The 133,023-nt window shown below is 42.8% G+C and overlaps 9 protein-coding genes, 1 long non-coding RNA gene and 4 other non-coding genes across 22 annotated transcripts; 4 read left to right on the top strand and 10 right to left on the bottom strand.

Moving 5' to 3' along the window:
- Nucleotides 1-17,973: 17,973 nt before the first annotated feature.
- LOC146519011 (G-protein coupled receptor 22-like) lies at nucleotides 17,974-36,051 on the bottom strand. The gene is made up of 2 exons (XM_085159749.1): nucleotides 35,699-36,051; nucleotides 17,974-24,695 (listed from the first exon to the last, which is right to left on the bottom strand). The coding sequence occupies exon 2, from the start codon at nucleotides 24,582-24,584 to the stop codon at nucleotides 23,046-23,048; it is 1,539 nt and encodes a 512-aa protein (XP_085015875.1). The 5' UTR covers nucleotides 24,585-24,695; nucleotides 35,699-36,051; the 3' UTR covers nucleotides 17,974-23,045.
- trnaf-gaa (transfer RNA phenylalanine (anticodon GAA)) lies at nucleotides 19,290-19,362 on the bottom strand. Its single transcript has one exon. It is a non-coding gene; the product is annotated as a tRNA-Phe (tRNA).
- A 1,029-nt stretch (nucleotides 36,052-37,080) lies between the features above and the next one.
- Nucleotides 37,081-41,696, bottom strand: cidec (cell death inducing DFFA like effector c). Of its 4 annotated transcripts, none has more exons than XM_085159466.1 (6): nucleotides 41,579-41,696; nucleotides 40,173-40,276; nucleotides 39,906-40,059; nucleotides 39,083-39,232; nucleotides 38,303-38,496; nucleotides 37,081-37,565 (listed from the first exon to the last, which is right to left on the bottom strand). In XM_085159466.1, the coding sequence occupies exons 2-6, from the start codon at nucleotides 40,223-40,225 to the stop codon at nucleotides 37,382-37,384; spliced, it is 735 nt and encodes a 244-aa protein (XP_085015592.1). In that variant the 5' UTR covers nucleotides 40,226-40,276; nucleotides 41,579-41,696; the 3' UTR covers nucleotides 37,081-37,381. The 4 variants fall into 4 exon arrangements, with proteins under 4 accessions (XP_085015592.1, XP_085015595.1, XP_085015593.1 ...); XM_085159469.1 differs by having other exon boundaries at nucleotides 40,173-40,271; nucleotides 41,579-41,658; XM_085159467.1 differs by lacking the exon at nucleotides 41,579-41,696 and adding an exon at nucleotides 40,517-40,623.
- A 75-nt stretch (nucleotides 41,697-41,771) lies between these two features.
- On the top strand, nucleotides 41,772-43,399 carry LOC146519009 (uncharacterized). 2 transcript variants are annotated; one of them, XR_014874092.1, is made up of 3 exons: nucleotides 41,780-41,888; nucleotides 42,143-42,333; nucleotides 42,561-43,399. It is a non-coding gene; the product is annotated as an uncharacterized LOC146519009 (long non-coding RNA). The 2 variants fall into 2 exon arrangements; XR_014874091.1 differs by lacking the exon at nucleotides 42,143-42,333 and having other exon boundaries at nucleotides 41,772-41,888.
- A 971-nt stretch (nucleotides 43,400-44,370) lies between these two features.
- Nucleotides 44,371-46,310, bottom strand: LOC146519008 (urocortin-3-like). 2 transcript variants are annotated; one of them, XM_085159474.1, is made up of 2 exons: nucleotides 45,490-46,310; nucleotides 44,371-45,166 (listed from the first exon to the last, which is right to left on the bottom strand). In XM_085159474.1, the coding sequence occupies exon 2, from the start codon at nucleotides 45,152-45,154 to the stop codon at nucleotides 44,783-44,785; it is 372 nt and encodes a 123-aa protein (XP_085015600.1). In that variant the 5' UTR covers nucleotides 45,155-45,166; nucleotides 45,490-46,310; the 3' UTR covers nucleotides 44,371-44,782. The 2 variants fall into 2 exon arrangements, with proteins under 2 accessions (XP_085015600.1, XP_085015598.1); XM_085159472.1 differs by lacking the exon at nucleotides 45,490-46,310 and having other exon boundaries at nucleotides 44,371-45,461.
- A 2,256-nt stretch (nucleotides 46,311-48,566) lies between these two features.
- Nucleotides 48,567-53,911, bottom strand: uqcrc1 (ubiquinol-cytochrome c reductase core protein 1). Its single transcript, XM_085159461.1, has 13 exons — nucleotides 53,731-53,911; nucleotides 52,630-52,770; nucleotides 52,431-52,517; nucleotides 52,179-52,308; nucleotides 51,756-51,954; nucleotides 51,076-51,155; nucleotides 50,856-50,971; nucleotides 50,556-50,699; nucleotides 49,969-50,129; nucleotides 49,786-49,871; nucleotides 49,368-49,456; nucleotides 49,159-49,234; nucleotides 48,567-49,065 (listed from the first exon to the last, which is right to left on the bottom strand). The coding sequence occupies exons 1-13, from the start codon at nucleotides 53,791-53,793 to the stop codon at nucleotides 49,001-49,003; spliced, it is 1,437 nt and encodes a 478-aa protein (XP_085015587.1). The 5' UTR covers nucleotides 53,794-53,911; the 3' UTR covers nucleotides 48,567-49,000.
- Nucleotides 53,912-54,535: 624 nt separating this feature from the next.
- On the bottom strand, nucleotides 54,536-60,010 carry LOC146519006 (tubulin monoglycylase TTLL3-like). Its single transcript, XM_085159459.1, is given in 15 exon segments — nucleotides 54,536-54,737; nucleotides 54,827-55,002; nucleotides 55,148-55,407; nucleotides 56,036-56,279; nucleotides 56,358-56,506; nucleotides 56,614-56,803; nucleotides 56,890-56,994; nucleotides 57,222-57,336; nucleotides 57,421-57,549; nucleotides 57,666-57,715; nucleotides 57,806-57,977; nucleotides 58,069-58,166; nucleotides 58,771-58,854; nucleotides 59,425-59,549; nucleotides 59,927-60,010. Coding segments are annotated over 14 exon segments (2,031 nt in total). The 5' UTR covers nucleotides 59,525-59,549; nucleotides 59,927-60,010; the 3' UTR covers nucleotides 54,536-54,578.
- Nucleotides 60,000-63,516, top strand: hmces (5-hydroxymethylcytosine binding, ES cell specific). Of its 2 annotated transcripts, none has more exons than XM_085159464.1 (8): nucleotides 60,000-60,042; nucleotides 60,472-60,624; nucleotides 60,764-60,985; nucleotides 61,322-61,465; nucleotides 61,577-61,771; nucleotides 61,966-62,120; nucleotides 62,197-62,389; nucleotides 62,481-63,516. In XM_085159464.1, exons 2-8 carry the CDS (start codon nucleotides 60,472-60,474, stop codon nucleotides 62,670-62,672), a joined length of 1,254 nt encoding a protein of 417 aa, XP_085015590.1. In that variant the 5' UTR covers nucleotides 60,000-60,042; the 3' UTR covers nucleotides 62,673-63,516. The 2 variants fall into 2 exon arrangements, with proteins under 2 accessions (XP_085015590.1, XP_085015591.1); XM_085159465.1 differs by lacking the exon at nucleotides 60,000-60,042 and adding an exon at nucleotides 60,156-60,314.
- Nucleotides 62,872-67,777, bottom strand: rab7a (RAB7a, member RAS oncogene family). 2 transcript variants are annotated; one of them, XM_085159470.1, is made up of 6 exons: nucleotides 67,431-67,777; nucleotides 65,785-65,863; nucleotides 65,474-65,600; nucleotides 64,760-64,978; nucleotides 64,466-64,594; nucleotides 62,872-64,358 (listed from the first exon to the last, which is right to left on the bottom strand). In XM_085159470.1, exons 2-6 carry the CDS (start codon nucleotides 65,835-65,837, stop codon nucleotides 64,263-64,265), a joined length of 624 nt encoding a protein of 207 aa, XP_085015596.1. In that variant the 5' UTR covers nucleotides 65,838-65,863; nucleotides 67,431-67,777; the 3' UTR covers nucleotides 62,872-64,262. The 2 variants fall into 2 exon arrangements, with proteins under 2 accessions (XP_085015596.1, XP_085015597.1); XM_085159471.1 differs by having other exon boundaries at nucleotides 65,785-65,847.
- A 495-nt stretch (nucleotides 67,778-68,272) lies between these two features.
- On the bottom strand, nucleotides 68,273-68,345 carry trnaf-gaa (transfer RNA phenylalanine (anticodon GAA)). Its single transcript has one exon. It is a non-coding gene; the product is annotated as a tRNA-Phe (tRNA).
- A 1,306-nt stretch (nucleotides 68,346-69,651) lies between these two features.
- On the bottom strand, nucleotides 69,652-69,724 carry trnaf-gaa (transfer RNA phenylalanine (anticodon GAA)). Its single transcript has one exon. It is a non-coding gene; the product is annotated as a tRNA-Phe (tRNA).
- A 2,126-nt stretch (nucleotides 69,725-71,850) lies between these two features.
- trnaf-gaa (transfer RNA phenylalanine (anticodon GAA)) lies at nucleotides 71,851-71,923 on the bottom strand. The gene has a single exon. It is a non-coding gene; the product is annotated as a tRNA-Phe (tRNA).
- A 257-nt stretch (nucleotides 71,924-72,180) lies between these two features.
- rpn1 (ribophorin I) lies at nucleotides 72,181-77,747 on the top strand. Its single transcript, XM_085159460.1, has 10 exons — nucleotides 72,181-72,554; nucleotides 73,498-73,562; nucleotides 73,804-74,110; nucleotides 74,204-74,413; nucleotides 74,495-74,687; nucleotides 74,777-74,876; nucleotides 74,971-75,109; nucleotides 76,208-76,327; nucleotides 76,453-76,698; nucleotides 76,786-77,747. Exons 1-10 carry the CDS (start codon nucleotides 72,315-72,317, stop codon nucleotides 76,966-76,968), a joined length of 1,803 nt encoding a protein of 600 aa, XP_085015586.1. The 5' UTR covers nucleotides 72,181-72,314; the 3' UTR covers nucleotides 76,969-77,747.
- An 8,654-nt stretch (nucleotides 77,748-86,401) lies between these two features.
- Nucleotides 86,402-102,049, top strand: gata2a (GATA binding protein 2a). Of its 2 annotated transcripts, none has more exons than XM_085159463.1 (6): nucleotides 86,402-87,090; nucleotides 91,208-91,609; nucleotides 92,380-92,955; nucleotides 95,610-95,755; nucleotides 97,597-97,722; nucleotides 98,414-102,049. In XM_085159463.1, the coding sequence occupies exons 2-6, from the start codon at nucleotides 91,381-91,383 to the stop codon at nucleotides 98,711-98,713; spliced, it is 1,377 nt and encodes a 458-aa protein (XP_085015589.1). In that variant the 5' UTR covers nucleotides 86,402-87,090; nucleotides 91,208-91,380; the 3' UTR covers nucleotides 98,714-102,049. The 2 variants fall into 2 exon arrangements, with proteins under 2 accessions (XP_085015589.1, XP_085015588.1); XM_085159462.1 differs by lacking the exon at nucleotides 86,402-87,090 and adding an exon at nucleotides 87,097-90,970.
- Nucleotides 102,050-133,023: the final 30,974 nt, after the last annotated feature.

Raw genomic sequence — 133,023 nt, 5'->3', positions numbered from 1 at the left:
GTCACGTGAGGCGAGCACGGCCTTCTCACACGCAGCTACTGCTCGTAGGCATCCAGGCAGTCCTGCAGCCACTGGGTCAAGCTTGGAAGAGTAATAACCCACCGGGCGAAGTGAATCACCATGCTGCTGTAAAAGAACAGAGGACATGAAACCATTCTTTTCATCCACCATTTGTGTATATGGTTTGGATGGGTTTGGAAGCGCTAAAGCGGGCGCTGTTTGCAGCAGCTGTTTTAAGGAAGTGAAGGCAGCTTCAGCCTCTGGTGTCCAAGAAATGTGATCATTGGCTGACAGACTTGCACCATGAATGAGTGCAGTGAGTGGGGCTTCCACAGAGGAGTAGTGTGGAATGAAATTGCGGCAGTATGATGTGGTTCCTAGGAATGACATCATCTGTTTTTTGGTGAGAGGTTTTGGAATGGTCATTACAGCTTCCACCCTCTTGGAGGAAATCTGGTGGGAGTTGTAAGAAATCACATGCCCTAAGAATGTGACTTGCTCTTTACAAAACTGCAGTTTTGACTTACTAGCTTTGTGGCCCTTGTGATGCAAATGTGTCAGTAAAGTGAGAGAATCTGCCAGACACTGCTCTTGTGTGGGCGCACACAGTAGCAGATCATCGACATATTGCAGTAACACTGTGCCTTCGGAGAGGATCAAGTCTGACAGGGAGTCTCTTAAGGCGGCATTGTAAATCGTGGGGGACTCACAGTAGCCTTGACACAACCGAGTGAATGTGTAAGCCTTTCCCTGGAACTCAAAAGCAAACCAGAACTGGCTATCTGGGTGAACTGGAACAGAGAAGAATGCATTAGTCAGGTCAGCAACAGTAAACCACATAGCGTCAGATGGGATTTGGGCCAAAATGGTGTGGGGGTTCGGAACCACAGGGGCTCTGGGGATTACAGCCTTGTTCACAGCTTGTAAGTCCTGCACAAACCGCCACTCAACAGGTTCATTAGGTCCTCTGATTTTCTTCACAGGGAATAATGGAGTGCGAACCGGAGAGGTGGGGCATGGGATAATTACTCCGGCCTTTAACAGGGATTCAAACACAGGAGTAATCCCCTCTATGGCTTCCCGTTTCAGAGGATATTGTCTTTGGCATGGTCTAAACGAGGACTTTGGAGTGATTACCACTGGCTCACAATCTGTAATCAGGCCTACATCATACTTAGATGAGGCCCACAGGCCGTCAGGCACCTCTGTCAGCAGGGGGTGTGAGGAGTTTAGAGGAGGTGTCGTTTGAAACAGACAGTGTGCGACAGCTATGTTCACTAGCTCAACTGAGCGGACACACTGGACTGTGCGTGTCATGGTCTTTTTGTAGGCTTTCATTTCTCGAGAAAACAGTACTGTGGGATTCTCTGTAGTCTCCCAATCGCAAGCGCGGTAGCACCGGTGCATAAATTCTCCCATGTCTTCCCACTGGCAGCTGTGAGCTTTTGCCAGGGGGACATGTGGGACGGATGCATCCATAGTAAACATGTTTCTTTGCTCATCGGTGAGAGAAATCGCAAGCGCAGCAAATGTGGAGCTCCAAAACATACATTTCACAGTTAGCAAATCATTCTCGGTTCTGTACCATTCTACCTCATAACTGTCATCAGGCCCATGCAGAGAAAAGTGAGACATGCAACTCAACTCTCCAGGAGCCATAAAACAGACATCTGGAGGCATGCAGTTGCGAGTCGCTTGCATGAATTCTGTAACAAGCGGCCCCTCCTCCAGCTTCCACCCGTAAGCGAAAGCTGGAGTCACGGGGTCATATTTCACCATCATATAATCATAGTCAGATTGCGTGATTGTGATGCCATTATAGCAGGAGATTAAACTTATTTTCAGTTTGCACATCAAATCTCTTGCAAGCAAATTGACCGGGCACAGGTCTGAACACAAAAACTCGTGTGTGAATTTTCTACCCTGTCCGTCTACACAATACAGGGGTACGGTGAAAGTTTCTCTCTGTATAGTTCCTGATGCTGATACAGAATGAGTGAACCTCTCACCCAGCACGGGCTGGGGTGAGAGGTAATCTGAGCGTAGTACAGAGTGGGTGGCCCCGGAATCTACAAGAAATTCTACTTCCTGATTACAAACTAACATTTTATACAAGGGCAGTAGTTTATAAGGCGCAGTATTTAAATGTACATATGTACCAACTGGTGACAAAGAAATCTGCTCTACATGCTCAAAAGTGTGCTGTCTTAAAGTGTGTGTGTCTGTGTGTAAAACACTTTCTACATCAGTGGGTGTGTGTATGTGTGTGTGATTTTCACTTCCCTGCTCTGATGAGGTGGGCAAACCACAGCCTGAAGCGTACTCTGGCGTCCTTTCCCCCCGGCCTCAATCCGCCTGCACCCACTGCTGGCCCTGGTCACTTTGCCGTTGATGCTGGTCACCCCCAGGGTGGCTGTATCTAGGGCAGTTTCGCCTCCAATGTCCATGTTCACCACAGAGAAAACAGGTATCTGGATCTCCTCCAAACTGTCGTCGTTGTCGATCGCGTCCTCGATCACGTCTTCCTCCCCGGGCTCGGTCGCGCCAGCTGCCTTTACCATGGAAGTCACTCCGCGGGTTCGTTGCAGTCTTGTACAGCGTTAAGGCCGCGTTGTGGAGGTCGGCGCTCTGTTTTTCCTCTTTCTTGCGTTTTCTTTCGTCAAGGTGGTTCTGAGCATGGCGTGCATGGCGTCGCAGTTCCGTTAGCCGAGGTTCATCTTCTCCTCCCACATATGAACTCCTCACCTCGGCTGCCACATCTGGTCTCAGTCCCCGGAAAATATGGCCGCAGAGATGGTGCTCATATGTGGAGGCGGAGGCGCCCGTCATGTCATCTTTGGGTATTCCACCATTAACTTCAAACACAGTTGTCATGCGATGTATGAAATCATCCACAGATTCCTCCTTTCTTTGTTTGCAAGCTTGAATCTTTAACATGTCCACCTTATCCGGGAAAACCTCCTTTAGCTTATCCATCAGGTGGGTTACTGCAGTACAATATTCACGGTTTTCGCCATGCTCATAGGTCAGGTGTCGTATCCTCAGCGTAGGATCAGGCAAGTGAGGTGATATTCTCCTCAGGTCGCATGGTTTCAGCTTGCCTGCCACTGCGCGTCTAATTTCTTGACCTGTGGGACGATATTCTTGGCAGAAAATTAGGAGCTGCTCACCGAACCTTGCCCCCGACATGAGAGGGTCAGGTAGATGACTTGTGGCGTCAGCAATGTCCGATTGTGTCCAGGGTCTGTGAACTAAAATGGGTCCCTCGGGCCCTGCCACTTCCACCATCGGGAGCTGCAGGTCTTCTCCTCCTGCCTGTCGCCACTTCCGCATTCTCCGCACAGTCTGGAGGTTTTCGACTTCCTCGCTGCTGTCTGCACTCTCCGTATCGTCCCGCTCGTCATCAGTGGGACAATATTCAGGCTGATCCGCGGCAAAAGGCAGGACGTAATATCCATGGCGGCTGTCCTTACTTCTCCACTTTCCTCTCTCTTTCCTCCATCCCTGTGTTTTCTCTTTCATCTCTCCAGCTCGCGACGCGCTCCGTGTGTGACTGTGCGCTTGGAGGGCCTCTCTCGGCCCTCTGTTGGGTCTGAGTGTCATTTTTTCCGCTTCCTCCTGGCGGGCTTGCCGCTCCTCAGTCGCTGAACTGGCGCTGGCATCTTCTGGCGGTGAGTCGTGTGGTGCAGAGCGGGATATGGGGGGAAAGGAGTCCAGGTCCGCATCGGCTTTCAGGCTCTGCAAAACAGCCTGTACTGGGGAAGCACAGACAGTGCGTGAACAGGGAAATGATGTTTTGTTCTCCGTGTTATACGGAGGTGGAAGAGGCGCTGAGGCAGATTCTGCATCAGCCTCCCTTCCACGCACTTCTCTAGGTAATTCTTTCAGAGCTGCTTTATTTTCTCTCCTTTCTGCTTCCCTCATCCACATTTTCAAACATTCCTTCTCATCGCTTACCCTACGCAGATCTACAGTCCTAACTTTCCCTTTCTTCAATAATTTTGCTTCTTCCTCCCGCAACTGTTCCTCTATTTTCTTTAACTGGTTAACACTCAGCAATCCCTTTTCAGGAAACCCGTTTACTTTTTTCCACTTAACAACATATTTCATACACCCAATTCCCCATTTTTTAACCATACAGTCAAATATTGAGTTTTGTCCCTGGCCGCCTGGTGGAACGTCTGCCGATCTACTGGATCTAGATCCCATTTTACTACACGAGGCGTCCCCCGTGAGGCCCTTGCCTTCTACGGACCAAGGAGCGAACACCGCCACTCCGTGCACTGTAGTACACGGAAATGGATTTCGACAGTGTACCCGAGTTGCTGTCCCTGTGACGTACTTGGACCGAACACAGGTCTGGGCCGGCTTCTCCCCAACAGCGCGCTCGAGCCAATGTCCTTGTGATGGGCCGTACCCAACACAAGCCTGGGGCCTCACACCACCAGGTTTTTCTCCCGGAGACTCGAACTCCGGGGTCGGCAGGCGTTCTCCCCCTTTTTTGCCAGACAAAAAACTCTCGTGACTTGTATAAATGGTAGATACAGCTCACCGTTCTGCAGGAGTTTCCCCTCGATTCGTCAAGGTGATCTCGGTGGTCGCTGAAACACAGGCTCCGCAACTCTGCCTTTCTCTTTGCTTTAAACAGCTGGCAGGACCGAAGCGTCTTGTTACCTCGGGGTGATCAGCCGTCACAGAGCCGTCCTTCAGCGAGAACACTGGATCACCCTGCTCGCAGCGCCAACTGTTGTGGAAATTTCAATTACCAAGTCCTGCAGACACGATGAGTTGTAACAACACCTTTATTTCAGCTATCTCATGCATAAGGAGGGACGTCAGTCAGGGGGCACTGAAAGTCGTCTCTGACAATGAACAGTTCAGGTCCTTTTTATACAGTCACAGAACAAAAGGCTTTTACAGTTTCAGTTCACACCTTGGCTCTAACCAGACAGACTCTCTACCATCTGTGTGAATCTCCCCCACTCTGGGGTCAAGCCTTCCTGTGTGAGCTTCCCCATCCTGGGAGACATTCACCAGTTTCTCACTGTCTGTTTCCCAGCGTGAATAAGGTGTGAACCAGACATACTAAACTAAGTGACATGAAAGCATTTCATCAGGACAATACATTAAAGAGAAATCCCACCACCCATACTAGACTAGGTAACATGAAAGCAAGACAATACATTAAAGGACAATACACTAAAGAGAAATCCCACAACACACTTACACACTAATGTGCACAGCCAAATGCAGCCATTTGGATACAGCTACTTTCTACCCAACAAGGACATGCGCCATAACAAGAGGTGACAGCACACTGTCCAACCACGTGCATCTCTGTTTATGTCTTTATAAGGAAGGGCCAGAGCCATACTTAAAAGAGGCAGTAATTTTAGTAAACAAAGAAAAAAGAAACAGTGGAGTGAGTAATATTTAGATGAAAAAGAAGAAAAGAGAGATGTGGAGAGAGGACTGAAGGATAATAGTATGAGTAAAGTCAGACATACTGATGGCTGAGACCTGCTATCATCTTATTAAAAGAAATGTGACCACTGCCCTGAAGGCAAGAGTACCCTTCCAGGACACTTTACACTGTAAACTAACTCGGCGTGAAGAAAGCCCACACAGTCTCAGCTCTTGCTGACTGCTGCCCAGATGAATATTAATCCTTGGAAAAAACCCACACACGTGCATAAACATAATACGGTAAGATCAGACTCTAATACGGTGTCCACTTACAGCAACTTAGAAGCTTGGTGCTGACTGACCTCAAGTACATGCACATACTATTAGATGCACATTATTGTGATGGGAAACAAAAGCTTGCTGTGGTTCAGTGATAGTCTGCCTAATATTTTGACTGCTGCTCGCACGGCTTGCAGCACAGGCTGCATGTGAACTCTGTGTGTCTCACACTGATGAAAGCACTGACATCACTGATGTCAGTTGTAAAATACTTGTAGTTGTTAGTTTATGTTTATTTATTTACCCTTTACTGGACCTGCTTAAGAGATGACTTTATAAAAAATGGATTTTAATATAATAATTATTATAATAATATTTCCTTTGCTCTTAAATTAAGCTCACAGTGATATATAAACTGTTAACAGTATAGATATAACAGTATAAAGCAGTGCAATATAATACCTATTAAGCTTATCCAAAGCAACCAAACAGCTTTTTTATTGGTATTAAACTGTATAATTTAACTGGAGAACACAAATAGGACAACCAGATCTAACTCTGTAAGTAGGTCAAGAAGCAGTCAATTAGAAGTGATTCACATAATTGCAAAGGCCAGAAACTGCTTTCAAAATGTACCAACAAGCATCACTGTGGCCTTAATGTGCAGATTTTTGTGGCAGGGCAGAAAAAGGTCAGCGTGAAGATGCACTCCAACGCTCCACTGTAGCACAGGTACAACAGCACAGAAACGTCTAGCGAGGCACTGAAATGCACTGTGGGTTCAAGTGTGTGTGGGCGGGGACGTTGGTTGCTACAAAGCAGCGTGGGCTGCGCTGGCAGCAGTGCAGCATGTTTCTGTGCCATAGATTGCTCTGCACTGCAGTGGTTGTGTGTGCACGTGAGAAACAGCGCACATGTCAGAGGATTACAGATGAGCCCATCCACATCCCCCTCCAAAGGATCCTCCTCCCATACAGAAACTACACCCCTTCCCGCACTAATGCAGCCATCATTTCAATCTCTTTGTCAAGTGAACATCCAGTCCTCAATCTTCCCCCAAAACAGCAGCATTTATCCAACATAATAAGCACTTCATCCTCTCAAAGCAAAAGACTAGCCAGCAAGATGACACAGTACAGATTATACTCAGTCCACAAAACTGATGCCTAAAGAAGGAAACTTCCATTTTGGGACAAAATGGGATGAAACATCAATACCCACTGTTAACCTCTCATCCTCCACTTCATTTAAAACTGAAATGACCTTTTGGACTCTCCACCCATTAGTGTGGCTGCTTTTATCCTAATATAAAGCTCTGTACCTGGATAATGAGCAGCGGAGGTGACAGATATGCAGGGTTGTGGGGAGGCTGATGAATCAGAAGATGGTCTCTAAGTGGGTGCTGATTGTAAGCCTGGCGCTGGTCCAAAGGGGGTCTAGAGAATACCTGGGGCCGATGGAGGTAGAAAAGAGGAAATCTAAGTGATGTACAACAGAAAGCTTATTATACCCTCCCAATCTTTAACAGTTAGCCAGATAACATCTGTAACAATCAATGAATATAAAGAAATAAAAATATATGTAGGGGGGTTAACAGGTTAATATATAGGGATGTAAACAGGAAACAGATCCTCTCTAGAATGGCCACAAACTGAATAGGAAGCTATGTATAGCAATCCTGTGGCTCTTTTACACTTGTAACTTCCTCTTTCCTGCAAATATTTTGTTAGAATATGAACTAGCATCACTTTTGCAAGTACACTGTGCTGAATTTAACCATGGAGCTACATGCTGTTTACTGCATTTTGCTATTAAAAGTAAATGATTCACAAATAAGGTTAAAGACAGTTTGTTAGGTTAACCAGACTGACCTTTGGCAACTGTTAATGTCAGATATAAGAAACAATCAAAAAGTTCTGACTCCAAAAAATAGTAAGAAATGTACCTGATTTAAATTTGGTTGACATCTCCTTTGAGGTCTTTTTTGTGTGAACCTACAGAAATGGTGCCATTTTCAGATACACCATTCAAAGTTGAGTCCTGAATATTTGCATGTACATGTTTGGGATTTCACCACAAACCTCAAAATATGGTGGAGCTGGCTCCCAATCTACAACCCAGTTTTGTGTCTGCTTTGTCCAGGCCTGAAGGCTAAGCCTATCTGCCCTAGTCAAAAGAGCTTGCAAAGAAAAGTGTCTGGACTTCTTTAAGTTGCTTGAAGACGTTTCACCTCTCATCCGAGAAGCTTCTTCAGTTCTAAGGTAAAATAGTGGGGAGTCCCAGATTTAAACCTAGTGGGAGTGTCCCCCCCACAGAGGGACAAAAGGACCCCCTGATGATCCTCTAATCGCCTGAGCCAAGGTGTGAAACTGGGTGTGGGTCCCAATCAGCCAGGGTTTTGGGTGAGCTCATTGTGAAACCTGGCCCCACCTTATCATGTGAATTCCTGATGTCAGATGGCCCAGGATGTGAGTGGGCGTTAAGGCGTCTGGGGAGGGAACTCAAAACTGGATTTGAGTATGTTGCTGGGTCAAACCCAGCAACACATGAAGACATGTGAACATTGGCATGTGAACAGAGGCGGTGGTTTACGACACCAACCAGATTTTGTCTGAGCATGTTGCTGGGTAATTAGAATTACTAAGAAGAAAGTAATTAGAATGAGCCTTCCTCTATCTTAAAACAGCAGCATCAAACTGAATGTACATTCCCAAACAGGTTGGGGATGCACATGAACATAACTGTAATTTTGCATCTTAATCAAAGATAATGATGTGCTTTACTATTTGATTCATTTTTTGAGCTTTTCTAAAAATGTTAATTCAAAAATGCATGGATTCAAACATTAATTATATTTTAGCATTAAAAATATCATTTTGATTAAAGAGCCTGTGCATACCTGTGGATTAACCATTATAGAAACATGCAATTTCTTTAGTAATTATCTGTACTGTTAATTAATTTATAAGTTTAGTTTATTAATTTAACCTCCCAGGACCTGACATCCACATATGTGGACATCACATTTTGGGTTTGTCTAGACCAAAATACTTCGAGGACATTCTGCCACTGCTCTATCGAAAATTAAAACAAATGCCCTCACATGTGGATGTCCGGCCCTTGTAGAGCAAAATCAGGTAAAAGATAATTCTTTGTTTTTACATTCATCAGGTCCCAACCAGCCCAAATAGCAAAGAGAAATTAAAAATGCATGAAAGACTTTGGGTCTTGGGAGGGTAAATTAATACATTAATACATTTATTTTTATGATAAATGTATTAATTTATGAATTTTTCTAAGACACATTTAATCAGTCTGTTATATGGGCTCATTACTATTTGACTCATTTTATAAACCAAAGTACTATTTGACTACATTTCATTTTATTTTCTTGATAATGAAAGGGCATCCTCCTTGTACAACCTTAACACAAACAGATAATGAGTAACTTCACAAATAGTATTTTATGTAGATCCTATGACTTAGTACCAAATAGTTTTTGACAGCATCCTGTGCTTTCACGAGGAAGTATAGATGGATAAAAGAAGAAAATGGTATAAAGGTTTCTCAGATATATATATTCACAGTATAGGTTTGAGTCATCTGCAAATAAGTCCAAACTATTCATTACTATCACAAAAGACAGATCATCACTAAAACAGGGACAAATCAATGAAAGAAGGGTTTAAAGGTTCTGAAGGGTTTATTTGAAAATGGCACCAGATCTCAAGAAGGGTTTTCTTTCCATTTGTCACCCATCTATAGTCCGAGGTACAAAGTAGCCTCCGGATATTTGCTCAGCATGTAGCCTTTGAAAGAGACCTATAAGAGCTCAGCCAAATTATGCACATCTATTTTCAATTGTGGCTGCGCGGTGGGCTCCAGGGGGGAGCCTATATACATAGCGATTCCTATCACTTGGCAAGAACATTTAGATCCATACCTATGTACTGAACACAGGAGCCAAAATGCCTGATCTGTATCTGCCAGTCCAAAACATACATCCAAAACTCTATCATGCCTTGACTAGTTAATACAAAACCTAAGATGGAGTCAGACAGAGAGATAGAAACTGAGCCTGAGGAAGCAGAAGAGGAAACACGAGGCAGAAAGTCCAGAGAGAGAGTCTCGTGTTTGTTGCACACCAATGAGAGTCGCTGCTCAGCTGAAGCAAAAACACCCTTTGCCTGCTTTAGTCTGCTTCAAGAACAGTGCCTGCTGGTCTACGTGCAATAGCAAAAAACTACACGGGCACCACTTCAGAATTATCACACACTCTGCATATGCTACTAAAAAAGTCATCAGGGTCAAAATAACACTCAGCCACAAAGAGACGCAAAACAAAACCCCAAAAATAGAATCTGCTGCTTCCACGTCTTAAACCTCATCTACTATTACAATGTTTCTGCTATTAAGGACTTGTTAAAGCCATAAAACTGCATTGCGTAAGAGTCGGTGACAAAGTAGAAGTCAAACGAGTCATTCTGCTCAGCATGATGAGCACACTATGTCCCTGAAGCCACAGTGCACACTCATAGTGGCAGACAAGGAAAAGTGCATTGCGTGAATGCATGTTTGTATGTGTACACGTACATTCAATTCAATTTATTTATATAGCACCAAATCACAACAACAGTCGCCTCAAGGCAGGTGCAAGACAATGGCTTAAAATCAGAGGCATTTTCCATGGTGCTCGGTCTTGCAAGGTCTTGCATGTGCCAAGTTGGACCCTCACGCGAAGAAACTTGAACCTGTATTGGCAAATATAGATAAAACAATAACTGGAATAGATGGGGAGTTCTGATTTGTTGAGAGGGGGAAAAGTCCCGGGAGCAGAGAGATGAGAGGCAGAGAGGCTGACAATGTGTGGAGACACTTGTGGAAGTGAGACACCAGATGACCACAGCTGGCATTGCCAGCCACTGCTTCGGCAGTCCACTGACAGAGAGAACACAGGTTAAATATAAACTCTGTAATCCCCCCCCAACAAAAGGGCACTTAATGAGTCTGCCTGGATGGCAGGGTGGGAGCTACAGAGAGTGAGGTGGAAACAGGAATGCAGCTGGCATTTGTTCAACATTATACCACAACTACTCGGAGCGGTCACGCACTGAACAGAACCGCTTTCATCCTCTCAATGACAAATATCTCGCTCTATTTCTCTGTCCAACTGGTTTCCCTGGCATGGGCCAGGGATTTGTCCTGACGCTGAACCTTCCAGGAATACGCTTGCCATTTTCAAACTGGGCTCACAGCAACTAAGCAGAAAAAAAGTAAGATGGTGGGGAGATTATCGCCAATCTCGGGATTAAAACTCGTCACACCTTCCATGACTGAGAGATGATGACCGACTGCTAAGTGGCAGCCATAAACAGGAACGATAGCCCAGCTTGAAACGAGTAAGCGCCTAAATTATTCAAGAAGGTCAAAGAAGCACTGGTGGCTCTAGGACTCAGCCATTCTTAGATATGTGGGCCTAGCAGCAGCGCAGTGTCGCTTTCTCTCTATAACGACACCATCTGGTGTCAAGCATCTATTTCACCCTGTGCTGGTGAAAAGCTGTGGACTACGCTATGCTTTACACCTTGAGGCAATAGGGCAGCGTTTCAAAGGTTTTCTGACACCGTATAATACAAATACTCTGTGACTCTCATTAAAACAATCCTACAAATGCTTGCTGGCCAGGTAGCCTCACTGTGGTGACAACAGCCTATTAGAAGTAAGGTATGTGAGATGTCTCCATAACAACTCAAAGTGTAAAGCCCTATGCATGTAAAGCTAATTTTGGCTGCTCCTTTATTCACAACGGGCTGCCACAGCAGGTAGTGCCACATACCTTATTTGGCAATTTTTTAATGCCGGATGCCCTTCCTGACGCAGCCCCAAAAGAGATTAGTGTCTCCTCCAAAGACTGAACCAGTAATCTTTTGAATATTAGGCAAATGTGTAAATTTCTACAGTGTGCATACAAATGATGACAACTGCCCAAACAAGTTAAATCAGGTCATAAATATAGATCCCATTTTTTAAAGCTCACAGCTAGCTCTACCGCAGGGAACACTCCATCGGATATGTGTAACAAGATCCTCCAGATCAGAGGTTTGCCAAATTAACAGGAGCTGAGTGACAGTGAGATTAACTTCGAAAAACCGCATGCGTTTAAGGAATCTCTGTATGAGACGTCAGGTAAACCGAATGAGCATCACAAGGGTAAGACTTGAAATGCCTCTGATGTAATCAAAAACTGGAATAGAAAGGTTACGCACTGTGGTTTTTATGCAAAAGCTATGAATGACTTTTAAAGGGTTAAAGGGTTAAAGCTGTTTGAATATAGTTCCAAACAAATAATAGTTCAAGCAAAACTAGTTCCAAAAAAGTAGCATGTCATAAGTTGTCTGGCAGGATATACCAGAATCATTCAACTTACCATTTTTTAAAAAAATATTTTTACTTGACCTGTTACTTTGCATAAACAGCTTCTGCACATGATCTCACTCAGGTCCTGGTCATTTTGCAGAGACTTTTCACATTTTCGGCTTTCTGTGGACAGAAAGTAGAATACATGTAATGTGCATTTCAAGCACATAATACAAGCAATGGTCCTGAAACACATAGTACAGACTACAAATCCATAGCAGTGGAACCCTGGAGACATGGGACAAAGATGTAACAGTAGAAACTAAATACAGATTAAATGACTAATTATTGTGCAGTAAATCTGACTGGGGGAAAGAAAAGAGAACGTTTAAACATGTCTGGGTCAAGCGTGCACGCAAGCACTGTGGGAGATGAAAACGAGAAGTCTCTGTGAAATGTATGGCTACGAAATTTATTTTCAGTCCGATGACAGCTTGTCATCATCCATGCAACCACCTGACTGCAGTTTCCAGAGGCACTATCCAGCTCAGGGGAGGCCAGCCCTCCCAGCCAATGTCCCCAGGGCAGGGGAATCCCTGTATCATGTTTTAGATGCGGCTTAAAACGATACCTAAGCCTTTAGTGAGTCCTCAGAGGTTTCCAGAGGTAATGTAAGGTGATGTAAAGAAGTCCATGCTCATAGGCATAACGTGAATGGGAGGATACCAGAAACAGAAGAAGAAGAAAATATATAGTCTGAGCAGACCTGAAGAATTAGTTGTTAAAAGCTGTGTATAGATATGCATATATATATCGTATATATTGTGTCTATTTCTTACTTAGTGTAATGTCTGTCTTTGTTTCTGTTTATACTGGAGCACTCTAACCAAAATAATTTCCCCTACGGATCAATAAAGTATCCTGATTCTGATTCTGGTTTAATCTCAGAATTCTGACTTTAAAGTCAGAATTGTGACTTTTTTCTCAGAATTCTGGAAAACAAGGGGAAAAAAAGACGCGCCCACTTTTTTATTCCAGTGGCCCTAATCCTCTTCTGTAATTTTATACAGCTGGCACATGAGGAATGCTAGGTTGCTATTTTACTTGCTATATTTCCTGTTTTATATGTTTAAGATATATTCAGATTTAAGATAGGATAACACACTTAAGGCTAGAAGAAACCAAATGCAATACCTGACTACGTCAAAATATTTTGCAAACTTAATATTAAAATGTAATTTTTAAATACACAAACAGTCAGTAGACATTTTGTTTACCAGCCAAAAACACACTTTAAATCTTAGCTGAAAAAACAACGATAAATAAAGTGCTTTTTCACTGCTTTGGCTATGTCACTGTGGTGTTTGTACTTGTGCGAGCTGTTTTATTCACGACAAAACAATTCACAGTGCTGCAAAAAAGTATTTCACCCCTTCCTGATTTCTTACCTTTTGTGTACATTGGTCCTACTTAAATGTTTCAGATCATCAAACAAAAATATAGTCAGATATTTGCTGCTGCCCGATGACTCATCCAGGATGAGTAACTGATGGAACCATGAATTCTGCTCTCTGCCAGAAAATCCTGAAGGAGAATGTGTGGCCATCTGTTCATAACCAGAAGCTTGAGTGCACAGCAGGACAGTGATCTGAAACACACCAGCAAGTCCACCTCGGAAATATAACATATGTAAGTTTTTGAAGTGGTCTAGTTAAAGTCTGGACTGAAGATGCTTTGACTGTAAACTGTGGAGAACCAGAAGACTCACACACATCCCCCCAATAATAATAATAATAATAAGAAGAAGAAGAAGAAGAAGAAGAAGAAGAAGAAATTGTGCTGGTCCTCCATTACCAGTGTGGCTGAATTAAAGTAATTCTACAAAGAAGAGTGCGACAAAATTCCTCTACAGTAATGTGAAAGACTCGTTGCCAGTTATCAAACATGCTTGATTGCAGCTCTTTTACTAAGAGTGCCACATCCAGTTATTAAGTTTAGGTGGCAGTTAGTTTTCTGCATAGCGCCAGGTAGGCTTTGAGGCTTTTATGTCTTAATCAATGAAATCATCACTTAAAAATTGTATTTTGTATTTAGTCATATTATCTTTGTCTAAAATTCAAATTAACTTAATATGAATCACTTAAATGTGACAAATATGTAAAAAAAATATTATGCATTAACAAAATTGTTAATGCATTTCACAGCACTGTATATATTTACAATAATGGAGCATAAGTATTATTGCATAGTGTCAAATGAGTGGTTTCTTACTTACTTACTTTTAAGTGACGAATGGAAACTACATCTGTTTTAGATGCAGATGTGTTTTAAATCTGTTACAATGGCCAATGAGCAGAGTTGCATAACAGGTCATGAACTTGAGTTTGCAGTGTGGGGGTGGGGGGTGAGGGGTGGCAGGCAGCCAGGCCCCAGACAGATATCAATAGACAAATCCTTTCCAGAGACACATCCACCCATGTTCTCTTTCTATGTGTGTGAGAGAGAGAGATCACTTATGAACAGTGACAGAGAGAATGGGGACACATTTTTAAAGTGTTTGCTTTCTGGAGCCCACTCTGTCTCTTATAATCTCAGGGCGTCTCCTAAATGCATTACTCAGTTTCTATTTTAAATTTGGCCATTTATTAAGCCTTTGGCAGATGGTAGAAAAACCTCATATGCACCACCCCATGTGAAACACACGTGCTAAAACATACACACATTTACATCAGAGAAGAAGGAAGGGATAGATTGACTAAGACGACAATACTTTTTTGGAGAGCACATAGTGACACAGCGCATTGGGTAACAGCCGCGACTGTGGTCATTAACCTTTGTGACCTGTGTGAGTCAAAGGGAAAGGATGTGAACTGTAGAAGCACGGGGACGACTGAATGTGATGTGTTTGAAATGTTTCGAGCATGGAGATTCACAGACAGAGCACCGTGACTGGGGCACCTGGTGGTGTCAGTCTCCGGTGGATGATGTCAATGATCTTCATCTGGCTTATGAAAACCTGCTCATAAACTACACAAACCTTCAAACCTTCCCTGTGGTCCAACCACATATACACTGAGGAAAGCAAAGGTCTAGTCAGAAAGATAAATGTAGATTATTTTCCATAAGTTAACAAAAAACAAAATTCTTAGAGATTCTTTTCTAGTAATGTATAACTACCTTAGATACCTTTATTATATTTGAAGCATTTTTTTTTTTTATTACAAAAGTCCAGCTGCCTGTTCAGCTGCATTGTTCAGCAGAGAACAAAAGAGCAAGGACAGCAGACTTTACTCAATTGCGGCTTTGATATAATGACGTAGATCAGCGCCCAAGCAATTACAAAGGTCAGTGCAGCGCTGTGAAAGAACAACACGACTCTATGAGATGACATCTGCACAGATTAACACAGAGAATCAAGCTTTCCTAATGTCCTTGGAGCTCGTTCAAGGAACATTGAGTGGGTTTGTTACTTTGAACTCAGTCAGTCTGAGGAGACAATGCCTACTTATTGTCTCAAAGGACAAAAGCGGGGGTCAGTCACTGTTCCCTCAGATAACAAGCCCTTGTCACACTATGACTGTATGGATCATGGTGGGTTATGTCACAAGAGCTTTACAACAAGACCTCCTTAGAAAAATACTTGCCTTGCATCTGACAGCTTGGATGATGCTGACTGTGGTTTAAGGTATCTGACTGTTCATACCATCAAACAAGAAAGACAACTTTTGGGGAAACTGTAAACAAATGCTGAGAAGTTGATCAGGTCCTCGTCACGTAATATGTTTTACTTGTCAAAAAAGGAAGTTTTTAATGATAATAAAGGCTGACCGTGTACGTTTATGCATGTGTACGTTTGTGTAATCCAAATGATCACATTTGGATAGCACTAAAAAAACATTTCTGCCAAGATCCAGTGTGATCAATCACTCAGATCACTTGCTAAAGTGGTCATGTATTCATTTTGACCACATATCGTTTTTTTGTGTATTCTTAACAAGGACATAGCAGGAAAATGTGCAGTCAGGATAAAATGCACCTGCAGTCATGGTAAAAGAAAGTAGATTTTAGGGTTTTATATATGTATAATGATCTGGTCCTTGCCAGGTTGTAAAATGATTTAAATGCAACCTGAGGTGAACAACAACATTTGACATATTACACCATGTCATTATTTGTTTAATAAAAACTAAACCAAAATGCAGAAGCTGTGTGAACGCCATGATTCAGTAGCTTTTAAGAACCACTTCTATTGCTATAGCAACAACGTCAATCAGTCATTTTCTGACTTTATCGACCTTGGTTTTCTCCAAATGTGGTGCTGTGCACCATGGCCAAACATCCAGTCTCATCTGTCCAAAGGACATTGTGCTAGAGGTCTTGTTGTTTATTCAGATGCAAGCTTGCAAACCTAAGCTAACCTGACCTAAACATCTGCAGATGTAGCTTTTGGGTTTTTGTAGTTCCTCTGTAGGTTTTCCTAACTTTAAGACTTGGTAAGGACCAGATCATTTAAATGTTTTAATATTATTTCCTGACACATAAAGCCTTTAGGAATAAAAGAGGTTATTCTTTAATTTTACAGTGACTGTGTCATTAACTTTTTTGCTCTGTCATGACCTCTTTTGCTGTCTCTTGTTTTATCAGCATTAACAACAGAAGCCAATGTCAATCTTTTTTTTTAACAAGACCTGGCTTCCAGTTTTCTTTCTTGATGAATAGAGATAGACAAGCAAATGTGCACAGAGTGGTACTGAATAGTAATAAAATTAATATCTGAACAGCTAAGCTAAGCTGAACATGTGGGTACACATGATAGTCGTAGGTCGTACCCATGGTGCGTTTTAAAATCCGGCTCACATACAGGGATGACAGCTGTTGACTCTCTTTTTTCCCCCCTCACTGTTTATAGTCGGTGACATAGAAGAACATTCAGCAGCTGAAGAGACAGATTTTTCTAATTATCCATTGAAGTTATAAACAAAGGCAGAGAGAGTGTAAACACAGGATTTCGTTTAATCTGGTGACCAAAAACATGACTCCCAGAGAACAGTAATGATGCTCTGTATATGCTAAATGTGTAAATAGACATTTGAAAACGTCATCAGCATATAAACTTTGGCAGGTCATGTTTCGTGTCATGTTTGGTGTTTACAGCTTGTTCTACTACACCTAAGTAGGACACTGAATAGTACGGGAATATAAAACCTGGAAAAGTTACTGCTGCTTTATATATAGCTAGAAAAATAATCAAAGAAATCTGCGAGATTTAGACAGACACATCTTGATGCACACTCAATCATCCAGGGAAGTAAATCTCCAAAAGTTGATTCTGTTCATCTGGACGTAGCGTTTTGTGGGAGAAACGTTTCGTCACTCATTCAAGTGACTTCTTCAGTCTCAGCTGACTGCAGGTCAGCTGCAGGACCAAATCGTTTCTCCCACAAAACGTTACGTCCAGATGAACAGAATCAACTTTTGGAGATAGACAGACACAGTTCAACCAGTACCAGTCTTTTTTTTTTTTTTTTTTTAAAGCATAATAGTAACAGTCTCTCAGCACTGTTAAACATTTCTGTAAATTGTACAGATACCAATTCAATTTTACAGTTTTGCAGTTGCAGCTTCTTCTGTATTTTTCCCATAAATAATAAATGCAATAATAGATTGCAGTGCATCATAGGAATTTAGCGTGATGTCATGCTCTCAACCTGTCTAATAACGATGATCATTTATTCTTTTTACTTTATGAAAGCATATTTCTAAAACTTGCCGAGTCGTATGTCATGAACCACTCTGCTTCTAGTTCAACCTGTTCAATCTGTTTGGCAAATGGCACAGAAATGAGGAAAGTTTGTCGGTTAGAAGTCACTTTGCTCCAGTTATGCAAGCCTTGAAGCCATTCCAAATTAGTCGAGACGTCTGTGGGAGCTGCTTGAAAATGGAACGCTACTGAATAGATTTATTTTTTTATTTTTTTTTGATTAATTAGAGCAAAAACATCCTTTCCTTGTGCCTGTCCATCCGCCCGGCTGGCTGGACCGCTCTCCACCTGTGAGGTTTTTATTCAACCACCAAACTGAATTGGTTTGGTGAACTGGGCTTGATTGGCTTCTCCAGGCATTCTTTGTTGCTCTCCAAGACCACTGGGAAAACAGCCAGCAGGAAACCAGATGACAGCAGTGGAAAGTGTGAACAACAATGAAGAGGAAGAGAGAGGGAACCTTGCATAACCAACAGCACAGGATATTATGTGGTGACAAATTACATGGCAACAAATGAGGGAGGAGAGACAATGAAAATGCATACAATTAATTTGAATCATCTGCTAAAGTTTGGGTTTTAAATAAGTGTGGCTAAGCTGAAAAGGTGTACATTGTATTCTCAGCATTGTCACTGTTAAATATAACAATCCATATTAAAAATGCAGAGTAACATTGGTCGCCCAGTGTCTTACAAACTAAAAAATCTTATTTACAGGATAATTTAAGTGTTCAGAATTCTGATATCATATTTGGTAACTGCAGTACATTCAGCTGAGCACTGTCACATTTCTTCAGAGGAAGTTCGAATATTACTGCAGCTTCTAAGTCCTAAATGCTACTTCAACTGCCTTCCTGTTACCAGTCCTCTTCAGTGTCTTTCTGAGTCTGCAGACATTATGTATGCAAACACAAACCATCTGAACACTTTGCACCTTGTTAGATCCCTGAACCGCTTTCTGTCTTTTCATTATCATTGCGCTGCTGATTAACACATCACCACTGAGAGCCAGTTGGCTGTTCATTCCGGTTTCAAAAGGAATGACGCAAATTCGTGACCCATTTGGTGCCCTGTGGTCCCAGGCCTGCTCTCTTGGACTGAGGCCTTCTTGCTTGTACACACCCCGGCTGGCACTCAAATCAGAACAGCTGAGACACAGTCAGAACATCCAAATAGTCCCATATACCTACCGCAGTCCCATTGAGGCTCCTCTGGTGCGTTCTGCTGTCTGCTGTGACTGGTATTTAACACAAGCACATTACATTGCATAGTTACATAATTTTTCAAGTGTTTTAGCCAGACCTCAGAAACCTATTGAACCAAATGCTACTCCTTTGTGGCCTAGTAGCTGGCAGTACATTAGACATACTTCTTTATCAATTCCATAAATGCAGATGCAGTTTAAAATCACAATTGAAGTAGTAGCACTTAAAAATGATGCATAAAAAGAGTTGGAACACTTAAAAAAAACTTGGCCATTGCCCGCTTGCCGAAACCCGGGATCGAACCAGGGACCTTTAGATCTTCAGTCTAACGCTCTCCCAACTGAGCTATTTCGGCCGGCGTACGTAACCGCCGCCATCTACCAGCTATAACAAAACGGTCATGTTTCGCTATATTTCGGTTGTAGTGATGACTACCGAATGCAAACTGTGATGTATACATCTAGAGCGCATTTCAATTAATAGTAGTTTGCACATGTCCGTTTAAAACCGCATAAATGAATTAACTGAGTAACATGAACATTTCAGTTTATGTCGATTAAAAAACAATAATAAATCTAACTTCATTAGAGGACTGCATACTCCACTTTCATATCTCACGTAGCCTGTGCTTTAAAATGTATAGTTCGAGGCTCCACAAACTCGGTCATGAAATATCCACGTCTGCAATTTGCAACTTCCCCACCAGAGGGCGCTCTATCACAGGACATTAAGTGCCACAAGCCCTCTAGACAAGATTTGAACGCTATTCTTTCCTTTTCCTGCATCCATTAGCTCTTACCAATAACATCTTATTTACGATACACTGAAAGATCAGCCTAAATTAGCGTATTATGGCATGCAGTCACATACAGTGTGTCATTCAGTGGATGGCTAGTAGTATATAGGCCAATACACAATACAATACAATATAATATAAGCTTAAATTGACCCCAGTTTTACAATATCATGTGTCTTCCTCTTTACACAAACCTACTACATTTCTCAGTTTTTTTAGGTTACGCATGGCCTGAACCATTTTCCTGTATTCCCATATGTTTGTTATTCTTTAATGAGAACTAGCTTTAGACATAAAAGCTTCCATCACTGAGCTGAAACATGCCCCTGCTGAAGTGAGACATGGACTTTAGATGCTTAGAGCCATCAGCTCCAAAAATTCCACATAAAACCAGTTTCTACTGGTTCACATTACATGCACTCCTTCACTGTAGCTTGTGATCACCTCACTGTGTGCCAGAAAGAATGCTGGCTTTTCCCATAAAAGTGTATCTGCACGGATATCCTTACAACTCAACACTCCGTCCTCTACATTTTGTAGTCCTCACATGATTTATAGAAATTGGTTGCCACGCTGTGAGCCAAGAGAAATGGATGGTTCATTTAAAAAGTAAAAAACGAGGTACCTTTTAGGGTAGCCACTCCTGACCATTTATTCCTGATGTCTGTCCAACTAAATTAGCTTTAACCTTTAACCCCAAAACAGCACCTAGGATAGAAGAGGGCACTTTATCCATATATCCATACTCCGCTGTGCAATGTTAGATAATAACCGTTGAGGTTCAGTGTAAATGTTACACTCTCCATTAGTGTAAAAAGGTTTTTTTCCATTTACAAAAAAATAAATGAAAAATGATTTATTTATATGTCATTTAATTTTAACCAAAATTCTGTCACTGGTATTTGCAGTGGCCTAATTGTTCTTTCCAGGTTGAAGTGCTGCTGAATTAGCCTACTTTACCTTGCAGGCTTCATCCCACATGGATGACCTTCTTTTTTTCCCCTATATTGCCGAGGTCTGTAGCGCCTCCCTCCCACGCAACACGAAGCCCACGCCACGTTTTCAAACATGCAGGCAGCTTTTGAGCCGCTATGCCGCCATGAGCCACAGGAGAGTTCAGTGGGAGGGGCATGTGATGATTACTGCCAGGTATAGGTGCCTGCATTCCTACAGAGGGCACTTTTACTGAACATGAATGCACAGACTGAAATAGCACATCTTCACATAAAAAAGCCTACAGCGCCGAGGTTTGAGTTTAGCACACCAACCAGTGGTAAGACAATACTAAAATTATCACATGTAAATGGCACTACCCACTCATTATTGGCTGCATCTGATGGTGATAAATGAACACATCCACAAACACAATGTACCGTTTGTTCAACACAGAGACCACACAAAGCAAATGTTAAAGCGACTATTCGTCTCACCAACAAATGGAGGAGTCTCTGTATGCATGTGCGCATCACATCTTTGTGTCATACTTGCTGATGAAGTTCATTTGGGGAGTTCGAGATCGGTTGGATGCAGTTATGTTCTGTTCAGATGTCGCTGTATGCTCTTATGTGTGATTTCATCAGATGGACACACAGAGATTCCTTGATGTGTGAGCGAGAGTCTGTGGGGACAATATGTTCTTTTGCAGCATAGCCCTGAGTGATTATATAGGCTATATGTACGGAGCTGCACGTTGTCCTCACGTTATTCCTCTTGTAGGAGGCTTGAAAAACCTAGTGAAGAAATGTAAAACCTGACATTATCAGGTTGTTTTTTTTTTTTTATCTTGGACGAAGTCTGAGTAGCTCTGACCCCCAACTGGAAATTTAAACAAACTTGCAACACAGCACACACGCGAAAGAAAAACTCAATTCATTCTTTTAATTCACTGTTTTGTGACACATTCACATAAAAACACTGTGGAGAAAACTTCTAAAGATATTCTTGGTGTACATATAATATATATTTTCACTTGTTAACATTCACTAATGCATTATTAGTGTGATAAATCACACGGCTGCTGCAATGAACGATAGCGTGAGTACAGTGCTGGAGCAGTGAACACAAGCAGGTAAAGTCAACACTACTCTTTATAACGCCAGGAAGCCGTCAGGGCCCAGCTGTGGTGACCGTTACACTCCTCTGGGAGGAGCTGACCTGTGGGACCGCATGTCTGGGTGCAACGACACAGGGACGAGGCAGCTGGATCACTGCTCTGCTCTAGGAAAGTCGTTTTATAACCACACACTTCAGTTTCATCATGTGGACAGTATTTACATCATTTACATGAATTTTCTTCTAAACAGCTTTACATCTAAAATGCAGTCTAAGACTATAGACCTGGAATAAACACAGTATCTGTGAATGATGAGCTGTGTCTTTTCTTTCCCATCACGAGTCACATGAGAAGATTTCTTGTGCTAACAGTGAACGCGAAGCTACAGCCAGCGGCCAGTTAACTTAGTTTAGCATAACAAGTGGAAACAGGGGGAGACAGCTAGACTGCAATACCAAATAATATATTACACCATTTGCTATAAACTGGGGGCAAAAGAAGTGTTGCGAAATCTTATGCAAGCGCTTTAATATCTTAGCACACGATAAACTCACACTAAAGCAAAACTTGATTTACTAATTTACACTTTTAACTGTCCTCTGACTTGTTCTTTATCGTCTCTCTCCCAGGCTGACCCTGAAAAGTTAAAAGTTCATCAGCTGTCACTGAGCCTTCCATTTAAATATCTGACATGCTCCCTTTTTTTGTTCCGAATGCACAGTATACCATTTAGCGGAACGTTTAAGGCAGAGATAATATTAAATACATTCAAAGAATTTATGTGTTTGAAGTGTATCGACATTTTTTTAAAGCCTTGGAGGCTTTAAGTGGGAGAAGGCAGATCATATCTTCTGCTGGCTAAACACATTCATCGGAGCGGTTATGTAAGCACCACTATGAGGATGCTCTATTATTCAGCTCCATATGTAAATAGACTTCAGTGACTCACAGAGTGCAAACTATGTACAGTGTGTGTTGAATGATTCTCTGCAGAGGCTGTGAGCGCCACAGTGATTGTGACACCCTGCTTCCACTGCAGCCTGCGCTGAGGTGAGAGTGTAGCAGGAGCTTGCTGCTGGTGGTTACATTTAAACGTCTCCCCAAGGTGTAAATGTGATTTGCACATTTCTCACACCGGCTTCTCGCACCGGTGAGCTTCATTATGGAGCCTGACCTGCATGTTTCAGTCTCACAGGGCTTCTCCCAGGCAGCGTTCGGTACCTTCGCTCGCTTCTAGACGCACCTGCCTGCTGGTCTTTCGGTTGTCCACCCAGGAGTTGTGTATGACAGCTCCACCTGGTGAAGGGTCTACCTGAAGCAGGGACACCACCCTCTTTTTAACCTTGGCGCGAAGGGCACGGCGCAGTTTCTGTCGGGTGAAAGCGTACAGCAGCGGGTGGGAGACGGTGGTTCCGTAAGCCAGAGCGAGGAACCAGAGGCGTAGGCTGACTAGGACGTCGCTGGGGCCGATGCCCAGGATTAGGACGTTGGTCACTGAGAGGGGAGCCCAGCAGCCCAGAAAGGTCGAAATGATGATGAGGGACATCTTAAAGACACGTCTCTGACGCTCTCGACGATCTCGATGTCGTCTCACTGCCCGACGCAGGGCGATGATGGCCGACACGGAAGCCTGAACGCCCACTGTGGCTGGCATGGGGGTGGCAGCACCCGTGTTAGAGCTGACGAGCGGAGCAGAGGAGGACAGGGCATGGGGGGAGGTAGCTGTCGGGGTTGGGGATGGGATGAGGGGAGGGTGGCTGAGCTGTTTGGTATTATCTGTCGTGCACTGTTCTCCTCCTAACTCCCCACCATCAGTCGTTAGCCCCGGCTTCTCCTTTTTTTGTCTCTTGTGGCGCCCTCTGCAGGAGGGGCCCCTGAACCGCTGGCCCTTTTTCACGTGGGAACCGATGCGGATGTTTAAAGCCCTCAATATTCTGGAGTAGGTAAACAACATGACTGCCACCGTGGTGAAGAAGATGGGCACTTGGAGGATAAGATGGTAATACCTACCGGGGCCGGTGTGAAAGCCCTGACCACCAACACATAGGACAGTCCGGTTACGCCATGCTGGCGCCACGGTGGAACTAATGTCATACGAGGACAAAGGCAAGGATTTCTCTTGCCCCGTCTCCCCTGCTTCTTCTTCGGTGGACCACTGCAACTCCAAGAATGGGATAAAAAACACAGCGACCGAGGTGATCCAGACGGCGATCAGCAGCAACGCTGCCCTGTGTGTCGTCAGCAGCCTGTTGGCCGGTCGTACCGAGATGTCGTATCGGTCCAAGCTGATAACCAGGATGTTGATGGCTGTGGCGATGCTGGCAAAGGTGACACAGGCCTCGTGGAAGCAGCACACCAAGGCCAGGTTGGGTCCCGGAGGCAGAAGAACAACAACCAGAGTGAGGGGCACACACAGCACGCACACCGCCACATCCAGCACGTGGAGGTTGACGGTCACCATGTTGCTCACAGAGTCCACTAAATTGGATTGGGAGCAATAGAGAACCAGCACAGTCAGGTTGCTGCTGAATCCCAACACCAGCTCCAGCATGAGGAAGGCGGTGAGTGACACCTGGAAGCCCAGCGAGTACGGAGGGTACCAGGACGCAGGGGTGCTGAAAGAGCCGCCTCCTCCTCGCTCCTGAAGGACTCCGAGTCCCTCCAGCCCAGCGGCTGTCCGAACCCCATCAGTAGTGGCCGGGCCTGACGTGTAGCTGCCGGTCTCCATGACGACCTCTCAGTCTTCATATATTGTATCAGTCGCACTGCTGATGAGCTCCCATGATGCACCTGGCCGATCCTCCATGATGCAGGGATGAATAACAGCTCTGTGACAGCGCTGCGGAGAAGGGAACACAACGCAGACAGATGAGAGATGAACTGTGCAGGAGAAAATCAAAACACATTATTCTCTCTCGCAGCATGGCGGAGATCACAACATAACTTTGGATAAAAACAGAGATCATAACTTATCCATGTTTACCAAAAGAATTCTGTCTGTCTGTCTAACACATTTGCACGCATTAACTCCAGCATCTGCAGATTGAGCAGGTGCTGCATTATGCATCAATCCATCCTTCATTCTGTCTCCTATCAGTATTACCATTCTGACTCAGCCACAGCTTGAGACGTGAACACAAGCTGCCAGAACAGCAGGCCGTCGCAATAGGCCATCACTAATGTGTACTGGAGCTCTGGGGAATGACCCAAATTGAATGGAGCTAAATAATCAGACCTGCAAGCAATCAACTACTCTCAGTGGATCAGTAAATACAACACACTCAGCAGGTTACACAAAATTGGTTATGATCTTTTCTCTGCCAGCTGTAACAGACCGCATAATACATTTAAAATAGCTCCAGCACCGAAGGGGCATATTTATTGGAAAGTGTTGGTAAGCCTTTGCCAGCTGACAAGCATACATACAGACATACACATAGCATCGATGCCAACATCAGGGTGTAATTTGAAGAGTTACACTATTTCCCTTAAAGTACTGTAAAAACCCAAAGGAATGACTGTAAAATACTCCAGACATAACCAATCATAAGTGAGACCTTTAATGTGATCACTTTTTAAAACAGATACTGCTCATTTTAGGCCCAGGGCAAAGGCGGGTAGAGCTGCCTTTCCTAAATACCCTAAATTTATTATGTGCCTAGTGTTCATGATTGTAGAGATTGAACAATGTGAGTCCGAACGATGACAAGGAAATCAACTTATATAGCACTTTTAAAACCTTATTCTTGGGACTTTTTAAGCCTGTTATATGAGATTTGATGGGTGATCCTGTCGATGTGGATAAACGCTAGAATGACGCTCAAATAATTGCCCTGATGCATTGCAAAAATGTTAGACAAGGAGTAAGAATTTCTTCTGGAATGATTTTGATCATACTGGCACGGACTAAAACTAAAGAAACTATTTGTGTTTCCCTTTTTTTCTAAAGAACAGTTTTTACTTCACCTAACTAAAAATGAGTTTTCCAGCGCACCATATTAAAGAGTTAACTATAGTTAACCTCGGTGTGCCCACGGACACAGCCTATCCTTACTGATAAACACCAGCAGTATGTCATTGTTACATCAACAGCTACAAGATTAAAGTCAGTGTGTAAAACACAGCCGCTCATCATTGATTGTGGAGGGGGGACGGAAACTAATTGCACCTGCGGGAAATCAACCGAACAAGTGAAATCACGGCTTCATATGTCTCTAAATGGCTATCTGAATGAATATCTTGGCATCAGGTGCTCAAAACATTTCGTGACTAGCCTCCGAGTCGACAGCACAGGAAACTGACTCCAGCACAACAAGTCGAGCCTGAAATATCAACCTCCGCTCTGGTAACAAGGCATTCAGCTGAGTGATAGACTCATTTGCTCCTCACCTCCGTTACCACGGAAACCACGCTACAAGGAACTACGTTAATGAGGGCACAGGTACCCCGGTGCTGAAGTGCGGGACACTGAGCAGTAGAGTAGTAGTAGTTAGAACAGCTCTCAGCTACAAATCGGAGAGCTTGAAACGTGCCGCATTCCTGCGGAAAAGACAGAGGAGACCGAATAAGTGTCGTGATGGGGCTTCCTGCTCAGCTTTGAGCCAACAGTGCCAGCAGCGGTAAAAGCCTTGTGCTACAGATGTTTTGAATAACGTGTCTTATAATCCATGTCACAATGACTCTGCTGACTTTCATGCGCTCCCTTTTTTCCCTTGGCAATACAAACAACTCAGTGTGGAAGGAAATCAAAGTCCCACGAGATTTCGAGATTGTGATTAAACTATTTTAATTCATATAAGCAAATTCTACAAAATCTAAGTTATGGCAGCACTGACTAAGCCAGAAAGGATGCAGATTCCTGCATCAACTTTTAACTGTAAAAGTGTCCCTCGAGGATGCAGCGACAGATAAAGAGGATAAAACTGTTGGGGTCAAGGGTTTGGGTTTTTCCTTTGATTTGCCTCTCGTCTGTTCTTCATGGGGATTTAAGGAGAAATTAAAGAGGGGCCACTGGGGGAAAAAACATGGGTTTGGTGGGGAAAAAAATAAACAACAACAAAAACTGAGTGAGGAGCTGATGGTGTGCAAGAGCGCAGACTCTCGCAGCAACTTTGCTGGACTTGGATTGGAGGTTTCCAGCTGGCCTGATCGTCCACAGACTGTCTGATTGTAGCAAGGGATTGGGTGGAGAAGGTATGAATCCATTTAAATGAATTCATACCTTTAAAAGTGTGCATGCACTGAGAGACAGATTACAGCAAACGCCTGAGTGAGGGAAGGAAGTAGAAAAGAAGGGTGAACCAGACGCAGCGGTAAACAAGATGTCCCAGGGAGCAGAGGTGGCAGTCTTACATCAGCCTTCCTCTAACTGCGGCTGGTTTCCTAGTTGCATCCAGTCCCCAAAAGACTGCTTCAGTCCCCAAAGACTCCACTCATGATTGCCTGAGTGAAAAGCTGCGTGATGACTGCACGGGTTAGACGCTCAGCACAGGAAAGGTGTAGATATTACAGAGCGTAAAATTACAGCAGAAAATCAACCTGCTTGAAAGGCTTTTCTGTGGGGACTGTTATCACAGGCTTCATAGTGTTCTGCTTTAAGAGAACTGTGGCTCTGTTGGGTTTTTTCAAACTTTGCTCTTTTGTCTTTTTGTAAAGGTATGTTTTATAGTTAAATATGATTCATCATCTATATGTTAAAAGGCTCAGTTTCAAAGGGCATTTGTGTGATGCAGACAGGTGAAAAATCAATCAGTGTGCCCCTCCTGCTTGAACCAAAGTGACTCATGTCTGACCCTGGAGAACAACGCGCGGTTTCACACTGCTCTGCATTCACAAGCTGCTTATTAATAATTTGCTTCCTCTTTGAAAAATGCCAATCAGAATGAGAATGAGCGAGTCAAATTTGGCGTTCGTTGCTTGAATTCAGAAACCAACACTGCCGCTTTGTCACCATCTCTTTGTTAGAGGAAAGCAAGTCGGAAACCAGGTGCATTTCTTAAGATCCTTTGCTAATTAACTTGCACACCAGGGAGTTCTCCAGGTAACTGTGAATGTATGTGTGTGTCCATTTTCTGGCTCTGCAACAATATAATAATAAGGCAGTATTCTCACTCAGGCCCCGGCGCACTGAGATCCAGGAAAAGCCCACATCGAGGTGCTAGATTTGATAAGTGGCTGGGCTACCTCGGCAACACCTTTTCCCTTCAAACCTGGGACAGGGTAATGAGGTTCAGCTTGATCTCAGTGACACATTTTCAGCTGAGCTCTACAGGTAGTGCTGAGAACTGTGACATTGTGCTCTGTGTGTTCTCTGAAGTTGTAAATTGAGCCAAGGCTATTCCAGGGAAAAGATGACTGGTATTTCAATCTGCTGTAGTTTATATTTTTAAAATGATGTCATGTTATGGGACATTTCCATTACTCCATGTGCAGGCAGGTTGAAAGTTTGTGAAGTCAGCTACTATGTCCTAACACTTTGGTTCTGTACAGGTAAAATAAAAAAGACTATAATGTGGTGAGCTGAATTTTACTTCCTGCAGTTAGAGCCTGGAAGGCAGTTTCTTGGGTACCGATTGGTTACCTGGGCGTGGTTATCTTCCTCTCAAACTCTTGGCAAAAATTAAAATGAAGGCTACTTAAATATTCCAAGTATTTGTCAAAAATGATACCCTAAAATACATGGTGTTAGAGTCAGTTTCCAAAATCCTGGATGCTACACCAGAACTGCTTTCATGGGACTTAAAAGGGTAACTAATCAGATGTACTCAATTAACTGATCATCAGTAAGTGTGAGCACATTTATAAAAGCAGATGTTTGGGCAATATGTGGTCTGGAGGATCCAGGTGTCAGAGCAAGGTCAGATTGCAGTTTCTCTAAACTGTGCCAAATTACAAAAGAAATTAAATGTTACAAATCCCAGAATCTGCAGACTTGCAGTAAAATTATCATTCTGTACATATTACAGCAGCTCTGCTCCACAATAAAAGCGTCTCATCAGGCCAACCCGCACCCCAGACTTCTCACCCAATGAAAACATTTACTACATGAAATCAAAAAACTGCTAAATAGCTAACCAGGTAGATATCAGATAAGAATGAGTGGTTTGGCTCCCAAAGAGAAAGTGATGCAACACCGCCAACTTTTTTGTTTTGTTTTGTTGTTGTTTTTAACTCAAAATAAGCATATATTTTTCAAAACTTTCACAATAAAAGCCTTAGTCCAACTGTATATTGTAGTCCTCATTTCATAAAAATGACTGTGTGATGTTTTCTGTTAATTTCTTATGTCATGACCACATACAATATAAATATTTTCATTTGACTCTTCACGATACTTCATATCACATTTGGGGTCTTGAAGCATAAAATATTATATTTATATAACTATTTATTTAATTTGAAGGAGCATCTCTGTCTTGTGTTTGATGTCATTTATATTAAAAACATTGCTTTTTTTTTGTTTGTTTGTTTTTTTATGTGACTGGTTTGTGGTGCTGATTGTGTCCTTTGTAATATTGTTTATGGGCCAGATTTGGAATTCACAACTTTTGTGCTTATTTAGAAACTAAATAGCTGATTTATTAGGTTTGTTAGAGATATTAACTTTGTTTAATATATTTTCTTTATGTTATTTTAACAAAAGCCTTCAACATAACCATACAAACAATAGACAAAAGCCCCAAACACGGGGGGGGGGAGACTTTGTCATTATTGTTTTATTTTGAAAACAAAAAATAAAACAAAAATCTGTTTGTGTGAAGTCATTTTGAGAAATGTAGGAAATGGGCAGATTTTAAGCACAAAACCTAATCATCAGACAATAATCTGTCAGTATAATGAATATATTTCTAACAGTGCATCAAAGCCTCAGCGGGCAGGTGAATTTACAAAGCCATGCAGCACGTTCAGAGCTAATGCTTTCCACACAGATCTAAGCGATGCCTTGCAACCTCTTCCCCTCTGGTGTGGGGAAACCAGACAGTGTGTGAAAGACACTATATGGCATGTATAATTAAACAGCTAGACACATCAGCAATTCCCAGAAGCAGCAGGACAAAGATTAAAAAGATGAAAGTTAATCTTGCTTTTCCTCTGAGACAAGCTGATGTAACAGGTTTTCAAAGTGACACGGCTAGTGAGAACAGAGGAAGAAACATACATGAATGGGAAATGCACTGGAACGTTATTCTTTAAAAAAAAAGGGGGGGGGGATGCTGTGGAAAATGATGTTTTTATGAATACATAAGAAGATGAGTGGCACTGAATACACTACTCTTATGGCCCCAGTGGCAGCCTAAGCAGATGTAAACACCACTGGATGATAAGCATGGATGTACTGAAAGAGAAAAACTCAAAGGGAGAAATCTAAAAATAGCAGCAGCACTGAAAGCAGTCTAGAGACACACAGAAAGATGGCCTTGAAGGGGAGGTTAGAAGAAATTAAAAATTTGGATTTTTCTTCATCCCTTTCACACGTATGTAGAGCCACAGGAAGTCAGCTCTTATTGTGACAGCATGATGAGCCCTGCCATGAAGGGTTAGAGAATTTACATGTGCTATTTTATACAATTGCAACCATGATCGTTTCCTATAAACAGTCCATCAAGTCCACACGAGAGTCAAACCCGGGGACACTGGTTGACATTGCTTGCTTTGATTTGTGCTACCCTGAGGTTCATGCAACGTCCCCTCTGAGGGATATTTGCATGCACCACAGCCGGGCTCAGAGATGACATTTCACAGTGTAATGTGTTTCTAAGAGCTCACGTGTTTCACATGTTTCTGTGAGATTGGGCTTAACTGAAAAGCACTCATGCACATGCTCCTTAGGATGAAGACTGTAGCTGCTGTCCTCAGGTGCAAGCTATTTCTTTAGTTTAAACACTAACCAAAGCGCATGCTACCCGATGCATGTGTTCCTAACTGGTGGTTAAAACCACATGCTAAAATAAGGAGAATCTCAACATACACAATCTCCAACATTAGGAGTTGATGTGTTCGCTGCTCTACATCTTAAAAACTTTTACTCAGCTTCTAGCTCAAAAACAGTGTTTTTCCTCCACTAAAATATAAAGTTATACAAGATACCTGAAAATCTAATCAGATTAGAAATTCCAACAAAGAAAGGCACGAGGAGAGAAAGTTTCTGCCTGTGCTGCTGTTGAGTGAGTCAGTGTGGCAGCAGGACAGAAAAAGTCGCATTAAAATAAAAAGATAATGTGATCAGTATGTGCAGCGTGAATCTAATCATGTTACATTTATGTTTTGCAATCACTGCATTGGGAAAAATCATAAAATCTAGCTTCTGGGAATCTGATCATTCAAACTTTTGTACAAAAAAAAAAAAAAAAAAGATAAAAGGCAGCTTAATCACAAGAATGCCACCAACAAGCTGAAGGAGCTCTGATTCTCACAAGACATTACAAAGGACAAAGCAGCGCAGAAGAAGAAGGAGAGCAGGGATGACAGCACTGAAGTCTGCAGTGAGGGGGTGACGAACAACACAAAAAGGCTGAAGCTAGCATGAGAACACAGAACATGTACGTTCAGTCGGTGTAATAAACACCCACCAGCACAATGTGTGTGTGAGAGTGTGTGTCTGTGTGTGTGTGTGTGTGTACCATGTAGACTCCTGTTGAGACATCAAGCTCTCTCTCTAGTCACCACGCGAAGACAGAGACAAAATGACACATAAGAGCACAACACATTGCTCCTCTGCAGCACAATTGGCCAGAGTAAGACACATACAATCACACACACACACAAACACACTTTCACAACAGGATGTCTGCTGAGCTGACAGTAAGTGGTCTTGGAGAAAAAGGTGAAAGAAGAGAAGATGAAAGTTCAGACTGTCTCACAGTGCTGCAAATGTTTGCCATTATTTGTGCGCCAGCAGATGAAACGATAATAAATCCAGACTGAAGTCTAGATCCTTGAGTGAATCTGTCCTTAAACTTAGATTAAATTACGGTTTCCATGTTCCAACTTCATGCAAAGATCATGCATATTAATATCAAGTGCACGGGAATTTTCTAAAGGTAAACAATAAGCTTCAATGTAAATGCTAGTTTGATATGGCTGTGACGCGAAAAACACAATTAAACATCGCCCTACCACGGCTGATTTTCAAAAGTCTAGTTTTTATTTTATGTTGGTCATTAAAATGTTTTAGTTTTTAGTTAAGTTTGAGTTGTTCTGTACATCTCCATCATCCCTCACGTGGAGATATGACAGCATGGACACTGCACAATACAAATTCTACGAGTTCATTTTACAAAACCATTCCTACTCTAGATCCACTTTTTCTGCATCACATACATCACAACAATGGTTACAGTGGAAAGGGAGGAAGCATCAGCAAGAAAGTTTTTTGTGAGGAATCATCAATACACCTTTACTAATATGACCTAAAACATCCTCTGATGTTTTTGTCTTTCCACAACATTTCTTCAGGATTAAGATCAGGACTTTTTCTTAGCCACCACAAAACATGATCTTTATTCTTCTTTGTCCGTTCTTTGCACAGCAACTTGTATGTTTTGCATCACTGTCTTGCTGCACGCATATTTTCTCTTAAATATTTCAGTTCATGTCGTTTGTGTATTTTAGAATTCGAGAGCACGATTCAAAACTCATTGCTGTAACAGTGCCTGTGAGCCTCGTGCAGAGCCATCGAAGTATGACCAAACCATGATACCATCACCACCACCATGTTTCACAGATTGGATCATGTTCAGCTGGAACGTTGACGCCTAAAAGTTCTGTTTTCCTTTCGGCTTTTCTGCCTGCAACTGTGGAGCAAAGCTGTGATAGTTGCAGTGTTGTGTGCTGCTTTCTCCTTGCAGCCCTGTCAGGCACACAATTGTTAACTGTTCTGATGATGGACTCACAAACCTGAACGTTAGTCAATGTGAGAGAGACCTTTCATTGATTAGACCTCCGCGACTATTAAATGTCCCGCTGAATGTCCTGAAGTGATCTCCGTTGGCTGATCACTCCTGTGGAGGGTAACAAGGTCTTCAGCTTCCTTCATTTGTCTGTCGGTGGATTGATGGAGTCCAGACTCTTCAGAGATGTGTCTCCAGCCCGACGATCATCAGCATCTTGCATTTGTTCGTACCGTTATTCACTTCCTCGTGAGTTGTGGAGATCTGACTTTTGACAGATCCCTATTATTTTGAATAAAAACACAGCTAATCGCCATTCCACTGAATGATCTTTGACCATGACTCCGCCTACAAATTAACTGCTAATCTTGGGGGTCACTATCTGTGCATCCGCTTGTGTTCATTAGAGACCCGTCAGACTTTGATAAATGTGGCATTTCTTTTTCCTGGTGACTTAAAAATGAAATGACATGAAAATTCAAGTTGGTGTCAAAATTAATTTAAACTGTAGGAATCAAAACTAGCTGATTTATATTTGCTTGCACTTGAACAGGATACAAAACAAACAAAAGGGAACCAAACAATTTATACTGTGCATAAAGAAACCCTTTACAACATAATATTGTAAGTACTGTAGTGTCTCACCACAGTTTTCAAGCACCGAGGGGCAAAGTAAATGGTCTTTACTTTGCCCCTCGCCCAGACAATAGATCAATAAACCATTTGATTGCTTTATTGATCTATTGTCTGGGCTTTTTACAATCTTTAATTTATGACCGCTGTTTAAGTTGCATCCATTTTTTTCTATGGTAGATTATAGCTTTCCTGATGTCATAAATATTTCCATTCATTTCATAATGAAGCTGAAAAAAATAGAAAAAAGCAATCAGGAAGGCATGAAATATGTAGACTCCAGAGAATGCTTCAAAAGAGATATGGGGAGTATAATCAAGCAATTTCAGACTTTTTTTTCTAAGAGTAATCTTTAATGCATTCATATCTTTAAATGATGGCTGGGAAGATTGGAGGAGTTAACTTGCACACACACACTGTGAGTGCACCTATTGCCATTTCAGTTACAGACCATCAAACAACTTGGTATTGGGGAAACAAATCCATTATTCAGGCAGACTTCCCAGATGGCAGAGGGGTAATTCATGTTTGAGCAAAGCATCCTACTGAGGGCCTTTATGTTGTCCTGTTACCTGAATAATTCAGTGCAGTGCCAAAATATGGACCTGAAATAGCCAGCCATAGAAAACCTAAGCTGAGGGAAGAGGCAGAACAGGTGAGAAGATGTGTGTTGTGAATGAGAGATATGAGAGAAATAGCTTCTTGGTGAAAGCTCATAAGGTTATTTAACTTGGCAAAAGAGCAGTTAGAAGACAGTTTATCCATTTAGTGAGATGGCAACATAGACAGACAGGCACACACACACACACACACACTTTCTGCCTTCATGTGTCCGGCAGGATTTGCTTTCTCTCCTTCATGTTCACAATCAAAGCCGTTCACAGCAGAACACGGGGACCGTATGGTGGAGACACAGCTCGGACCAAACACTTTCATCAGACTTCTCCCTTTTTCTCTCTTTACTTTCCTCCACCTCCACACGGTTGTCAGCAGCCGCCCTCCTTTCTCTGTTACTCCTCATCTCGCCTGCTGCGTCTAGTTTCATTTTCAAAGTCGTCCTTTGTCCTCTGCACATCTTTTTTTTTCTTGTTTTTGTTCTTTGACAAAGTGTTGCTCACGATTAACCGCTGAGACAGAAGCTGCATGACGCAGCCCGCAGATTGCACAAGTATCAAGTTATTTATTTGACTTTATAATGGCAGACAGCAAGTCTGACTCTGCCCAAAGCAAATTTAAATTGTTTGTCTTCTGTGCCTCTGAAAATAAATACATCTGGACCACTAACTGCAGCTAATAGTTTTTTCCTTTTTCCATCATCAATTTTCAGATTGTTTTCTTGACTGTTCATTCAATCTAAAAGTATTTTTGAAAAGCAGACTTGCAATCACATCTTTTTCAGACATTTAATCACAGGGAAAAAATATATTTCTTTGCCTAAAATGTTTTAAATTGCTGATACTTAACCAAAATAAAGTGCAGGGAGAAGTCTATCTTAACTTTAAGTTTTAAAGTGGTGCATATGAGGCCAAAATATGGATTTTGTGGTAACTTACCATCATGAATAAAAAATGTGAAGTAGGTATGGTCAGTAATAACTGTAGGCTGGCGGGCTGTGAGATTACGACTTGTGCATGTCCCCAAGGCCGTTGGAGCACACAGCAAAACACAAACTGTTAAGCATTGCAGGCATACACACAATCCAAACAGACAGCCACACTTTGATGCGCGCGGTAAAATGTTTCCAGCGGACCGCGTTGATGACTCCCTCAGGAGCGTGGGAGAAAACACAGAGCTTCGGAGCCCGTAACTGTGTCAAGCACCCACTCCCACACACAGCCGGAGGTTCTAATAAAACCCAGATTCCTCCGCTAAATCGATATTTCGTGAAGCACTCTGTGCCAAAAAGCGCGCGGAGCGATGCGCAACAACATCTTTAATCACACACGAACCCTGCATACAAAGCTGCATATAGCCCAATCAACACATTAAGTTAGATGCAATCGGCGCTACGTGCAGTCATAATAGTTCATAAACATCAGGTTCTAAATTTGCGTTTAACATACGCTGCGTAAAAGTTAAACTTAAGCATTTTCAAAACTTAAGCAGATGGTTTAATATGTGAAATCCATCCATACTAATCAACAGACCTTTAATTAGTAACTTTTAATAATGGACGGTGGTGACGTGCATGCCAAATACTTGCCAAGCGCTGCGCATTTTATACTGAAATGTCTCCGTCAGATTAATGGATACGTGGATAAACTCGCTTTCGTTTTTTTTTTTAATCCATTTTTTATTTATTGCCAATTAGCACTCTTACCTTTCAGAACCTTGGGCTCAACGATCCATTCCTTCACCGTGAGAGTGTTGATGAGAAGCGTCCCTTCTGTCCAGTGGTGTGTAGGAACCGAGCGCATGCTCAGCGGTAGCAGCTCCAGGAAGGAGTGCTAACAGCAACACAGCCTGGTGGGACAGACAGACGGCTGCAGCTCATCCCCCTGCTGGATCCACAGAGGACTCTGCCGTCTGGATGACTTCAGCTGACTGGGTGAAGGAGGCGGGATCATCACGACCAAACACTGTACACCACTTACAAAGTTAAATGACTGATATTTGAAAGTATAGTTGTAGTGGTATTTGAGGAACAGCTTTGAAGCCTGATCTAGATGATTATGAGCCTGTTTTTGTGCAAGAAGCTGCTAAAAAAAAAAAAAAAAAGTTTGAATCACTTTTTACGTTGGTAGCATGGCGATTTTTTTTTTCTTTTCTGATTCAAGAAAAAAGAATTTTTTTCTTGAATCAGATTTTACAATACAGCTATAACAATTTTTTTAATTATAACAATATCTTACAATCAAATCTGGTCAAGGTCAACTAATATTAAAGTTGACTAATATTAAAGCAACACATGGGCAGTTATTTTTACTGGTGCACGTGTGCATAAAAACCCTAAAAATGCAGACCAGCTCCACAGCCTAAAAGAGCTAACACAAGCCAAAGGCATCAACATTGATTAAATCTTTGCTACTTTAAAACACACACACTCTTGAGTGGTGCCTCCTTGTTTCCAGACAGCAGGACACAGAATGTACCTCATGCCTCATTTCACTGCAAAGAATTTGGAAGAAATGGTCATTGTTCGTATTTGCACTGTGTATACATGAATGTGTGCAAGTAGTTCATGAATTTAGAGACATGGACTGAATATCAAGTGACCAACCCAAGTTATTTTCTGTAGATAATTTCAAAGCAAAAAGGAATCTTCTAGATAACGCTGCGCAACAAGACCACAGTCGCACTCAGTTCATCAGGTTATGCAAGACAGCCACTTAGGCTAAAATCGGTCCTGCTTTTGCCACCGCCTTCCTCAGCAAGATGGCACAAGTGGCACTTCTGCTGCCAGCTGAAAACATCTTTCTCTGTAATGGTTTGCTTCCGTCCCCTCACCCCATGCAGCTGCTAGCTGTTTCCCGTTCCTTCAATCTTTTGCTCTGGTTTTCTGAGACACAGGCAGGCTGCAGCTGACAGGACACTGCAGCCCAGGGGACAATTAGGGAAGCGTGGGAGAGACAGCTGGACCTGTTGCTAGTTCTGTAACCCCACCCACACACACACCCACACACACTCTCTCTCTCTCACTCTCACTCTCTAAAGTGTCTCGTGGGTTTGCTGCATTCACATTTAAATGAACTTTCAGGAATGGCAAAATAAAAACAGTTGCTTTTATTTATTATATCATCATAGGAAAAAGTTGCACAATAGTGAGTAAAAGTGATTTTAGAGGAATAAATTGTGGCATTGGTTTATACATACATAAGAGGTAAACAAATGTAACAGCAAAAAAACCCAAAAAAAAAAAACAGTGACAATGAAAAGAGGCTGCTGAATTCATGACGTTGCCAAACTGCACTGGAAACCATGAGATGATGAAACGAACTGCATGCTTCATCTGTGACGTACATCTAAGAGTAGGTAAGAGCTCAACCTCACCACTGTCAGTCTATCATAAGTAAGAAATCTTTCCCAGCAGCATGTTCTGCAGCTGTCTGATCCTGCTTTCCTGTGGCAACGCCAGGCTCTTCTCCACTCGCTCCTCCTCTTCCAGCAGCTGCTCGATGTAGCAGGAGGAGCCCAGCAGGATGTGGCCTGTGGCCTGCATGGAGAAGATGGTCCATCGCAGAGCCTCCCTGGAATCACACACATGAGAACGAGAGGGAGGATGGTCATAAATAGCCAGTTCCCATTTACAGCGACATGAGTGGAAACCAATGAGTGGAAACCACACAAACAGCCTGCATGTAACGAGATATTAGTATCAGTCTGGTATAATTCAGACAAGTCACAACACAAGGAAGAGAGATAGTCGTGATAGTCACGACCTCAGATGCTCAATTCTGACATCAACTGAATTTCATAAAACTGATATCCACGACCTTTTAAACCACACATCCTGCAATAGGAGCGTCGCATTTGACAAGTCTGCAAAATGTAATCCTCTCAACTGAAGCTCTGAGCCAAAGCTGAAAACCAGCAGGTCTCGGCAGCGATGACATAACAAAATTAATCTCAGTAAAATCTAGCCTTTGGTCTTCTAGGGTCTGCGCATTTCACCACCCACACAGGCGTACACGCTCAAAACCTGAGCGCATCATTTATACACAAGGGTCTGCTTTTAATACTTTTATAAGAGAAGCACAGGAGGGAAAAAATACTAAAAATTCTCAAAAGATAATCGTGCTAATTTATGCATTAGAAATTCATTCACACTGATCAGTTTTCAGCTCTAAGTGGATTAAGCTATTACTACAAACAATATGTTTCAGTAAAGATGCCACAGAAATGCTCTGAAAAAACAATCAGTTACATAATAGTTCAACACAAAATACAAAAATATTGGACTATTCTGGCAGCCTCCATCACTCACTTTAGCATCTTTTTGGCAGCGTAACAGCGCAGGTCATAGGACACAGTATAAACACCATACAGCGTTGCCTTCACATTCAGGCAGCCAATGAAATCTTTGGGGTTTTTCTTGTAGAGGTCAAAGGTCAGCTTGGCCACATCTCTCCGCTGCTGTTGCTGCCTGTAGTCAATAAGGCGATCTCTGGAGAGGTCGTACTGTGGGGCGACAGGATGAGGGATATGAGTCAGGACAAATGGGCACAAATCAGCGCTCAACTCCACCGCCACACACTTGAACTACACACTGATGGCGCTCCTGCCAGCGATGATGTGAGTAGCAAATGACAATGAGAAAAAGGTCAATGAGGGGTCATTGCAGAAAACATTTGGGAAGGGGTCCAAATTAATGCATGTATCACTTTCTGTGAAAGTTAATTGCTTTTGGGTGAATGTTACTGCAATCTAACAAACCCCTCATGTCCAATTAGTATCACACCCCTGCCTTCCATTTTTCTCAAAAATATTGAGAGGGGAGAAATTAATGTGAGGTTCACTCTGCGTTCTGCCTTTGCACAACAAATGGCATGTTGCCCTTCCATTTAATTTGATGGATAGAAAATTTAACTGGATGGCCAATGTATCACAACACAGACTGGTCCACATTCATGGCTGCTGCATTATGCCTTTCTATCAGTCTACATCAAAGAATCACTGCCTATCAATATGTCAATATTTGCATGGCCACAATGAAGTAAAGTTGCTGGCCAAGAGTGCCATCTAGTGGCTAATCAAAACTACATACAGGATGTGGGCTCCACTTCTGTCCCTTCTGCAGAGCCATCAGAACAGCATTTTCTGGGAGCGTTTGAAAGAATTCCTCTGTGTCCACACCAGTGCCATCTTCATCCAACACCAACACACTGACGCACAGTATACCCAACGAGTCACTGACCTGAGCAAGAGTAGAGATGAGGAAAAAATAAATACATACAGTGACCTCATCAAAAGAAAATATGCCGCAAACCATAAAGCAGTTATTACACAGCTGTTCTGAAACATTTATTTTGGGAGCGGTCTCTTCTGTGATGACCCCATTGTTGAGGCAACAGCCAGACGGCTTGATGAGTAATGAAAACGCTATGAATCATATATGATAACCTTCTCAACACCCATCAGAGCCTTTACACCATTCTGTCAGACGGCACTCTCCACAGCCATCATTAAGAAGCTGATTCAGGGAGCCTGTTTTTCATCCCTTTACCAAAAGGTACAAGGAGCACTGAATTAATGCCAAGGCATACTGAAGCCATTCAGATCTTGCTAAGACACTTTAGGCTTTATTAAATTTGGCTTCTTTATAAATTAACATTATACTCTGACACCAGCCCTTTTTCTTGTTAAATTTCACTTACATGAGCTCGAAACACACTCAACCACTTCAGATGGTGCAGCAACAAGTGGCAAACCTTTATCTAATTTCAATGGTCAATACACACCACAGAATCCCCGATTCCTCTGTTTTTAGTCCAAATGCTTTGTGACCACCTTACCGTGATTATTAGCTGCTGACCAAGTCCCCCCAACACACACACACAGCATTTTTACACCTCACATCTTTCTCTCACCTTATTTGTCAGGTCTTCTAGCGTGTCTGCCATTATACCCTTTTTCACACTGCGGTCAGCATTCGTGACCCTGAAAGGCTTCGGTCGAGAAACTCGACCCGACAGGAGCTGCTGGGTCATGGAGGCACTAGCTGACACGCTTGCTGTTACACACCTGAGAAAAAGGTGTAAGACGTCAGGTCATCAGCTCATATATTTATAAAAAAAAATAATAAGAATTTAAAATGGCAAAAGAGCTAAGGGTGACAACCATCACAAAGCACTTACTTGGAGAGGTTAGATGGCGTGAAAAGGCTGAGTGACCTCATAGCATAATCCATATGAGAACAACTCGACTTGCAATTATAAGTATGATCAGTGTGGCAGCTAGGCTTCATGTGAAAAATAAGGAGACAGAAGGAGACAGCAGCAGCTTTGCAGTTAAAAAACTGAAAATACCAGTAATAGATTTAGGAAAACGATTTCAGCAAATTCTGGAACTGGAGGCCATTTTTGGCAGTCAGTCTTACTCATTTATAAATATAACTTGTATGATAAACATTCCTTCAATTTCATGATTATGTCCCAATTAAAAAAAAAAAGAAGAAACAATCAAGAATGTTAACTCTTACAGTTTAGGAAACTCGAGACTTCTCCCAACCCTGTCTGAATATAATCCTTATGTTGATCGTTTTTGTTCCCGAAGCGCCGCTCCCAGCAGTGTGGACCACAAAAGCCTCTGAAATAAAGTACACGCTCCTCTCTTGTTGCTGTTTCTTGCAACACTTGGTCACTGACCTTTGTGCTGATGACTGTTGATCTGGTTGCAACTCATCAGCTTTATTGAGAAATCCTGCATAAATACTCCCACTGGCCCTGGATTTTAATTTGTTATAAATAACCCAGTATCTTAAAGAAAGTTCAGCTAAAATTAAAAATACACAGCTGCATGAAGAATCAGGCAGTGTGTTCAGCAGAGCAGCACTAACCTAATTCTAACCAACTCAACTCTACTGCTTAGTGGCTTCAAAACTGAATTGAATCTGTGAGGCTCCAAAGCAGTTGAGGTGATCTGAGGAAAGATGTTATTTAGGGGAATATACGCTTTAATTACAGCATTATTTTATAATGCTGGAGGACATGAGAACACATGTACTTTTCACAAATTAGGTCATAGTTCATTGCTCAGCACACGTTGCATCTCACACTGGTGGATTGGCTCACGCTGACGAGGTGTGTGCGCACTGTCAGGTGTTATCACACTGGGCTACACGTCATTGTCTGACATCACCTGTGCGCGCCAAAGGAAATCCTAAAAGTCAAGAAGTTACTGTAGGAAAAAGCAGCAGATACATTTCTGTGTACTCGTTTATGGCTCAATCCAGCTGAAACGGATGTTTAGACAAATGAAAGCCGCTAAGAATTTAAAATACATGAACTAAAGGACACTGGAGTTCACATATACATGGGGGGTGAGGCTGCTCAGTATGACACTGAACAGCTTCATTTAGCCATTTCTAAACTAGGCTTTCTCGCCCGTGAACAAAGTGTACACCGTCACAAATAAAGACAATGGCTCCACAAAAAGAAGAAAAATAAAGAAAATGCTCGTTAAAGTTCACGGTTTATATTAAATCTGTTCGTGGTAATTAAAACAAATCATAGCGAAGCAAAATCCTTAGATGAACCCTTACGTTTGTCGTGTTCGTCCCGTGAAGCGCCTTCCCGCTAGCTGGCTGAACCGCTAATTAATGACACCTGCTAACGGCTGTAATTAAAGCCTGCGCCATTTTGAATGTACCTGTCTTTATTTTAGGGTTAGTGTCGTTCTTTGTTTTTTTAAACAACATGCTATCCAGTGGGCATACTCAACACTTGCGAAAAACCCTATTCATCCAAAATGTTAAAATGGCACCTCAAAGGCTAGTGGATGAAGATTTCAATTAATTACGGAAGTAAAAAAAAAAAGCAAAGGACATCTTGTGGATGAGCAAGGAACTGCAGGTAGGAACTTTCTGCTGTTACATATGTAACTTTACTGGGCAATTTATACATAATCTATTTTATTACAAAACATTTAAATATTTAAATATACAAAAATCTTTAATCTTCAAATGTGACCATCCTGCCAAACATTCAGTTCGGCAGAAATACCACATACAGACCACATCGTGATAAGATAATGAGATCATCTGCATGCTGGTGCATCTGTACAGTAATGACTGAACAGTGAAGCTCACTTTTGTTGATTTTTCTAGTGCATTTTGAATGAATCGGCTGCTGCTGTGAGAAAAGCTACAGGAAATGTCAGTAAACGTCCACCATCTCATGGATTGCTGACTATCTCACAAAGAGGGTGCAGTATGCTGAACAGAGCTCTGTGTGATTGGTTGATGTGCAGTACAGTAGCTCCACAGGAATCTGTGCTCACTCCATTCCCGTTCACCTGGTACACCTCAGACTTCCCTTATACTTCCTGGTCATGCTACCTACAGTAATACTCTGATGATTCTGCAGTGGTTGGATGTATTAGTGATGGACAGGAGGACTAAACTATGTATGGGGTGGTCTGTGAGGAATCATCTGTGAAGCAGTGACACCACCTGGATGGTGATGGACTTCAGAAGGAAGAGGTTGGCTGAACAATCCATTCCCCTCTCTGTTTATTGTTTATAGGACAGGATCTGGATATGGTGGAGGAGTACAACTGGAAGACCAGTACAGGCTGTATAAACAGGGCACGAGCAGGCTCTACTTCCTACAAAAGCTGAGCTCCTTCAATGTGCAACAGAGTGATGGAGGTTTTCTATCACTCAGTGTCCTTTGCTGTGTTCTGCTCAGGGAGCAGCATCAAAGCTGGTGACACCAACAGTCTGAATAAACTGATTAGGAAGGCTGGCCCTCTGACTGGCTGCAAACTGGACACTTTTATAGCTGTGATGAAGACGAGGCATCTGAAAAACCATCATCCATCATGGATAATCCTGAGAAACCTCTGCATGACTTACTGGACAGGCAGCAGAGCTCCTTCTCTAACAGACTGATTCAACTCTGCTGTCACAAAGAAACACACGGGAAATCTTTCATACCGCACGTTATCATCCTCCATAACACAATATATCTGTCTGACAAAGAACCATCTGCCAGATTTTTTTCAACAGGTTATTTGGTAAATTCAAAAGAATTTCCCAAATATGCCTCCTCTCGCAAGCCTCCTCTCCATCACAACTATAAAAGTGTCCAATTCAAAAGATATGGGATAAACAAAGCATTTCTCATCTCATCATCAGTGGAATAGTGAAAATTTGGAATAGTCAAATAATGCTCAGACAGGCAAACGCTGTAGGTTTTGTTAGGAGGCAAAATGGTTACTTACTGACTGAAATGTTCGGTCCAAGTGTATTTCCTGTACTCTTAGCAGCCGTCTCGGCCAATGTGTGCAACAACTTGGAAGCCAAACTGAAAGGGACAAATAAAGACTGCGGTGTCACAGATGAGAGCACTCATTACATAAATCAGAGTACACTCCAGTTGCGGTTTATGGTGATAACTGCCTTGTGATGATGATGATGATGTGAGTTTTATTTATTTGAACTTCATAATAAGTTCATATTTTAAGTATGCTTCACCAGACAGATACGTCAGACTATAGAGCTGTGCAATGGGAAACAAAGCTCCAGTTTAAACAAGGGGTAAAATTACTGTTTAAAAGCAGAAACACTTGTTTTATTTGTGGTTTACCGCCCATGGTAACTGCTACAAGAGATGCTTTTAGGCTAAAGGTTTGAAAAAAACAGAGATAATACTGTTGTATATTCTCAAGGCAGTGTAAACAACCCCAAGCTAATTAATACCAGCTAAGGCAACAATCTAATACTATTGTGTAAATAACTGTCAAAGCATTTATTTTAATTCCAGATAGTTTGTCTGCTGCTCAGCAGGGTATTAGTGGCTTCTTTACTAATACTAATAGTAATTGAAGTGATTTGTTTCATTTAGTTTCTGTTATATCAGCACAATTTTTGAGGTCCAAAAGTGTGAAGATGATATTTAAATCAAGCCAAAGTCATGGTCAGCATGAAACAGAGAAGAAGAAAAAAGCCTCACAGTGTAAATCAGATGAGCAGTTTATTTCACTCTGTTGCTTCACATTTCTTGCTCGGTGTAAGAGCACAGATTAATTATGCCATAGATGTTAGTCTAATCCAGAGCAGATAGGGCTTCAGACTAAGAATAGCTGTGACTTGTTTGGCAAATGTATCAGTAGTGAACAAAGGTTTTTAGAAAGGGTCTCTTCTTCTTTTCAGAGGTCAATATCCTGCGCGTGTCTTTGTCCTGTTATCACCCATCAGCGCCTGCTGTGGGTGACGCAGGCTCATTTGGCTGAGACCCATTCATTTGTGCTTTATGGGCTCCTGATGCTTGTAATTATGGCAAGCGTGCCTGATATCAGTGCAGAAATGAATTAGACTTGAGAAAAAATGGATTATGATATTGGATTTAATTGTATGTTTTCTACGGATTGCATGCAAATACAATAAAACACTTCTCCGAGTCACAGTTTGGGAGCCAGTGGTGAGTATCTGAGACTAAACACCAGCATCATCTTACATTGTTTGCAGTGTCCTTGTTGTGATTGTTGTTGTTGGTTTTTTGTTTGTTTTTTCACATCACTGTAGTGATTAATCAGTCCATGGTGTGGTTTGTGTGTGGAATGTAAATGGATTAAAGTATAAAAGTAAAGCAGATCTAAGCTCTAAAGGACAGATACTGACCGCAATGACTACTTTCACATGAACTAACATTGTTTCTAACCAGGTGTCAGTGCCGCAATGTGTTAGCTCTGTTGTGAAGTGAGATTTCCTCCATCAAGCCTTCAAACTTCTCCGGGGGGGCTTTCATTTCCTCTTGCCTATTCGTGCCATCAGCTCTGCATTGGCTGCTGCCTTGGTCCTCATGTCCTGATTCTTGGCTAGGTCTATGAGCACACTGAGGATGCTGGTGGGAACATCAAGGGACAGAGCAAAACGGGACCCCTGCTGGGCTCTCTTTGGCACCTGGGAGGCAGGGCGCGGGGCTCGCCTGAGCACGAGATGATGCTGTGATCGGAGCAGTGAGCTCAACGCACCGTTGCGGTTTAAGATGTCGACAGCCAGCATGTCCCTCTCTGTGTCTTCATCGAGTTTGGCAACAGCCAGACTGCTTCTCTGGCTCTGAACACACAAAGGAAGCAGCAGAGCCAGACAGAAGCACGCACGCACACTTCTCATGGTCAGGACTGTCTGCAAGCAGAGAATCAGCTCCATGTTACACAACTGTGACAGTGCAAGACTTCAGTGAGTGATCGCATGGAAAGACAACAACATATCCAACTGATGTACAAAAATAAAAATAGCTTTTTATTCAGCAATAAAAAGATGATGAAACACTAAATTCTTTAATACAGTTCTTTGCAAATCATTTTAGATTATCTGAATATTTAGTTTCTTAACCTTTCAATCATCCATCCATTTGATCCTCCTGTTATAGTCTGCAGTATTTTCTGATTCATGCATAGATAAATCTTTGCAAACCTCGTCAAGAGCCAGCCAAAATCAATACTTACTCAGTCACCAATATCAAAAGTTGGTAACTTGACAAAAAGGCACTTCTCCCTCCTCTGTGTTAAAGACAGCAGCTCTTTTTATGCTCAGATGTCCTGTAATCTTGTATTTTCTGTCTCACAGCTTCTGCTTCTTCACCGGAGGAGCAATGTGCACCAAACACAGTCGGATGTTGAACTGGAATTGACGATGAGCCGTTCGTCCTTTGCTTCGTCTTCAACCACTTTAATCCTCGCCGTGACACTGCCCCTTCCCCTCTCTGTTTATCGTTTACATCTCTACACCCCATCGCCCTCCCCTCATTTCATCTCATTTCCTTTGCACTCAGTGCTATCTTATTCTTTCTAAAAATAACACAATAGTAATCACAATAGCTTGCTTGGAGTGACTTGAAAAGTTGCCCCAATTTGGAGTCAAAGCACAGCTCACCTCCACGTCCGTTCAGAAGTTAAGCATGGAGACGCTGTGAGAAAACCGTAATTGTTGGGTGTTGAAATGTCCAATAAATTGTTCATCTTTTCATCATGCTTGTTAGTTTATGTTTTGGAAATCATCCGGGCAGACTGAGTGAACATGCAAACATGACAGTGATAAGAACACTGTGGGAGACATGCCCATTTTGGTCTAATTTAACTGAATGTATTTAAGGAGTTTGAAACATTAAGGTGATTGGGAGCTGGTTTAGATTTACTGACAACAGTGTGAGTGAGTCTGTTCTGTAACATGCATTAGCTGGAAATCACAGCAACTAAATAGAATGTCATCACATGAAGTGAGTGAGGTGAATTTTTTTTGTGTGTTTGTTAATACAAATTAACAACACAGAATACAAGTTTTTCACTGGCTGCCAGTTTTGAAACTTTCTTTTCGATCTGACCCTCTGCATGACAGGCCCTCCTTGATGTGTTTTTATGCCTATGCCACAGGGGGAAAAAAAACATTGACTCTTAGAGGAACATGCTGTGAGAACACATCTTTCTTCCTTTCTACAGAGCACAGAGGAGAAGAGGTGAGTATAAAGAGGTTAGAAGGAGAAGTGACTGCAGATAAAGCCCCGTGGAGAAGAACAAGGAGGAAAAGTCTTACAGGGCCAGGAGGGCAACTCAACAAGACGAAGCCTATCTCGTTTCCTGAGTCACCTCCATTCGGGCCCATCAAAGAACTTACTCTCATCCGACTAATGATATATTACGAGTGCAGCCAGATTACGATTGCTGGGTCCTTGAGGGCCTCAGGCTTACGAGCCGTTTCAGTTACCCACAGGTCACAGTAATGTCACACAGCAACAAACAGATGTACTGAGTTGTACCAGCAGCATTATTCAACATGACACGGAGCAGCACATGAACCTCAGACGATGTCATCTGTGTGATTCGAGATAAAACATACGTCACAGCAGGTCCTACTTGCCCATTCAACTGACTAATGACGTAGGCTGTTTACAATGAGCCTGATGCGTTTCAGAGAGCACTTTATTCTCCGACTGTTCGCCCCGCTTAATATTCATGAAATGTTTAAGTTCTAAAGACGTTGTTAATAAAACGCAGCAATTGGCAGCAGTAAGGACAGGCTATTAGAAGACAACTGCAAATACTTATTCACTGTGGCAAAACTGAAGTAGGCAAACTGCGCTTTGGCCACAGCCACAATTTAAACGTCAAGCCATCGATCACAGATTAACCCAACATATCATCTGAAGTCTGAGCACAGATAATACAAATGGCACGTCTGGTATAGGACGACAACCTGAATGATAATGTGTTCATCAATGTATACAATTTTTTCAGAAAAGTAAAAAGTGCGATGTTTACAACACTTCAAAAACTGTGACAATTTAAGTTCCAGCAGAAACTTTAGATTTAAAAGTGAAGGTAGTCTAGTAACCACATCATCAGTGCTTTAAACGTCCAAGAACCTCCAGACAGAATTATTAGCCCCCACACAGCTCTTCCAAACAAACTATTTTTATTTTGGATGCTTGCATTATTTTACTTTACAAAATCTGCCTGGGTCAAAATTATTAGGCCACCCAATGCTAATTGAGAATTGTGAATCTTTTTTGATGAATTAAAGCTTGCAGTCAAGTCTCAAACATGCCTCCTGAGTAATCTCAGCTCATTCTTCTTTAGCCAATCTGTCAAGCTCCTCTAGATTTGATGGTTTTCTAGCGTGGATTTTGCTCTTCTGTTCACCTCACAGATTTTCAATAGAATTCAAATGAGGGCAGTCAATAACTTTCACTTTGGTCTTCTTCAGCAGCATGTTTTGGGTCGTTATTGTGTTGGAAAACAAAGCACTGACCAGACTGAGTTTTGTTGCTTACAGCTTGATATTTTCTTCAAAATCTTCACATATTCTTCTTTCTCCACATCCACAGCATAATACTCCCACTCCTGTGTTTCACTGTGGGGACAGTGTTCTTTGGGTTGTAGCTGCTCCTTTTTTCTCCAAACATGAGCAGCACCTTTATGGTCAAAAAGCTGCAGCTTCATCTCATCTGTTCTTGTCCTTAGTATGCTTCAGTCTGACTTCAAGGTGTCTCTTCTGCATGAATAGTTTTCCTCTTGCTAACCTCACAATCCATTCCTGTACAGTCCTAGTCTCGTTCTGTGGCGCACTCTTTGTTTTTATACTGTGTGTAAATTGGAAGATAACCCTCAGCTTTAACCAGATTTTACAAGTTTCAAGTATCACAAAGTTAAAGTGCATCATTGCACAGCAGTGGTTTGTGCTTTGGCTCAATTAAAGTTTTTCCTTCTGCTGAAAAATCTTATGTGGATACACAATTGATGCTTTCTAAAGGAAACTGTGTTTAGAAATGCTATGTTGAAAAGCCCTTGTTGTGTTTAAAAGTACTTTTTCCTTAGTGGTCTGATATTACAAACCTATGTTTTCAAAACATTGTGAGGTGTGAATGCAACTCACAGTAAGACCAGGTTAGCTCTTTGCTTATATTGTGTTTAAAGATGTGGCTTTTGCACACGCGTACTGTTTACATTCATATTCAACACTTCTGTATTTACATAATTTAATCATTAAGAAATCCTTTTGTATGACTGACAAAGGGACACAAGAAAAATATTTTACAGTTTTTTTTAATTTTTGTTGGAATGAGAGCTTCTGTTATGTACAATAGTGGACAGAAACAAATGTTACAGAAATTATAAATATACTCTTGCTCCATCTGGTGATATTCAGTACTGACCATATTATGTCACACTGATAATTATTCAATGTTCAAGTCAGCCCTCTGTTCCCTTTATAAATCAGTATAAGGTGAGCAGTACAAACAATATGTAACCAGAACGCAATTTAAAGACAAAATATGCAGATTGGCTGCCCCCTGATGGCTACTGTTAATGAGCTGGTTGGACAAAAACGGGAAGCAGAGATTGGATGGCTGCCTTTGCTGACACACCAACATGTGGACAATCTACTGTTTACTCTCGCAGAGATAAGGGGAGGAAGGTGAAGTAAGGGTGAGGAAAAAGAGACACATCATAACTAATCATCTTAGAACCTCAGCCAGTACATGGCACTGCGCATTCTGTTGTAGTCTGGTAACTGCTCAATGGGGCCTGGTGGAGAGAAGGAGGGACAAGTTAGAGAAAATAGTTGCAGCATGAGCTGCATCCTTGCTGTGAAGAGACTAAAAGTACAGCAGAACTCACCGACAGCAGCCACAGCAGGACACTTATCGTAAATATATTTGTAGCAGATGTCACGCACCATCTTGGGGGTCACAGCCTGAAAGGAAAGATTTAGAGTTAAAACACTCATCCGGGAGAGACTACAGGACTAACCAAATCTGAGAAGGTACTGTATGATGCTGTGAAGACACAGAACATTGTGATCTTTTTTTCCTTTAGTGTAAACTTACATCAATCCGAGCATCCCACTCTGCTATAGGAATACGCCGGCCGTAGTTCAAAATGTGTCTGCCAATGTCGTCACAGATTGGTGTTGTTCCTAGAAGGTAAACAGGAGTGTAAACTTATAATTCATGAGAGTGGTGTGTCCGAGTTCATAAAAAGAGAACGTTTTCATTCTTTTTTTCTGTGATTAAAACATACTGTACTGTGTGAGACTTTCAGGGATGCAGTGTACACAGTACCATCAGGTAGTGTCATTGCTCTCAAATTCATTCTGCTGCTTAATAGTGAACATGTTCAGCTCAAAAACGTTTTAGGACTTTACTTTTTTGAAAGGAACTTATGAAAAAGATCTAAAAATTCCAGGTTTTCAACGGTGTAAAAAAACTATATGCACGTGTATAATCCATTACAGATATTACGTACCATTGAGCTGTCCAACCAGGCTAGCCTTCAGAGCATTCCTGCCTCTGGCGACATCACTCTCTGTCACTGTGGTGCACAGATTCATCCTGCAGGGAGCAAAATATGAAAGAATTAAACCTTTAGCAACAAATCACAGTCTCTGATGTCCCCTTTGCATCTCTCTGTCCGTGAACCATTACTGACCAGGCATTCTGGGACCAGTGCATCATGTCGTCGATGTTGTTCTTATCGGCCACAAAGTAAATGCCCAGCAGGCCAGTGTCGCTGTAAGAGGAGTGGAAGGCCTGGAAGCTGTGACAGAGGTTATCCTCCACCGCCAGGCGAGCCAGGCGGCTGCTCAGGTGCTGAAAAAGAGAAGAAAAAGGAATATGTTATTATATTTCTTCATAACTAAAGAAGAAACCAAGAATCAAGTTTTTCCAGTTGAACTGATTCGTGTATTCAATAGCTGACACTCACAACATACTTACAGTATTACTAAAAAAAAGTACTCTTTTTTTTTTGTTTACATTTTAATCACTTTCTTGTCAGACATAACAAAGACTTGTTCATCTCAGCAAGATCCTCCTTTCTGAGTTTAAATCTCAAATCTGATATATTATACACTGTGGCAGCAACACTTTTTTACCTGAGAACAAATAAAGCTTAAAAGATAAAGAAACAACATGATGATGTCATTTTTGTGGACATTTCAATACTACAGTTACACTTTCATTGTTGCCATCTTTTCTACACTGTGTACATTTTAAAAAATAAATAACATTTCCAACCTTTCCACCACCGTAGGTAAGGTCATAGCTGCCGATGATGGCGTTGGCCACCATAAGAGGCACAATGTCTGGACTAGCAGCACTAGCACCCTCCACGGCGATGGCAATGTGTGCCAAGGGAAAAGCATCGTCACGCATACGGACCTGAGGAGAGGAAGAAGACCATTTACCATAATTGTGAATGTCCCCACGTCTCATTCTAAACAAGAACCAGGTTTTTGAAATCTTTATAAACACAAATACTGAAGAAAAAAGTTCAACATGCAGTTTTTATTTGTTTTTTTAATTAACACATCTCACCTCACTGCCAGTAAACCGGCAGGGTGACAACACAGGGACAGCATCTCCCTCGTACTCAAAAGACACTCCACTGAAGTGAGACTTGGCCAAACCAACCAGCTCGTCGTGGCTCACACCTGTAGAGGAAACACACCAGATAAGCATCAAGGCTTTCAAGGAAATGTAGAGCACCATAATGCACCATAATGTGTCCTAACAGCCTAAGAGGAAGAACACCTACCTCCAGCAGCAGCGAGCACCATGCGAGGAGCTTTATAGTGGCTGTTGATGTAATCCACTAAATCCTGGCGAGTCAGATTCCTGTGAGCATTGTATAAAAGATTAGTCATTTTTTTACATAAAGGTGCAAATTGTGTGATTTTTTTGCTGTGTTAGTTAAAGAATTATTACAACTATCATTAGAGCTGTGCCATATCATATTGTCTGCAATAATACCAGTATAAATTTATATGCAGTATAAAAATTATTGCGATAGCAAACAGATAGGTGACAATTTAGTAGCTCCAAAAAAAAAAAAAAAAAAAAGTACAACATAAGCATATTTCCCTCATTGCTGGGTTTCAAAAATGGCAATTTTGATTTTCGTGAAGGTTTCAGGAATCATCGAGTGACACCACTGACTAGAAAGTCGGTGCCAAACAGTCTGATGATGTCATATTTTCAGCTCGCCTAAGATCACTTGGAACATCAGCCAAGTAGGTAGTAAAAATAGTACCTGTTATCAGGTAGTACCACCTAAATGGAAAACCCTAAAAACTGAGTCAAGCTATACTGGGCCAACCCGAATAGCCCGAGTGGTCTTTCCCCTAACAGCTGTTCTAAGACATAATAATAATAATAATAATAATAATAATAATAATAATAATCTAGAGATATTCATGAGCAGGCAGCTCCTCCCACCTGGCACTGCTGGAGGGGCCCAGCACACTGTGTCCCAGAGCAGTCCCCTGGAAGGCTGTGGCATGCAGCAGGTCCAGGCAAACTTCCTGCAGGTTGCTCTCAACTTCCTCCAACTCATGCAGGACCACGCTCCGCTGCTGCTCGATTTCAGCCTCGTTAAGGGAGCAGCTCTGCACGACTTCTGACAGCAGCTCAACAGCTGGAAAACACAGGTGTTGTTCACAACTAAGAGGAGAAATGCACATACTTTGTGCTAAGAAACAATGAAAGTTGGAATTTCTTCCCTTCATAGTAGAGAACCAAGTATAAGTGACTGATTTATTTTTATATTCTCATTCAATATTGTATCTCACTGTGATGTCTTGGCCATCACTGTATTATTAAAACTAGAGAACAATCTGTGTATTTTTTTTTGCCTCTCACCTTTAGGCAGGTCTTTGGTCAGGGTCTTCATATAGTATGCAGTGTGCTCCCGGGAGGTGTAGGCGCTCAAGTGAGCACCCATAGACTCTACCTGCTGCTCAAGGGCTGTTTGTGGGTGCTTCTTGGTTCCCTGCAAAGAAGACAAAACACATTTATTGAAGGGGGGATGTAATTGCAACCTCTGTCATGTTGGATATATAAATTCTACTTTAACAAATAGCCCTGTAGGATAGCAAAGGTCATGAAGTTTACCTTGAAAGCCATGTGCTCCAGGAAAAAGCCTGCTCCATTATTCTTCTCACTCTCGTAGCGACTGCCTGCACTGATCCACAGTCCAACCTGTGACAAAGAAGAGATGGCATGTACTGAATAAATATGCTGAGGTTTACATGAGTAAAAGTGTCTATTGTGTGCTTAAACAAATCCAACATGATTTATGACGTGTTCTTACAGTGCATGTAGCATGTCCAGTCTCCTCAGACGCAACCCTCAAACCATTGTCCAGTGTAGTAAGACGGGTTTCAGGGGCTCCTAACAGACTCTGGGCATAGCTTACTGAGGCCTGTCCACGCCTCAAGGACAGCAGGATGGGCTGGAGAAGTTACAGATGCAAAACATTAAAACAATAAATTTTAAAATAGGACTCTGGAGAACCACTTTTATATTTTATTATAACACCCCAATATAAGAACACTTATCCTACAGGTGAACCATCCCAATGATCTATCTGCAAGTTTAAAAGGACTCTCCTGCTAGCAGTGGCTTTTAATTAAAATGATCCATTTTGTTCTGTATTTACAACTGATTACCTGGGAGGAAAGCATATTTTTTCTGACTTTGTATGCGCTAATAGGTAATAAATAAAATTTAAAAAATTCATCAGCACAATCTTTATCACCTGCAGAATAAGTGATCAAAAAGCGAAAGGCTAACCCCAAATCCCTCTAGAGCAGTGTCTTTTTAAGACGGTACAGCTGTAATGACATGTCAGGGGCTGTCACTAGTAAACAGAACTCTACTGTTATTACAAAATCTCGTAAAATCTTGGATTTATGCCACAAGTATAATCCAAACTGGGTGTTATTACAACGTTTTCATGTTATTTTCGAGTTGACGTAGTAGTTCTTATCCAGCTCTTCAGCCGCATCAACAACAGTCATCATGTGTCTTTCCAAAGTCGTTACACTATCGGTGCTAGCCTCACTTGTCTTTGAGGGCAAGTGAGGACAAATAGCAAATGTTACCTCGTCAATGACCAGATTTAAGTAAAACGACAATAAGACTGCTTGAAAGATCTTTAATGAAGTGGACAAAGCGCTTTAGGTAGCTGTTATAAGATGTATTGATTCATAAGCCGATTGACCTTGCATTCAGTGATAGCTAACTAATGCTAACCGGTTACAGACTCTCCATAGCTGTACAGCGGATAGCACAGCTAGCTAGCTTCCTGGCTAGCACGTACCAGAACACGTTTAGTGTTGCGGAACATTCCGCCAATATATTCCACATTTTTTAACAAAGTATTCTGTCCGACCTTTAAAGAGATACTTACTCTGTGGGTTTTGGCAAGGGCTCGACCCACAGTGCTCCCCACTCGGCATACGGACGCAGCCATTTCTTCGTACGGTTACAGAAGGCAGTCTTGGCTGTTCGGTTGGTGCTAGATTGGATCTGTCGAAGGGACGACGCCGTGATTGGTTCTTACAGTGTGATGCAGGCGCCAGCACCTCTGCTGTTATTGGTTTAGACTTCGTTAGCCGAAGGAAAGCAGCCAATCACAACACAATAGAGTTCCCGCTGATCCAATCTAGTACAACCTAGGCGCGCTCATGCGTCTTCTTCGCGTGGACTTCCCTTACAGTACCGTTGAGCTGTGCATGATCGCCACCACCTGTTCACTATCGTTACTGACAGCTTCTCCATTCTGTTTATCTTCTGTTTGAGGAATTCATTAGCGAGTCATAATGTCAGCGATATTAAATAATACTAAGCCTTATTAGCTTTTTGCATTTTACTCCATCTCTGTTAGATCTCTGTTAGAAAGAGATTTCCGGTGAGAGTGTAGTGATCTCCGTTTTTCACAAAAGCGATCCCAGTTCTTTCAGTCTATCTCCTCCTGATCGCTGTTGGTATATTTTAACCCCTCATACTTCTTTTCTGACCTTTTCATGATTATTTTGGGCTTTCCATATATAAAACTGTAATTAATGCAAAATCACCACTATAACGAAATCGTTTATCTAGTTTCCACATTGGTATCTTATTAGATGTTACACATCTCTTCTGTTGTCAGACATTATTGAGTTACCATAGGGTGAGAGAAAGAAGATGAGGAGATGTCAGAAACCCACTGTTGGTGTTTTTGAGCTACATCCTTTAATGGTATCTTAGGAAGAGACTTTACTTTTTCTGCTGAGGGACTCTTGTCTTTGATGGGGAACGGTGTTTTGGCACTGCACGGCTGGAGGACTTCAGGGGAGGAAGCGAGTAGGGGCATTTAACTCTGAATCCCTCAACACGCAGGTGTTGAGAGACATACTGAGGAACTTTCGCAGCTGCCTAAAGATGAAAAATGACATCTGAAGTACTCCATCATTGTCCCCATTTAAATATACATAAAGCATAACAAAGGGAAAGCTGTTCCTGACCTTTTTATATATGAGCTGGAAGTCTCCTGTGTTTGCTGTGCGCTTAACTCTCCGATCCAGAACAACTCGTAAAGTGTCCTCCTGCACTGCAGCACAGAGATGGGCTGTCACAGGGGTTGATGGAGCCATGGTGGGACTAGAATTGATTTCTAATAACCACGGATGCAAGTCACAATCTGAAAAATGAACATGTTATAACATGTTAGTTGATAATTATTATGTTCTTATAACAGTAAAAATATTTAAATGTTATTTAAATGAAATGAATGCAGAGAGTGTAATGTGAAATACGGTGTGTCATGTATGGCGGGCCCATTGTACCTAGCATGAAATCAGCACCATAGAGCTCAAATGTGTTTTTGCGTGACTCTATCAGATCCTGTGCTGTCTGTAATGCATAGATGAGAGCTCTCTTCATTCCTGGGACTACTACAGTATCCCACTGAGCTTCCCGGTCCTTGGTGCACAGAAATGTCTTGAACTGGTCAACCGACCACATATTGTCTACTGGAATGCTTCTGTGCCACTGTAGCAAGGGCCTCAAGCGCTTCTGAATGGAGTTATTACACAAGTGCACGGAGCTTAAAAAATAAAAGACAAAACTGTTATTGGACAGAGGTAGAGTTTGTTAGGCTAGGATATAGAAGAGTGTTACAGGAGACACAAACAGGACATGCTTGTATATCAGCTGGTCATTTTGACTATGTCTACATGTCTAAGTACACTGAGTTGCTGCCATGTGATTGACTGATTGGATTTTTGCATTAATGAGAAGTCAAACAAGTGGACCTAAATAAATACAGTTAACCAAATCCCACATGAGTTGCAACCTATTCTGAACTCTTTGAAGTTTGCAACAACTTAATCCCTCATATAATTTCTTCATATATTTCTAATACACAAATTCCGAGGATTCCCACATGTCTTCCCCCTCAGCTCAATGGAAGCACTTACAGACTGTGCACTGTGGCTTGCTATTTGTTTGAAGTATGCGGAGGCAGATGTTAGAATTTGACTATACCCAGGGGAGAAAGTTAACAACTATTCAAATGATGCACAGATGGAAAATCAAATTTCCCGCCAAAAATGGCATGCAAAATAATGTTGCCCCTGTGCAGCCTTTCACTTCCTGTTTTTCTATTTTAATGTCAAACTGGTTTCATGTCTGCCCCTTTTTCTCATTTTCACCTCTTATGTTATTCATCTCACCTGTCCATTGAATCTAGCGTGTAAGGCTGTGTGGAAAAGCGTAAGTAGCACTTTTTGTAGAACCACACGGTCAGAGGATTCCAGTCGGTGACCAGAAACCACTGGCACACATCAAACTTAGTGTCATGGATAAGGAAGGGGTGCTCCAGGTACTTCTGTACCACCCATTTGTTTTCCTTGATAAGTTTTGGATCACCCTTCACCAGGTCAAGGATCTGGTCAAGACGATTAGCACATTTGATCCCTAGAAAGAAAGTAAAACAGGTCAACCATGACTTTGTCAGACAATCTGGGAAAGGCCTGATTGTGCATGGCCTCTCACCTCTGCCTCTGGACTTTGCTCCAGGTTTGATGATCCAGATGTTATGGATGCCTTCTATCTCCAGCTGGGGATTGATTATCTTCATCCTCTGCAGCATAGCCTTGCAGTGGATCACTAAATAATCACTGCTATCAATCTCTGCTCCACCACTGAGCAAGGAAGCACACAACAGAGTTGTACTTGACTGAGAAGAGCATGTTGGTCTGCTAAAGCCTCTGGATAATTCTCTAACACGCACATGGTGATGCATACTCACTGCACAACTAGATAGTAACTGTCTAAAAACTCTGCCCACTCCTGTGCAGGTGTTTGCTGTGTTTACAAGTTAGTGTCTATGTCACTGTGCTCCAGACTCTGCAGAAAGTCCTCGCAAACTTTGAGTGCCTTGTTGATCATTTGGGAAATATTCACTGGGCTAGACTGCCGTTTGCTTTGTTTCTTCTTACCTGAAGGAAAGAACGAAAAACACAGATCGCTCTCTCTTTTTTTCTTTGAACACAGTAATATACACTTATGTGAGAAAAGGTCATACCCTTAACAGCTTGTATGGTGTGACGTATTCTCTCTCCCTGAACATATTGGTCCTTCTCCACAATGTACTTCAGAAGACTGGTGCACGCAGTCCTCCTGTAGTCATCTGCACAGAGATCAGAGATGTCATGGTGTGCAGGGCAAGCCGTGTGGCATTGTGAGAAAAGGACCCAAGATGCAGGCACTGGCTGAGATGCGAGTGAGCTTTATTTACAGAAGGTGAAAGCAAACAAAAGCGAGAATGGCGAGGACGGAACTAAGACATAACATAAACATTACAAAGAGGTACAGTACAAGAGGTCAAGCTTGAAAAGACATAAAATGAGATCTAACCAATGAAGGCATGCCTCTCATCCAGTGCTGCTAGTCTGTTACAGCGGGGGAAGAAGGTGCCTGGGTCAGCCGAATCAAACCAGTGTAGCTTCCTCAGATTCAAACACAAGCCTGTCTGTAACGGGAAAGAGAAGTAATGATGGGGGGCACAGAGGTGGATCCTAAGGCTGTCTGAAATAACAACTGCAAATAAATGTACCTTGGTGGTCAAGTTGCATGCCTTTGAAAAATGATTAGTTATCTGTTCCTTATGCAGGTTTTTTGTGTTTATAGCCTTTCTGCGGTTTGTCCAGTAGAAGTAAACCATTTCATTCCACACCAGGTGAGACTACAGAAATGAGCAGAGGAAAGAGATGAGATCTGAATCTGGGATTGGCTGTAATTTTAATCAGTTTAACCAAGGTTAACAATCTATACTTCCTCAACATGAAAAGCTGGTCTTACCATGACATTGTGAAGTCTGACAGCATCTTTTTCAGCATCATTTGAGTTATCTGAAAAGAACAACCAAATGTTGATAAAATGATGGTGTGTGCAGAGATACCCACGATTAGTCTTCTGAATCAGCCACGCTTCTAGCTCACCATCATCTCTATCACTACACACAGCATAATTCGAGCCGGTTCTGTTCCTACTGCTCTGATGGCGACGCACTCGACGCTTAGAGTAGACCATACACCGCTCAACCCAGCCTCTAGCCCTTAGCCCTTCCCTGATGACAGGATACCTGCCCTGGATAGAGAACACCTTATGCATCTGAGAGGACAGAGAGCAGACAAACAAACAATGGCTTCGCAATCCTGAAAACACATGAACGATTTGAACACATTCTGGAGTGCAGGCTTACCTTGACAGCTTTGTCTACGAGAACCCTGGCTTCTCTCAGTCTATCCAGGTCAAGAGCAGGCAGGCTGACATAATTGCGGCAGACCTCAGGATGGGTAGCTGCCATGCACAACCATATAAACAATTACATTCCAGTCATTGAAAAGAATATATTGACTGCATTTATTGGCTGGACAATAATCCTAATATAAGATAACTTTTATTAGTCCCAGAGGTGGGGAATTACTATTGTTACAGCAGCAGAGTCGACCGGAAGGCTAAATAGATGCATCACAACCTAAAAACAATAACACTATGCAAAAAATATGTAACATAAAATATATATGAATAAATGTTTTAAAAAATTACAACACTAAGAGCCTATTTAGAATTCCCAGCTGACCTAATGGTTGCCTGAGGAAGTTGGAGAACCCATACAGACACAGGGAGAACATATACCTTCCATGTAGAAATCCCCCTGGGACCTTCATATTGCTCAGTTATTTAAACATGTACTTCTTTTCCTTTGCTTTGATTTTAGCCTAGGTTTTACCATATCAAGGTATTTGTTTGGGCACATTGCATTTTACTGAGCTACATGCCATTTACTTATTTAAGCTATTTTGTTTTGTAAATCTTCATTTTAACTGATGTAGCAAATTATTCTCCCAAGTTTGGGAAAATGATTCAGTAAGCTGATTTCTGAGATGCAGAGTGAATCTACTTGTTTGCAGGTTGCTTTTGGCTTCCTCTTGGTCGTCTTTCTGTATCCCAGCATTCTCCATCTCGAACAAGCCTCTGATTCCCCCTGTGTAACACAAACAGTATCCCATGCAAACCCAATGCATAAAGGACACTAAACACAAGTGTTTTTGGCACATGATAGGTACAGCATAACAAAGACTAGGGTAGTAGTACCAGAGGCTAAAGGCTTAGTATCTTAAGTGAAGACCAAGGAACAAGCTCATGAAACTTTAATGCACAGTTTTGGCATTCAAAGACTTAGCCACCTGTCCTGAGTGTGACCTCATGATTAATTATTTTGTGATCTACAAGCCATGTCTGTGAAGACAGAGGCCAAGTTGTCCTGAGGTGTTAAAACATACTGTTCATGTTTCAGTTCAACAATGATGGCTTCCTCTGAAAGAATTTCCTCTATTAAAGTTATAATCTGTACATTTAACAATAAAATGGGGTAATAAAATTTAAATAAATGTAGGATTACTGGCACAAAACCTGGGAATCAACTGGGGAGCATCAGTTGATGTTGATGGAGCCAGAAAGAAAATACAACCCAGTGATTTCCAGTTGCATTTGCCTGCTCCTTGGAAAGTTCAGACAGAGGCAGCATTTTCTTTTATAGTTTTGTGTCTCTCACCACTCTCTGGGCATGGAGCACAGTGTCCAGCTGTGGTCTGGTGTCCCTCCTGGTTCATGTGGATAGACCGATGAGACTCCATACTGACATTAGCTCTCATTCCTCAGGAGGATCATTGTGCTCTGCTTCATAGTTACACACAAAACGTGGACACGGTTTAATGCAAGGGTGGGCAATTAATTTGATACGCCTGATACACCTGTCAGGTTTGTGTCTAATGCCCCTGCAGGGTGTGATATGTCCTTTAGTTACCTTATATATATATATATATATATATATATATATATATATATATATATATATATATATATATATATATATATATATATATATATATCTTATTATATCTTGTTTGCCAGGAATCCGACACGGTAATAAATCCAGTGAACTTTAGCATCTCAGAAACACAAGCCACACCGTCTTGTCATTGCATCGTAGCTAACCACCGTAAACTCACAAGCTGCTCCAATAAAACATGTCACCATCGCGTTTCTCCTCTCACCTGCTGAGACCCACAGGTGTCAGGAGCGCATGCTGAGCCTGAACCGTTACCTGTTTACTGTTGCCTTGGCAACTCGTGGAAAGCCGCTAACATTTCCGTCTTTATCTATTTGCGATGTGAGCAATATTTATTTATTTGCTGTTTACTTATTTATTTGGGCGTTAACATTAGCTACTCCGCTTGGTTAGCGTGTTGATGGAAATCGCTTAACATTTTACTTTTATGCCAAATATTATTTTATGGAATGCAATATATGTTTAATTCTTCATTTTCATTCTTTGTTATTATTAATTTTTACATTTTACCCGTTGCACTGGCATAAATAATTTCAGTGGTCTTAATTGCACAGTTGTATTGGTACTTTTTTGGTGGCACAAAGAAGAGCTAGGTACTTATTTATAATTTAACATTTAACTATAATATAATATAATATAATATAATATAATATAATATAATATAATATAATATAATATAATATAATAATTTTTTTTTTTTTTATTCGTATAAAATATTCTCCGTACGGCCGCCATCTTGGCTCTGGCTAGATGGAAGCAGGGCCGGTGTACGTCACGGTGTGTACATCCGCGCCCCCTTCACGGCTCTTGCCCAGGCAAATCCCCGCCCTATATTCAAAAATACACCGAACTCTAACCCTCACCTCGGACACAAACTCAGAGGTTAAAAGTGGCTCAGATACAGTAAGTACAGATTTTTGATGCACGTCAAATATACCACAACATTGGAAAAGTGGTGGGGCAAGTAGTCCTAAATAGTGTCAGCGGCTCGATAAAAAGTCAGGCTAACATGCTAACACGATATCTTTAATGTCGTTCTCAGGTGTTGGAAAAGTTCTGCTTCGTCTCATTTAAAATGTGTGGAAGAACAGCATGCACTCTTGCTCCTGACGAGCTGAAACGAGCCTGCTCTTACAGAAACCGAAGGGGGCAGAGGAGACAGCCCCGCTGGAGGGATGGAGACGCTGACAACTATCGACCCTCCTACAATAAGAACCCGCAGTCCATGAGTCCCGTCCTGCTGTCACAGAGGCATTTTGACAAGGTAATTATAACGTATACAGAAGCTAACATGTCAACAGTTTGTTATAGCTTAGCTTATATTGGGGAAGCGCCCGAGGAAGGTGGAACATTTGACATTTTTAAGTGAAGTGGGGCTTTTGGTAGAGGACCCCAGGTGAAGTCAGTCACTGTCTAACCTCGTAATAAAACCTTATATATTTTATTACAGTTATAGAACTTAAAAACGTGATGTTAACATTTGCTAACGTATTTCTTGTGTCTGTTGACCGACTATGTATTAAATATTACAGGCTTCAAAAACATATTCTGTCCTTCTGGGTTTTTTGCATTGAATATTGTGTCCGTCTTTTGTCTTCAGGATGCTCCTGTGGATAAGTGTGTGTTGGCCTCAATGCGGTGGGGTCTGGTACCCTCATGGTTTAAGGAGAGTGACCCCAGCAAGATGCAATACAGTACCAGCAATTGCCGCAGTGAGAATATATTGCAGAAGAAGTCCTACAAGGTGCTTTACCTAGTAGCAAGCGATGTTACATTTCCTGTGCATCACGTGTTGCTTTACTTGTCGGTTTTTGTTACATAGGAGTGTCTTAACCATTTTACCATCTCCCTATAGGACCCTATGTTGAAAGGACAGCGCTGTGTCATCCTAGCTGATGGTTTCTATGAGTGGCAAAAGGTTGAAAAAGGCAAGCAGCCTTTCTTCATCTACTTCCCTCAGACTCAGCCAGGACCCAGCCAGGAGGAAAGAAAGAACTCAGACTCTGAGTCAGTGCGCCCTCCAGCCAAAGCCTCCTCTGGTTTGATGAAGGTTTGCTTTGGGTTTTCTGTTGCAATATAAGCTCCACAAACATTTTTTTCATCTACTTCAAAAGTAGAGAGAATGCAGCTTAGGCGGATATTAAGTTTCCTGTGTGGGAGATGAGCCAAGACAAAAATGTGCATGTGTCCACCAGGTGTTTCTGTTGCATTGTTGAAATCCCCATTATACTCTGTATTTAACAGGGAGGAGAAGCTGCAGGTGAGTGGACAGGATGGAGGTTGCTAACTATGGCAGGAGTGTTTGACTGCTGGACACCACCAGGAGGTGGAGAACCCCTTTACTCATATAGTGTAATAACTGTGAATGCTTCCCCAAATCTGCAAAGCATCCATGATAGGTAAGAATCCCAGACCAGGAAACATGCTCTTAATTCGTGCTATGTAAACTCATAAATCATTGTGACTGCTTTTTAGGATGCCAGCGATCCTTGATGGGGAGGAAGAGGTTAGGCAATGGCTGGATTTTGGGGAGGTGAAGTCTCTAGAAGCTCTCAAACTGCTCCAGTCAAAAAATATTTTGACTTTTCACCCCGTCTCTTCGTTTGTCAACAACACACGCAACAACTCTCCAGAATGCCTCCAACCAGTGGATCTCAACAGCAAAAAGGTATCAGATATAATGATGTGGTTGGGAACTTTAGCCATTTTGTACTAACAAGAGCGGTTACAGTTGAGAAATTTAACTCTTTCACTCGTAGGAGCCCAAGTCCACAGCAAGCAGTAAGATGATGGCAAGCTGGCTGTCGAGCAGTTCACCTTCAAAGAGGAAGGAGTTCCACAAGAGTGAAAGTAAAGAAGAGCGAGAAAGCAAGCCACAGAATCAGCGCAAGTCTGCAGGAGGACTTCAGCAGTGGCTTCAGGGAACCAACAAGAAACCAAGAACAAAGTAAATACATGAACTGAAAACTCGACAGTGTTTGAAAGACCATTCAGGCCTTACTTATGGTACTCTGCTGCTGTATAATTGTATAAGAATAAGTTTTAACTTTTAAGAAATTTTTTTAACTTGTACTTATGAATACTTTAAATGTAATTCATTGTTCTACAACAATTTTAGAGTTCATCAATAAATGTCAGACACAATAATGCTTTATTCAAGGTTTTTTTATTACCCTTATTACTTGAAACAATGTAAATGCTAAGCATTATCATATTAATAATATAATAATGATGAATGCCAACACTCTTCCCCCCCACATTTGTCCTTCAGAGTTACAGTATGTATGTCATCTTGTTTCAAAGTTTTAAAATAATACGAACAGACAGTTAAAGATCTGATCAGTTAAAAGAAATGTCAAGCACTTGAATCGTATGCCAACACGAGCATCTGGCAGAGTCAGATATGGAGATTTACAACACAACTTTATGTTTTCCCCACACAATGATTGAGAGGTCTGCAAATATACAAAGTTGCAACAGTTGACAATAAAAAGAAATGTACTAGCTAATAGTACTGGGTTATGAATGACCATTTGTACTCGAGAAAAATCTCTCCTCTAGGACTATCTGGTAGACTGACATGCTGTCTTGATTTGGTTCATGTCAAATGTTCTATCTGGAATTTTACAACCTTCATTTCCCCAACAGAGGAACAGCACGTAGACACAGGAACTGAGTCTGTATTCACACAATGTTCTCAACCTGAGCTACAATTGTGTTTATTGTGGCTCCAAAATGAGATGTTTCAGCAAGTTTTCAGTTACCGAAGATGAAAGCAAAAAAAAGAGAAAAGAATCTGTACACACTTGTCATCGATCTGCATTTCCAATTCTATACCAATTACTAAGAATCAGCAGGCAGTATGATGATATCATCTACACTTTTACACAGTATCCCTGTTTAAGTGTCAGAATTATGTTTTTTTAAAGATTTTTATGAGGTCAAGTGAAACCACATTAACAAGTGTTTCAGAGTGAAACTAACATAAGCCACAACACAAATGAGTAAGAAGGGGGAGCAGTGTTTCTACTATTCATGCAGCAGCAGTGGGCTGTGAAAGTAAGAAAACCACTAAAAAAAAAGTTTAACTTAAATTAGAAATAGAAATACAAATAACTAAAGAAGTAATGCTTTGATTTCCCACTTGGACATATTCAAATAAAAACTGTTACAACCAAAACTGGGACTGAAAGCATTGATAAACATAGAACTCCAAGTGAGATCAGCCCATACCACCACTGCCATGAAAAAGTATGAGAAAACACTGGGAAGTCATAGGCTTAATACAAATAAATGTTGTATTGTTCCCTCGAGGTGTTCTTTGGGCTAGGAAATTTAGATTTTTATAGAAAATGTGTACTTTGTATACATAAGGAGGTGAGTGCAGCATGTTTGTGTATACTAGTATTCTCAATAGGTGGGATGCTGCTTGTATGTTGGGCAATAGGGAATAACATAGTGAGCCATGGGAAAGAGGATATATAGACAAGGCAAGACAGGGTAGTTAGGGCATGACAACCCTCTGAAGATCTTCAGAGTCCTCAGCAGCTGCAGGTCTCTGCTGACGGCTTGGCTCGCTCATTTCTGTCCAGTTTAATTGGCTCAGGGAACTCGTTGTACAACTCCACCTCGGTCTCCTGAAATCAAACAAGGTAACAGAGTCTTTGTGCAGTTCTACAGCTCAGTCTCCATGAAGTTGTTTGTCTAAAACTGCCCAACAGCTTTCCTGCTGACATCACCTTACCTGTTTAAGAGCATTGCGTGCAATAGTTTGGAAGGCCTGCTCCACATTGATTGCTTCCTTGGCGCTGGTTTCAAAATATGGGATGTTGTTCTTGCTCTGGCACCAAGCTTGTGCTCGCTTGGTTGTTACCTGAAACACAAAGAAGATGGTGAGGTTAAAAATATCTGGCAAAACACAAGTTATTCTTGTTTCATTAAGCCATTCGTATGACAAATTACCAACACCTGTTTTGATAAAAGATGATGCATCACTTACATGATGTAACACATCTGGCACATTTAAATTTGAACACACCTGTCTGTTTTCCAAGTCGATCTTGTTGCCCAGCACCACAAAGGGGAAGTTTTCAGGGTCTCGTGGGCTGGCCTGAATCAAGAACTCGTCCCTCCAGCTGTCTAGGGTCTTGAAGGTGTTGGGTGCAGTGACGTCAAACACCAGGACGCAGCAGTCTGCTCCACGGTAGAATGCCACACCTAAAGACTGGAACCTCTCCTGACCTGCTGTGTCCCAAATCTAAGAGACAAGAATCTTTATGCTTACAGGCCCCAAATAAACAGAAATTAAACAAAAAAAACAACAACCCAACAACACTGGTTTGTATAGTTGAAATTAACCACATCTAACTTTTACCCCTAATTTGAGTTTTTCACTTTTTTTGTAGTTTTTAAGAAATAAAAATGAGAAAAAAAGTATAACTAGTTTAATTGCCTTTCTAGGTCAGACGGTCACCTACATTGTCCAGTTTCAAAACTCATCTAAAAACGCATTTATACTTCCTGGCTTTTGACCCAGCATGAGCCATTGATCCTAGTTGTTTTAACTGATTTATAGTTGCCTATTTTTACTGATTTTTTATTGTTTTCAATGTACTTATTCATTTTTGTGTATAGCGTTTTGTGTCCGCTGCGGCTGTTTATAAAGTGCTTTATAAACAAAGTTGTCATGGTACATAAGACTTAACAATTCATTCAGTTTTTCAGTATTCTTGTGAGCATATTTTGGCAGTACCTGCATTGTGACAAGTCTGTCATCCACCATTACTTCTTTTGTCAGGAAATCAGCACCTATTGTGGCTTTGTACTGGTTGCTGAACTTCTTATTCACATATTGATTCATCAACGAGGTCTTCCCAACTCTAGAACAAAAATTGCAGAACAATATTTAACACACATGAAGGGAAGAAACAAACGAAACAAAATCACCACAATGAACTCATTTGTAAAGCTTATAAATCCTACTTATTCCTACTGGTGTCTAATTTGAAGTGAGCCATTATTCAGACCCCTTTAGTATTGAAGCAGCTGCTCAGCATCACTTACCCCGAGTCTCCAAGGATGATGACTTTGAGTAATACTTTCTTCCTCGACGTCATTGTGCCACAGCTGCGAAGACAACAAACTTAATTAGAAGAGAAGAGAAATAAGCACTAGAAAAGCTCAAATGAGACAAACGAGACTAAGACTAAGTGCACCAACTGCTCCTGTACTTGTCTTTTCTTCACTTTGGAAACAAAGAAAACGGCTACACTGTACCACGAGGCTCAAAATATAACAATGCAATGTTGAGGCCGTTGATCTGAGCTGACATTTGGTTCTTTTTGTTATGCTGTGAAGTATTCATTTTGTTCTATTTATATAGCATATACACCATTCAATGGAATAAACCACATTGTTTCATTTTGAAGTAGCCATTCTTGGAGGTTTATAAAAACAAGCGTCAAAAGAAATGGAAGCATGCCCAGTTACTCCAAATCCTAAAGGGTATGAATACATTTTGATGATGTCTTCTCGGAAATCTGCATTTATCCAAATACAAGGCAGGTATTGCACACCGTTTAGCTTCACAATTTAGTTCATAAGTCTTAATAAATAGTTCCTGTTTGTTAAATTTGAGGAAATGGGACAATGTATTATAGTTGTCAGCCATTTTCTATTCTCTCCCCCCACCCCCTCAAATGTAGTACATCCTGCTCTCATTGTTTAATCTCTGTTAAGGGGTGACACAAAATCCAAGAGCTGCAATAAACATCCCAGACCCTGCTGATCACAAGTCTAGTTCGTTTGTTTGTATGTGTATAACTAAAATCCAGATGTCAAATATCCTCATCCTTTGTGCCTGCTCAAGACATCACTGAGCATTTCCGACTTGGACCGAGTGTGCTACGTACTAATAACGACCTTTCACTGCTGTAGTGACCAAGTCCAAACTCAATTACAGAAAGGCTTTATCAGTCCAATCGGGATTTTTTTTTTTTTTAATCTTGGAGACAACATTACTGAAAGAAGGTACAGATCCTAATCACAGATTATGCTGTGTTTCACAGATCACCCCATTATGAGAAGTAGTAGCCACGGCTCGAGGCAAAACTAGCATAGCGCTATGCGGCTCTCATAATCTGTGCCCCATGACACTGTGTCAGCGACTGATCACATGGTTAAAACACAGGACCAACGGAACCATGACTTGGCAAGCATGTTGAGCATAATAAGTACTTTAGCTGGCCTCGGTGCACCAAGGGGTGGGATCCATCGATAAGGACTCAACTGTAAATCCGGCTAACTGTAGTTATTTTCACTTTATACATTGTAAAACAATGCTGCACTTGCATTGAAGCAAACGGTCGTGAAGACTTTGAACGTATTTGCAAGGGGCTAGCTAGTCAGAAAAAAATTTCACATTTAAAACACCAAATGCTACATAGTTAATTGAGTAAATGCAACAAAAGGGTGAAGCTTGAACACACTGTCACTAATAAATACAACAAAATAATGGGGGTTGGGGCGTTTTACCTTTTCTTTTTTGGACAGTGTCGACTAGCTACCACATCTGTGACACTTCTGATTTTTTGCTAACGTTTCGTTAGCTACGCAAGCCTGATTGACCAATTTAAAACTTAGATAACGACATCTATACTCTTATCATATGCTATCACTAAAATAAACAATCAAAGTCACCACAAACCAACCTGGGCAGTGGTCCTTCAACAAACAGATGTCAAAAGTGGACTTTTCCTTTGCTTCGTCTGGAAGGCTAACGCACAGGCTAGCGAGCAAGCTAACGGCTCCTCCAAATGTCTGGCGTAACAAAACAACACGTACACAGCGTCGACAGCTAATTTATTTCTGACAGCGAGCCTCTCAAATGACCCTTTTTATCGAAATCAATACTGCCAGTGCCGAAGTTTAACTCCCTTCGTCTAACGATTTGGTAAAATGCTCTCTTGTCCAGTTCCCGTTGACGCTCGCTTTTCCTGTCGAGCTAACGTGCTAGCTTTTAGCGGAGCTATGTTCACTTCCTCCAAAACAAGAACCGTCATGAGCGCTGACGTCACGCGCTACCGTGACACACAGTTGCTAATGTTTGCCCATACTGTATATATAACATTATGGAAGGACTTCGACCTTTATATATGGAGTAAAATAAATAATCTTGACTACCCTTCAATGATGAAAGTAAGGTAACTTATTCTTATTACGAAATTCCACTATTTTATTTCGTTACGGAGTTTCTATAACTACGAAGCTAAAATTACCCATCCAACCATGTCGTATATGTTGTTGAAATCTATAACTTATAAGAATTGAAGTTGTTTTCGTCCAATGTCACCTCATCTTTTAAAGAGCTTCCATCAGTTCATTATTGTTATGATTATTGTTTGTTTTTTTACTTAAGAATCTTTGTTAAAAGCTGAAACTTCATAACCATTGTCAGTTTATCCAACGTACTTGACAAATAGGGAAACTTGGCAGAAAGGTTTTAACTTGAGGTGATACTCCATTCATACTAAGTCAAAAGTCACTCCTGATCTGCCGAAACCCGGGATCGAACCAGGGACCTTTAGATCTTCAGTCTAACGCTCTCCCAACTGAGCTATTTCGGCTATATATGGGGCGGGAAAAGAAATACACACTGGCGACTGGCCAGATGGTAGAACTGAAACATTTCAGATTGTTTATTTGAAATCCAGGATCAGTCATTGACCCTAGCTGGGGCAGAATTAAACATACACTATCTACCAATTGGTAGGTTGGTTCCCCAATCGCTGGCTCTTTCAATCTGTATTTCAAAGTGTCCTGAGGTAAGATATTGAACACAGAGCTGCCTCTGATGCATCCATTGGAGTGTATGTGTGAGTGTTAGACAGTGTACAAAGGTATAGTAAAGACTGCTTTGAGTGCTTAGTTAGATTAGAAAAGTGCAACAGGCTATGAGTATATATGAAATGAAGCTACACATGGCAAATGATTGACCTGTTCATTACTATCAATTCCTCCTGTGAGTTTTCTGCTACTTTTTCAACAAAGATTTTGAATTTACCAGTTGGAAAAAAAACAATCATCATCTCAATACAGGGAATTATAATCATTATACTGATATAAGTAAATTCCTGGAGGAGATTATTGAAAATATTAGAATGAGTGTGAGGGAATGTACAAAGAAGTGAAAAAACTTGGGGTACAAAAAAACCCCTCACCACAACAAATAATGGGACACGGGAAAGGAATAAGTATTGTGTTAGTTTCTATTGGCTTGTACTGCATATAAAATACCAGGCCATGACCACAGGGTATTTAATATGTTATGCACCAGCACAAGCATAAATACACCAACGACATTAGCCACTTACCTACCGCGAAGTTTAAATCACTCATTAGTTTGTGTTTCTACAACTCGCTTGCTGCTATTTTCTGATTCTTCCTCTTTTCTCCTGAGGGATTTGATACATTATTTATCTGACCCATGTTTAGAATTTGCTGTATTAGCTGCCAAAACCCAGGATTGAACAAGGGTGCTTTTTTTTCGTGTATAGCACAGTAGTAACAAAATTTGAGAATGACCATAACCCTGTCCTGAGAATTGTGACTGTGGGTTCCCCAGAAAGACAAAAAGTTGCTGGTCTTTGAGGGATGATGGGAGAACCTCAAAGAATGAAATGGTAAAACAGCACAGGAGTGATCATATGCACATGAAGCACATGAAGAAAAAAGATCATAGAGGTGAAGGATGATGTAAGAGATACTGCCTTGATGCAGACAATGGTTAGCATTTTTTTAGGTTAGGTTTTTGATCTCATACAATATGAATTACAGGTTCAAAGCCGCATACCTCCATAATTACTGTGACACAAACACAGTCTAATATAGACATATGATGATGGCAAAGGCTTTAAAAGCCATCCCTAATTCTGCCGAAACCCGGGATCGAACCAGGGACCTTTAGATCTTCAGTCTAACGCTCTCCCAACTGAGCTATTTCGGCTACATATGGTGTGGGAATTATATGGGGTGGGAATAACTAAAACGCTTAAGATTGCTTGACACTGAGAATCAGTCATTGACCCCAGCTTTATAAATTATATCTATTTATAAATTAATCCCTGCACAATTCTTTCTACGGTGGCCACTGTGTCTCTCTTGTGAGTGTAAGCTGTTAGTCTGCTGCTTACCTCAGCTGTCAATATATGTCCACATTTATTTTTGTGGACATATTTTTGTAATTGTAAAGTCAGTCAAGATAAATTAAATGGTAAATGCTGCTGTTTTTCTGCCGGTTGCCAGCATTAATGAAAACGATGTGAAAATGTAATCAAATTGTTTAGGTCACTTGAGCTGGATGTTACCTGGCATAATATCAGCTTATAACGAGCTGTTTAGCTAGCTCTTGTCAGACAGCTGATGAGAGCTAGCTAAACACAATAAGTAATTGTGTCAATATCTGGAATAAAGGAGTATGTTTAGTCCCATGTGTATTATATAATTCAGAAGATGCGGCTTGGGGTCAGGAGGAAGATGAGGACCTTTTACCAGAAGCTGGTCATGTTGTTTCTTTCCTTCATGTTTCACTTCTTTGTGAAGGTGGCCTCTTCTCAGATGATAAAATATAGGTATGATCCTTGAAGCTTCAGACATTAATTTAAAATTGCCTCCAAGGAACATAGATTAGATTAGATTAGATTAGATTAGATTAGATTAGATAAAACTTTAGTAATCCTTCGGGTGGGTTCCTCCGGGAAATTCTGTTTCCAATAGCACAGCACCGATAGAAGTTACAGAATATACCATATATACACACATATAAATACAGAGACATATATAAATACAGAGTATACAAAAGGGATAAATAGAATAAATAGGAATAAGAATACAAGGGAATTGCACATTTCACATATTGAAGTCTATTGCACTGTTGGATATTAACAAAAAGTATTGCACAGTGAAAAGGCACTACAGCTTAGTTGTCCCCCTCCTGTTTCCCCTCCCTCTCCCCTACAGAGAGGAGTTAAACAGTTTGATGGCGTGAGGGACAAAGGAGTTTTTAAGTCTGTTGGTTCTTGACTATGGGAGAAGCAACCTGTCACTGAAAAGACTCCTCTGGTTGTTTATGGCCGTGTGCAGAGGATGCCCAGCATTGTCCATAATATCCAGCAGTTTCTTTAGTGTCCTTTTTTCTGCTACTGTCACCAGAGTGTCCAGCTTCATGCCGACCACAGAGCCAGCCTTCCTGATCAGTTTATCCAGCCTGGATGAGTTCTTCTTTGCTGTGCTGCTCCCCCAGCACACCACAGCATAGAAGAGTACTCCAGCAACCACCGACTGGTAAAACATCCTCAGGAGCTTCCTGCAGATGTTAAAAGACCTCAGCCTCCTGAGGAAGTACAGTCGGCTTTGGGCTTTTTTATACAGGTGCTCTGTGTTGCATGACCAATCCACGTACATGAGTATGTACCAATTCTCTTCTCTTCTGCCTTTTGTAATTGGATTAAGACAGAATGGTATATTGATGATGGTGCGAAAACATGGTGGCTTCCAAAAAAACATCCACAGCTCTGTATATTTACTGAATTAATTGATTGTTGATTTAATGTATTCTAAGTGTATGAGAATGCATCAGTTTGTCGGAAGATGTATTACACAATAATCAATGCAGATTCATCAGTAATCATTGTTTGTTTTTTCTATTAAAGAACCCAAAGAGTTAATGACTGTACTTTCAAGACTACTCATTTTAAACTGAAAAACAGTCAATGGAGCAGACGTGTATATATATGCCCTCAGTGATACCACTACCTTTTTTTTCTGTATTAAAAGCTTATCTCAGAATCTCGGACAAACAATGCACTATGCAACCATTCAACAGTCTGTAGTAGCAACACAAATATATGAAAAAGCAAAAAAAAAAAAGAAGAAAAGCTAGTTGAGTATTGTAATTATTTTTGTAGTTGATTCCCCCTTCATCTTTTAACATTTTTAAAATCTTTTAACAAATGTAATACCAGATATGAAGTAATTACTGTGATAGTACGCTCAGTGTGCTGTAAAACCAAAAACCAATGTGGTAAGAGAAAAACTGTGGCGATCTGTATCTTTAAAAGATTGCCCCACTGCTGCCGAAACCCGGGATCGAACCAGGGACCTTTAGATCTTCAGTCTAACGCTCTCCCAACTGAGCTATTTCGGCTCGCTGTATTTCATACAAACATGCTGATCTACGTCATCACAGCCAGAAATGGTAGTAACACAAGTTTGTTGTTACTCCAGTGATAAATTGAGACGACCACCATCATTATGTTTGACTTTTGCGCTGTAGAAAAAAACGACAAACTGTATGATTCCTTTAGTTTGCAAAACAGTTTTTGAAAGCCACGTTAATTGACGGCTTTTCTGTTTCGCAACCGCTTCCGACGCAGTGCACGTTGCAAAAGTGCGCGTAGTGACGTCATCACGTCGTACTGAATGAGGCGTCATCCTTTCCGATGTAGAGCGGCACGGCGGCCTTTCTTTGCTGCTCTACATTTCTTCCTCTCTTAACTCAGTAACTACAGCATTTCAGCTCCTATCTTATTTTAACCATGACCCAAACCTCCCCGATTTTCACCGCCTACCTGCTGCTCCTGGCTGCTCTGGGTCCGCAGGTTTCAGCGGACGGTTTGGTAAACGAGGATGTGAAGAGGACAGTGGACCTGAGCACGCATCTGGCCAAGATCACTGCCGAAATCGTGCTGTCTAACCAGGGGAACTCGGCCGTGCACAGTTTCATACTCGCAGTGGAGGAGGGCCTGGCTCCGCATCTGGCATACATCGGAGCTTCGGTGAGCTAAACATCAGTGAATGAAACGGCGCTAACACCTCCGCCTGTAGCCGGCTAGCTAGCTTTAGCTTGTTAGCTATTCTGTTGCAAACTACACATGCAGTGCTATGCACTGTCTTTACAGCTTGCAGTTTTTTCTTTTTGTGAGGTGCCAACAGCAAACCCGCAGAAGTCAGTGCTCTCCCGTAGTAAAAGGTCACGGTTCATTGAATGCATGGAAGCAAAGCTACTGGCTATGTGTGATTCAACAGTGTGATTCTGTTGGCAGTGAGCTCTGCAAGTGGGGAGTCACATAGCCACAGTTAGCTAACAGTAGCAAATATTACGAGCTCGGTATGTGCAGTGCATTCACCCCAGTTCGGGAAATGTAGTTATCTATGCCCAGAAGAGCCATATTTATTTTAAAGTGCCATGGATGTGGATAACAAGACATTGACTTCCGCAGGGCTCCACGCTCTGTCAGTGGCTGAATGACACGTATGCGCTGGGCAGCTTACTTCCGTGTGTGACTGCGCACAGGCCTGCCCCCTTCCACTATGAATGAAATCGTAACAATGCTCCTGTTTGACAGAATAATGACACAATAGCAGATACGTTACAAACGATTCCCTCAAAGTCCTATAGTGTTGTAGCACGATCCTATATGCCTGTGTTTGTGGCACTCCTGCATCATCATAACAATGTTAGTCGAGTAACAACATTGCTACTGACCAATGAAGTTAGCATTAGCCAAGAAGTTAGCTAATGCTATTAAAAAAACTGTCACTAGCAAACCAACGCGACTAACCTAAATTGGCTAACAGCAAACCTAACGATAAAATATTTGTTACATTTCATAAAGTAATGAAGAAATTACTTGAAATGCTTACCATTTATTCAAGAAGAGACTTATCGTGCAAGTAACTGCATACATTACACAAATATTGACTGCCATGCTTTCACAGGTGAAGGGTGATGAAGAGGAGGATGGCACACTTGAACTACAGCAGACAACAATTCAGGGTCAAAGGTGAGAGATCAGACACTGTCTACTAAGCAGATTATAAACACCTTACATGATGAAAACAGACTGCAGAACTGGTGCATTTGAAGCACCATTTTATTTTCTGGAAGATGGTAGGGTTGCTGGTTTCTGGTGAAAGGACAGGATTTCTTAACTTGGACGTGCACTCGTGCATGTCCTGAGAATCTGATGTGATCCATCAAATATGTCTTACCTGTGCTCCTCTCTGTCATCTCTTCTGCAACAGTGGGGAGTTTTATAAAGTGCAGCTTCCCTCCAGCTTGGCTGCAGGTGCTCAGCTGAAGACCAAGGTGGAGATGACGTTCAGCCACGTCCTGAAGCCCTTCCCCACACACATCACCCAGGCTGAGCGTCAGCTGGTGATTTTCCAGGGGGACCACTACTTCTACTCCCCGTATCCAACCCGCACCCAGACCACACGCGTCCGCCTTGCGTCCAAGACCGCGGAGAGCTACACAAAGCTGGGCAACCCAAGCAAAACCGATGAGATTATTGAGTATGGACCCTTCCGTGACATTGCTCCGTTTAGCAAGGTACAGCTCTGACCAGGTTTGATTAGCTTATAGCGAAGGTGCAAAACAGCTGCTAAACTGATCTGCTGTTTGCTTGTGTTCTCCTCTGTCCAGGACACAATGAAGATCCATTATGAAAACAACACACCCTTCCTCACCATCAGCAGCATCACTCGTACCATTGAGGTGTCTCACTGGGGCAACATTGCAGTGGAAGAAACCATCGACCTGAGGCACACCGGAGCCGTTCTGAAGGGCCCCTTTTCACGTTATGATTACCAGCGTCAGTCAGACAGCGGCATCTCATCTATCAAGTCCTTCAAGGTTTGTTTCTTCTAGACACCCAACCAGTGTCATTTGAGCTTTCACAGTTTCTGTGATAATTATATCGATTCTCCTCACCAGACTATCCTCCCTGCCTCAGCCCAAGACGTTTACTATCGGGATGAGATTGGAAACATCTCCACCTCCCACTTGCAGGTTCTGGATGACTCAGTGGAGGTAGAGGTCAGGCCTCGTTTTCCTTTGTTTGGAGGCTGGAAGACTCACTACATAATTGGCTACAATCTGCCTAGTTATGAGTACCTTTACATGCTGGGTGAGTCGATTTCTGATAACCAATTTTGTTAATTAAACACTGAATCTCTGGATGCCTTAGCTTATATGTCGTTCCATTGTATATCCCAGGTGATCAGTATGCATTGAAGATGAGACTTGTTGACCATGTGTATGATGACCAGGTGATTGATGAAATGACTGTGAAAATCATCCTGCCAGAGGGAGCCAGGTCAGTGCAAACACACCTAAAGTATCTCCTTTGAGGAGCGTTTACAGGGCTTGATATTCACTTTCCCTTCTATATCTTTGTCTTGTCTTCTCAGAAACATTCATGTGGATACACCTTACAAAATCAGTCGCATGCCGAACCAGCTGCACTATACATACCTGGACACTTTTGGGCGGCCAGTGCTGGTGGCCACCAAGAACAACCTGGTGGAGCAGCACATTCAGGATTTCGTGGTAAGATGCACCGTAGAAGAAGACAAAAATCCATTCATGGTGTCTCAGGTTTGAGGTTATTCAGATCAGAAGTGGTCTTCTCTTTGTAACTAAGGAAGCAGTTAGAACCTGTCACTCTTTATCAATATGCAGTATCATCAGGGTGAGGGTATAATGCCACAGTAAATTTAGGCTTGGAGGCTCTTAGCTGCATCATCTTTGAGCTCATAGTTCAAAATTAGGTCTCCACTAACGACCATCTGCGCTGATGCTAACGTGGTAGCAACGTGTTTTATGTGTACACACGAACACTTAATATTTAGAAGCAGGTTTTTGAGTTGGTTACCACAAGTTTATGAACCACGTGTCCAAGTATGTTGAAGCTGTACAGTTGGTTTGTTTTTTCTTGGCTTCAACAGATTTTGGCAGACACCTGTCTGCACTGAATACTTCACAACAGCAACATTTTACACACTGATTTAATTATTTGATAAATTGATCATCTTTCTTCTTGCTGTAGCATTAGGTCAGTGAGCTTGGTATTTAATATCATCTGCATAGAGGTTATATTGATTCATAACATTTCTTTTTTACAATTGTAATCTCTTTCTGTCTGTCAAAATAAAGGGGTTAACACTTCACACTGAAGAAACTTTCCTGGCAAATCTTTTTGTTAACTTACCTGAGTACCTGTTAATTTGAAATAAATTTCTCAGCTTAGGGAAAAATTGTAACTTATAGGCTGACACACTGACTGGATCACAGTGGCTTTGGCTCAAGTACAGCCAGAGATCCTTACTGCTTTTCTTTATTTCTCCACAGATTTTATGTTATTTTTGCAACAAAATGGGGAAAAAAAAGAAAGGGAAAGGAAAAAAAGCTTCATGCTCGATAGTGTTGGGGGAAATACTGCAGCCTGATTAGAGCGGCAGAAGAGTGTGAATGTGCTGAGCGGTAAAATTGAGAGCTGTATAAAAATGGCAGTAAAGGGGGGGTTCCCGCAATTAATCATCATGATGTAATTATTGATTGCACAAATTGGCTATATAATGATGACAGCGCTGACATTTAAACTGTTTCCATGTGATTCTATGTGCCCCCCTCTCTCCTGATCACCAGGTTCACTATAACTTCAATAAGATCCTGATGCTGCAGGAGCCTCTCTTGGTTGTAGGTGCCTTCTACATACTCTTCTTCACTGTCATCATTTATGTACGTCTGGACTTCGCCATCACAAAGGTATGAAAACACCTTTCTAGTTGATGTTGGCCTCATTTTACCTGATCTCTCCTCATTGAGCAGCTACCCTGCACAAAAGTAGATTTATGCTGTTCATTTCACTCTGTTTTCTTGTCTCTGCTCAGGATCCAGCTGCTGAGGTTCGCATGAAGGTCGCATCCATCACAGAGCAGGTGCTCACTCTGGTCAACAAACGTCTGGGCCTGTACCGCCACATGGACGAGGTGGTCAACCGCTACAAGCAGTCCCGCGACACGGGGGCGCTCAACAGCGGCCGGAAGACTCTAGAGGCCGACCACCGCACTCTCACCAATGAAATCAGCTCGCTGCAGGCCCGCCTCAAGGCAGAGGGCTCTGACTTGGCCGACAAGGTGAGTGATTTTGGGAGATTGTGAGGAAAATTAGATTTTTATTAATGGGACGCGCAGCAGTAGTGCCTTACCTCTCTGTCCCATCAGGTCGGAGAGGTGCAGAAGCTGGACGGCCAGGTGAAGGAGCTGGTGTGCCGCTCCTGCCAGGAAGCGGAGAGGCTGGTGGCGGGGAAAGTCAAGAAGGAGGCCTACATCGAGACCGAGAAGAATCTGACCAGCAAGAGGCAAGAGCTCGTCGGCCGCATCGACAGTCTGCTGGATGCCCTTTAAACTGCAACACGCTGACAGGCACCCTTGCCGTAACATAAACCAACTGTTTTTTATGAGAATCTGATGAAGTGACTCATGCTCACACTTTTCTTGTTTTAGTATTTTACCATCCAGACATGGACTATGAACACCGGCTCTTACGGTAGTGATGGGTTTATCCAAACACTCGTGCCTTGCGATAAACTTGAAGTCACTCAGCTCTAGAGCAGCTTCATCACAACTGTTTGGCTTTTTTTGTTTGTTTTTCTTTTTGTTGGTTTTTCAGTGGAGCTAAAACTTTGTCACAGATTTGTTCTTCCGTTCCATGTTCAAATCTGTCTCTTTTTTGTTTCCACTCTGAAGTTAAGGGTTAAGGGACTGTTTTTGAAATGAATAGCTGAACAGCCCGAGTGTTTTCAGTCTCCTGTCTTTACTCGTATGCTGTACTTTAAAACTGAATCATCTCTAACTTTTAAGTTCGAAGATGACTTGCTTTTTTTTTTTTTTGCCATCTTTATCTTTTTTGCACTTGCATTTTGTTTTTACTCTCCCCTGCCTGATGTGTGTATTTGAAAAAATCCAAAGCTCTGATTCTGTCATCCCAAAATGCTTGTTTTAGATGTCCCTCAGTCTTATTTTCTACATTTTTCTTGGTATAAATGTTTTTTTGACTGTGAGATTAAACAATAAAAGAGATTATCTTGTATGTGAGAAAAGACATTGAAGCTGGAAAACACGTTTGTGAAATGGGCAGTAATGTGGAAAACTGTCAAATTTGAAATAAAGTTTTGAGAGACTCATTCTTGTTGGGACTTGTGATTTTGGCATGCAGTACCCCTGGTTCATCAAAAGGGGGTGTGCTTGTGTCAATAACTAGCGTGTTACCATGCTAGAGAAAATAAGTCAAACCATATCAAACTGCATTTTGATCCCACTTGTGCCTTCAAATACCGAGATAACTAAAATTTACGCTGTGCCATCCTGACATCATCAAAACCAGAAAAAGCCACTTTTCCACACTGACTAGTTCATTTAAAACTGGCACTTCAGAGGGAATTTCCTGCTCATTGTTGCATTCCTTGCTTGAAAGTAACCCCACCTATGGCCTTCTCCTACTCAGTCAGCAGAGGAGCTGACCTGCCTCAAGCACAGTATGAGCTCAGGACAAACAGAAGGGTCAGTCTGAGGTCATCGCTTTCCCTCAGAGGTCACCAGGGGTCCTGGCAGGTCATTTCCTGCTCCATAATAACAGCCCAGTTCCCCTCACAATGACAGTGTGCGCATATTGTATGTGCCATACAATAATCATTCAGTAAATACGCAGCAGGGAGAGAGCAAAGACAATGTCTGTTAGCACTGATGCTTGGTTGCTGGTGAAAGACCACACAATGGTGATTTTGTTTGTATGTTTTTACTCGAGTGGAGATTTGGAGCGGCGTGATTTCAGAGAGTCGCACAGTCTCATTCTCACAGCAGCGGGCTCACGTCCACCTCAGCACCAGAGACGGGGTTTTTTTTTATGTGGAAGTGTTAAATGACATTGAGACCTTAAAGACAGAACACTGACAAATACATCGATCAGCCACTTAATTAGGTATACCTGTTCAACTGCTCGTTATAGCAGATGCCTCATGAGCCAATCTAACAACATGTAGTGAAGAAAACTTACTAAAGTTCAAACCGAGCATCAGAATGGGGAAGAAAGGTGATTTAAGTGACATGGATGTTAGTGCCAGGTGGGCTGAAACTGCTGATCTACTGGGAGCGGCGGGTCTCTGGGTGAAAATGCCTTGTTGCTGTCAGAGGGCTCAAATCTTCTCAAACTGATTCCTTGAACGTGACATGAATCTAATGGAGCACCTTTGGGACACGGGTGAACAGGAAATCTTTGGGAATCATTTTGTTGTTTCAATACAAGTTTATACCCATCAAACTGTTTTCTTTGGCATTTCTATAGATTCAACTAAAGAAATGGGAACAGCCTAAAGATACAATTTAAAATTATTCAAAAGTCAATGTCCAAATAAAAACTTAAAAAGACCATCAGCAGACCTTTACTTTAAAAATGAAAAGAAAGTCTGGCCCATCAGAAGATATTAAGAAATAAAGGGTGGCTCCAGACTTTTGCACACTACTGCAGGTTGTGTCTTTTCCCCCCGGAATAACCTACAAAAGGACCAGAAGGTATCAAAGCTAGAAATTGGAACGCTCTTACAGTTGTACGTAAACGCTACTTGTATTGTCTCTGGTATTTTACTCTGACGGAGATGGCATCGAACGTGGCTGCACCTTAATGCTCGTGTCAAACATGAGTCTGTTGATGCATTTGCTTCCCTACACGGCTGTTTGTCTTGTTGTGGCTCATCGGAGGCCTTTCAGTCTTTTCAGTTCTGGGCCAGGATATGATTACCGGTCACAGAAGAGCTGCGGTTTATCTGTTGGTGTAAACCGAGCAAAATACTGTTTGAACCGGAATTCGTGTGCAGCACTGTATCCTGATGTGGCAAACCATGTGTGTGTGTTTGAGGTGGATGGTGGGGTTTGTGCAGGGTGTTGGACTGGTTGGGCCATGCGGTTGAGCTGTCACGGTCCCCCCTCAGGCATGGAGTCGATTATTATCTTCCTTTCCTGAAGTATAGTAATGATGCAGAGTGTGTTCATTCTTTATCTGCCAGAAATAATGAATATGCAAAAAAAAGAAGGGGAAAAAAAGATTTGGAGTCAAACTAGATATCAGTTGAAGAGGTAATCCACAAGTCCCTAGGCTTGGTGACGTGGTGGTGATTGATTACATTGAGGGCTCACCTGCAGTACTCTCCCTCTTAATCTTTCTTGCTCTCAAATACACACACACACACACACACACACAACTACACACACACACACACACACACACACACACACACAACTACACACACACACAAAGAGAGAGAGAGGCAGAAGTCACCAGTCAGGGAACAATATCCTGCTCAGAGGACCCTTCACAGCACACTCTCATAAATCACTGAGACAGAGCCACCACCCTCACTGTCAGCATGTTATTATGCGCACACTCTCAGGTCCACGCTCCTCATGACATACATTCATTCAGTTCATCCACTCCTCATACTCAGCCATAAAGGAATATCATCAAAAAGAAGAAATATGAGTCAAATCTAACCGCAAAACTCGCCCTCAAACACACGCCTCACCTGCACTGATTCCCTCTGGCTCCGCTTAAAACACGCTTTTTTCTTTCCTTTTTTTTTTTTACAACAGGAGCTCTGTGTCCCACTCTGCCACGGCCCTCTGCACCGGCCATTCCTCAGTGACAGGGCGCCGGGATGAGGGGATGAGAGGCTCTTGAAGGGCGAGGTGAGGAGTGGATGAAAGCCCCCGCGGCTCAGGTCCCAGGGCTATGCCTCCTGTGCAGGTGGCAGGTGTGATGTGGCCGGGTGCAGAAGCGTCAGGGTGAGGAAGAGGAGGACAATGAAGGCGTCTGTAGCCCCGGTTGCAGCTGCAGGAGGCGGGGAGGAGCGAGGCTGACAGATATGACATTCAGACAGGCAGAGGAAGGGAAGGACAGTGTAGGAGCGCAGAGATGGAGATGGGACTTCAAACAGAGGATTGGGGGTTGGGTGGGGGGGGGGGGCATTCTTGTCTGGTATGGAGAAGGTGGGGATGGAGGGACAGTGAGAATGATGGATGGCACAAAAAACAACAACAACCGCCCCCCCCCCCCCTCCCCCAATGAATCCAGAGTTCACCGTTGTGGTCCTCTTGTGCAGATGTTTACACTGTGCACGCTCACTCAAAGCCCCTGCCTATATCTCTGTGCATATTGATGTCAGCCTCCTTCCCTGTATGGATTTGTATTGATGAGACAGTAATCCTCTTCCCTTGCCGTCCTTATGTGCAACTGTCCACAGCTCCCACTAAGACCCACTGATCTCTGCCACATGGCGCTCCATCAAAGCACCGATGGTCATGCCTCTCAGGGCAAGTTTTTGGCAAAAAAAACGTGCCCGTGCAGCTCATGTCTGTCCCTCAGTGCAGGGGATAAGCTGCAGATGAAGGCCTGACGCTACTTTGTATCATCTTGGATCATACGAAGACAAGTGAAACAAAGCTGCTCTCTGTTAAAAGCCACTCTCGTCGGAGCATGTGCACGGGCACACACACGTTTCCTACTTTCTCTATCAGACCTGATTAGAGTGACAGGGGCACTTCCCATTGGCTGTGAGAGTGGCCCTCTCCTTCCCAGGGCAGCCAATTTCCCCTACTCCAGAGCTGATAGGAAACTTTGATTGTCCACTGAGCTCAGAAGAGACAAAGAGAGTTTTCCTCTCGCAATCCACATATCACTCCATCAGATCTCTTCCTACAATACAGCCCCCCGCCCCCGCCCCCACCCCCCTGTGCAAACACACACTTTATTTTTTTTCTTTCTCTCCTCCTTTCCTCCATCATTTCTCCCTCCTGAATTTTGGAAGCCTAATTTACACGGGCTCCACATTGTGAGTCCATTAAACTGGTACTGACTGCTTTGATGGGCAGGAAGTTTCACTTCATGTGGTGACATCTGCATCCTGTGACACAATCCTGCCCTACGTACATGATTTACTCTCTCAGCTTACCACTATCCTCTAATAGCAGTCTGCTATTAGCACGGGTGGATGTGACCAGCAGCATTTACATACTGGTACGTGTGCATGGTGGCTGTGAAGAGGACCCAGAATGAGCAAGGCGTCAAAACATGTGGGGAGAACCAACAGGAAACATCTCCCCCTTCTCTCTCTCTCTCTCCACCCTCTCTGAGAACACACTTCCTGTCAGAACTCCTCTAACTTCCTGTCCAGCCACCGGGAATCCCAGCTGGAACATTCCAGCTGTGCACTAGTCTCCCTCCCTTGCTGTACTGCTTGAATACCACAGTTTCTTTGTTACCCAGTCTTCAGAGACTCGGAAAGTATTTGCACCCTTTCACTTTCTTTGCACAATTTAGCCTGCTTTATGTGATACATGGGAACGCGAACACATTTGTTTTGTATATCAACGTAAGTGTCATAATGACAGAGAGAAAACATTTTATAAGTTCATTTATTTATTTTTAATGTTTCAAAGAAAAAGACAGAGACATTTGCCAAACTGAACAGAGTAAGGTACGAGAGTAATGTACCCGTTATATGTAAAGCTCACAATTCACTTTAAACCACAAAGTCAAGGGAACTCTCTGTAGACTTCTGCTGGAAATTTGGAAAAGCACATTTCACAGGTATGAAATAATTTAGAAAGTCTTGGATATTCTCAAGAAGCCTGTGAAACAACAATAACACTGAAATAGTAACAGAGAGACTGATCCTTCTCAGCTGCCCTCCATCAAGTCAGACATTTACCCTTAGAACAGCCACCGTAACTATATAATGTTGCCACATCCACATATTTAGTAAAATACAACATTAAAGGACATTCCCTGGTCTGATGAGATAAAAGCTGAACTATCTGGGCAAAGCTCAAATCACAGCGTCTGGCACACCCCGTGTTCATCACTTTGACTACTAAAGCCATCCCTACAGAGAAAGACGGTGACAGCAGCATTGCGACTAGAGGGGAACTTCTCAGCAGCAGGAAAAGGGAGACTGGACTGAACTGAGTGAAGAATGAATGCAGCCAATTACACTGAAGACCCTGAAAAGGTGATCAGAGACTGGTGCGACAGTTCAGCTTTCGTAGCACAGCTTCCTATGCCGCCCGACAGAGTCCAAGGACACATACGCACAGGTGTAGCCTTGGAATGTTTTACCCAAAGGTTTTAAAAAATATAAAAGATACAGGCCAATGAAAGTAAGAGCGCACAAAACAGGCTGATCAGTGAGGAGGGTATTGGAAAATGCTGTTTAAAAAACTATACAAATATATATAAAGATGAATAATTCTATATACTAGCAGAGCAAATGATTATGGAAACAAAGTGGGGAAACTACAGGGATAAAAATGGAGCCGATGCTTTCACTGCAGATGGTTTAGTCAGCTTGTTAGACCTCAGTATTTGAACCAGCTACACCTACAGCGTCTGGTGCAGCAGACAGGCAATTCAAAAGGTGGGAAACAAGAAACAAAGATATTAATGCAATGACAGAGCAATGTTAGCTGCACGTCCTCGCCATCACTGACGACCACAAAGCAGTGTCAAAGTGTGTATTTATTTGAATCTGGGTGCACCGTGTAGCTCCAGCAACTGCAGCAAAAGCGGACTTCAAATTAGCTGTGGTAGAGGTGTGGAAGAGTGTGAAACCATAAATGCGAATGAGTTATGAGTGCAGTGTAGAGAGGGGATAAATATTAGCAAAAAATGTTATTTCAGGTGGGTGGATGTGGGTACATTCGCTGTCACTTGGAGAGAGAGAGACGATAGCCAAGAGCAGTGTGATAAAGTGCACTAATCCAGGCCTGCAGATTCTATGACCCAACGATCTGCTCCTGAAAACATGCTGGAACACTTTTAATTTAAAAACTAAATCCATATGACGTTTTGAACTGCTGATTGTAGAGCAGGACTGCAACAGAGGTGTTAAAGTGACGATGATTTGCTTTCTGAATCCAAGTACTGCACGTCTGTCCTACAGTACATCCCTTTCTCGCCAGGGGTCGCTATATAACAGCACATGGTCTCCTGGCCAGCTGTCTCTCCTGCAGAAACTCGCAGTCTCAGTCCTGGGGATAACCGTGGTCTCGCTGTCTCCTCACAAGGCTCCAGTTTACATGACTACTTTTTGAAGCGCAATAAAACGGGACAGTGCCATTAGTCTAATGGCAGTAAATCAAATGACACACGCATGTTTATGAATGTGCCCTCACGCGTGGGGCCATATGGCAGCGAAAAGAGCAAGATTGGTGACTTTGTATATGACCTTTTCCGAAAGAGAGCTAATCCCGAGCTATAATAGACTCCGGGACCGATATGGAAAACTGCTGCACCGTTATCTCGGTTGTCTAGGAGACCATCAGAGCACCGGGCCGGTGGAGATGCCGTGGTATTAAAAGGGGGGAGAGTGTGTGCGTGCTAGTGTGTGTGTGTGTCTACTGGAGACTGTTTTCTTTTTTTCTGTTTTTTCTATAAGTGTCATTCTTGAATGCTGCATCTCGTGCTCGATTAAGAACACACAACTATTTTCTTACCACATTTACAACGAAGCCTTTTTTAGTGGTGAAATTTCAAGTTCCATTTTAAAGAAAGGTCAGTCCTCAGAATAGTGGATTGGACAGATTAAAATGCACTTTACTGACATCAATTGTAAAATTTAGACGAAGCTGAACTGAATTGTGGCGGACGAGGCGCATTCATTCAACCAAATGCCACAGCAGTTTGTTTAAGTGATAACACGGGCCTTTAAAGCGAGGCCCGTGTTGCTGCTGTGGAGGAGCAGGCCTGCTGACCGGACAAATCAGAGAAAACTAACGGTGCATGTTAAGCGGCTTATCCCATTGTGGAAATGAAGATAATGCTATCGTGTTCCGATGTGTTTATTAGGACGGAATCATTTTCACAAGTGCAATTATAGCTGGAAATTGGGCTTTATCACCTTATCTGTACTGTAGATAGCCTGATTCCCAACCTACTAAAAAAAACTACTGAAATTTAGTTTGGAAATGTGTGACAATATTGCCTCATTTAGTAAAATCCCAAAATAAGCTGTATCATAAATTCCCAAAAGATGGGATGCATTTTAAAAAAGAAGAAGAAGAAGAAGAAAGAGGAGAGACAGATTAATCTAACACAGAGAAAAGGATGAGTCTAATCAGAGAGATAGCATCACAGCGTGCGGTGATATGTAAAGTGCGTGCACCAGTGGTCCGGCCAATAAACTCCTTCTAATGTCAAATAGAGCTTATATTAGCTGCAGCGGAAAACGTGTAAATACGTCTCATTCCCTGCGCTCTGTCTCTATCAACCTGCGGGATCCCCTCCACCCCCCCCCACAAATGATGCATTAGATGCATTGAATGTATTTGTTGTGCAAGTTTGAAAAGGCGGCGATAATCTGGGAGTGAGAGATAAGGAACACCAATTTATTCAGCAGCACTTTGGACCCCGCTTCCAGCCTCGGTCGGTGCTGACACCCCCAGCAGTTTGCTGATAACGATTAGGCCATTTATTATCTTCACAGAGAACAAAGATTGCGCGGTGCCGATGAAATATTACCCCTGGTAATAATCAGAAGGAGAAGGACCCTGGCATCTAATGCAGTGTGCATATAATATCTCCCTGACGAAAGCCGTGCACACAGACACAGACGCGCGCGCACACACACACGGAATATGTGCAGAACGCACAGAAAACGGATTAACAAAACAAATACTATTTATTAAATATTGCAAAATATTTATTATAATATTAAGTTTTTGTGAATTTGATTTGAGAGAAACATTCAACTTATTGGAAAGTAATAATAATGATGTATTTGAGAGACATCATTAAAAAAACAACTACCGAATAAATTGTAACTGTTGTTAAAAGACACATATGTAAACTCACATTTATTGGGTTTGCATTATCAACTTAATAAAAATACACAACGTTGTTTAGTCCACAACAACTCGCTAAAATAACCTAACATAAGCCAACAGTTTTCATATTTAAAATATTAAAAACAAATAAAACAAAAAAGAATGCTTTATTTCAAATCCGCAAAACCTCATACTTTTAGACTGTTAAGAGTCCAAATAATACTGAGAAAGTATTATAAAGTGCTTATGTTAGCCTATTGGCTTCTATTATTCGTGCCTCCAAGCTTTTTGCTCCGACGAGTCCAAACATTAAAACAAATGTTTACCAATTCAGTCAGACTTCACATTTTCTTTTCTTTTTCTCTTCCCTTTTTGTTGCATGTGTGTATGTGTGTGTGTGCGCACTCTGGGGAGCACGGGCCCCGAGTTGCAGAGGTCCTCGCGCCCCTTGCACCTGCCTGGCTTCGGCGCAACGCACGAGCCCAGGTCGCGTGCAAGAGATTTTAGAGGCTTTGCATGTTTTACAAAGTTGTTGTTGCTGTGTGGGATATAACCCCCCCCCCCCCCTCCAAACACACACAGACATAAAAAAAAAAAAACGGGGTGGAGAGGGAGGGATGGGTATTTTTCTTTCTTTTTTTTTTTACATGTTTAACTCAGTGTTTTGGGCGGGGGAGGGGGGGTTGTTTCTCTGAAATCAAATATCTCAGTAAGTCAATTAGGACCGAGGCTCTCGGTCTATCCCAGTTGTTACAAAAACCGAAAAGAAAAAAACAAGAAAAGAAGATAGAGCATTTATTATCACTAAAAAGTAGCTTTTAGACTTTAATTATTTCCCAGCTATGCAATTTCTAAGTTCACCCCCCACCCCCACCCCCCACCAGTCACAAGCCTCAAGTTCAGCCCCAAATTAATCATAATGACTGCGCATTATGCAGCTGGGACAAGTTGGGTTCGGGGACTCTGCTCGCTCCCTTGGTGGCTCCAACATCTAGCGAAGTTCTTTATTTCCCTGCATGTATGTAGACCATATATTAACTCCACAGGCTCAGGTAAGCAGCACATCAGTCTGTCAGGGCAGAGCTCACAGTGACCTCGAGGAACGTTGATATACATTTTAAAAACAAAAGGATGAGATGCTGAAAAGCAAGTGAGGGACAAGCTATCCTAAAGTATGTTGAGAACCTCTCGGGAACAGGTACCGCTGCCAGTTTTGTGTATTTAACCAGGACCCGGAAGACAGGCTTCTGGCTGACGTGCCATTACGCTGCTGTGTGCCCGCAGCCTCTCACACAGGCACACAAGTTTTTTTTTCTTCTTCATTTTTTTTTATATTCACAGAGGTTTGGACAGAGCGAGCGTAGAGGGGGGATACTGCGCGCAGACACTCACCGCTCTCCGCTCGGTGACGACACAGCACACAGAGCAGCAACCATCAGGCCACCGGGTTTTCCATTTAGTCTCGACAGCATCATAAAAACGGGGCAGATCTGGACACCTCTTCGGTTTGGTCGTTAATTTTGCACCGTTATTATTATTGTTATCATTTATTTTTGGAGGAGGAGGGGAGGGCAGAGAAGACGCGAAGCTGCGCAGTGAATCAGATGGTTCCACTTTCTCCGGTTTGACTTTGTCTGCTGTTCAAGACTGGTGGAGGTAAGTCAATTACTGCGTTTTTAAACTATCTGAACTTTAAAATATTATTTCTGATTTTACTTTATTTTTATTTTATATTTTGTGATTATATGTGAGGCTATTCAAAGTAAGGTACTGGTAATAATAATTGCTACAGGCTCAGCATAAAAAAAGAAAAACGGTTGCTTGTGCTATATTTTCATGGCTATCGAGGAATAAAGTACACTGATCGCACGTGCACTCTTTATGAACTCTTTATTTATAATTATACATGTCACAGATATTTGAATATTAGGCCAAATATAACCCTCCGCAACATCTCTAAAGCGGTACAGTGATATTATATGTTTGATGCAGTCATACGTTGTAATGTATTTTATCATTCATTACTCATATTATTATTCATCATTACTATTCATATTCACTGGAAGCGCGCTCTGTTTTTCTTCTAATTTCTACAGCTCCGCTTGTTTTTCCCGAATGATCGACCAAAAAAGTTTAAGTCCGGGTTAACAAAACGGATGTATGTGTGCCATAGCTTCTTAAAATAAATAAATAAATCAATAAAAAAAATATATCGACGAATTAATCCGTGCGCATAATCCTTTTTAATGTGGCTCACTTTTCGTGTTGCCGTGGGCAGCGAGTTCTGGCCCCGAAAAAAAAAAGAAACTAAATTGTTTAGTGTATCATCAGCGAGATATTAGTGACGACAAAGGTATTCAATTGTCACGCTTTAAAACGCATAATGACTCGAGTAACCCTCTTTGATCAGTAGAAGGAGCAATCACATCACTACACTGGCGGAGGTGAGACAGGGGGAGGGCTGGTGGGTCTCCGCAGGCACGCAGGAGTGCCTTTCTTTTTCTTCCACCCTCTCTTACCTGTGCTGCTGGGTCTGCTTTATGTGTTCATGATTTAAGAGGCATGGCGTGATTGTGTGTGACTATACAAAGGGGGTTTTTCCTTCCCACTGTCACCAAGTGTTTGCTCATGGAGGCTCTGTGTTACCACTGGGTCTCTCCCTTACAATATAAAGGCAACTGCTGTTATGATTTGGGGCTGTATAAATAAAGCTGTGAATTGAATTGAAATGATTACAGCAAAGAACAGGGGCATGAAGATGGAGTTGTGAGTAAACACTGTAAGAGGTCCAAATGTGTGTGTGGTTTTTTTTTTTTTGTATTTATAGCTCCAATAAGTGGTTTTGACTGTAAAACTAGGTTCACCTTGCGGTCCGTAATCACTTTTTGTTGAGTGTGTGCAGTCCATGTTAATGTCCTACCCGCTTTTTCTGAAATGTCATTATTTTGATTCAGAAATGACTTAAATGGGAGACCGTGGTGCTCTTAGGCTCCCTCTCTCAGCAGTTATATGTTGGGTGCTTGTGTCTATAAAGCCCCCCCACCCACCCAGTGCCCTGGCTCGATCTAATTAGCCGTGAGTAAAGGGGACAATAATGCTTCAGCTGGTTTCTGTCATTCTCTTCTCTCTGGCTCTGCTTATCTTCACAAGCCCCACAGTGGCTCTTCACACCCCCCATCCCCTCAAAACACACACACACACACACATAGTTGGGCACACAGTCACACACCTACACTCTGGATAATGATGGATGACCGTGCCCAATGGGAACAAACAGGTAGATAAAGCCAATCCCATTTAATAACAGCATGGATCGGAATGATAATCTTGTTGTTCATTAGCCACTGTGGCTGCACGGTGATACAGTTGTTGCACACAGTTCTCGCCCAGCTCAGGAGGCGTTGTGCGAGGGGACGCGTTCTCCGCTCTTTGGATGGCATCGCCGGATGAAACAATACTGCTGTGTCCTTGAGAAAGACAGAGGGAAAAAGGCAACAGCAACTCCCCCACCCCCGTCCTCTCCCACTAACCCTCCATCACCCTCTCCCATCTTTTTGTTCCAGCAAAGATACAAATGGGATTAATGAAGGTATAAATTACAGTGGGGGTAAATCCTGCTGAGTAATCCATTTGGCAAACATGCAAACAACAATGGGAATACTACAGCAGCTATCCTGAGCCCGACCCACTCTCCCAGTGGTTAACACAGCCAGAATGCAACACAGACCAGCAAGTCTGAGCCACAGTGTGCAGTGTCCTTTCACTGATGCTACAAGATCAAGAGCATGGCTGCATACTCACTGAAGCTCAAACAGAGGGAGTCCTTGTTGCTTAGGGTTCAAACATGTGACAGCAATTACTGTGCGACATTAAATTGTGCGTAATTGGTGCGGTATTGTTGATTGATGCAGTGTAAATTACAACACAATATTTGTCACTGACAATTAATAAGCATATTAAGGTAGACTTCACTCCACCTGCCAACTGTGGCTTCTTTTCCACTGGAATGTCAGTTATTGGAGTCGCTGGCCCTCTGCTGCCACACATGTTGTAATTTGTTGATTTTAGGAGTTGACAAGCTCAAAGGGCTGAGCTCATCAACTCGCTGCCTCTGGCAACATGCCCGAGATTTAATGACTGATGACTGACACACACACACACACACACACACACACACACACACACACACACACACACACACACACACACACACACACACACAGGCGCGCAGTTATACCGCAGGTATGACATCAAACGTGATTATCGCCTAAATGACCTGTGCCGTGTCATCACGGCAACCCCCCGCAGGCCCCCACCCACACTGCTCAGCTCCTAGTTAGATTTTGTGACGTTGGATCCCGGCGTCGGCGTGGCGGCCAGTCTGTTCAGGGCACCTTCCAATTACTCCTTGTCAATCACACAAACGCAGCGGCAGTGCACGTAGATCTACTTGCGCACAAATAACAGCGCATGTGCTGCTCCTTTTACGCACGCTTTCAATAAACAAAGAAATAAATACAAGAAAAAATATAATTGGACAGAAACGCATTTTTTCCCCTTTTTGTCTAAACATTAAATACCCCGCCAGGTTTCATTTTTGTGGGCAGTTTGTGAATGAGCGCGTCGGGAGACGCTCTGACTGTCACCCACTGACTTTTCGTACCCTACGTGCAACGTGAGGCCTTGCGCCCATCCCCTTTTGTCTGGCCAAATTATCAACGGGCGTCATTAGAAATGCAAACTATGTTTTGATTGCTCTGCCCCCGAGACAAAAACCACTGTTTTCACAAAAGGAATGTCGTGCTACTAATTAAAGACAATTAGGCGCTCCCAACAATGGGAGGGGGGCAATTCGGGGTCATAAATCGACTCCTCCTCTGTTGGTTTAAGAGGTGCTGAAATTGCTGTTTGTATTTACTTGGGGCAGACAACAACCAAAACACTTACGCTTATTGCTAGTAATAAGGATTGACATGCAGCTTTAACCGGTCAACTGTGGCATAAAAACAAAAGACCAATCACCCACGAGTATTAAAAAAACGAAGGGTTTAAGAATATTTTGTAAATGGGTTTATAGAGAGCAAGAGGAGCTACGCCTGCATGGGTACGTTGTAAAAAGCTAACACTGGGCCATATATATGGTGTAAATTTCACACATTGTTAGGCTCTGTCTTCAGCCCGTCGCTAAAAAGGCAGATTATCAGAGGTCGATTGCTCATTTCGTTTGAGCTTCGTGAGCGAAAAAAAAAAGATCCCCGAGAAATTACACTGCTGATTGATAAGTCTTTTAGTTTTTCGGTGCAGGAAAATGAAAATTGAAAGAAGGAGAGCAGGGACGCATTTAGCCAATTGCGGCAGTGCCCGCTATGATTGGTCCAGACCGACGCCCCGCCCCCCATGGCTAGATATGGGAATTTACTGGCGCCAGCCGCATCAGTCTGCCCCACATCTCATTAATGCGCCTGAGCACTGCAAGAATCAAGAGGTTTACACATCCAGGGCTCTGTATACCATCAGCTGATCACAACTGCAACAGGTATTCAGAGGAGACGTTTAAGTGTTTTCTTTATGCGGATACAGGATGCGTTGCTTCGACTTGGAGACAGCGATGTCTTGTTTTTTCCGACTTGTAATGGCAGGAACCCTAAATTGTGCAAAGTTTACTTCACGTGTCATCCGCTATAATTAGATAAAAGTAACGAAGGGTGCTTCGATTTTGCATGGAAGGAGAGACGTGTTGTTAAACTAATATGTTGCTTTCGTCTCTTTGCAGGTATCCCAGAGGAGGAGGGAGAGCGAGTTATTTAAGGATTCTATTTCTGCTGTAAATCACAGTTCAGGAACTATATTTTAAGGAGGAATCGACTTCCACTTGGAGGCAAATAAAGCCTAAACAGAGAGGCATTCAAGGGGAGAGGGAAAAAAATAGAGACTGTCAGCTCAGACATGGAGGTCGCAGCGGCAGATCAGTCTCGGTGGATGGCGCACCATCATGCTGTGCTGAACGGTCAGCACCCGGACTCTCACCACCACAGCCTGAGCCACAACTACATGGAGCCCATGGCGCCTTTACTGCCGCAGGACGAGGTTGATATGTTTCTGAACCACTTGGACTCTCAAGGGAACCCCTACTACACCAACTCCCGAGCAAGGGTCACCTACAGCCAAGCACACGGTAAGATGCGCTCAAGTTTACGATCACCCAGTGTGAGGCCAGATAAGATAAGATGTCTGAAAGTATAATATAAATAAAATTGTATTTAAAAAAAATTCCATTTATATATCCATGTTTTAAAAGAGTCGTATAATACCATAATTTTAATGTGTGTGTGTGATATTAAAGGCTAATGATTTTTGTGTGTAAAAAAGCTTATTGCCAGCCTAACAACAAAAGCCTGTGCAGCAATTAGTTAGAAAAAGTCCTTCTTGACTTTCCTGGGTCAATTCACCAACATAAAAGGAATTTCTAACAAATGACAGCAAGAGGAAAGGGAAGTATGTCACTTAACCCCTCTCTGTTGGGGCAGGAGTTTCTGGAGGGAGAGAGGCACTTCCCGGATATAAAATAAAAAGCGCAAATTTACTAATAACAACCTTTAGTCCGAGAGCTGCTGCGGACGAAAAGATAATGCCCAGACAAGGAGCTCTGTTTATTTAACACTTTTGTAGGCTTTAATAATGCTATATCGGCTGCTTTCATTTAATGGAAACTATTTGTAGAGAGGTTACTTAATTTCGATTTAAAAAAAAAAAAAAATCTATTATTTAAAATCAACTACGAATATTTTATCTACATCTGGAGCTAAATGTCGGATTTGAGAAATTCAGGGAATTTAACAGGTAAGATTTTTTTTAACTGAGTTGTAAACTAATGATAAGACTTATGAATTACTGAGAAATTAAAGCAGAATACAGCCATATTAAATAGACTGTTATGGTTTTCAGCTCGCCTCACTGGGAACCAGGTCTGCCGGCCACACCTCATCCACAGCCCCGGTATTCCCTGGCTGGACCCCGGGAAAGCAGCTCTGTCTGCTGCACACCACCACAACGCATGGGCGGTCAGCCACTTCAGCAAACCCGGCCTTCACCCCGCCGGCTCCGGCTACCCCTGCAGTAGCAGCACCGGCACCGCTCCGGTGTCTTCGCTCACTCCAGCGTCGCATTCCAGCCCGCACCTGTACAGTTTCCCCCCTACCCCTCCCAAAGACGTGTCCCCGGACCCCGGCCCTACCTCTCCGACCTCCACCTCAACCAGGATGGATGAGAAAGAGTCGATAAAGTACCAAGTGCCGCTGACGGACGGCATGAAAATGGAGAGCTGCAGTCCGCTCCGCAGCGGCCTGGCCTCGATGAACAGCCAGGCCCCAGCCACGCATCACCCTATCCCAACCTACCCGGCCTACTCTCTCCCTACACCCCACGAATACGGCGGCAGTCTCTTCCATCCCGGCAGCCTGCTCGGCGGGTCCTCGTCCAGCTTTACGCCCAAATGCAAAAGCAAAGCCAGATCGAGCTCAGGTGAGTCTCACGTGTGTTTTGAGCCCCCCTGCCCCTTTCTCTCATCAGATGGCAGATCAAATCGATAAGGCCTAATTAAATGGTTATGGTTTATTCAGCTGAGCGGTGAAGCGTTGCGCAATATAGGTTAGTTTACACAAGCAATCATCGGTTGATGAATATTTCATTGGTCTCCATGTAAAGGTGATATTAGTATTTCCACTATGGTGTGAGCATCATTTTATTCTTTTTTTTCTCTTTCATTTATTCCCAGGTGTAATTGCATTTATCAATTTCTTAATGCTTGCATTATGTAAACTTCGTGGCTCAGACTTGTTGCTCCAGTGAGTTGCTTATACGGAAAAAAGAGCGATAATTTCCACATCGGACACTGTCAAGCCTTATTTGACCCATTACACTTTTTTCAGACTTGTGTGATTCATTCACTTATGTCAGTGTAATCGAGGCGAAAAATAGAGAACGAAAGTGGGATTATATAATTTTTGGGACTGACGTGTTATTCATATGTATATGGTTTTACATATAAATAACAACTAAACGATCCATATAAACTGGTTAAGTATATGTTTTTAAAAAATAAGTGAAGTAATTTAGCCGTTTTTTGAGCAGAGAGAAAAAAGTCCAACACTAACTTTACATTCAGACGCCACACCATCAACGGTGCTCAGGCAGGTACATGTTCGTGCCACAGGCTTGTTTTCTTTTAAACGTGGCCTTTATTGCGCTTAAAAAACGAGGGAGTCACGACGCCCTGGCTCCTGCCATATCCTGTATACCTCCAAGTGAACAAATCACGACCTCCACCCCGCCCACCGCTCTCCCCAGCACTAACAAAGCACAGGCGACAGAGCCCTGCTGTTTGTGTTTTTAAGCACGGCCTTGGCCCGCTGCGCTGACATGAAGTGGAGGGGCGAGCAAGTTCACAGCAGATCTGATTCTCCGTGAAGATGAGAGTGTATTCTGGTGCAATGAGCAACCATGAATTTTTTAAAAAAGGACTCAAGCAGTTTCCCATTTCCCCTTAATTTTAAAGACATTAAAATGTTCATAATAAAGCAGCATATTTTCTGACTGTCTGGACAGGATTTTGATTCAATATGCTGCATGTGCTGGGAGTCAAATTTAAGGGGGGATACTTAGACTTTATGCCTGACACTAATGGGCAGACATTTGAAAAAACAACTCAGCCTGCTTAATGAGTGTGTAATTTCCCTACATTGTTCCAGCTGTGGTGCACTGAGTTACTGGACAAAAGAAAGAATGGATGTGAAATAACAAAAAATGCAGTGTGTTAACAAATTGTTCCAAATGTAGCTTTGCAATTATCTGCATTGCCATCCTTTGTCGCCGTGCTTTTTAACACACCTGGGGAATGCTCGGTGCCTGGTAATCCTGAGCGAATATGAGCTGTTGTGGTGGAGAAATGTTACACTGTGACATTTAAAAGAGCCTGACCAGACTGTGCCTGAATCAGCAACACAAACATATCTGCCACGACGTTAGAAAAAGAAAAAAAAGGCTCTTATCAAGTCAATGTCCAATGCCAGTAATTGTGATTGATTGTTGGACAAAATGCCACAGTGACATTTTCTCTGTCAGCACGAATACCTCACGGTACTGCTTCCTGTTGAACTGGCCCTCAAACCCACAGCTCCTTCCCCTCGTGTAGCTCACCTTATGCTCGGAGCTGTTTCGCCTTCCCATTTGTTTTTCGTATTTCAACACTGAGCATTGTGCAAGGCAAAAAGTTGTAAGTCATTGTGGGCGAATATGTAAAACATATTAATGAGACTGCTTGTGTGTGGTCGCTTGACTTGTGAAATTCTTTAAGGGGAAGAGAAGGGAGGTACGAAAACACAAGAAATGCATTTCAAAAGGAACCTAGCCTTTTTTTTCTTTTTGCTCAGGTCAGGTCCTATTGTGGTGCAAGGGTGGGACTTTGGGTGTCGCTAGCATTATAACAGAAATAATGAGTTGATGCTCTAGGGAGAGGGGAACACTTGAATTAAATGAGCTTTGGTTTAGCAACAGGCTGTTTGAAGTCAAACCTGAATGGGGGAAGAAAAACTTGTGGGAATTGTTTTTCTTTAAGCAGCTTTTTGTACAGAAGAGAATGCGCGCACACAGGACACTGACTGTTGATCCAGTCACCAAGAATGGTAGAAACTCTATTACAACTTGTGCTGATACAATGCTGTCTCTGTTTCTGACACCAACCAGCACGCAAGCTTCTCATCAAACACTTTCCGACACATCTAATACCACCAACACACACTTACTTTCCTCTCGTGGGTGCCCACTAAGCTGATCAATAATGTAGGCTTAATTTGATGGTGTGTCTCACTCTTCTTGTTGGACACCTCTGGACATGTTCTGGCTGTTTGTGGCCTCCCCACTCCAGATCAATTTACATAGAGGTGTCTGTGTCCTGGGCAGCCGTGCACACTTGGTACACCTGCACACTGATATGGATGTTTGTCACTACCCCAATTTTTGACTTCATATTACAAGGCCATCTGAGGTCATGCACCACTCTGCTATAACTACCTGACCAGGTTGTGCTACACAGCTGCTATATGCTGCTCCACAAAGAGGGGGGAACTTTTTAATTATATAAAATTTCCTTTTGTCTCCTCTTCTTGAACTATATGCAGAGGGCCGTGAATGTGTAAACTGTGGTGCCACGTCCACCCCGCTGTGGCGGCGGGACGGTACCGGCCACTACCTGTGCAATGCCTGCGGACTGTACCACAAGATGAACGGCCAGAACCGACCACTTATCAAGCCCAAACGGAGACTGGTGAGTCCTACCTCTCGCTCCATCCCCTCACTCTGAGAGAAGGCACCCAAATATGAGCACAAAGCAGATGCCGGCAGCACAATTCCAGGAAAGTTATATTTTCCCTATGATCTTCCTGGAATTGTTTGTCCCTCTCACCCCCCGATGATCCGCCTTCATAGCCTGTTACAATACTGCTACTATTGCCATTGTTCCTGCTATCATTATTGCTGTTACTTCTGATACTGTTACTGATACCAATGCCCATGCTGCTTTAGTTAACACCATGCTTGAGTAAATGAAAGGCAGCAATGACAGAGAGGAATCCTGTGGTGGCTGTGCCATGTTGCAGAGCTGCTCAGTCTTTATTCACAATAAACCTGCATCAAATTGCATCATAATAATAATAATAATAATAATAATAATAATGTGTCGATTTATATTAATTAAGGTATTAAAAAAATAAGGTCTAAACTAATAAATTGTTTTGAGCTGCGTAACCTTTGACTTCGTTCACACACCCTCATTATGATGACTCTGATGGTCTTCATTAACACTTTCTGCTAAATTCGAAAAATTCCACCTCATTTTTTCCCCTGAAATACTAAAACTCGTTTTTGAAATGATCGTTTTTCGTGTTGTTCCTTGACGATTTCCACGTCGTTCCTATTCGTAAAAGAGAAAAAAAAAAGTCCATTACATTTTCCACTGGGTCGGCCCATGTGGCTGTAGCTTTTGCATTTTCAGCTCAAGTGTTTTTCAGAGTTGTGTTCAAAGGGGCATCCAGTTGTTTCCTATCCGGATATCTGGCCGGCCCAGATAAGGAAGTCAGGCTCCCGGCTGTTTCCGCCTTCAACCAGCGCTCTGCATTCTCTATGGCTAGACTGACATATACTATAAAGAGATTATCACAACACTGGAGGAGCCGCTTATGTGTGAAGAGACAGACCGCGAGGGGCGGGGACTGGAAAATAAATGGATTTATGTTGTTCTCTTGTTTGTCATTATCGGTGGGCAGTGCTAGGCTTAACGCACAGTCGCTTTGCATTTTTAAAATTTTAATTATGATGCATTTATATTTTACCCCATGTGAAAATGACCTGGGTTGTTGTTGCTGCTGCTGCTCGCCAGGTAAACAGCAACGACTCCACCTGAAATGAATTAAAAGACTAACCTGGATGCTGCACGCACGGCACGGAACCGGAGGCTCCTTGCATGTGAAGCTAATGCTTTTTATTATGTGTGGAAAATCGATCCGTAATGGGCACGGCGGCATATTGTCAGACAGGACACCGTGTCTCACACGACTCGCAGCCCTTTTTTTTTTCTTGGATCGTGATAAAATACAGAGTTTACGCAAGACCTCCGTTAATAGCATACTTATCATTAAATAAAATTACTAGCGGGCCTGTAGAGTAGCGTGAGAGACATCTGCAGGGGGGAAAAGAAAGAAAAAAAAAACATGGCTCCATGTCTTATTGCACAAATTACAAAATTTGATCATAGTTGTAGCGGTCGACATACATGCAATTGATTCAATAGAGAAGTTAAGTAATTTATCCAGTCTGTGTGTCGCTTCTTTTGATGTTTGTCTGCACATATTTGTGCGGTCAGAGATGGGACCTCACGTGCCGCCGTTTAAGAAGTTTAAGAAAAACCTCCCGTTAACTTTCCCGTCGTGTCGCACATTTTCTGGGATGAGGTATCAGTGTTACGGCTTTATTTTAATCGAAATGATGCTGCTGCTGCTGCTTCTGCTGCTAATGGTTCAGACGAAATCTACTGTGATGCGCCCGCGCTGACCTCCCTTCCACAAGTGAACGAGTTTAGTATTTATGATGCATTTTTCATGCTTCCTTCAGTCCGCTGCTAGACGTGCAGGCACCTGCTGTGCAAACTGCCAGACCACCACCACCACCCTTTGGAGGCGCAACGGGAACGGAGATCCGGTGTGCAACGCCTGCGGCCTTTACTTTAAACTGCACAATGTAAGTAGCTTGGGGGGGGGGGGGGGGGATGAGTGTGGGGTTTGGGATGGAAGGAGGAGGGGAGGGCTGCTGGTCCTTAACTGGTTAAGTGGGCGGACAGCTCGTATCGATTTAGGAGCACAGAAAGTGAGAGTGGGGAGGCAAAGCCTGCTCACCCTGTCGAGCAGAACCCACCGGGCGGCTTTTTTATTAAACCATCGTTGTTTCAATGGGGGGCGTTACTCCCCAGAGAGGCTGCCGGGTGGGACTGTCTTTCAGTGTAACGGCGTCGGTTACACTGATGAGGATTTGTCTGCTGGCTGCTCCTTTCAGAGCCCAGCCTGGTCCTCATCCCGGTGTATTCATTAATGAGCACTGTGGTTCTGTTTGGTTTGGACAATTAAACAAAAGATTAAAAAAACCACACGCCCCTGACTCGCTTTATAATGGAGCTATATATGCAAAACAGCTGCTCATTATTTATAGCCTTTTATGAATAACACTGAGGTTATTCATAAAAGGCTATTGGGATAGTAAAAAAAAAAGTAACTGCAACATCTGACATATTTCTGCTAAGATTTAAAATAAAGAGGCTGTGAAGGAGCTGTGACAGTAACCTAAACCTAAATGTCTACAATGCTGTGTTCACACTGTCAGTGGTGCTTTTGTTCGCCAAGCCTGAGCTAATGTGCCGCTCTTCTGCTCTTCACAGGTCAACAGACCTCTGACCATGAAGAAAGAAGGCATCCAGACACGCAACCGCAAGATGTCCAGCAAGTCCAAGAGGAACAAACGATCAGGGGACGGCTTTGACGAGCTCTCCAAATGCATGCAGGACAAGGCCTCTCCCTTTGGTGGTGCGCCTGGCCTCGCCAGTCACATGACCCACATGGGTCACCTGCCCCCCTTCAGCCACTCGGGACACATGCTGCCAACGCCCACGCCCATTCACCCTTCATTCGGTCACCCCCACCACTCCAATCGCTCGCCGGTCTGGGCTGAGCCTCACTGAGGCCTTTTCAGACCCAGAGCCCCCTTCGCCTGTAGGAGTCATCACATCGCCATAAACACTAAATGGCCTCCCGAGTCACGACAGCTGAGCAGCCTTGTTTCGTGTACAGTGGTTGTAGGGAAAAGACTTTCAGTCGGACTTGATGACTTATGGCTGCGTCATGCCTGACTTCACTGATGAGCCGCTGCGGAGAGCGAGACTTAAGTGGACTCTGTGAAGAGCTAATGTGAGGAGGGGTTCGTTAGTCCTTGGGTGACAGGGGATAGCAGGATTGGAGATGTTTGTCATTCTTTTTTTGCTTATTTTTTACTAAGTCACTTTGGTACCCACCTCTCCTTGATCCTGCAACAGGAAACTCATGAGAGGGCTTAAAAAGAACCGCTGTTTTCACCTCACGACCATCTCATTATATACTGAGACACACGCGCCCTGTCCATCCTCAGGCTGTCGTTCACGACTGCTCCTCAGTGCTGGAAGTCTTCAAACTGGCTAAACAGCCTCCCGCAGAAGTCATGCGCTCCTGTTCCTGACCAGTCAGACCCAACCAACAGTACACCCCAAAACCAGTGCCCCTCTAACATGCTGGATTGTACACACCACCTGTTTTTGATAACAGAGTTTTATGAAAACAAAGCAAACAAACAAACAAAAAAAACGCAGTAAATAGAGTGTTTATAAATGCTTAATTGCTATTATTGTTGTTATATTGTTATAATTATTGCTACGATAATTTATTTTCACTCTTTAAGCTTTTGTCCAACACACGGAAAACGTCTGATTTTAATTTTGTGGTTATTATGTAAAGAAAACACTGACCTGTCTTAGATGAAAAAGTCCCTGAGCTGTACGTTTTTATCATTTTTCCATCTCACACAGAAAAGGAAATAAAGTTTAATACTGAGGTAAGATCTGTCTCTATCCTTATACGCTGCACACATTCCAACTGACAAAGGGCAGTAAAGAGAAGAAAAACGCCGTGACCACTCCTTGCCTTTAAAAAACCCCAACTTCTATACCTGAGCCCAGTTTGTTTTTAAACTACTCCTGCTATGTTGGTGGATTTCTCATTGTGATTCTGTTTGTTTAAGGTTTGATAATGTACCTCTTTGATAGAACACATCATGTGTCTGAAGTGTTTTCACAGTATTGTGCACACAGACAGACATTATGGCCTGAACGGTCCTTTTAATGAAGACTGCTTGATTATTAAAATCATAAGTGATATCAGATGTATCAAGGGAAGCTCTGTGATCCCTTAAGCGTGGTAATGCTTTGGTCAGGCTCCTCCTCTATCTGTGATGGCTCGTTGTTAAGAAAAGGCCTCTTTGTGGAGTTAAAGCCCCGGGCTGGACCATTGTACCCAGACAGCAGGCTCCAACCAAGGGCTCCCAAGTCATACAGTCATACATATGCACAGACCCACATGCTCTCACACAAATGCAAAGCCTAATTCACACCTAATTTAACCAAGTAATCCATGCAAAGTCTCCTTCTTCTTTTCTTTTTTAAAAAAATCTCTAACAGCCAAATTCTTGATGAATTTGCATGTGAAAAATACTGAGTCATGAGTTCAGTTCAGCAGGAGCTGCTCTTGCTCCCCGCGTCTGTCGGAGTAGCCCTCTCTCTCTCTGCCTCGGCCAGGGTGATTGGAGTGAGAGGAAGGACAGTGGGTCTTTAGTGGGAGAGAGAAGAGGAAGGAAAGGCAATCAGGCGACCTGAGCAAACACATGGGGGTCTGCTTGAACCCTTCGCACACAGATGTGCTCGCAGCTGAGGCTGCCAGGAAGCAGGCGTCAGCTCTGTTTCTCCCTCATCTCCTCCTCTTTTTCTTTCTCTTTTGTTTATCTTTTTTTCACTCTCCCTCTTCGTGCTCTCTCATTATTTTCTGTTTGTCTTCTATTCTTCCCTCTGCGCTTGTCGTTCTGCTTCTTCCCTCCCATTTGGACGATTACAGTAAAATAACGGGGCTGGAGAAACTTTGAACAGAGCCAGCCGCTAATGAGTCTACTCGATTAGGGCCAATTTGAGGTCATCATCGCTGAGTTCAGCATGCCCTCACACACCCACAGCACAAACCATCCGATTAAACGGTCTACGGTGAAATCAGACAACTACCCCTCCCTGAACCCTCCACCCTCCTCACATCTGCTGGACTGCTGCAGAGGTTGATCTGCTGGGGTTTCCCAGAGTCTTGATCCGTTCACATTGAAAATAATATTTATCCAGGCTTTACATATAGAGGGCATGTTGCTATCCAGTGAAGCTGGAAGGCTCTGTGGTTAGCTTATGCTACACTGTAGCAAACTCTCAACACTGACTGGCTCGACATGCATGAACACAGCACTGAAGGACTGCATGTGAATGTCTGTTTTCACTGAGGGGGTGGGATCATCTTGATCCACTTGCTGAACGTAAGTGAAAACGTAACGCTCCACTGCCAGCAAGCAGCCTAGCATCTGTGTGTAGCACAGTGTTTTTGGAGCTGGGCCTCGCACGGGCCACGACTCCAGCGAGTTGTGCACCGCTATAGTCAGCGAGCCTGCTCGGCCGGGCTTGGCCAGACTCCCGGACTGAGAGAGGGAGACGGAGAGAGCCAGCACTCCTCAATGAGGCCCTCCAGAGGGAAGGAGAAGCTCTCCCAAAAATAATACCAGAGTCTGCCAGGCCAGCAGCTCGCAAGCACATATGCAGACATGAACATGCAAGTGCACATGCATACAAGGTTGGTGTGGTGTGTGACCAAGCATCATAAACCTGGTGTGCATATTTGTAGGAAGCAGGCCTACATTTTAACTCACATGCCTCACAAGGGTTAGGTAGCATTAGGTAGCGGGCACGAGGCACGCACGCTTGCACATGAAATGACTTCTTGGTGAAGTATTTCGGTGTCTGCATGTGCCACTCCTGCTCAATTTTCTACCCCATTAAATTGATTCAGTTTCTGCAACAAGAGGGTTTTTGTATCCTTTTTACTCACTAGGTCTCACCAAACCAACAGCTACATTGAAGAAGACATCTCCTTCTAACTCACATCCTGAGTTATGTGACACAAAAAAGAAAAAAAAAAGCTGTAAAATAGGATGTTACTTATCTTCCCTATCAGAGTGGCATTCCATAGAGGAGATGAAGAGGAGAGATCTCAGATGCGTTGGCGGGGTTGAACATGGTGGCCACCTAGATCAGAGCACCAAGAGGTTTACGACTTCAACCTGGAACTGGATGTTTCAACTCATCTCGACTCCCTGCCTCCTTCTCCTTCTCCCCTCTACTCTTCCGCTTGTACTCAACCTCCCTCGCCACCATCCCCACCACCACTCATTCCCCCCCCTGCGCTTGCATATAACTAACCATCTCTTCATTTCCCCCCCACTCCATCCCCCTACTACTCCCACTTTCTTCTTGTCTCCCACTCCTCCAGCGTATTTGTTTTTCCATCAAATTGAATTAGCGGAATCAAAAGGTATCCCGACCATCCCCTCGCAAAGTTGAGTTAGGGAGAAAGAGACGTAGAAGATGAAAGGAAGTGCAGTACAGTTCAAATGCAGGTCTCCCAATGTATGTGTGTTGCAATGGGGGTTGACCTTTGCCTGGGCCTAGCTAAAAAAGCATCCCTCCTTCCTCAGACCCCTATAAGGATATTAAGACTGCTAGTCAGGACAGTATTTAGATAATACAAACACAGGGCATTTATTCATGCCTTGGGTTGCTATAAAGTTCCCCAAGTAGTTCATTTGTGGAGTCAAAAACAGAACTTAAGTCATGCTATGATGAAGCATTAACTGAGCTTTTAGCTGTTTGAACTGTAATGGTTATCAAGTTAGCGTTTGTGCTATATAAAGAGGCCGACACGTGAACTTCCTCTTTTCACGGATCAAGAGAAATTCATAGAAATACCCGTCTGACTGAGCCTGACAGGAAAAAGGTGTGTATGTTCAGTAAAGCACCTGGTGAACACTATTCATGGAAACCTCTACTGATACACACCATTTGTCACTCGAGCAACTCTTCTAAGATTAATCAAGTATAGCACGTAGCACTGATGTGATGAGCGGGGCTCTGACAGTCATAGCTGTCACTCAGAGAGCGATCCAGAGCTGACAGGAGATTATCAGCGATGACCTCTGCTGACAGGAAACTATCGCATCCTGACCCGCTAGAACACCAAATCTCACCAATGATCTCTCCATGTGTCGAAAATTATTCAGAATAAGTGTTTTGATCTTGGGTAATCTTTCACTTTTTTTATGACCTTCACGGCCCTTGACACTTTATTTTCTTCCCCTTCGCGCCGAGCACTGAAAGGCCACCAGCTAGTGACAGCTGCATACCAAGCTTGACTGAGGACACAGCTTTTTCAAAGCACTGAAAAAAAAGAAAAACAGGAAGCGAGAAGTTCAAACAGGAAATACTTCTGTTGTACTATTAAGACCAATTAAGACCACAGAGGTCTGACAGAGACAGCAAAAAAAGAGATTGATTACAAGGGGTGCGTGGTTGTACAGTATTTAAGAGTAATTCCGTGCAAAGTTTCATGCTTCAGGGCAGCTTTCAGTTTGTGGTATGAGTACCTAATGCTAAAAATCACTCTGCCACTGACTTTAGAAAAATGTTCACTATTTGTTGAATTATTTGAGGTCGGGACGATTTTGTCCCACAAACTATATCAGGGCATGAGAACCAATCACACAACTCTTCTATATGTAATATATATCTCTTGATTACCCAAGATCATGTTACATCATTTGAATCACCCCAAATAGGCCTTACAGTCTAAGAGTTAAAGAAAAAACAAGTGTATAAATAAAAAAGTAATATGTTTTAACCCCAGGAGACTATTTCGTGATTTATTTGGTCAGCATCAGTAAGTTTGGATAGCTTGTTAATATGAAACTTGAAAAGTGAAAGAGGGAAAGAAAACCCACCTTACTGTCATAGTTTGTGGTTAACGAAAAGGTTTCTGGGAGTGGTGCTCTAATACTGAAAGACGTTTCTGAATTATGCATACAGTTATAGTTCTTTTCTGCTTCCCACATCGTACTCCACAATGATTATTTGTCCTACTCTGGGGAAGTTGCTTCCATGCTAAAACACAGCGGATACAAAATTCCTACACCTTCCAGCTCTCCTAACTGCAGGAAGTTTGTTGCGATTCAGCCTGAGACCTTTATAAATTAGCTTCAGTCATCCAACTGCTGAACTCTTTTGCACCGATGCGTTCATCCTTTGTGTGTAGTTTGTCTGTAACCTGCTGAGAAGTCCATGTCGGGAGCAGGGTGTGGACATGCAGAGCACCCTTCCCTCAGCTCACCCTGAAAAACGAGGTCAACCTCCTCACACCTGGGACAGGGAGCATTCAGGATGTTCACCTGGGACAGGTAGTGTTCACGTTCTCATTCATGCTGTGTTATGCTGCACTAAGGCCCTCCTGCTCACCTGCTCCAACAGGCAAAATTCATCCCCACTGTCTGAGGACAAATGAGCCCATTCATCTGCAGGCTCCCATTGACAAACTGGTGGGCAAGTACAGTACAAATACCTCGGAGGGCTCAGGGGAGTGGGCGTCTGGACCTGCCATCCTCTTCCGCACCCATATAATGTCCCACACCATTCCCAGCCCCGGTCCCGCTCCTCTCGCTTTCATTCACAGGTAACTGGAGAAAGCTTCGAGTGGGGGAGTTGAGGGCATCCTGGAACAAAGCCAGGAGTGAACGGATAGGACCCAGGTGCCTACCCCTGGATGGATCCTCTGGACACTCCCACTGGAAAATGATGACCAGACAGAGAACAGGAGGACAGTAGAAGCCCACAGAGACCTGATGTGCCAAGCTCAGACTCCCAAGCTGTTCAAGTCGCTATTGTAGACCAACGATAGTTGCTTGTGAGGTGGATTAAGTGACAGAGCTGCTCTGTGGCTGCCCTGAATTTAATTTCAAGCCTCCTTAATTCTCATGGACCAACTTGTCCTTGCAACAAAGCATGGCTACCCCTAATGCACTGAGGTATTCAGGTTCTGCCAGATTACCTGCTTCCACTAAAAGCACGAATCAATTTTGCATAAATGGACTGGTACACCAGAGAAACCTTGCTGCTAAATTTCACAGGATCCAGATCTCATTTCGGTCTTGCGAGTCCAGTCGCTCATGCGGAAAACACTACATCGGGTGTGCGCATTCCTAGACAACGTTTATCTGTTTATCTCCAGGAAAAGATCTTGTTGTGTCTCTGACTTTGTTAATGCAGATAAGAAGACATGGTAACATATACAGGACAACAAAAACTAATTTTTAAAAAGGCACAATGTGATCATTGAGAGGTCAGAGTGTTATTTTTAATAGGAAAAACTGCATGACGACTGCTTTTAGATCCAAACCAGAGATAAAAGAAGAAAACATTTTGGTTTCTAGACAGATTTGAACATTTAGATATCACAAACCCGTTTTTGCAGTCACTATACAGTGGGGCAAAAAAGTATTTAGTCAGCCACCGATTGTGCAAGTTCCCCCACTTAAAATGATGACAGAGGTCAGTAATTTGCACCAGAGGTACACTTCAACTGTGAGAGACAGAATGTGAAAAAAAATCCATGAATTCACATGGTAGGATTTGTAAAGAATTTATTCGTAAATCAGGGTGGAAAATAAGTATTTGGTCAATAACAAAAATACAACTCAATACTTTGTAACATAACCTTTGTTGGCAATAACAGAGGTCAAACGTTTACTATAGGTCTTTACCAGGTTTGCACACACAGTAGCTGGTATTTTGGCCCATTCCTCCATGCAGATCTTCTCAAGAGCAGTGATGTTTTGGGGCTGTCGCCGAGCAACACGGACTTTCAACTCCCGCCACAGATTTTCTATGGGGTTGAGGTCTGGAGACTGGCTAGGCCACTCCAGGACTTTCAAATGCTTCTTACGGAGCCACTCCTTTGTTGCCCGGGCGGTGTGTTTTGGATCATTGTCATGTTGGAAGACCCAGCCTCGTTTCATCTTCAAAGTTCTCACTGATGGAAGGAGGTTTTGGCTCAAAATCTCACGATACTTGGCCCCATTCATTCTGTCCTTAACACGGATCAGTCATCCTGTCCCCTTGGCAGAAAAACAGCCCCATAGCATGATGTTTCCACCCCCATGCTTCACAGTAGGTATGGTGTTCTTGGGATGCAACTCAGTATTCTTCTTCCTCCAAACACGACAAGTTGAGTTTATACCAAAAAGTTCTACTTTGGTTTCATCTGACCACATGACATTCTCCCAATCCTCTGCTGTATCATCCATGTGCTCTCTGGCAAACTTCAGACGGGCCTGGACATGCACTGGCTTCAGCAGCGGAACACGTCTGGCACTGCGGGATTTGATTCCCTGCCGTTGTAGTGTGTTACTGATGGTGACCTTTGTTACTTTGGTCCCAGCTCTCTGCAGGTCATTCACCAGGTCCCCCCGTGTGGTTCTGGGATCTTTGCTCACCGTTCTCATGATCATTTTGACCCCACGGGATGAGATCTTGCGTGGAGCCCCAGATCGAGGGAGATTATCAGTGGTCTTGTATGTCTTCCATTTTCTGATGATTGCTCCCACAGTTGATTTTTTCACACCAAGCTGCTTGCCTATTGTAGATTCACTCTTCCCAGTCTGGTGCAGGTCTACAATTCTTTTCCTGGTGTCCTTCGAAAGCTCTTTGGTCTTGGCCATGGCGGAGTTTGGAGTCTGACTGGTTGAGGCTGTGGACAGGTGTCTTTTATACAGATGATGAGGTCAAACAGGTGCCATTCATACAGGTAACGAGTGGGGGACAGAAAAGCTTCTTACAGAAGACGTTACAGGTCTGTGAGAGCCAGGGATTTTCCTTGTTTGAGGTGACCAAATACTTATTTTCCACCCTGATTTACGAATAAATTCTTTACAAATCCTACCATGTGAATTCATGGATTTTTTTTTCACATTCTGTCTCTCACAGTTGAAGTGTACCTCTGGTGCAAATTACTGACCTCTGTCATCATTTTAAGTGGGGGAACTTGCACAATCGGTGGCTGACTAAATACTTTTTTGCCCCACTGTATTTATCCATGACTTACTTTTGTCTTGTCTCTTCCATAGCATGTTTTTACTCTATGCTTTGCACTTTTCTTTTTGCTTTCCCTTCATCTCCTATGTAGCTGTGAGAGATGGCTGCCCCCGTTGAACCTGAGTTCTTTCTCTTCACCACTGCCACGTCACCAAGCAGCAGTTCTCTCTTTAATATTCAAGGGAATCTACCTTACTTTATAAAGCACATTGAGAAGACTGTAATTGTGAATTGGCACTAAGAAAACAAAACCAAAAATAAAACCAAAACAAAAGCAACAAATAAGTAAGGTCAGTAAGACTACAGCCTTGAACTTCTTTACAACAAGGAACCTTAACTTTTGTGTACTGGACAGACAAATCTGCTTACACAACTTCTGTTTCACTTCAAACAAGTTTCAGAACAGGAGATGTGCGCAGACCTGGAACCATAACACTGCCGATGCCAGAATTCAGTGGAGACAGGAATTATCAGAGGCATCATACGTGCGCATACTCACACATGCACTGCAGGCCTATCTGTTGACGATCGGTATGAGAAAGGTGTTGTGCTCACTCATTGGCTCAGTGGGATGTTGCAACCCCAGCACCTAACTGGTCCTTATCTCCCCTGAGCAGACTGCACAGCTTGATATGCATCTGTCATATTTGTCGGAAAGAAAGACACAGCGGTGAAAGCACGATGAGTCAAAAAAAACGGGCCAGTGACATAAACTCACTCCCTGTGGTTTCTGCATGACCATGATCATTTGCTTGTTTGCATGGACTCCTTGGCCGAGTCGATGTTCGTCTCGAATGCAACGGATGCACCACGTTAAACGTCGCTATTTGCATTCGTACACTGTAAAGCACCTGATCGCGGACCGTGCTTGTGCTTATAGGCCTGCACAGGTGTACATCTGCGCAGTACTACCCATAAGAAAACACACAAGAAGCAGATTGTCATCATTCCATCATGGCCATCACCATAACTTCAGATAAGGCCCTGTCCTCTTGTCGTCATAGAAGCCTTGCATCAGTTCCATCTACTGCTGTGGCTAGCAGAGGATCTGACTGTGCGGGTATGAATGTCTATGTGAGGGCTATATGAACTGATAAGAGCCGGGAGACAGCAGAGCAACACGTTTACCACCGAGCTGCTCACGGTACTAAGGGTTGCCAAGAACATAGATGATGGTGAGAGGTTTAACTGTCACAGGGAGCTTCTTCATACATGTTCCTGGTGCATCAACACCTGCAGAAATCCAACAAGAAACTCTCAAACAGATCCTGGATAACATCTCAGGCGTCCCGTTCTCTACTTCTTCTCCACCTGGGTGGAGCACTTAAAGAGGCCTGCGGTCATGTGGGCATGTATAATCTCACTTCTCTTGCTCTGGTGAAGTCGAGTACATTTCCCTGTTGCTATGTTTATGCCCCTGATTGACTTCTAGCTTGCCAAACCATCATTAATTGGCATCACACATGCTCTCACACACACACAAACACGGAACATCTAATCCAGCTAATCCACCCAGCCAATTGGTAACATGGTTAATCACCCATGTAAAAAATAAAAACAAGACCAAATTGACTGATAGAATTATTCCATTTACACGTCTGATTAAAACATTTCACAACTGCCAGGGTTCACTGGAGATCATCTCGGAGAAAAAAAAGGAAAAGAAAACAACCCATGAAAATTAATTAAAAAGTCAGTGCAGTAAATGGCTTCATTCAATTATTGGCGCAAATAACAAGCTCTGTAGTATGATAACCGGCAAGTACAGACACATCAAATTAGCTGAGGAAGAAAAATAGGGAATCGGGGAGCCACTTTGAAACTCTTTAAAAGGGCAGGACGGACTTCTTGAAACAGGAGACACTTTCTCCAAACAAGGGAAGCACTCTCCTGGAAAGGAAGAATGAGCATTTTACAACATGCTTTCAGGCAGCAGAAATGCTTGCTGGACACAAGCTCGTTTGACCTCGGGTCATTACCCAACAGCCTTTGCTCCTTGCGTGACATCATAGGCTGCGGCCGGTCACGGCAAAGTGTTGGTGAGACTGCTGGGTGCGGGACCGAACAGGAAAGCGGAGCACACAGAAGCAGAGAAAGTCAGAATGAGACAAAGGAAAAGTGTGGCGGCTGAGAGAGGGCTCTCTGATTTGTTTCCTTGGCAGGATGACAAAACTGTGTGGAATGCAGTGGAGAGGGGAAAGAGAACTGATCGCAAACCCAAGAACGAAAAGAGGGGAAAATATAGTCGACAGACTAGTGGAGTGGGGCCGGGCTGACCAAGCTAAAATGCCAGGGCCTTCCATTGATTCACTTCCCTTTTCCCACCCCATTAACATTCTCTCTATCCCTTCCTCAACTATTCAGCTATTAGCTAAACACCTTCTTGTTCTTTCAATATTAAAAATAATCCCTATACACTGACACAAAAACACTTGTACACACTGAAGTTGGAAACAATGTGTACACAACACAGTAAAGTCAGCAGAGTCTACAGTGATTGAGACAGATTCACAGATGCTCATGCGCACACACACACACACACACACACACACACACACACACACACACACACACACACACACACACACACACACACTCAAACGCAAACACAATTACAATGAAGAGGGCAATGGGCTGCCTCTGTCAACTACATTTCACAGTGGCCTATCATGGCCAGGCTTACCAGGCCTGCGGCCAACCGAGGCTTGCGCACTGGGTAAACACCACCACCTCGGCCACATGGAACACGCAATCCTACTCACACACACAGCCTGGCTGATTAATGGAGTGTGAGCATTAGATATGACAGGATTAGTAAGCCTCTGTGATAAAGAGTTCCAGAAAGCCACTGTGGTTCCTTTCAGCATCGCTTGCGTCCATACATTGTCTATTGACTATGGACTCTTGTCAAGCCAGTGAGGAAAAGTGGTCTGAAACAGCACCTTGGCATAATCTTTCGTTTTTAATTTGAAAGTGATGAAATGCTCTGCCTCGGTGAAGTATTTTTAATACCGACATTATACTTCACAGGCCGTGTACTGAAAGCTGGCAGGAGATCCAAGATCCAAGTTTCTAGGACACACACGCGCGCACACACACACACATATACTATCAAAGGACAGTGAGAACATTAGCAGGTCCCAGCTCTACGGCACAGGTTCTTAGCGTTCATTAGACTTCTTAAAAGAGTGTGAAGCTGTCTGTGTCCAGCACTGACAGCAGTGCATCCTCTCATGTGGTGGTTTATTAAGAAGACTGAACTGAAGCCACATGTTTACACAATGCTAAGTCAGGTCATGAGTCATTTGTACAGTTATTCAACAGTTTGAATGTAGTTTGGCTTCATTATATGCCCATCATGTGACAGTAGTCAGCCAGAGCGCCCCCCTCCACGGCTCCATAGCTCCTCTTCCCTGCTCTGTGTCTGCTCATGCCCGTCTCCCACCCTCACTCCCCCCCCACCTTCTACTGGCGCCTGTACGGTTAGTTAGGGATCGCCACAGGACATCATGTGACAAACAAGCAAACACACACAAACATGACGCCGCAGTGCGCGCGCGTACACACACACACAGGCACGCACGCGCACACATCAGCAGATGTAGAAGCATGTAAACTACAAGCACCAACACACTCATTCGTCATTCTCCCTTCCGTTGACTGCTTTCATGTGGGCTAAGTTGAATGGGCAGTGGAGCTTCTCAACAATAGGATCCATTCTACTGGCAGCACCAAGGCTGTGTGTCCGTGTGTGTTAGTCCCAGCAGTGGCCAGACACACCTTGAGGCAAAATGTTATCACTTACTCACTGCACTTTTGGCCTTGCCCAATCCAGAATTTGCTACTTGTTTTTCTATGTGACAAGTCAATTAGTGCTACTTGTGAATCAGAGTTTCCACGCTATTTTATGCTCCGTCTTTTGACGACACCACTGCTATCAATATTTCCTGGAAAACAGAAAATTAAGACTTCATGCACTTTGATTTATTTGGGGGAATTTCTCAGTTTTGTTAAAGATGAATATTGGAACAACATGAAATATGAAGATCTTGAAAGCATGCCATTATGAGGATAACACGCTGTCGGTCCTCAATAATCAATATCCTTACCTAAACTATCCAATCCAGCCTAGCCTCCCTTGAATCCCCCTCCCTCCATGCTTTCCCCTTTTTGTCTGGCAGACCTCCAGTGCCTGAAACTCTAGACGTTGCTAGTTCTGCCCTTTCTACAAAATTTAGGAAGCCATTAGCAACATCAAATCATTACTGGAGGAAAAAGGAGATAGTGAGAGAGAAAGGGAGTAAGAGATCGAACAACAGACACATACAGAAACAGAGACAGAGATATCAGATATCTCTTGTTTTCAGTCAGTCAATTACAATAATACCCAGGTAGTGATTTTACTAATACACAATGGAATGATAGGCATAATACAAAGTAAAGCAAAGAGAGAATGCTGCTCCCTTTGCCCCGGCAGGCCTTGCAAATGCGCGAGCTATTTTCATAAGAGGCGAGCTGAACACTGAGCACGAGCCGATTTCAGGGATGTCAACATATTCATCTTGTGTCCACACAATTAGCATTAACAACAGCAAAAAAAAGTGGAGATGACAAAGATGTGCATGAAACAATGACAACACGCAACTGATTCCTCTTTTCATGCCCTCCAAAAGTTCTGCTTTTTCTGACTCTCATTCTCAGTTACTTTCTCTCTGTCGTTACTGCACCATCACCAACGCTAATCCAGGTCAAATGTAAACAAGCTCAGGTCTTCATTCCTCACTTAAACCGTATCAAATGTATCAAAGCCGAGGCTCAGCGGCATCCCCTGCTACAGAGGGGTCAGGCCAGGGCCACACGGGGCCACACACTCTACTCAATTAGCTCGAGAGCCAGTTAGTCTGTCCGACCAACACCGTGTGCGTTTCAGCACGTGTATGTGCCACACGGAGACGGTTGCGGAGCGCCCGCGTCCACGAGTCTGCTTGCGTACGCAGCGCGAAGTGCAAGTGCGTAATCATATGTGAGTGTGTGTGACTGGATGTAAATGGCGCTCTGTAGTAGGTTAATAGGTCAGTTCACGGTTATAAAGGGCATGTGTATGTGTATATAATCAAACGTGTGTGCGCGCGCCTGCATGTGTGTCTACCAGAGACATAAAGTCTCAAAGCTCCATCAACCAAAAAGGGAAAATATGTGAAAGGTTGTCTGCAGGCTAAGGACAATAATGCCGTCTGTGTCTGCACCAACATTATTTCTCTGGTTAAGTCAGAAGCCCCGGAGGAGTCCTAGATGGCCTTGAGAGCAAGTTGTCTCTTTTTCTAGCAACCGTCCATATTTTTTCATTTTTTCTCCTTTTAACACAGAATAACACAGAGTACAATCCCTTTCCCAGAAGCTGCTGAAAGCTACATCTGTTCTTTAGTTTACTATGTTAAATAAGCATGTTCAAACAAAAAAGAAAAATTACAAAACACAACTTCTTAATCACAAGGCCACAAGTTATATAATGTCGTTAAAATTAATTACAACTTCTAAAAGAGCTAACTTTGTCTATTTAGTTGATGAACAAAAATCTAACACTACAGTCTTTTTAAAGCCACGCTTGGACCCTGAGGGGCCAAGCGTACTCTTACTGCTTATACTGAATAGTTTTCTCTAGATAAAATCCTTGAGTTTACCCTTTGACCTTTACTCCAACATTGGGTTGCATCCATGGTTGATGCATATGTAGGAATCAACCACAACTAAAGCTATCACTATTAAACTATCTTGTTCTGCCCTGCAACAGCAGGAAGACACGAAGCATCCCAGGAGACTTTAATTATCAAGGGTTTTTTTTCTCTTCAAACTGCATGAGCTATAAATGTTTTATTGCCTATTCACAAGCCAACTGGATACAAACAAACAAACAGATAAATATACCACACACAGCCCTATAAAATTAGCTGGATAATAACCAATTTTATTATTTGTAATGAATTGTCACCAGAGCGATTTCTCTCCAATCAAGCAATCAGTACCAATATGGTCCAAATTTTTTCTGGGCCCCGGGGGTCCCTTTGGGGGCCCTCCAGTATAAGGGATCCTCCTCCCAATCTGAGTCCCAAGCCAATCACTCTTCCTCGGGCATTCAGCTGTCAATCTGACCCGGATCTGGGAACCTGGTCTTATCTGATCCCTCAAGCCTCCCCTGAGGATGAGGAGCCGAGGTGACGGGGCGTCCCAGCCAAGCCAAGCCATGTCTACATACCTCCCAATAAGCAGTTATTGCCTAACTTTCAATCAGAGACGTACAACCTGTGAGAATGTGTCCTAATAGGTGGTTTCACGGGTCCTAATATATGATCGATGTCACAAAATATATTTAAATGAAGCTGAGGATTAACAGTTAGCCATCTCTGACAAGATGAAACTGTTGAAAACCATCAGACAACTAAAAGGAATAGAGCCATAAATTAAAAGTTTCCATATTCTGGAAAATAAATAAATTGTTATGACTAATAAATTCACATTAAGCAGCATTTTAATGTCGATGTTCCTGCACAATTACGGAAAAATGTGGCGACAGCAGTCCTGGGTTTATTTTGATTTGTTTTGATTGCGCACGCAGTAAAAACTGTGTTAATGTTAGTAGACAGACCATCCTTCTGAGAAAATTTGACTCTGATGCAAAGTCAGTTTACCTAGTATAACCTTGTAAAATGAAAACAAGACATTTCTTTTTGACAATGCTTTCTGTAACTGGTCCCTACACAAACATGCATGAGTGGTCTTGGTGTGTTCTTGCCCCCTCTATGGCCAAGCATTTCGAGACACACAGCAATGTGCAGGTAGAAACTTCAGGTTAACTCAGGTAAGCGTTCAAAGGCTCTATGACAAGTCTGAGCTGGTAAAGGTATCATCCTATTTGCTGTTGTTTTAACAATCCTAAATTAAGACGACGACCTCTTAGATGACCAAACAGGTACAAAGACACAAATGCTGTTATTCTCTGTGATTTTGTTCAAACATTGGTACCATGGCATTGCATTTGGCAGTGTTGGAGGCTAATGTTTGTTTGTTGCATTGTGTCTGTTCTGCACTGACTGAAATGTTGTAAACTGTATGATAAACAGCTGAAAGACAAGAAAAAAAAAATCAGCTATCAGCCAAACTCTGATATTAGAAACTGTCATTGGCAGCATCCCAGAATTTTACAATCATCCCCTAGTTTTTATATTACAGTGCCAAATCCCAAACAGAAAACAAATATTCACTTAAAAGGCTCCGTCAGTGTGACTGTCCCCGTCTCTGTGCGTCTGACATTGTACTGGTGCGTGAACCTGTCTCCTTCCCTTTATCGACAGATTCCGTCATGTAGAAATAAGCTCTGTCAGGTCCTGTAGCTAATCGTCCCAAGGCTCGTCCATCAGACACAGATTCAATTGGAGCCTTTTAATTAATAATGCCGTTTATCGAGGGGAGCATCAGGCGCTGGAAAGGGTGGAGGGAGGAGGCAGTGGGAGGGGGCAGCCATTGGGAGCTCGTCTTTGTAATGGGGACGCCTGATTAAGCTCCAGAGGAAGCTTTTTAGCTAGCAAGGTTATCAGCGCTCCTCCCTCTGCCTGTCATCATCTTCTCAACGTGGGCTCCCGTTATCCGTCTCTCTTGTCTTGTCATTTTGATTTCATTATCTTCCCCGACAGGTCCCTCTCTTATTCTACTCCCATGTACTCTTAGCCGCCTTCAACAGGTGTTAGACATGAGATCCTTTCAGTGCGCTGTCTGCACGGCGTGTTACACTGTACATCTCAGTAGATAATATTTCACATTTCACTGGAAGCCCCCAATGTTTCAGTCTGAGTCATACAAAGTGAGGCTCAGCACTCTGGAGCTGGACAGCTCCTGTCCAGCCTGATGTAAATAGACACTTATTGATCCCAGCGGGCCGTGGTTAGCGCCGCAGTGCTCTTCCTACACATTCTGTTTGTCCCTCTTAATTATAGCTGCACCATAATGGATCCATACAATCCCCCTGACACTCAGTGGCTTTCTCTCTACTTTCTATTTCCCTCATTTTCTACTCCCCCCCCCCCAAAAAAAGGCACACACCCACAGCTTCTCTGTGCTCCCTGGAGTATTACTTCTAACGGTAGGGTTTATAAGGCCAGTCTGGTGCAGGCACGGTTGATGTATTTTGGTGTGCAATGATTCACACTGACCAATAGTGCATGGCAATAATGAGAAAACGCCCACAACTGTCAACTGAGACGTCATCTTGCTGCGGGCTTTGTTTGTGCTTTTACTTGGTAATGAGCTAACAACACTGGATAATATCACTGTATCTGATTATGATCACATCACACATAATCTTGAGCTTTAAGCAGCTAGAAAAAAAGGCGGTGGGCGGGTGGGGGTTTAATAATCAGCAACATAAATTAAATGATGAGACATCATAAAGGCATTCGAAGACCTTAATGTAAACTGTGCAGAAATTTATTGCCTGTTGACCTCTAAAAGAACGTCGGAGCTCCGCAAGGAAACGAGGTGATTGATTTAGGTGTCAAAGCGAGAGGAAAGAGAGGGGAGGGGAGATGAAACAGCAGTTAATTTTATTGTTGTGAATTACAGCTCCCCGACAGATCAAACAACATTTGTGTTAGTGTAGGTCTAAAACGTGTCTTCCTCTCTCCTTCCCTCCCGTCCTCTCTTGGTATGCTGCGCTCTCTGAGGAAAGTCCCACCCTGTCTCTGACTCGTAACCCCACCTTTACCTCTTTAAAACTTTTTCTTCAAATATAATAAAGTCCGTGATTTTTTACCTTCCAGAAAAAGGAAAAACACATCAGGTGCAAAGTCTCATAGTTAGAAATTCCTCTCCTTATGAAACCCAATGGTTACACATGACTAACAACAATAAGAAATGAATCATTGTGGTTAGAAACAAACCAAAATTCTTGTAATAAAACATATTAATGTCCCGTGTGAGTAATATCTGAAAGGGGGAGAACGGCGCACACAGGTTGAGCTGGGGGGGATCTGTGATCCTGTTTAGAAAAGACGTGTAAATCATCAAAGAATAGTCTTAAAATGTGTCACAAGAGAAAGCCAGATAAGCGAGTCAGGGAGGGAGGGCTGGAAGGATGAGAGGAGTGCTTACATACCGCTGTGTTTATCAGTGATCGTTCAAACTCTTGAATGACCTGAAATCTCCAAATATTTTTTTTACTTGCTAAAACACACCTCATACGTCAAGTGTTTTTTTTTAAAACATAATTTTATTTAATAGTGATAGTTATTTTTCCTTTGACAGTTTTTTAAAATTAAAATAAAAAAATACTGGCAATGACACAAGGTTTTTTTTACACCACAAAAAAAAGAGATGAAAAAAGAATCTATTGCCTAAATTGAAAAAAAGAGCAATAGATCCTCCAAATGTGGCGTCTTTTTCATTTAAATTTCAATTTTGCTTCACTGGTTTGAAGTAGGCTCAGCTAAAAATGTATCAAACACGCAGCAATAGTGAATCAGCAAGATGTGAATCATTTAATTCATGGGACCGTTTGATGATATTATTATCAAACCACATCAGTGGAGTCCCGATAGCCATTATCACTAACTGCTCAGTGTTAAACTCTTACTTTTCCCAGCATTAACCTTGACGTTAGTTACGGCAGTTTAATGAAACAGAAATACTACTCGAGATCCCATCTCCTGGAGCTTTAAGTACTCTCCTTTATCAGTCCGTAAATATTTATGATCCTCTGTGCGTTTCTCCACACCTTACATTAAAGAAGGAACAAAATGAAACTATAAAAAGATAAGAAAAATAAGCAAAGACAGACTATAGTAAAATGCTAATGTTCTTTTATGGAAATCCCCAAATTGCCTAGCGGTTTACTCACATCCTATCCACCTCTCATTTGGTGTAGCATGGTCTTAAGTGGTTGGACCAGAGAGTTCTGTCCTGCGGCCCATCCGTTGGCTGGTTCCTAATCCAGTTAGAGCTAAGGGGGTCTGGCGTTTCCCGTCTTGGCTGAGCCAACTGCACTAAATGAGGTTTTTACTTGCCCCGGGGAGTCCAACTTTAATGGACCTTGGTTAATGAATACATGAAGAAGAGAGGCAGGCCAGTGCAGTGAGGGATGCTCATATGAGAGGAGAAAGAAGGAGAGTGACAGTAATTAACAGGTGAAGTGATCCTTCAGTCCACTGATCAATCCAATGTGGACCTATCTGTCTTGCTGGTGGCGACAAAGCTGCATCCTAAAGACAAGAAAGCTAACAGAATTACTAACGTCTACCGGCAGCTATGACAGTAGATGATTTAACGAAAGCCTTGGTAATGCTGTAAAGCTCTTGGTGACTCAACATGAAGGCGGCAGGGGTCTACACACCGCTCAGCGCACTTCCTCTCTCCCACTATTGGAAAAAAAACACTATTGTGCGTATGAATGTATTTATAAGCTGTGGCCACTGTTGTGGCTGCTTGTAACCCTTTGGTACAGTTAGAAAATAGCTCCGTTGCTAAACCTGCACTCTTTTTCACTCACACATACACACAGACTCACAAACAAACAGCCCTCCGCTCCACCCTTTCCCACTGGGTCCATGGGATGGGCAGCGGACTCAGGGGAAATGAGGTAACACATATACTCCCACCCAAACACACGCACGCACACACACACAAAGACACACTGCATGAAAAAACCCCCCTAAACAAAACACAGCGGCAGTGTAGCACCATTCAGGCCTCTGTTCATCTCTCTCCATCAAAGCTGTCAATCTCGGGGAAATTCTCATTGCTCCCCAGCACCCCCGCACTGAGACCTCAACCCACCTTTTAAGGCCCAGAATATTTGGTCCTGCCGGTTGCCATGGGAACCATCCAGATGTTGGCCTCTGATTAGCCGTCGACGGTCAAATGAAATCAGAAGAGGTGCGATAAGATCGCAGAGCGACAGAAACTGGGAGAGTGGTGGCCACAAGCGTGAGGGGGGAGGTGGGGGTGCGAGGGGTGGGGGAGTCGCAGGAAGTCATAGAAAAGGAGGGAGACGACTAGTAAAGGGTTTGCACACACACTCGCATACTTGAACGCAAGTCACTGGGGAGAGCTATTTATTCACACAAACATTTCAATCTGAAAATCTTTGTCTTTCTGCTGCACCGGAGCGGCAGCCTTGCTCACCCTTGCAGTTTGCTTGAATCTGAGTGTGTTACGAACATTTTTTACTGGGTGACAGCAGGGCACCTATGGCTCTCTCAAACCCCCGAGTCGGTAAAAATAATAGAAAAATAAAAACCAAATGGATGCATTGTAGCAGCCAGTTAATCCCAGCCAGAGGTTGAAGTGAAGTGACTGAATGACTTTTGCAGTGCGGCTGATTCCTTTGAGCGATACAAGAACCGCAGGCCGCACATTCAGCTTTTAAACAAACTCCACACAGCACTTCTCTCCTCCCCTACCTGTCCCACAAGTATCTAATCGCATCCAAAGCCCCATTTCCTGTCAATGAAATTACATTTAACATTTCCCTCTAGGTCCCTGTCCAAAGTGACCCCAAACTCACTGTGACTGATAAGGGTGCTAACTAGGTAAAAGCTGAAGCACTTCCCAGTGAAAAGAGCTACAGCAGAGGGAACGCAGGGGAGCTCGGCCCTGCCCCTGCTTGCTCCATTTATCAATAAACCCTGGCAATCAGATCAGCGCTGCTTTAAATGGACGACTTGATGGCAGCAGGCTGCATTAGCCGCTGGTGTTCTCTCAATCCGATTAGAAAGAGACAGTGACAGTTTCCAGCCAAAAGAAGCAGGTAACACACAACAAACAAACACACACACACACACAAACACACTAAACAAAGACGGGAATATACGCTTGTCAAACAAGCATGGATATGAACTTCAGTTTGTATCACACTGACACATACAGGCAGGACCTCTTGTGGCCGCTTGCGGTGCTAATTGCATGGTCAAAGGCACATGTCATTTACGCTTCGCAGTCACCCTTTTGATGTTTTTTAAGTTGTCGGGCAGTCATTTAAGCATATTAGCAGCTCTTGCAGGGCAGAGGTCATGCCTTCGGGCTACATTACGTGTCTGTGTGTGCATGCACAGATGTGTTTGTGTGTGCCGATGTGTGTGTATCAGTGATTTATGCGTGTAAAAACAACTCCGTCTCACTCTAATGACTCTCAGGCTTTTGAGCAGCGGACTTTTATGGTAACATAATTACCCCTGATTGTTTTTATTTACACAGTGGTGTACTTTTCTGCTATGTAAAAGCCTGACATGAGAACCTGGCAACAAGCCGCTAAATGCAATGGCCAGCGCCATAAAAATGGCCGTCATACCTCAGCGAGCAAAAACCTTTTTTAGGGCACCGGGTCCTCCTTAAGATCTGCTGTGAGAGAATGGACCCTCAGTGCGCTTATCGTGTAAAATAAACCCCAATGATGGAAAGTAATGGCCGGGTTATATGAGAATGCACGTGTGAGGTAGAGACGGGAAAACTCTGCTTCTTATCACGGTGCTAGACAGAAAGGAGTGAGACTGTACTTAACAGATTTAGACGGGCAGTGAAGCCCAGCACCTGGACAGAGGGACTACGGGGAAGAGAGTTGTATCTCGAGTTACAATGCAGCCGGCTCAGCCCGCACAGATGAAACAGAGAAAGCTGGCAGAGTAGCGTCTGCCTCCTGATTCAGATCGTAAGTGTATCCCATTTGCATTCAACAACTTCAGCAGCTCCGCAGTTTTGCCAAACTCACCCCCTCATGCAGCATTTTTTTTTTTTTAGGAGCCACACCGAAAGAGCTCGTCGGAGATGAAAAGATTTAAAATGAGTTTACTCTGCATAACTGATAAAAGGAGACCGCTGGCTGTTTTTTAGTGTTTTATGTTGGAAACACATTTGTGCAGCGCAGCGGTACCTGACGCTTTCCTGATCCCGTGGCTGATGATGGACTGCGGATCAGACAGTTAATTTAGGCCAGATAAAAGCCTCTCATCTCCGCTGAGGTAGATTACTGTAATAGCAGCCTTTCTCATCTTTTGATCTTTTTTTTAAACTGCTGCGTTGCTTCATTTGCATGTGTCAGAGATACAGCTTTATTTAGGGTGCTTATTAGTGGAAACAGGAAGGATTCGAGATTCTAAAACCTGAGGCAGATTAGCACTGACCCCCCCCCCCCCCCCCCCCCAAAAAATCTTGGTTGCCGTGTTTTTTCCCCCACATACATTTATAAGCATATTATTTGAGTGCAGGTACACACGTTCAATAATATCGTAAACACACATACATGATTAAGGTGTGCAAAGACGTAATCTAATAAAGCTGTGTGCACGCATACAGACCACACAGAGAGAGAAAAACCCCACAAACTCACAAAGTGATGCACAAATGCATAAACAGTGTATTCAGAGACACGGAGGGGTGCATAGACAACAACCACAACACACACATACACACTTCAGACAAACACAAACATTCTTTCATGCCTGCCCCTCACTGACAGCACGCTGGTCTTCTAAGCGTTCTCTCAGGCCTCGGCCTGTCATCCTCCTGTCTCTCCCCGGCTGCTTCGCTCCGGCAGATATGGTCGATGTGGACGTGTACTTTGTCCAGATCATCCGTGAGATGAGATGAGAGGAAGTGGGAGGTATTGTTCTTCCTGTTGCGCTAAGCCCCTGGGCGATTACCCTGTCAGGAAGGAGAACTCAGCGCCAGTGCCGACTGCCATAAACCAGTGCTAAATCCCAACTGATCGCAAAAGAGGCCGATTTTACACTTTAGATTCCTCCCATCTCTTAATGCGGCCGATGAGGCAGAGGATCTTCGCCTCTCCCTCATCTTATCCGCCGCTGCTATCCTCCTCAGCCGGTGGCGTCAACCCCTAAGCTTGCGCTGCGGGGATAAGACTCAACGCCTTGTCAGGCCAGATCAATGTGATTTTACAATGCAGTCCGAGTGAGGGGCTCGTAGAGCCAAGCGTGGCTGAACAACAGCACGCGGCCCATTCCGCATGCTCAGGCACCGCGCTCAAAAGTGATTCTTACCACCTCTATGTATCTAGCTTTCTCAAATAAGATACCGCAATCTAACAACAATCTCGTACACAAAACCCGCCAACTGCATCTCCTAAATCTGACTACCTCACACATACCTGAACTATCTAACCCCCCCCCCCCCCCTTTTTTTTCCCCCTCTCTATCTCCCAGTTTATCAAAGGGGTTGATCTCTCAGAATGCCTCATTGAACTCCTCCATCGGTTTATCTTATCTATTTTCTCAGAAACACTCCTCAGGACAGTTTTTCAAATTCCTCCTCAAGTTGTCAAAGCATTTTTTTCTCCTATTTTTTTTCTTAGAAAGATCACCCGAGGATATGCCCCTCCACACACATTCACGATCACACTAACATGTGTGTGCCTGTGTGACAGAGGATGTTTATGTTAGAAAGAAATTAATAAGGATACGGCAATTATCCTATTGCGTAAGGCAGTCCGCCATTATGTAAGTGAAAATATTATCAGCTTTCTTTATTGAATTTCTTTCTCTTAAATACTAAAAAAAAGTGTTTGATTTGAAAGACGGTTCGGGGGGAGGGGGGGGGGGCACTGACTGAAGGTGAATTGAGTAATAACAGAAATATCATTCGCCATCAGAGCATCGAGCTTCGCAATGACATCCTCGTCCCCTGCCAAGTCCTCCGCCTAACTTCCTGTTTGGGTTTGATTATCATATAGCGCCGTGCTACTTTATCATCCCCTCCCTCCCTGCGCCTCTCCTCTCTTTAGTTTTACGAGTGACAGTTGGGAATAAAGTCGAGCGTAAATCTCCGGCAGTAATAAAGCTGCTCAGGCCAGTGTTCCTTCCTAATGCTGGTTCTTCTCTCCCTAATCGCAAATTTGTACTTTTTACAAGACAAGCCCTGACTGTCTTTCATTGCTCCCACTAAGTCATCCTGAAGTGTCAGCTCTCAATCCTGGTTTAAAAGTATTAGTCTAGTCTAGAACAAACACATACGCGAGTGTAGCGGCGCAGACCGTAAGCGCACACTTCAGTTTGCTCGTGTGCTGGGCACTTCACAAAAACCTCTAACAACATGTACACACACACATGCAGAGAGAGACAGACACACACACACACTGTTCCTGTTGCCTGACCACATTCCTGTAAAGGGCAATCATGAATCTTGGCCAGGAATCTGAGTCCTGAACTGGTAAAGCAGTCCGTGGCAGCACTCCTCCTATCCCCAATAAAATCTTCCTTGGGTGGGCAGGAGAACCCCGCACCTCCCTGACCTCCATCCATCAGAGTGATGGGGAGTGCTCACTTCTACTTATCCTAAATCCATCTGCCCTTCATGCAGACACGTGCAAACTGAGCACATCCACTCCAGCAGCCCACAGGTGTCAAAACACGCTTTAAGCACACAGCCCACAACTATTTAATCGGTCAACTTTTAGATAATGCTGTCAAGTGGTCAGATATTCAACTCCTCACTCATCACTTACAAATCCTTAATTATATCAACAGCAAGGGCAGACTAATGTTAATACTTGAAGATGATTACGAGAGCAGCCAGAGTGTCACCTAAGAAAAGCAAGTACAGCTCACACACAGTTCATATAAAGTGCCATAATTTTCTATTCTAGGATGCCCCGTGACACTATCTTTTTGGTCTACGGTAAGAGTATCCATGCATGTTTCAACAGCTGATCCTTAGGGGACTGAGATATGTCCCCAAAATCACTGAATCGTGTCATTCATAGAAAACTACTGATTTCACTGTGTTCAGAAATGTGATCTCTGTTATGACAAAGCAAAGCATTATTAAACTCGTCTCAAAGTGAAAGAGTGGAAAACCTAGCTTAACGCTCGATCCATACTAGATTGTTTTTGAGGCCCGTCAGAGGCAGAAATCTGCTTTTATATGTCTGCTTATATGCACAGTTTTATAGCACTTTAAGGTTGGTGTATCATTTCTTACTGTGACTTTAAACATTTTCAGCATTGCACAAAATGTTCTCAAAATAGTTTTCCTCTATTCCAGCAAAAAAAAACCCCTCTAAACTATAAGAACTGAAAGCCTGAACCGTGTGCTGACTTTAAGTCTGACTAGACCAACCGGTTTCCCTACATCATCCTCAACACAACACTAATCTGAAATGATTGCCTGTGAGATTACAGTTGCCAGGTCTATATTTCTATTCTTGGACTTCGTTAGAGTAGTTTCAAATGATTCACAGTTCACAATAATCCTTATTTTTCTTATACTGGGCTTTGGTGCAGCCTAATCCTCTGTCTCTTATGAGGGAAGAGCAAAATATCCGTAAACCAACTGTCTTCTGGTTGGTTGAAGAAACAGAAGGTGATAACCCTGGAGACATGTCCCATCGTTGATATCAAACAGATTCAAGAACAGAGAAACCACTGGGAAACTGAGCATTTAGACCAGTGTGAAGCCTGAGCCATTGGCTAATAATTAGTGTAATTCTACTTTTTTATTCTGATCCATTGTTAACTATTTAATCCTGTCACAACGATACCAACTTGATTTCTTTCCAACACTAAACGCAACAAATTTGTTCATTTCCTGAGTAAAGTTTCTGATATTCAAGGTAATATTGTAGTCATTTATCTAGCACATATTCTAGTCTCACATTCTTATTAAATGACTGCCACGAAACTCGGTGTCTACATTTTCACTTGTAATTCAAACAAACTGGAAGATCAGATAAAGTCTTGCAATTTGTTTCTTGCTGTCATCGTAATCAAAATGTGCAAATCTGTATTTCAACAACTTAAGAAAAATAGCATAGACCCATATTATATTTACTCGTGTTTCTAAAACAAAAGATTTTTAAGAAATGTGAAATAACTGAATGAACTTTCAACTCATAGAGTTTATGATAAGCAACAATCAGGTTTCAGAACCAACCACAGGACAGATGACTCTTACTAAAGTCATCAATGACCTACAGATCAACAGCGACTCAGAGTTTCAGTCTGAGTTGTTATACCCATCATTTTTCTCTGATGATCTAACCTCTGTTCACAAATAAGTAACTGCACAGATGACATCAACTGCTGGATGTCTAGAAAATTTTTAGAACTGGACATAGAAAAGGTGGAAACAAATTTAAAACCTTTTTTATTCTCAAAGGTGTACATTTAATTACTCTGTGTGCGTTTTTGTGTGTGGCTTAGCTTGGAATGAATTTCTCTGTAAACTTGGCTTTCTTGTTTTGGTGCTTGAAGGGACGGCAAGCCTACGCATGTTTTTATGTTTCCATCTTTTATATAAGCACATTGAGATGATCTGTAAGGAAATGTGCTATATAAATGCTTTTATTGCCATTACTTTTGCATATAACCCAACCAATACTGACTAATTGAAGATTTTTAAAACCAATATTTGGTGACCTGTATATATAGTTCATATGTCGTCTTCTTTCAAAACATAAACGATTTATCTAAGATTTAAATTTTTTTCTTACTAAGGTAATAACACAATGAAAAAAATAATCTTGTAGCATTGTCACAAAAAGTTGTGGATTATTTCTTTATGCCCTGCTCGAGCTCCTTCAGTTGGTTCAGCTGGTTTTTCTCTGTGTGGCCTCATTGCCAGCAGGCAAGTTGTAGAGTCGCCTCTTACACACACTTTTTTCTATTTTATTTATCGACTGCTATATTTTCAGATACTGATATATCCAAAACAACAACTAACCAATAGCTAATAATGCCCGACATATTGGTAGTTAGGCTCTACTTGTACTTATGTTAACCTTCTTAACATGAGTATCCAAATCTAACAGTATGTATATGACACAAATGAACAAAACATATAACTTATCCCATTTAATTTAAGGCCGTAGCAACACCCTTCTAAGAAAGATGTTATAAATGTATTATCTCAACTTATTCTCCATTTCTAATGCAAAGAGACAAACAGGAACAGAAACAGATTCATCCATCCATCTATTTATTTCCCTAACCGTTTGAGTACATTTGAATCTAAGTTTAAGCAAGGAGATGCTCCTCATACATAAGCAGTCGAAAAAACCCATTTAGCATTCACGAGTAGCAAAAAGTAAGTTTTAAAACTGCTCAAACATCATTCAAATGACCAGTAAATATTCAGCTTGTCAAATATTTCAAAACAGGAAGTGCGATTTGCTCTAATAATGTTAAATGATGCAACCGACACAAAAATATTTCAGGGAATTCCCTGATACTGTGTTTGCTGAACAGAAAACTGACTCCCCTGCTATTTTTCAGCCTTTCATCTCACTCAAGCATCAAGTGCCAAATATCACGTAAGAAATGAGGCAGATCCCATTAAAGTGTCACATCTTCTCTGAATAAACCTGTAAGAAAGAGTAATGAAAACCCCACTCCAGCAGGAAGATGAAGGCGACATGCTTTATATCACGAGAACATGAGTTGTGAGGATCAATACAATAACGCTGTCCTGATTATTTTCCTGATTTCTCTATTTTAATTTATCAAAAATGGTCGATTAAAATTACCCAAGATGTGCACTCCTTCAAATCAAGTCTTACTAAAAATTATCATTAATTTACTTCTTATTTGGGAGTACTCAGGAATGACAAGTGCCACAGTGTTTATTGTGATTCTTTTTCAAGGATGGGCTTTTATAAAAAAAAAAAAAAAGAAAGAAAAAAAGCCACAACAACAACAGCAGAACATTAAAATATGTACCGAAAACGCAGAAAATATCTCAGTAAATGGCTCCCATGACAATATGGTGGGTCATTCTTCAAAAACTGGGAACTCCCCTAATTCACAAAGGCAGTGAATAAACCGCACTAAACCACCGTGTCCCACAGTGGCCCTTTTTGGTGATGAGTGAAGTATAGTAGCTTCTTAGATGAGCTTTTAAATGCAATGAACAGCCATCTGAAACCCATCAAACTCAGGGACTGACAGGTTTCTTACAGTAAAAAAAAAATGTTTTCCTGGAATATACGCCTGAAAAACTCAAAGTCAGGTGGTCATTTGGCCAGTTAGAGCATGCTAGGTCAAATAAACACAGACCCTGAGGCTGCCACAATGTCAGAGGGCAAAGCAGGAGTGCAGGAAATCCCTCCCACACTGACTAAATATATATTCTGCAAATATATTTTTTATGCATAAAATCACCAACGCGCAAAACACTAAACATATAGAACACAGTGCGAAAGCCAGCATGCATATATGTGTAGATTTTACTACTTTACTACTAATAATAATAGTAATAATAATGATGATGATGAATATGAATAAAAAACTGAAGATATGGTGACTTGAATAACCAAAACACAGATGTAAACACACACCAGTGCACTCCCACAGTGAATCTGAATCTTTCTCACAGAGGTGGGACTGTGGGAACCATGCTGTCACTTCCTGTGCCCGCGGGCCTCAGCCAATCCCCATCAGATAAGAACCACATCTCTACCAATCAGAGCCGGTCCTCATCTTTACACAGCGGGACAGGGGACGCGATAAGGACATAACTTGCCAGGGAAAAAGTCTTGATCTCAATTGTACCCCTCCTTCCTCCCGACCCTCTCCCCCTCCACTTCCCACCAAAATAGTTGTTTGGAGACAAGGTTTCTTTTTGTCTTTTGCCCATAATTACGCTCCCTTTCATCTGCCCCCCTGTTCCCCTTGACCCCTACACTGGGGTCAGTGGCCAGGATATCCCACTCTCCTCGGGCCAATAATGTGCCTTTTAGGATGGATGAAGAGGGGCATTCATGCCAGGGCAGACAGGAGAGCAGCAAGGAGAGTAATCACTCCATCACATTCTGCCCTTGTCTGTCCCAGCTCCTGCCCAAACACCCAAACAGCCCGCCTCACCCCTTACATCAAAGACCTGGACCCAAACTGCACCCTCAGCTCCAGCACAGAGAGTGACTGTGTCACCAGGGAGAAGCACAGCGGTTTAAAATGCAGTTGTGATCATCATGGAAAACCCCGTGAGATGTTTCACAAACACATCTGACGATACAGTTAGAAGATTGCTGCGATTCCAAGAATTAAACTCACATTCGCCTACATGGAAGAAAATCTTGTGCATACATACTGAAAGATAAACCTGCATCAGACAGATGTTTAATCAATAGATATCTTGGGGACTTTTCCATATGCTATGACTGGGGCAGTCACACAGAGCTTACATCCATCTGCGCAGTTCCTGAGCAACTATCACAGGTGGTGGTCTGGCTTATGAGCTAGCCCCTAGATGCTGTCTGAGCCACACTAAACATAGTCAGGTTATGTCAACATTATGAATAAATCTAAAAGTAGAGTACGCCAAAGGAGTGTCACAGCATCTGTCTGGTTCTACTTTCCTGTAAAATGTTGGAGGGCCTTTCTTGACCCTGCATGCAAAGAATAATAATCTAAATGTGGGGCAGTATCTTAAAACACGCCTCAAAAAGAGGTGAAGAATGACTGGAATTCTGCCAAAATCGTCCACTCAGTCAAAATCCCTGCAGCCTCTCAGACACACAGATCAACTGCTACAATATGGCAGAGCTGACAAGTAATAGAGCTCAGACGTGAAGAACAAAGTTTGCTTGTCCCTACACTCTGGAGAACTGAAGCCAGTGTGTGAAATTCAATCTTTTAACCATCATATTTTTTTTTAATTTAAGTTAGCAATTGAGATAAGCCATGAAGCTCTAACGTCATTCTCATTGTGGCCTTGTGTAGCCACAGGCCTGAATGGGCCTTGACTAGTCTTTCCACAGCCTCCCAGCCTTTAGACTTTTACTGTGATCAATAGCTGGATTAATTGCTGAAAGGGTGTGGGGAGGAGGAGACTGAGAAGAAGGAGGAGGAGGTCTTCAGAGCCCCGGGCAAGGGAGGGTTTCAGAAAGTGGGGGTTAAGATGGTGCTGACAGGCAGGGAAAGCTGAAGAGATTTAAAAGGCAAGCAGAGGGGAGCTGAAGCTGGGAGCTGAAGAGGGAGCTTCTGCCTCCCCTCCACCCTACCCCACCCCAGGTCACCTGGCAGCGCGCAGGGCGGCGGGCGGTCAGATTAGGATCTGAGAAGGGGAGATAACGAGTTTATTGCCCCCTGGACGGGGCTGTTGGAGCCAAGGAAGGAGGAGGGCAGGCCAAGCAGGCTGGGCAGAATGCTGGTGGAAGCTGTTTCTGTTTGTTTTAACCTGGGGAGATAGATGCAGCCATGCAGGCTCTATATGAAAGCAGGGCAATAAAACACAGTCGGCATGGTTAGAATACCAGCAGCAGCCCTCAAACAGTTACAGCAGCTCATCCGTCACAGCCTTGACACAGATACTTGCATATGCACAACTGCTGGGACACACACACACACACACACACACACACAAAATATAAGCTCTGTGTAAATCGCAAATCTTTTTCAGTGTGTTAGAAAATAAATACACAAATTGACTCACTGGTCAATGAATAAATAAGATTGGAAATAATTAACTGATGTCATAATTTGCGAATGCTGAGGGCCTGTTAGGACTTTCACTTCCTCATTGATCACCGGTGTGTACTTTTATGTTATCTCCTGAGTTATTGGAAATGGGATAAGCCTGATCCTATTACAAGCAAACACAGAATAACATATGAAATCTATATGTATTTCACACCGCTGTAATCTTTGGTCACTGAATTCTGCGCACGTACTGGGAGCCTGTATTAGCTTTGCGTGTCTGGCCCAGGCACTGGAGGAGAGATAAGGGGAGCGGATATGAGAAATATGAAAAATAGCACTGTGATAGGATGATCAGTGGGAATGAGCAATACGGGCCGCGGTGACAAATGGGACAGGGAGCCAAAGAGGAGAGCGATGCAAAACGGCGTCAGAGCCAAGGACGGAGTGATGTTCCAAGAGGAGTGGAGACAAAACATTTCACCGTCTTAGTGCGAGCGGGTCAACAATAACCTCCTGATATCTGTCATTCAGTCTTTTTCTCCGCGTTCTTATATTATTGAGCTTTGAGTCACTTAGGAGAAAAAACACAGTAACACAGGTGCTTCACAGACCACAATCTAAGAAAGTTTTCATTCAGTGAACACAAATTAGCTTTTGAAATAAACCACATTTAGCATAGCAGTTTATTTCAACTTTTATGGACAGGAAACAATTTAATTAGACAACTGAGGATGGACAGACATCCGCAGCATCAAGAGCAATGGGGTAAATGGTGCTCATTTTCCTAAAATACACAAGCCCCCCCCCCCCCCCCCCCCCCACAAAAAAAAGAAAAAAAAAAGAAAGAAAAAACCAAAGTTTCTCGGCGGCACTTGCTCACACTCGAAAGGATTTGGGGGCCCTGCGGAGCGGCACGTGAGCAGCCCTCTGTCAGCTGTGTTTGCAGTAAGGCAGGCGAGGGGCGCCCTGCATCTTCGAAATAGAGTGGCGACCCAGGGAAATGGGAGAAAAGGGGGGGGGGGGGGGGGGGCTCTGTGGAAAGGCCAAGGCCCAGAGAGGAGAGAAAAGAGCAGCCACAAAACAGTTTCCCTCCAGAGAGACAGAAAGAGAGAGCAAGGGGCAGATAGACAGAGAGAGAGAGGAGGGGGTTGCTGGAACAATGCCCCTTCAGCTGCAGGTGCAATGGCTAAAGCGGTGCGTGTGTGACTGTGTGCGCAGGGAGCACTTTCTTTTTTGTGTTAATTGAGCTGATCTGTTGTCTTTTCTCTGCTGCAAGTTTAACTCACAGCTGATTAACATGTGGCCTTTCAGAGGATCTGTGTGTGCAGTATGTGTGTGTCTGCGTGTGTGTGCAGGCACAGAGAATCAGCTGCACCGGCAGTAGGAGCGGAGTAATGACGCAGGGAGTGCAAACACAGGCGAACACGGAGCGTTAACTCGATTTGCACTTGTATGGAGCAAAGCGCAATGGTTAACACATCTGAATAAAGGCTTTATGCGCTACGTGTCACAATTGAACGTGCGCATAGGCGTCGCCCAACCACTAGATTAAAAAGCATCCTCGCAGGATTAAAAGGCTTTATACCTAAGAACAGTGAAACAAGAAGAGTGTAACAAGCAGGCATTCAAGAGCGTGCTCACCTACACTAACTGCTACCAGTGCGTTTAACAGATATGTTACTATTATGAGTGTTTCACTTCCAACTTAAACAGAGGTTAAATAAAGCTTAAATAAAGAACTCAATATTGTTGAGTTTGACTTGTAAACACGTTGGCGACTCAACTTAATGAGGCCTGTGGTCCTGACGCCAAGGCTCTGCCCCCGACGCTGCCCCATGGTGAGAGATCCTCATATTCAGAGCCAACCGCACTGGACGACCCTGTTTAGACAAGTGGTTCCTATCCCACAAGGTTTGGCAGCCTGAGGGCACGCCGGGGCCGGGCCTCAGTGCTAACGCTGTGCTAGAGAGGTGCCCGCTACCACCCACCAGCTTTCGAGATGGCCCTCACCCACAAAGTGAGAGCCCCAGGGCATGTAAGACAGCCCGATGAGGAAGAAACACAGAAACACATGTATGACCTTCAAGAAGACACTTGCTTCACAGCAGAGTGTGTCCCTTGCCCCCCCCACCCCATCCCACACCTTGGCCCATCCTTTTCACAGGAGATTATTTGGGGAGAGAGAGGAGCAGAGGCTAAAGATGGGGGACTGCGATATGAAAGTGAGTGAGCAAGGATGTTGCAGACAGAAACGGAGAGATTTTGCTCTCCACCCCTCTCTGCAGATATTACTGCTTAATTAAAAGGGCAGCATGTGCTAAGTATTATTCCAGCTGAGATCACTATCTCCAGCCTGTGTAATAAGATCTTCAGCAGGCTTACAGCTAAATTTTCAAGCAAATTTCCTTCCTATTCTTTGCCCTTATTTCCTCTTAGCCTATGTCTGTTTTGTGCTGTCGCTGCAGTCTTTTTTGCGTGCATGTAGTACGCGTGGGTATGTGTGTGTGTGTGTGTGTGTGTGTGTGTGTGCGCGCGCATGTGCCGAGCAGGGCTGTTTTGCATGTTAATTAATGTAATATTTTGTATACCACTCGGGAGCATGTAAGTGTTCTCTTGAATGTGTTCCAATTAAGAAACATCCCTCAGGCGCAAATCGGTTTGGACGCACTGAAACCGTATTTTTTACATATTTGGGAGACAGTTAAGAACGTGAGGAAAATACAGAGTTTGCTACGTGCCTCTAAAGTGTTGAGAAAGATGTTCGGTCCCTGCAGAGCGTTAAAGAGAAGCCTCCTTCTCCCTACTGTCAGTCCCAAAGCCATCTCTCCCCGTCTCCATCTGCTCTATATCCTGATGATGATTCACGTCTGCTGCTAATGCTGTAAATCCAGAGATGGAGCCTGGCTTGGGTGTCAGGCTGCCTGCTTTTAAATGATCATCTCCAAAACCTTAAGAGTGAAACAACATTTTGCAGCACGATCAAAAACCTGCTCCTAACTCTACACTAAATAAACTATGAATTCTGTGTGCACAGAAATTTAAGATAATATTAAGGGAGAACATACTGTGCCCTGATATTTTACACACACTCATATATAGACACACATGTAAACATGACTGCCAAGTCATTCGTGTATCATGGCCACTGGAGTGGTGGCCATGAGCCCCTTTTTTTGCATTTATTTCCAAAAGAGTGGCTTTGGACTCGCATTCAATCATCTGGTAAATTAGTTTAATCCTGCAGCAAATCTGTCCCTCTCCTGGGACATTTCCAGAGGTGTCAATCGGAGATAAGGCCTGTGTGACAATAAAGCCAGGAGAGGAGGGGGGCGTGTGTGTGCAGGTTTTTAAGTCTTCCATACATTTGGTGCTATTTGATTTATGAGAGCAAAGAGGAGGATGACATTTTTCTTCTTCTTTAAACTGTTAAAAATAACTAAAGCAATGTTGCTGAGACTCACTGTACTGGATACATGGGCTAATTAAGTACTACAAGCAGCTGCCACAAACTAAAGACGTAAAGTTAATGTTTTTATGAAAACATTATACATCCATGGGGATCTCGTGAGGCTTTAGATATTTGAAAATCTCAGATTGTGGCACAATACTCAGACACATTTCCACTTACAATAACTTAGGACTTATTAGTGTCCTATTAAGGGTTTCTCACGCTTTAGTGTCCAGTGCAAACAGCTGGATCAGTGTTACATAGATGCTCATCAAAGGTATAAACTCACACACAAGTGCGTGCACACAAACTCTCTGTATGTCTCCATTTCCTTACATATGCAGACATACCTCTGCAGATCACTTCTGCCCTCTATTGACTGCAAAAAGGACTGCAGCTGCACAAAGACGGTACAGACTTCTGTGGCTACCATATCAAAAAATCAGCCTATAAAAAACCCTATAAATGGCTGATTTGGGGAGCATGGAAAAATACTAGAAAAAGAGAAAACTAAAATCTCTCAATAAATCTATGATTTATAGAGAGATAGAGATAGGCAGCACACAAATTAATCTGGGAAATTAACTTGAAGACGGAGAAGTCTGAGGACACATTTTAAACAATTAAATAATATTATAATAAACATCAGAATCAGAAACAATGAACAATAATCTCACCATTTATTATACATTAATTACAGTAACACTCTAACTCACGCGGTCTCCAAAAAAGCCCCAAAAGTACTTCATTTTTTCATCACAACAAATAAGTACTCTGTGCAGTACCTGAATAGTCATAGATCATTTAAAAATGGAGCTGACCCTGAATTTCTCTTACAAACAATCACATTTTCTGTAACTGAACTTTCCGTGGTAAAAAAAAACAAAAAACAACCTCAATGGCTTTGACTTAAGTTTTATATAAAAGTGCACATCTAAACCATAAAAATACTTTAGATTCACTTATTTGAATGTACTCTTTAAAACTGTGACTTTCCACGAACGTCTGAAAGAGAGCTAATGTGCTGCAGCATGGCATAACACGGAGCACTGAGAGATTTAATGTGAGTCATTTTAACTTTAAAAAAAGTGGAAAAGGAAACAAAAAGAGCAAAAGAGGAAACTTCAAAATGTTCTTTGAGGAAAATGAGATCACAGACTGCAATTATATAATTCTTGTCAAGTGATGGTGGCGATAGCCTAAGAGGAATGCGCACACACACACACGGATAAATTCCAGTGGGAGAATAGCCTTCTTGACTGCATTTTTAAATGCTGAAAAGTTAGGGAGGTCACATGGGGGTCAGGTACGGGAAGAGTATGTGTGTGTGTGTGTGTGTGTGTGCGTGCGTGTGTGTGTGTGTCAGGACCTGAAAACTGGGCCCCTGA

Source organism: Neolamprologus multifasciatus, chromosome 5 (assembly GCF_963576455.1).
Source record: "Neolamprologus multifasciatus chromosome 5, fNeoMul1.2, whole genome shotgun sequence".
In the NCBI taxonomy this organism is placed as follows: Eukaryota; Metazoa; Chordata; class Actinopteri; order Cichliformes; family Cichlidae; genus Neolamprologus; species Neolamprologus multifasciatus.
Note: the sequence above shows the minus strand (reverse complement) of the source record. Positions and strands in the feature narration are given on the sequence as shown.

What these genes read in the sequence shown, in the direction of transcription:
- LOC146519011 (XM_085159749.1), bottom strand. Translation starts at nt 24,584, where the DNA reads ATGGAGACCGGCAGCTACACGTCAGGCCCGGCCACTACTGATGGGGTT.
- cidec (XM_085159466.1), bottom strand. Translation starts at nt 40,225, where the DNA reads ATGGATTATGCTATGAGGTCACTCAGCCTTTTCACGCCATCTAACCTC. An exon ending in ACGCCATCTAACCTCTCCAA is followed by an intron (nt 40,060 to 40,172) that starts GTAAGTGCTTTG and finishes CCTTTTTCTCAG; the next exon opens with GTGTGTAACAGCAAGCGTGT. An exon ending in TAGAAGACCTGACAAATAAG is followed by an intron (nt 39,233 to 39,905) that starts GTGAGAGAAAGA and finishes ACTCTTGCTCAG; the next exon opens with GTCAGTGACTCGTTGGGTAT.
- LOC146519008 (XM_085159472.1), bottom strand. Translation starts at nt 45,190, where the DNA reads ATGGAGCTGATTCTCTGCTTGCAGACAGTCCTGACCATGAGAAGTGTG.
- uqcrc1 (XM_085159461.1), bottom strand. Translation starts at nt 53,793, where the DNA reads ATGGCTGCGTCCGTATGCCGAGTGGGGAGCACTGTGGGTCGAGCCCTT. An exon ending in TTACCTACGGTGGTGGAAAG is followed by an intron (nt 50,130 to 50,555) that starts GTTGGAAATGTT and finishes TCTCTTTTTCAG; the next exon opens with CACCTGAGCAGCCGCCTGGC. An exon ending in TCCTGCTGTGGCTGCTGTCG is followed by an intron (nt 49,066 to 49,158) that starts GTGAGTTCTGCT and finishes TCTCTCCACCAG; the next exon opens with GCCCCATTGAGCAGTTACCA.
- hmces (XM_085159464.1), top strand. Translation starts at nt 60,472, where the DNA reads ATGGAAGCAGGGCCGGTGTACGTCACGGTGTGTACATCCGCGCCCCCT. An exon ending in TTAAAAGTGGCTCAGATACA is followed by an intron (nt 60,625 to 60,763) that starts GTAAGTACAGAT and finishes TGTCGTTCTCAG; the next exon opens with GTGTTGGAAAAGTTCTGCTT. An exon ending in TGGATCTCAACAGCAAAAAG is followed by an intron (nt 62,390 to 62,480) that starts GTATCAGATATA and finishes TTTCACTCGTAG; the next exon opens with GAGCCCAAGTCCACAGCAAG.
- rab7a (XM_085159470.1), bottom strand. Translation starts at nt 65,837, where the DNA reads ATGACGTCGAGGAAGAAAGTATTACTCAAAGTCATCATCCTTGGAGAC. An exon ending in ATCATCCTTGGAGACTCGGG is followed by an intron (nt 65,601 to 65,784) that starts GTAAGTGATGCT and finishes TTTTTGTTCTAG; the next exon opens with AGTTGGGAAGACCTCGTTGA. An exon ending in CACGCAATGCTCTTAAACAG is followed by an intron (nt 64,359 to 64,465) that starts GTAAGGTGATGT and finishes GTTTGATTTCAG; the next exon opens with GAGACCGAGGTGGAGTTGTA.
- rpn1 (XM_085159460.1), top strand. Translation starts at nt 72,315, where the DNA reads ATGACCCAAACCTCCCCGATTTTCACCGCCTACCTGCTGCTCCTGGCT. An exon ending in ACAACAATTCAGGGTCAAAG is followed by an intron (nt 73,563 to 73,803) that starts GTGAGAGATCAG and finishes CTTCTGCAACAG; the next exon opens with TGGGGAGTTTTATAAAGTGC. An exon ending in TGAGTACCTTTACATGCTGG is followed by an intron (nt 74,688 to 74,776) that starts GTGAGTCGATTT and finishes TGTATATCCCAG; the next exon opens with GTGATCAGTATGCATTGAAG.
- gata2a (XM_085159463.1), top strand. Translation starts at nt 91,381, where the DNA reads ATGGAGGTCGCAGCGGCAGATCAGTCTCGGTGGATGGCGCACCATCAT. An exon ending in TCAAGCCCAAACGGAGACTG is followed by an intron (nt 95,756 to 97,596) that starts GTGAGTCCTACC and finishes TGCTTCCTTCAG; the next exon opens with TCCGCTGCTAGACGTGCAGG. An exon ending in TTTACTTTAAACTGCACAAT is followed by an intron (nt 97,723 to 98,413) that starts GTAAGTAGCTTG and finishes TGCTCTTCACAG; the next exon opens with GTCAACAGACCTCTGACCAT.